The 144,179-nt window shown below is 34.8% G+C and overlaps 5 protein-coding genes and 2 non-coding genes across 17 annotated transcripts; 3 read left to right on the forward strand and 4 right to left on the reverse strand.

The window, feature by feature from the left end:
• Positions 1–25,480: 25,480 nt before the first annotated feature.
• On the reverse strand, positions 25,481–26,442 carry LOC103485537 (uncharacterized). Its single transcript, XM_008443189.3, has one exon. It carries the CDS (start codon positions 26,223–26,225, stop codon positions 25,707–25,709), a length of 519 nt encoding a protein of 172 aa, XP_008441411.1. The 5' UTR covers positions 26,226–26,442; the 3' UTR covers positions 25,481–25,706.
• Positions 26,443–26,545: 103 nt separating this feature from the next.
• On the reverse strand, positions 26,546–26,617 carry TRNAD-GUC (transfer RNA aspartic acid (anticodon GUC)). The gene has a single exon. It is a non-coding gene; the product is annotated as a tRNA-Asp (tRNA).
• A 71-nt stretch (positions 26,618–26,688) lies between these two features.
• Positions 26,689–26,760, reverse strand: TRNAD-GUC (transfer RNA aspartic acid (anticodon GUC)). The gene has a single exon. It is a non-coding gene; the product is annotated as a tRNA-Asp (tRNA).
• A 512-nt stretch (positions 26,761–27,272) lies between these two features.
• LOC103485538 (rop guanine nucleotide exchange factor 5) lies at positions 27,273–30,093 on the reverse strand. The gene is made up of 7 exons (XM_008443190.3): positions 29,578–30,093; positions 29,371–29,487; positions 29,131–29,285; positions 28,974–29,048; positions 28,586–28,876; positions 28,138–28,494; positions 27,273–28,045 (listed from the first exon to the last, which is right to left on the reverse strand). The coding sequence occupies exons 1-7, from the start codon at positions 29,867–29,869 to the stop codon at positions 27,542–27,544; spliced, it is 1,791 nt and encodes a 596-aa protein (XP_008441412.2). The 5' UTR covers positions 29,870–30,093; the 3' UTR covers positions 27,273–27,541.
• Positions 30,094–49,577: 19,484 nt separating this feature from the next.
• On the forward strand, positions 49,578–58,897 carry LOC103485539 (uncharacterized). 5 transcript variants are annotated; one of them, XM_051081928.1, is made up of 4 exons: positions 49,584–49,803; positions 49,889–49,974; positions 51,215–51,432; positions 58,436–58,897. In XM_051081928.1, exon 4 carries the CDS (start codon positions 58,525–58,527, stop codon positions 58,756–58,758), a length of 234 nt encoding a protein of 77 aa, XP_050937885.1. In that variant the 5' UTR covers positions 49,584–49,803; positions 49,889–49,974; positions 51,215–51,432; positions 58,436–58,524; the 3' UTR covers positions 58,759–58,897. The 5 variants fall into 5 exon arrangements, 4 of the variants coding, with proteins under 4 accessions (XP_050937885.1, XP_050937884.1, XP_008441413.1 ...); XM_051081927.1 differs by lacking the exon at positions 51,215–51,432 and adding an exon at positions 57,464–57,810; XR_007819352.1 differs by lacking the exons at positions 51,215–51,432; positions 58,436–58,897 and adding an exon at positions 57,464–57,811 and having other exon boundaries at positions 49,578–49,803.
• A 1,461-nt stretch (positions 58,898–60,358) lies between these two features.
• On the forward strand, positions 60,359–81,369 carry LOC103485540 (guanylyl cyclase 1). Of its 7 annotated transcripts, none has more exons than XM_017043944.2 (11): positions 60,362–60,524; positions 62,963–63,026; positions 63,123–63,413; positions 63,575–63,699; positions 77,346–77,457; positions 77,756–77,830; positions 79,386–79,474; positions 79,648–79,709; positions 79,831–79,903; positions 80,495–80,570; positions 81,061–81,369. In XM_017043944.2, exons 3-11 carry the CDS (start codon positions 63,252–63,254, stop codon positions 81,133–81,135), a joined length of 849 nt encoding a protein of 282 aa, XP_016899433.2. In that variant the 5' UTR covers positions 60,362–60,524; positions 62,963–63,026; positions 63,123–63,251; the 3' UTR covers positions 81,136–81,369. The 7 variants fall into 7 exon arrangements, with proteins under 7 accessions (XP_008441416.2, XP_016899433.2, XP_008441418.2 ...); XM_008443196.2 differs by having other exon boundaries at positions 63,127–63,413; XM_051081929.1 differs by having other exon boundaries at positions 60,364–60,524; positions 62,900–63,026; positions 63,127–63,413.
• A 38,042-nt stretch (positions 81,370–119,411) lies between these two features.
• On the forward strand, positions 119,412–121,648 carry LOC103485542 (uncharacterized). The gene is made up of 5 exons (XM_008443198.3): positions 119,412–119,869; positions 119,967–120,296; positions 120,419–120,761; positions 120,846–120,926; positions 121,018–121,648. The coding sequence occupies exons 1-5, from the start codon at positions 119,657–119,659 to the stop codon at positions 121,128–121,130; spliced, it is 1,080 nt and encodes a 359-aa protein (XP_008441420.2). The 5' UTR covers positions 119,412–119,656; the 3' UTR covers positions 121,131–121,648.
• The last annotated feature ends 22,531 nt before the right edge of the window (positions 121,649–144,179 follow it).

Raw genomic sequence — 144,179 nt, forward strand, 5'->3', positions numbered from 1 at the left:
GGTAAAATTGGTAAAGAAATATACAATGTAATTAAATCCGTAAGAAATGTACCAATTCCGACATATCATCTTTAGTAAGATATATGTAATGTACCATACACAAAATTTAATGTATCTCTTGTTGGTATAATTTAATTAGGGATGTATAAAAATTAGGGAGTGTTTAAATAAATTGATATCCCGACTAACCTTGATTACCCAACCCAGTTAACAAAAATTAGAGTTTGATTGGGTTAAAATTTATGTTGGATCAAGTTATAAAATTGGTCAAGTAGTTTCTTAATAGGACCTTGCCTTGCCTTTTGCTTCCCATGCAAATGGGATTACCTTGTCTCAAAATAATCAAAGTATTTTATGTTGTGACGATTAATTAATAAGAGTAGTATCTATGTTTCTTTTCATTTCTCCATTGACTTCTTTTCATATTCTCTTTTCTCAAGTAGTGCTTGTTGACCAAGTCATTGACGATTGAATTGGTCATTCAATTAAGTGCACCAGCATCTCAAAAATGTTGAACAAAGATTGGGTACATTTAAATCGGTATGAAATTAACCAACTTTTAATATTGAGCTAACCTTTAATGCATATTTAACTAAATTAACTTTATTTAATAGTGCTACTAATGAGTATATGGAAGGAGCATGGAATTTTCTGCAAGAAGTGAAGAAAAGGAAGCCAAATGCCAACAAACTTTTATGTCCATGTAAAGATTGTAGAAACATGGCACATTGTGATTTTCAAATCATATATGAGCACTTGGTCATTAAGGGAATGGACCCTACATATAACTTTTGGTACCATCATGGGGAAGTATGTGAAGGAGATGAAATTGAGAATGAAGTTGATGATAGTTTTATGTGTGAAGCAACAAACTTCTATGAGAGCACATATATGGGAAAAGAGGACATCATTCATAAAATTCTACATCAAGGAAGGAAAACAAATTTTCTCAAAAGGTGGAAGAGGCAAATACGCCATTGTATGGTGGTTGTATGAAGTATACAAAGATGTCAGCAGTTGTAGCATTGTACAAACTGAAAACTTTTAATGGTTGGTCAGATACAAGCTTCACTAGCCTTTTGGGGCTTTTGCATGACATGCTCCCAATGGACAATGTTATTTCAAGATCCATTTATGAAGTTAGAAAATTATTTAAGGAATTTGATTTAGGTTACCAAAAAATTCATGCATGTGTTAAAGATTGTTGCCTATTTAGAAATGAGAATGAAAAGTTAGAAAGTTGTCCTCATTGTGCAAGTTCAAGATGGAAGATTGATGAACGAACAAACCAAATCAAACAAGGTGTGCCCTCCAAGGTATTGAGATACTTTCCTATCATTCCACAACTTAAACGGATGTTTAAAATAAATGAAGTTAGTGAAAGTTTACGTTGGCATTTGAGCCATAAAAGTACTGATGGAAAGATCAGACATCCCGTTGACTCTGTTGCATGGGAAACAATTGATAAAAAATGGCCTGAGTTTTCAATGGATCCACGTAATCTTAGGTTGGGCCTTGCTACAGACGGGTTTAACCCCTTCTCCAATTTAAGTAGTTGATATAGTTGTTGGCCGGTCATGCTTGTTACTTACAATCTTCCTCCCTGGTTATGCATGAAAAAAGAAAACATAATGTTGACACTGTTGATTCCTGGTCCCAGACAACCCGGAAATGATATTGATGTATATCTACAACCCCTTGTGGAAGATTTACAACAACTATGGAAAGGAATACAAGTTTATGATATTGTGGGCAACACACATTTTAATTTGAGATCAATTCTTATGTGGACTATAAATGATTTTCCAGCATATGGAAATCTTGTCGGATGCACTACAAAAGGTAAATATGCATGCCCAACATGTGGAGATAGTACTCGTTCTTATTGGTCGAAACATAGTAAAAAATTTGCATATATGGGTCATAGACGATTCTTGTCAAGGGCTCATCCATATCGAAGAAAAAAAGCATGGTTTGACGGTAGAATAAAAGAAGAGTTACCCCCCCAAAATAGCTACAGGTAGTGCAATTTATGCCCAACTTCAAAATTTTGATAATTGTTGGGGAAAACATGAAAAGAAAAAGAGCAAAAGTCATAAAGATTTGTCAAACCAAAGGTGGAAGAAGCGATCGATATTCTTCGATCTACCATATTGGAAGGTAAACCAACTTGAAGTTTATGATATATCTTATTACATTTCAAATTAGTATGGTTCGAACTATGTCATAAACTATTTGAAACTTTGATTGTCTAGGAATTACCAATACGACACAACTTGGATGTCATGCACGTGGAGAAGAATGTATGTGAGAGTATTATAGGCACATTATTAGATATAAATGGAAAGTCAAAAGATGGGGTTAATGCAAGAAAAGACTTACAACTTTTGAAAATTCATCCTGACTTGTACCCTCAAGACTGTGGAGGAAGAACTTATCTACCTCCGGCTCCACATACATTGTCGAAGTCCGAGAAAAAATTATTTTGTTCAAGGTTGTACAAACTGAAGTTGCCTGACGGATACAGTTCAAACATTTCAAAGTGTGTATCATTAGATGAATGCAAAGTGATGGGGTTGAAGTCTCATGATTATCATGTGTTGATGCAACAACTTTTACCAGTGGTGCTTAGAGGCTTGCTCCCGAAAGGTCCAAGACATGCAATATACAGGCTATGCTCATATTTTAATAGACTTTGCCAACGTATAATTGATAGAGAGGTTATGTTGGATCTTAAAAAAGAAGTGGTGGACATTTTATGTCTTCTTGAAAGGTACTTTCCTCCGTCATTTTTTGACATAATGACACATTTGGTAATTCATTTGGGTCGCAAAGCCTGCATATGTGGACCGGTTCAATTTCGTTGGATGTACCCATTTGAAAGGTGCATGTCTTTGGTCCATTCATAATTATGATTTTTCATGTATTAATAACATTTATTTTAGATACATGAAGGTATTGAAAGGTTATGTACGAAACAAAGCACGACCAGAAGGGTGCATTACAGCATGTTACTTAGCTGATGAATGTGTTGACTTTTCAAACAAGTATTTTAAACAATCAGTTGAGGTAGTGAATAGTCAACAACGTAATGAAGAATACCAAAACGATGTCATCTTAGATGGTCATCATATATCTTCTGGAACTTCAATTGACTATTCGATGATGTACTTGAAAATGCACATCGATATGTCTTATTCAACACATCGGAGGTGGAACCATTTATAGGGTGAGATATGACCCTAAACAATATTATTAATACTGTAATTTGAGTCTATGAATGATAGTTTATTTGGACAGGATGCATATGAATGAACTCATGGTTTTAGACAAGAGACTAGAAAAAGATTCCAATCTACTTTGGAAGATTCATACAGAACAATTTCCATTGTGGTTGAAGTCTAAGGTGATACTAACTAATTTGTAAACATTCTATCAAACACTGCATATATGAAACTGTAAGATACTTTAACTAACAGGTATATATGTTTATTCTTATCAGATTGAATTAGATTCATCCGTTGAAGGTTACTCTGAGTTGTTAAAATGGCTTGCGAATGGACCACTAAAAAATGCAATGTCTTACACTGAATACATCATAAATGGGAAAATTTCACACAAAGAGTGTTGAAAAATCAACTCAGAACAATGGCGTTGCTATAGATGCTCCAACATTATGTAGATCTAGTGCCAAAGATAAATCTCAAGTTATGGATGTAGTTGCTTATTACGGAGTGTTACAAGAAATCATCTTGTTAGACTATTATGTCTACCAGCTTCCAATCTTCAAATGTGATTGGGCAAATGTTCACAATGGAGTAAGAGTTGAGGAAGGATTCACTCTTGTTAACTTACATCAAAGTCAAAGCAAGTTTGTACGAGAGCCTTTCATACTAGCCTCCCAAGCCAAACAAGTGTTTTACGCTAGAGAAAATGACACTTCAAATTGGTATGTCGTATTAAAAGCACCACCGAGAGGGTTTCACGACTTGGAAATGTACGATGAGAATTATGATGATACTTTGGATAGTAATGAAAACATAAGTAATGCAGTTGAAGATGTTGATGAAAGTGACGAGCTTACTTATGCAAGACAAGATTGTGAAGGTCTTTTCATTTCAGAAGTTGTTTGAGAAGTAGTTTGAGAAAAGTTGGTCATCTCTTCTCCTTTGCAAGAAGGAAGATAATAGAAAGGAAGCAGGGTCCAGAAATAGATTTTTGAAGAACCAAAGTGTTATAACTTTTTGGTGTGCCCATCTCAATAGAGATATTGTGAATTAGACTTTTCTCTATATATCCTCTTCTTTTTTCTTCTTTCATTATAGCATTAGACTATTCGTTTTTGTCAAATGTGAATCATCAGTAACAAGTATTATATTTTATGTACTCCCTTTCTGTTTTTCTTTTTATGTATTCTCATCTCACTTAAATGAATGTGCTTAACAATAGCTCTTTGTTCTTTATCTTTCAAGATACCATGTCCCTAAAAGTAAAAGGTAAGAGAAGGTCTACACGAAGGAAGCTTATTGCCGATAGTTTGCTTCTTCCAAATGAGGAAAACATGGAAAGTTCTCCCATTGATGTCCACCCCAATACTTTATCACCCAAGCCTAGTGACAAGATAGTTGAAGGTAATCCTATATTAGACTCACCAGCTACTCGAACAAGATTAGCAATTCGTAGGCAAGCAACAACTTCTAACGTGAATGGATTTGAAGAACCTCCATTAGAAACGACAACTTTGCCTAATGAGAAGGCAGTTGAAGATCATGTTGTTGATGAAGAACCTCCATTTGAAACGATGATTTTGCGAAAAAAAAAACAAGAGGACCTACAAAAATGAAGACAATAGCCGTTGAAAAACAATCAAGAGTGGACATTGTTTTCAAAGAATATAGACAACCCATTGGTAATGAATCGGTAGGATTGTCTTCTTTTCTTGGACCTCTAGTGAGGGAGGTTGTACCAGTGAATCTTGAGAATTGGCTAAAACTACCAACAAGATTGAAAGTAGTGTTATGGAAATCTATCTAGGTATTAAGTTACTTTATTTTTCTCTAATAAGTTCATTATTTTATTAAGTTACATTATTTTTCATTTCTAACTCTTTTATACTTCAGTCAAGGTACAATGTGGAAGATTGGCAAAAAAAGTTTTTCTTCCAAAAGATGGGTAGATTATGGAGGGCTGGAAAATCTCGTTTAGTAAAACAAATTCGAGATCCCCCAACAAAGGATGCAATTTTGAAGCTAATGCCTGATAATTTACAATCTGTAGATGATTGGATGGATTTTGTGAGTGAGAAGACTAGTGCAACCTTCAAGGTACGTAAATCTCTACTTCAAAACATATACACTTACATTTTATTATTATTAATTTGTGTGAAGTTTGAATGTCTTTTATTTGAGTAGTTGAAAAGTGAAAAGTACAAAGCCATGAAAAAAAAACAACTCCCACATACATGTAGTAGAAAAGGGTATGCTCGTTTGGTAGAAGAGATGGTAAAGTTTGTTACTATACTTCAATTTTGCTTTTGTATCGTATATGTGGTTTCATTGTATAAATCTCATTTTGTGGAGAAAAAGTAGTTCGGATCCATCTTCGGTCACAAGGGTTGCATTATGGACTAAAGCACACAAAAGGAAGGATGGACAACCGGTGAATTCACAAGTTGCTGAGACACTTGTATGTCTTTTTTACAATTTGTGTTCGTATTCTTAGACTTGATTATCGTTATTGAATCTTGTGGTATCTTAATTATATATGTTGTTGGGTCTTTCTGTGTGCAGGAATCTTTAGCTTGTCTAATGATTTTTTATATTCAACAAAATATCGTGTTTGCTTACATTTAGCCTTCTTTTTCCTAATCTGATAACTTTGGTTACTTTGATGCAACCAAATATTGTAAGTGTATTAATGATGAAATTGTTGTTTTCCATTTTTAACTGTGTCATTTTTTTGCCTTTTAATGATGTCAACCTTTTAGCTTTTAAGTAGAGGAATGAAAGTACTAGCTAAGTTTAGTTCTTCTAATTTTTTACAGTGATGAAAAAGACCTACAATTTAGTTCTTCTAAAGTTACAAAACACTAGGTAAAAGTTACAAAACAGCAAGCCAAAATACCTACAGTCCACTAATAGTTTGTGTTTTGTATAGTATACTGTTTAGTCTAAATATAAAATTGTAAGCATTACTATAAAGACAAATATAATTGCAGTCTCAAACATTGAATAAACTATAGCTCACTCTACCTATTTGAAGTTTCTTTTATGTTCATAGGTAAACCTTTGATGACACTTTTTTTTAAGTAGCTTTTTGTTGAGATATGATGGGTAATTAGGAGGTGTTTGTCGATAATGAAGTGATTTTGATTTCCATAAACATCATAATTATATTGGAATTAAGTAGTCTTAACCTCAATCATATTGCTCAGAAAACTTTCACTAGTTTGGTACTTGATTCTTTGCCTGAGTTTAGGAATGAAAGTATAAATATGTCTACAAAAATTCCTTTAGAAAAGGGAGAACCATATTCCTTCCTAAACCTTATTTAATTTCATTTTCCAACTCTTCCATCTTCCCACAAAATGACTATAGCATCTGAATAATTGATATGACTAACTTTTGTTATTGAGATATTATTTAATTTGTTATCTTCATGTTAACTAAGTTAGTTAGTTGATAGATTATAAGATAACAATATTTTGTATTTAATTTTGATTTTATATTAATTTGAAATACATTAAACACTATTGGCATAACATACATTTTTAGTGGACTGAGGCTGTTTTAAGCTTGTATTAAAGAATTGTTGAACGTCACTTTGACTAAGCATAATGTTAGATATGTGTTTATATATTGCTAGGAGCGTATATATATTGTTACAAAACAGTAGGTAAAAGTTACAAAACAGCAAGCCAAAATACCTACAGTCCACTAAGAATTATGTTACAGCAGCTTAAATCTTTAATAAAACAGTAGCTTAAAACAGTAGCTTAGATCTTTAATAAAACAGCAGCTTAAAACAGTAGCTAAAAGTTACAGCAGCTTAGATATTTAAGAATTGTTAAGGTCTGTTTGTTTATATATTGCTAGGAGCTTATTGAACAAACTGAGGCTGAGACGACAGTTTCAACAATAAACGTGGTTGATGATGCTTTAAGTAAAGTTCTTGGCTCCGATCGTGGTCATGTAAGAGGATTTGGGTTTGGTGTTACTCGTTCAAAACTATCTCTTTTGTCTCAACAAGACCACAAGTATAAGGTTCTTGAAAAAGAATATTTGAAGGTGAAGGAAGAAATGGTAGAAATGAAAACAATGAAAGATGAAATGATTGAAATGAAAGCACTTATGTTATCTTATTTAAAGAAACAGGTATTTCTTTTTTTCTTTTACCAACTTAGATTCTTTTTTTTCTCGTAGTAGTTAACTATATTTTTGGTTTCATATGTGATTATCATAGACTGAACCAAGTGAGGAACTTTCAAATGCTACTGCAAGTGTGCTTAAGCGACTAAATATTCCTCCAATGCCTTCTCCATCGGTAAATTTATTTGTAATAGGATGAAAATTGTTTATGATGTCATTATCTTCTTATTCTAGTATCTCATATTTGTCTTTTCACAGAGTTTCAATAACAACAGTCAAACTAAGTGCAAGTTATTAGATTGGTATGGCTCGGGAGAGATTGTTGCTGAAGGAAGATGGTCTTCTAATGATCCAACTGCTCTAGTCCATCATGTTCCTATTGGTCCACATGCAATTAGAGTATGGGTTGATGTAGCAAAGAAACCAAACGCATATTTGTGGAGGCCAACATCATAAATGACATGTATTGAAGAAGCTTTGGAAAGTACAGTTGCATGGCCATCTGATAAAGTGATCATTAGTATGTTGTTTAATTCTAATATTTTTTGTCTACATTTGTTAAAGATTTTCTATACTTGTTTAATTAATATATGTTTTATAAATTTATGTAGGTGAATGAAATGGAGTCGTCTTCACCAGAGGACTAAAGATTATACACTTATGACGAACTTTGCTTGTAGACTTATGATGAACTTTATTTGTATTTTAAGGGTTAATTTGTGTGGTTCATACATTATTTACTAATATGTGTATTTTGATTGATAATGTGTATGGTTGGTACATTTAGAATGACTACATTGTTTGGTAATTTTAGTACATTATGAATGGTTTTATAGATTTTTGAGAAAAATGTTACCTATATTTTGATGGAAAACGATTAAATAGCATTATTACTGAAAATTATAGCTATAAATACTATACTGGGCTATTATAGTTGAAAATTATAGTTATAAACAATATACTATAGCATCGAGAAAATGCTATTATAGCTGAAAATTATAGTTATAAATACTATACTATAGCATCGAAAAAAGGCTATTATAGCTGAAAATTATAGTTATAAATACTATACTATAGCGTCAAGAAAGCGCTATTACATCTTAAAGATAGCACATTATTTAAGCTATATAAACTTATTATAGCTCTAACGAAAAACGCTATCAAATATTTTTATAGCAACGTATATAAGCTATATCTTCAAACTCTACGATAGCACTAGTTATAGCTTCGAAAAAACGCTATAAAAAGACCCAGACTTTTAATAACATGGGCTGTCAGGACTCTCGAAAAACGCTATAAAAAGTCTATTATAGCGTTTTTCGTTAGCTATCGTTTATGTTATTTCTTGTAGTGTCTATATCTACCCAACATTCATCGGCATTTTATCTTCCAAACGACGTTCCTCTATTTCCTCTTCCTGTTCAATTGGAGCTTGTAAATCATTTAACATACCAAACATATCATCTTCTTCATTAAATTGCCTACTACTAGTTCCTTCGTCAAAAGGATTATTACTACTAGTTCCTTCCTCAAAGTTTTTTGTTCCTCTAAAGTTTAATGACTCTTCATTATACACCCGTTCTGTGTAGTAGGGGGATATTCCAATAGTCAATAGATGTCGTTCCACACCTCTAATGAGCTCCAATTTAAATTCAAACATCTCTTGCACGGACACCTTAATCGTCCGTAGGCATCAACGTGAAACTTGACAAATTCTAAAAATTGGGTCACTCCTTGTCTATACTCAAGGGAGAACGTATTTCTATTTTTTATCCAACCCTTGTTCATCGTTTAAGTCCCTAAAACATAAATAGGTTTTATTAGAAACATATCTCTTTTCCTCTCTCACATCAATAACTTACTCCCCTGAATTTTCACTATTTTTCAGTAATATACAATATCTTAAAATTTTCACTAAAACTAACTTCAAACTATAGAGGCTACCATAACTGCAGGATAGCCAACCACAACGTAATTATTTATAAAAAAAATATTGTATCTTCACATCCTACCCACCCTTCCAACAACGCTACCTTAACAAGCTATTCTACTACCACCCCTTGAAACCATCCCAAACATAAAAAAATTCAAAACAAAAAAGGCTACCATAACTGCAGGATAGTCATCCCAAATAGAAACAAATTCAAAACAAAAAAGGCTACCACAGTAGGATAGTCATCCCAAATCAACAACAAAGTTATTCAACACAAGGGTACCATAACTGCAAGATAGCCAAAACAAATATTAACACATATTACATTTTCAATTCAAACCCCCCCCCCTCCCTTTCAAATTTCAATTCAAACATAACTCCTTCCCCCTCCCTTTCAAATTTCAATTCAAACATAGCCACCCCCCCCCCCCTCCGACGGCCACCTTCAAATTTCAATTCAAACAAATACCTAATAAACCCTAAAACAAATTTCAATTCAATTCAATTTAAAAAAAAAACCCCTAAAACAAATTTCAATTCAATTCAAATGTCAATTCAACAAATTCAACACACATTCAATACAAAAGTACAACACACATTCAATACAAAAATACAAAAAAACCTAAAACAATTTTTTAAAAAAACCCTAAACCTAAAAATTTTAGATTTTAAACTTACCTTAATACACGGCAGTAGACAGTGGCAAGGACGGACGGTGACGACGGCAACAGCGACAAGGTACATGGTGGTTCGTCTCTTTCTTTCTTCCCTCTTTCATTCTTTTCGGTTATGTGATTCACATAACTAAAATGAATTTATAGGAGATTTCCCGACGTATCACGAAAACGTTGGGAGATCCTATTTATGGCATTGAGAATTAAGAACCTTTCCCGATACACCATTACGATGTCGGGAATGGTCCTTATTCCTGACATCTTCCTTGACGCATAAGGCAAAGCATCGGGGATACATGCCCGCCGTAATTAATTCGCTGTAAATTACCACAAGACTTTTCTGACGCATCGAAATGACGTCAAAAATGGGCCTTATCCATGATGCTTTCCCTGATGCATAGGGCAAAGCGTCGGAGATACATGCCGCCGTAATTAATTCGTTGTAAATTACGACGAGGCTTTCTCGATGCACCATATCCACGTCATGAATGATCCTTTTATCTGACGCCTTTTCTGACGTTTAGAATAGTGCGTCGGGAATGGTTCTTTTGCCCGACACCTTTCTCGATGCCTAGGATAGTGCATCGGGAAAAGCTTTGGTTTTCGAAGTCTAATGCTGGGTGTCGGAAGAGCGAGCTATTTCCGATGATTTTTCTGTCGACGTCTTTCTCTACGTCGGGAAAGCCCCAATTTCTTCTAGTGGAGGTAATAAGAAAAGTGGGTTATTATGAGATTTTACCAAGAGAAAAGCTAAGTATTATGCTAAAAGATTGTTATGTGAGAAGAAGATCATAGGTTGTTAAGTGTTCCGTGAGTGATTTTCAAAATGAATACAGATTTCTAAAGCTTTCCTTTCTAACGGTCATGTTTTCATGTATCATGTGTGTACGTTTATGTTTATCAAAAGCATGATTTATACATAAAGTTTTAATGTTATGTTTCTAAGTTATAATTTTATGTTTTATTGGTTGTATTGTATGTTTTGTTTGAGAGTAAACAGTTAGTCATATTCCTATCAAAGAACTAGTTATTATGTGCACATAAAGGCAATCATGGGGTGAGTGGACCACATAATGTTGATAGACTAACCAATGAAGTTGTGTTAGTGGCTAGAGAAACAAGAAGTGAATCAATGAAATCCCAAGAGATGCTGATGACGATGTGGTCATCACAGTAGTCTATGCGTGTGATGACTCATGTTCATGGTGGAAAGGAATACATGAGACTAATGTGTGTTTATAGTTTATTGAAATGAGACGTTAAGCCTGTGCTTATGAAATGAAAATAATTTATGAATTTTATACCCAAAAGATTTTCAAAATGTCTTACTCACTAATTGATAAACCTATGTCTTAAGTTTTCCCCACTCTAGGTTGAAAGCTAAGCAATCGATTAGGGAGTTAAGTGATCAGGTTAAAAGGTAAGCAATTGAAGCTAGGTGATTGGTCAAGGAGTTAAGCAATTGATCAAGGAGTTAAGCGTTTAGTTAGGAAGCTAAGTGATCAGATTAAAAGGTATGCAATCAAAGCTAAGTGATTACTCAAGGAGCTAAGTGATTAAGTTAAAAGGTAAGCGATCGGAGCTAAGCGATTGGTCAAGGAGATAAGCGATTGGACTGAAGGGCTAAGCAATCATTGAAGGTTGAAGACTGCGAAGGCGTTTAGCATTTCTTTGTTGAGATCTTGTATTAAGAATGTTTGTATTGTTGTGATTGTAGAAGGCACGAGTTTAAGTTAATAAAGGTTAAGTTGTGTTGTGTTGTTTTTTTGCAGTGTTTGGTTGTGTTAATTATTGCTTGGTAGTACTTTAGGACATTAAGCGGAGTTTTCTGGCATTTCACATTAGAGGTGTCGGAATTTCTCAAGTCACATTTCGTTTCGCACTACAAGTTTAAGGAAGCGTGCATGGCGGGGCGTGACATTTTTCCTCTCTCTTTATCAATTAATTGTTTAGGGAAATTTGTAATAAAAAGTAATTAGAAATTCAGATTTGATGTCTTTGTGATACTTGTGAAATAATATATATGCAAATACTTGTGAAACCTAAAAAATAATATATTCAAATTGCTACCGTTGCAATTTCCCTTTATGACGTTTTAAGTAGAGTTTTTTTTTTAGCATGAAATATGATGTGACCTTATGGTTTTCTTTGCGAGGTTATTTAAAATCTCACCTTTTGGTTGATGTGATCATATAATGAATTATGAAAAATAATGAAACAGTCAACAACTGTACCCGAAGATAATCAATGCTCTTAACAATAGTAGGAACAACAACAAACACATGAAGTAGAGACAGTAGAGACACAGAGATTTGTTAACCCAGTTCGATGATATTGCATCTACGTTTGGGGGGTACTTAACCCGAGATGGGAGATCTTATTACTAACAACTTATCATAAATAATCTCTTATGATAATCAGTACATAGTTTATACTGTAATTCTTACTCTATACAATAGTTATATTTGTCAGAGAATACACAGACATATAATGATTAAGTCTATGTTTGATTAAGACTAATCAAAATCTACCCCTTAATCAAAACTTCCTAATTAAGTAATTCAATGATGAAGATCTCCCCCTTGATCAATTTTCTCATCAATCATCCGATTAGGGTTTTGTTTATAGATTGTGTCATACACAATCTTCATACGGATAGTGTGTTGCATATCTTGAATTTATTCACAAAGTCATTTCATATTTAAAAGATTCACCGAAAAAACTTACGGGTAACACACTTCTGTTCTATAGCAAAAATTCTTCACCTATAACATACATCTAACAATATATAACCATTATATAAAAAAATTAATATGGATTTGATTTATTTAACTTTCATTTAAATCATATTTAATTAAATTAAATAAATTACTAATTAATTTTATTAAATCATATTTAATCAAAATTAATTTAATTAATTAAACAATTAATCAATCATTTTAATTAATATCTATTATTAATTAATTAACATGCATACTATACATTATAACCAATAGAACATACTTTCAATGCATGAATATGTTAACCTACGGTGGGATTTTAAATCTATATGGCATAAAATATGCACATACAATATAAGTTATAATTAAAACATACATCACATGCATAATTAATCAAACACTCTAAAATGGATTGGTTTTGGCCCATAAATTAAGTTACAAACTAAATTATTACAATAATAATTTAATGGAGTACATAAACCGCTCCCGAACCACTCGAACCGGCTGGAAATCCTTGAAACAGTACTAAATCAGTCCAAAAACCCATGAATCGGCCCAAAACCTAACAATTAGGCTTGAACCGACCCAAAACTACCAAGCCAGACCATCAAACGGGTGGGATGGGTGCATCGGGTCAACCCCGGTGAGTGCGCGGGTCATCAGGCAAAACAAGACGAGAGGTGATCCAGATGGGCGCGTGGGTTGGGCCAAACGGGCCGCACGCGAGAAAGACTGGACGCTAAAGTGGGCCATGCACAAGAGGGATTAGTGGGAAGGCAGTCGGGTCGCGTGTGGGTCTTCGAGTCGGGTCTGGGCAACCGTTCGAGTCTGAAGCCTCTATTCGGGTCTATCTTAAATAAATCACCAATTTCTTTGAATTTCTCTCTCCCAGTGTAACAATTACCACCTAAAAACAACTCTAATGACTCTTATAGAATTACAGACCCTTTGCAATAATAAAATAAGCCACAAACTGGGCTAAATACAATAATTAATACAATAAGAAAACTTAATTTAGGCCGAAACCACTAATCCATTTTAGTTCATCCACATAAATTATCAAATAAATAAATCACCCACCATATGCAATTGAGTAAAAATAATTATGCTCTGATACCACATGATAGAGATTAAACGAGCAAGGTAGAAGAAAGACCGAAATTCTACCTTAATTGCAATTAATTAACAATAAACCATAATCTGAAATAAGATTAAATATAGGGTTTTTTAAGAAAAACTTACGTTTGAAGCTCTGATTGATGCTTGAACCACTATTAAGGTTGACCTACTATCCTCCGGACTCCAAACCAAGTTGTGGGACCCGTTGGATGAAGAAAATCGGGAGAGAGAAACAAGATAGAATATATATAGAAAAAATTGGGTATTAATTTTTTATTTTAGAAAACCAAATAGACAATATAGCAACCCAATTTTGTTTTAGAAAAATTGTCATGCCTTTCCTTAAGGTCCCAAGAGCCCAATTTGAATTCACATACAAGGTTGTATGTGCATGCAAAGACATGGGCCAACAACAAATAACCCACTAACCATTAGTGGACTTAATGACTTCATAGTTTGCTAACACCTGGCCCACAAGAGTTAGTGGGTTTGTCCAATAAAATGTTGGATTTTTCCACTAACTTTGGTCAAAGGGTAAAGTTGTCATTTGGTCAAAGTTGAACTTTGACTTTTCAAACAAAAATTCAACATTTTAACTTTTTACAATTTTGTCCGTCTTGACTAATTTTGACCTTTCGAGCATGAATCCGCATTTATTTTCTCAAGATTCAAATTACATTTGAATATATTGTCAGTCAAAGTTTGACTTTTCAAAGTCAAAAATCAACATTTTTACTTTTTACAACTTTGACTATTTCCATCTTTTTCGGGCTTCCGAGTAAGAATCCAAATTCATATCTTTAATATTTAAATTTCATTTAAGCATAAAGCTCTATTAGTAATCTAAAAACCAACGACTATATCACATATACTTGGTTTCTCTTTCATCTCCAAAATCGAATAATTTGACTCATTCCATCATACTGTTTTAAGTTTATTCCATATGAGCTAGCAGAGGAACTTAATGGACCTATAGATCATAGACTCCAACGATCTGAGATTAACTGGCTAAACTCTTTTATATCGAGCTAATCGACATTCGTTAACTAACAAGTCGTTCCACTAAAGTCCCGTAGTTGCACTCCCCTCACTATAGATATATTTGTGTCCATTTGATATAACCATGATTAGTAAGTTAATCCTTCACAGGTTGTTCGTAAGCTTGGTTGGGTCGAAAAATATTGTTTTACCCCCAATACTACATCTTTCTCATTAAGTCCCACTGATCCACTATTGAACAATTGGTTTTAAGGTTCAACCTATAAACCAAATCCCTCTCGAGCCAAAGATAGGATGGGCCCCTTTGTTCAAGACTTGGATTCAGTTCTTAAAGGAACAACCTATCTACTAACCCCAAAGCGGGCAGGAGTGAGTTCTGTCTTGCATCCTATGTTCTCAACTATCCAGCCGATCTTACTCTTGAAATGGGAGACTCATTGGACCAACGCTAATGAGTTACCCTCACCTATGCAGATCTAAGGATAATCTCGTGTGAACAGGAGTTCACAGTTAGCTCATGATTAAGGTTAAGTTCCCTAGGTGATCAATAATCGAGATAATCAGTTTTAAACAGTAAACGGGGTTATAACATAAAAGTGACTATTTCATGGTTCTGTCTTATGTAAACCTTCTACATAGGATGCTCATACTTTCATGTCTCTACGTGAATGATTTAGGATTACCTCGTTTGTAATAACCACAAAGCGGACTGCATCCATAGTATATCTAAATAAGGCGCCTAACCTTTATTCATATACTATAGACTATTTGGGTTATTTACTCGAACTTAATCCATGTTTATGTCTCTACATAAAGTTCAAGTTTACTCAAAATAGCCTTGGGATCTTAGTTTATTGGATTTAAGATTATAGTATCCAATCTCTCAATAACGACTTTATTGATTAGAATATGATTACAAACTATGAGTTTTAGGACATAAATTCCAAAAGAACCGAGCCTCGTCGAAGAAGGTAAAAGATAGCAGAAAGATCAAATACATGCAAACCCTGAAATAATTTGTAACTAAAATTGAGCTAAGATTAAATATGCTGGCAAGTGGCTCGACTAGCGGTGCAGGCGCGGCGCGCGTGCGGCTCGACGCGGATGGATGCGGCTCGAGTCATAGAGAGGAGACGCAGGTCGAGTCTACTTCACACGGTATTGAGTCACGGATGTACAAGTCGAGCTTCCGGGTTCGGGCGACAGCGGGACGAAACGCGGCTGCTCGACGATGGTTTGCAGGCTGAGGAGACGCGGGTCCGACAAGAGTTTCGCTTGGGAACAGTCGACAAGGTGGGTTGAGTTTCGATCCACGAAGAATGGTGGCTGGAGAGGCGCAGGTCGACGGGTGCTTCGTTTGAGTCGCGGGCAGCTGTGCGACGGAGACGCGGTGAGTGGCGAACGGAGACACGGCGAGTGGCATCTGCTTGTGAAGGCTCGAATGGGTTACGGTGACCGACAGCGACGGTCAACGGTGGCGGTAGCCTAGGGTTTCAACAAGAAGGGATTTTTTAGGTTTTCTTTGCTTTTTGGGTTTTCTTTGCACGGGTCCCAAAGTTTATTTATACAAAACAAATGTAAACCAATATTATTTCCCCTTTCCTCTTCCTTATTGAAATAAATAAAATAAATAAAAAAATAAAACCAAACCATCTTTCTCCTAACTAATCCCACCAAATCTCCCTTTTAAAATATCAAAACCAACCAATCACAGCAATCCCTTTATCATTTTTCTTTCCAAGAAAAGCATTACCATTATCCTTAACCAATTAATTCAATTTTCTCTCTCCTCAACCCCAATTTTCTTTATCTTCAACAAATATCTTTACTAATTTTATTATCCAAATACAATAATTATATTCCTCAAAACTTAATTAATTACACAACCAAAAAATTTCGTTGATCAAGTTTCCTCAAATACATCCAATTAACACAACTCCCAAGCACCACCACCATTAGGTAATGTCTAGCAAAATCACATAATTACAAATCAAATAATATTAAACATCCAAATTTGGGGCGTTACAATCTTCCCTCCTTTGAAAAACTTTCGTCCTTGAAAGTTCTAATCCTCGAACAGCTCGTGGTACTGGGCTCCCATGTCCTCTTCTCTCTCCCATGTGGTCTCTTCAACTTCATGGTTTCGCCAAAGAACCTTGACCAGTGCAATTCCTCGATTACGGAGCCTCTTGACCTCCCTTGCCAAGATCTCAACAGGTTGCTCCTCGTAGCTCAAGTTCTCATTAATTTGCAATGGTTCGAAGTCAACTACATGCATCGGATCTGCGAGATACTTCTTCAGCATGGAGACATGGTATACATCATGTACTGCAGAAAATGATGGGAGCAACGCCAAACGGTAAGCTACATGACTAATCCACTCCAGTATCTCAAATGGCCCTACAAAACGTGGACTTAGCTTCCCCTTCTTCTCGAACCTCAGAACACCCTTCATCAGTGCTACCTTCAGAAAAACCATGTCCCCCACATCAAACTCGAGATCCTTACGCCGTACATCAGCATAACTCTTATGTCTGCTCTGTGCTGTCAACATACGAGCTCTAATCTTCTGTATGGCTGCATTGGTGGTCTGCACTAACTCAAAGCCTAACAGTCTATGTTCACCTATCTCTCCCAAACAAACAGGAGATCTGCAACATCTACCATATAGGGCTTCAAACGGCGCCATGCCAATGGTGGCCTGATAACTGTTATTATAGGCAACTCCATCAAGTGTAAATGGGAGTCCCAACTCCCTGAAAACTCTAGCACACAAGATCGCAGCATGTCCTCTAAAATCTGGTTCAACCTCTTTGTTTGGCCATAAGTCTAGGATGAAAAGTTGTGCTGAAGTCTAACCTCATGCCCAATGCAAGCTGAAGTCCTTTCCAGAACTTCGATGTGAAACGAGCATCTCTGTCTGGAACGATGAATACAGATACTCCATTCAGTCTCACTATTTCTGTCATATATAACTATCCCCACTTACTGGCAGTGTAAGTGGACTTCCCTGTAATGAAATGGGCTGACTTTGTGAGCCTGTCGACAACAACCCAGATCAATTTATACCCCTTTAAAGTCCTGAGCAGTCCTGTAATAAAGTCCATCGAAACACTCTTCGATTTCCAGCCTGGCACACTCAAGGGTTGCAGCAACCCTGCTGGCCTCTATCTAGGTGCCTTCACCTGCTGGCACACCAAACATCTACTGACGAAGTTTGCCACCTCTCTCTTCATGTTCCTCCACCAATAGACACACCTCAAGTCTTGGTACATCTTCGTACTTCCAAGGTGCATAGTAAATGGAGAATTGTGAGCCTCAGTCAAAAGCTCTGTCTTGACTGCACTGTCTTTCGACACGCACAAACGTCCATCAAACGTAAGGCCATCGTCAGAGGATATGGAGAAATCCTCACCTTGCCCTGTCTCTACCAAATGACGCTTCTCGACCAGATAAGGATCATTTAGCTGAGCAACAATAATCCTCTGTCTCAAGGTCGGCTGCACTGACAACTGAGCCAACTGTAAGGTAACTTCCCCTACTAAGACTGCAATCTCGGCTCTCTAGAAATCTCTGAGTAAGGGAGCTTGCTTGGTGATGAGCGCTGCTGAAAGTGCAACCTTCCTACTCAGCACATCAACTACTACATTTGTCTTACCAGGGTGATTTAGAATCTCGCAGTCATAATCCTTCACCAACTCAAGCCATCTTCTCTGTCTCATGTTCAACTCCTTCTGGGTAAAGAAGTACTTTAGGCTCTTATGGACAGTGAAAATATGTATCTTCTCACCGTACAGGTAATGTCTCCATATCTTCAGTGCAAAAACCACTGCTGCCAACTCTAAGCATGGGTAGGGTAGTTCTGCTCATGACTCTTCAACTGACGGGAGGCATAAGCAAATACCTTACCTTGCTACATCAGAACACAACCCAGTCCTTTCTTTGAGACATCACTGTAGATCACGAAACTTCTAGATCCATCTGGTACTGTCAGGACTGGTGCAGACACAAGCTTCTGCTTAAGTTCCTGGAAGGTACTCTCACAATCTGAGCTCCAAACAAAAGGAGTCCCCTTCCTGGTCAACTGAGTTAAGGGACTGGCTATACGAGAGAAGTCTTCCACGAACCTCCTGTAGTAACCTGCTAAACCCAAAAAACTACAAATCTCGCTAACTGTAGACGGTCGAGGCCAACTGGTAACCGCTTCGATCTTGTTGGATCCACAGAAACTCCCTCACTGGAAACCACGTGGCCGAGAAAAGTTACCTTCTTAAGCCAGAACTCACACTTGGAGAACTTGGCGTACAGCTTATTAACTCAAAGAATCTCCAAAACCTGGTGCAAATGCTCCTCATGCTCAGCCTCAGTCTTGGAGTAAATCAAAATGTCGTCAATGAACACTATGACAAACGTGTCTAAGAAATCCTTAAACACCATGTTCATCAAGTCCATGAATACCGCAGGAGCATTAGTCAAACCAAAAGACATCACAATGAACTCGTAATGTCCATATCTGGAACGGAAAGCGGTCTTAGGAATATCATTATCCCTGATCCTCAATTGGTGGTAGCCTGATCGCAGGTTGATCTTAAAAAAGACGGTGGCTTCTTGCAGCTGATCGAACAAATCATCAATCCTGGACAAGGGATATCGATTCTTAACTGTCACCTTGTTCAGCTCTCTGTAGTCAATGCAAAGGCACATCAACCCATCCTTCTTCTTCACAAACAACATTGGTGCTCCCCAATGTGACACACTAGGTCGAATAAAACCCTTGTCCAGTAACTCATGCAACTGCACCTTCAGCTCCTTTAGCTCAGCTGGAGCCATTTTGTAAGGGGCCCTCGAGATAGGAGCAGTGTCTGGCTCTAACTCGATGGCGAAGTCTATCTCCCTGCGGGTGGAAGTCTTGAAAGCTCGTTGGGAAAAACATCGGGGTACTCCCTTACCACTGGTTCGGAGGATAGGGAAACTTCTGGTTCTCTGGTATCTACTACGCTTGTCAAGATGCTCCAGGTACCCTGGCTGCGTAGTTTACTAGCCTTCATGGCTGAGATGACCTTGGGTATACATACGATTCATGCCCCCTTAAATTTGAAACTAGTCCCAGAGGGAGGGTTAAAAACGACTTCCTTACAGAAACAGTCTATACTTGCATGGTTAGCAGACAACCCATCCATGCCTAGGATTACATCGAAATCCTGCATGTCTAACACTAGTAAGGTCACATCTAACATCTGGTTTGCTATCTCTACCCGACATGCCTTTATCTTTTCTTTAGACAACAGAACCTCCCCAGACGGAGTAGAAACAGACAAAACACCATTTAACGGTTCTACCTCTAAACCAACATGCTGAACGAACACAGAGGATATGAACGAATGGGATGACCCAGAGTCAAACAACACAAAAGCATAGTGTCCCAAGATTAGGAGCGTACCTATCACCACTGTACCAGCTCGCTCGACCTCATGACGGGTAGTGGCAAAAACTCTTCCCTGCTGGGAAGTGGGAGGCTAGTGCGGGGTAGTCTCAATAGGTTTCAGAGAACAAGCGTCAGCGGTATGTCCTGGTTGCCTGCACCTGAAGAAAACTCCACTCCCGGTCAAGCAACGACCTCCATGAACTCTCCCATAGCTAGGACAAACGGGTAGTTCTCTCAAGGTTCTCCTGGCTGCTGCAAGCTCCCAACGATGCCCTGGAAAACACCTCCTAACCTCAGATTTCGCTGCGGTGTTAAGTCAAGCTACAGCTCCACCTTCCTCTTCTGTTCAATGGTCGACCCTCTATCGGCAGCCTTAGACGAATCAGCTCTCTCATGTAGGCTCAAATCTAGTGTCAGGCATAAAGCATCAGCATGAGTGGTTGGTCTGAGGGCTCGAACAATACCCTGGAGGTCTAGTCTGAGACCTCTGACAAACTTCTCTATCCTGACCTCCTCATCCTTCACTACATCAGGGGCAAAACGAGATAGCATGTCAAACTCAGCGTCGTACTGCTCCACAGTCATGTCGCCTTGTTCCAAGTTCAGGAGCTCTTACTGCTTCGCGTACTTTACGTTGGCAAAAAAGAACTTAGCATAGAAGCTCTCCTTGAACTGCTCCCAGGTTATCTTGCTGACATCTCCGCCCAGCATCCTCTCAGCAGTCTCCCACCATGCAGTGCCTCTGTCCTCCAGGAAGAAAATTGCGCACTGAACCTTCTGGTCATTAGGGCATTTTATGTACCTGAAGATCTTCTCTATAAAGGTCAGCCACATCTGGGCCTTGGTGGGCTTGTCCATGGATCTGTCAAACGTTTTAGGATTGTACTTCCTAAAGTCTCTTAGGTGTTTGGCCTCAGCCGATAGTTGAACCGGTGCAGGCTGAGCTCCCACAGGGGCTGGAGAAGGGACGGTCTGGGCCTGAACAGGGGCGGCCTGGGTCTACTCGGCAGCGAGAAAAGGTACTAAAGTAGCCTGTAGCATGTCCTGATATCGCTGCTCCATCGCGGCGAGATCTGTCTGGGTGACAGGTGCGTTAGGGTTGGCTGCTTGCACAGCAAGTTGCTCCTTCGGCTGGGTACGTCCAGCTCCTCTGCCTCCCCTACCACCCCCTCGACGTGTACCTCTACGCGGCGGCATCTTTTCCTGAAGTTTCACCAGAAGAAACTTTTCACAAAACAACCACAACACTTATACTAACTAACTCATTTTATTCAGGCAAGATTGTAACCATAACATTTAGCAAAGTCTTAAAACATACCTGGCAAGTGACGAAGGATCGTATAGCCATAGGGGTAAAATAAAACAAAACGAAACAAAACAAAACAAAGACTTACATCGTAAGTCAGTCTACAAAACCTAAAACATAGGCTCTAATACCAACTGTAACGACCCAACTCCTTATACTAGGTCGAAGTCATTACTAATTTTAAAAGACAAATAAAATTTATAAAGTTTGAATAAAATGAAACAAAACTTCAAAATTTAAAATTATTTAAAAGCCTAATCAAAAGTAATTTACGATATGTATAAAAATAAAATCCTAACTCGGGCCCTATCTAATGTTAAAGAAATAAAATAACAAATAAGGAATAACTAAAATGCAAACATTTAAGGTCTACACTCGGATATAAAACGGAAGCAAGAGATCCCTATGGCTCGCCACGGTCACTTCTGGTCGCTCGCCAGCTTGCCCTTGCCCTTACCTTTACCCCTGCCTGAAAAATAAAATGGAAAGAATGAGTATAAAATACTCAGTAAGGGACCCACTACTAGTCCCGTTAGGTACCTGTTAACTTCCTATTAGAGTCCTGAAAATGGTGTCCAAGAACTGGCACGTTCCTGAACACATGCAACATGTGATCCCGTAGGAACAAAATCTGGTTTTCGATGACCCAAAGGAACACCTAGGACAAACTGGTCTGTAGCGTACCCGGAGGAAACACTAAGACAATCGGGCTGCGAGGATCCCGTCGAATCACTTGAATCATGTCTATATCAATGCCAGATTGGCGGTCCCGTCAGACTACGCAGTCCTAAATAGGTGGTGATCCCGAAGGACACCCATGCAGGTACGACTCTAATAGGATAAGCTAACATGCATCCTAACCATAATATACACGTAACATAGCATCATAACGTCATCATGTCACATCACATCATCATGTCAAATCATATCATCAGGTCAAATCATATCATCATTAATTGTCATGTCGTTATGCAGTCCAGTCATCAATGTGCATAACTAAGAATGTATGCGATCTCTTAATTCTACTCGTAGGGCTAGTAGTAGAATCTCGTACTTGGAGGTTGCTCCGCAAGTTCTAGCAGGAAAAAAAAAAACATGCTCCCCAAGCAGCGAAAGTCCTAAATGGTTAGGAAACCACAAATTAATAATTTTAACCCTCAAAGAATTTAGGTCCAAAAGTCCACTTGAAGTGACTTACCCAAGATCAAGGCCGAACTCGGTTTGGACTTAGTTGGACAAATTTTCAGCTCGGCTCCCAACTACTATAGTCAATTTAATCCAACAGTCAACTTAGTTGGGGTCAAAATAACCTTAGCTGGATAGATTAAAACCAAAATTAAACCTACCGAGACTTACCGAAAAAATATGAGTCAAAATAGGGCTAAAAGGGAGTTTGGCGGCTCAGCTGGCTCGACTGAAGAGGCGAAAATTGACTGGCGGCTCGGCTGGAGATGAAACGGCTGGACTGGAACGCGGCACGGCTTGCGGCAGAGGACGAATGCGGCTCACGCTGGCGTGCGGCGCTAACGGTGCAGGCGCGGCACGCTTGCGGCTCGACGCAGATGGATGCGGCTCGGGTCGCAAAGAGGAGACGCAAGTCGGGTCGACTTCACACGGTATTGGAGTCGCGGACGCACGAGTCGAGCTTCCGGGTTCGGGCAACGATGGGGACGGAACGCGGTCGCTCGACGACGGCTTGCAGGCGGAAGAGACGCGGGTCCGACAAGCGTTTCACTTGGGAATAGTCAGCAGGGTGGGTTGGGTTTCGATCCACGGAGAATGGTGGCTGGAGAGGCGTGGGTCGACGGGCGCTTCGCTCGGGTCGCAGACGGCTGTACGACGGAGACGCGGCGAGTGGCGAAACGGAAACGCAGCGAGTGGCGGCTACTTGTGAAGGCTCGGATGAGTTACGGCGGTCGACGGCGGCGGCAACCTAGGGTTTCAACAAGAAGGAATTTTTTGGGTTTTCTTTGCTTTTTGGGTTTTCTTTGCACGGGTCCCAAAGTTTATTTATACAAAACAAATGTAAACCAATATTATTTCCCCTTTCCTCTTCCTTATTGAAATAAATAAAATAAATAATAATAAAAAAACCCAAATCATCTTTCTCCAAACTAATCCCATCAAATCTCCCTTTTAAAATATCAAAACCAACAAATCACAACAATCCCTTTTATCATTTTTCTTTCCAAGAAAAGCATCACCATTATCCTTAACCAATTAATTCAATTTTCTCTCTCCTCAACCCCAATTTTCTTTTATCTTTAACAAATATCTTTACTAATTTTATTATCCAAATACAATAATTATATTCCTCAAAACTTAATTAATTACACAACCAAAAAATTTCATTAATCAAGTTTCCTCAAATACATCCAATTAACACAACTCCCAAGCACCACCACCATTAGGTAATGTCTAACAAAATCACATAATTACAAATCAAATAATATTAAACATCCAAATTTGGGGCGTTACAAATACAATACCTTTCTCCAAATAATTATATTTCAACAAAATAATTATCTTTTCTTTTCTCATAAGTAAATATATATATTTACACACACATTCATATAGGTATCAAATCTCAAAATTTACTTCCACTCCTTCAATTTAATTAAATAAGTTTCCAAAATTATTTAAATAAACTCCAATCTCTAAGGAGGAACTAATAAATCTTTAAAATAACGCTCACTAAATTAAACTTAATTAAATAAAACTAAGATAATTAACTCCAAAAATTGTCTTAATTTTCAAGACGTTATACATTTCTATTGTTAGGAGAGTTTATATAATATACTTTTCTAAATCCTAAAAAATGTAAATAAAGTAAAGATGACAAGTACAAGTGAAATCTCATACTTAGTTGTTTGAAATATCGAATAACACATTCAAAGTATTAGACATTATTGTTATAACAATATTTTGAAATATTAAATAGTTACAAACAGTACCACTCATCGTGTCGTTTTATTTGTTTCTTTCGTGTTTTTTTTCTAAAGTATTTAGTTAATTAAATCAAGCATAGTTCAGTATTAGAACACTATATTCTCTAAATTCCAGGGTATAATTTCTACTTTACATTTTCAAATTCAAAAAGATTAAATTTGAAAATGGGGATAATTACTTCATGAAATAAAGAATTGGCACAATAATCAAAGTAAATTGAATTCCAAGAGAGAAGAGCATCTGGTCTTGTCAATGGCACTTTATGATTCAAAAATAGGTATTGAAATTGATAGCCCGTTTTGCCTTTGGTCCACAAATTTAAAGCAATCTAAATTCTATATCCAATAACTACATATTTTTCGGAAGTTAAACTATTTTGGTATGATCTAAATCATGAAACACAAAGATAGAATATTGGGAAAAAAAATGACAAATTGCAAAGTCATTCCAAAATTATTGTCACGATTCAACTACAAATAGACTTATACTATTTGTAGAAATTATTGAACCCCAAATAACTAAAAACTTTGACCTTCAAACATATATAATTGTTAAAATTTCTTCAATTATATAAGTGTGATGTCTAATTTTAACATTTCTAACAAAGAAAAGTTAACATTTCTACCAAAAAAAAAGTTTGAACGTATACTTGTAACTATGACTTTTTTTTTGCAATTTGTCAAAGAAAAAAAATGAAAAATTGCAAAAGTCATCCTTAAAATAGAATGTAAAAATTGAATTCACAAACTTATAGAAATCATATCAATTATTTAAGTTTGAGAATTCTAATTTCTCCGACTACAGTAAATTTATACTTAGGCTTCCAATGCTCCCAAATGCTCCCAAATTTAAGTTTGAGAGTGCAATCAGAAGTTCTAATTACCATCACAATTGGGTATTCTTGCAATTTAAAGAAAAAGAAGAAAAGAAAAACCAAATAGATCTTAATTTTGAAAGTAGAAAAGGACTGAAGCAGAAGGCAAAACAATTAGCCATGAGAACAAGAAAGCTCGTAGATAAACAGACGAGTAATAATGTTAAGATCTGGAGCAAATACAATGTAATCGAATACACTTCCCAACAAGAAGGTTGATAACCATTTCTAAATCAGTAAAATCGAAGTTAGATCAGAGTTTATCCGATAATGGTATCCCACAAGCAACGTAAAATGGAAATCTAGAATCGGCATATACTCGTGGAAACACGCAATATCTCTAATTGATAAAAGCGTAAGAAACAAGGCAGATGTAAACCACAAGTGCAATCGGAACCAAAATGACGAGTGGAACCACCGCCGCGAATGTCTGAGAGCTGCCACAGCTCAGAGTACCAAGTTTGATCTGAACAACATTGATAAGCGCCATCATAAGGAATCCACACCCACAAACCGACCCGATTCCCGACACCAACATCCCGATTCGGAGCGCCGTTTTGTTGACACGAATCAAGAACTCAGTAGGGTGATAGAATGGGCTTTTGGAGATCCTAATGGCTTGCTTGAGACCGAGAGCAATTAAGCTGGAGAACAGGAAGGAGCTGAAGGAATAGACATGGAAGGCAACGAGATTCGCGGCAACGGAAGGGCCAGCCAAACAACTAGGGCTTTGGATTAGGTTATTCATTGGATCGTTGGGGTTCCACGCCAGACCTAAGAAGACGGCAAGAGTGAACATGGAATTGACATTCACGATGCCGTCTAGGGCTGATATGTGAATACTGGTGCCGGTCGGCATGTTGAAGACAGCGGAGGAAAAGGGGGGTTCCGGCGGGAGAGAAGTGGAAACGGTGATTGAAGCGCGTACCGGACTGGAGTCAATTGGGAAAGTGGGTGAGGAATTGCAAAAAGTGAGAGACGATAGGGGGAAATTGCGCACTTCTTCTTGTCGGAAGAAAACTTTGGTCTTTGTTGGGAACTTGAAAGGAACGACATGACGTTCTTTAAAGCGGACAAAATTACCAACCTAAACTTCGGGATGATTGGGCTATTTAACGACAAGTCGTATTGAAACCTTGAAAAGCAATTGGAAATTAAAAAGGGAAAAGAAAACAAAATCGCCGTTGCCGGGGATCGAACCCGGGTCACCCGCGTGACAGGCGGGAATACTCACCACTATACTACAACGACTTGATGTTCAGTACAATTATTTTACAAATTTAAGTTTATTAAGACTTTTGAAATTACCAAAAAAACAATTACGCCGTTGCCGGGGATCGAACCCGGGTCACCCGCGTGACAGGCGGGAATACTTACCACTATACTACAACGACCCGATGCTTATTTGATATATTGATTTAATTTTGTTTTATAAATAAAAGTTTATTGATTTAATGAAAATAATCTTTAATAATTTAATCATTTGTTGCTATTGTTATTGAGAAATTAAGTATTTAGTTAAAAGCTTATTTTTAATAAAAAGAAACAGATAATCTTCGTTCTTATTACAATAAATATCGTGAATGTTAGGCTTGGCATTAGCTCTTTGTCTTGTCGGCCACTTCTCTCGCTTTTTGATGCTCGAGAATGAAATCTTCGAAATGGTTAATGATTCTAACTTGACTTGCTGAATTTGATTAGAATCACTTGGAAGAGAGCAATTTAATGGAAATTTTTGCGAGGATAGAGAATGAGAGAATAAGGATGAGGAAAGCCACCTGTATATATATATATCTCGAGGTGGTAGTGCATTACTTTTTGCATATTCAAAAAATGAGTCATGGGAATTTGGGAAGGGATTTTTGTTGAAACCAATAAAAGAAATATAAATTACTCAAGAAAAATATATCACAAACAAGCACTTCTAAACATCCCCATGTTCGATATGCTTTTAGTTACATTAGAACCAAATACATGTATGTGAAGTCAACATGTCAGGTTTTGATATGGGTGGGCTTAAGGTTCTAAGAAAGCAGAACTCAAGCAACATCAAATAAATAAAAATAATAATTTCTTACAGAAAGAGTTTTTCTAACAAATTGATTCTACTCTAAATTCTGTATACCATGTTCTTCCTCTTTTTCCCACCTCAAGGGAAAACACCATATAAGTTGGCTATTTCATCTTCTCAGCAAGCAATTTGCTACAACTTATCACACTTTGATCTGCAGAAGAGCTTTTTCTCTGTTCTGAATTTTCATTCACAATTATGTTCTGAATTGAAGCAGCCCCTTCAATTGAATTTGTGCAAGTTCTTGGTTTTGTTTCGACGCCAAGATAATTCGTCAAGGCTCTTTTCACTCCAAAGCCGCGCCGTGGAGGCTTGCTAGTAATTTTGTTGTTGAGAAATGGCACTCTCTCAGTCTTGGCTGGACTAACCAATGGAGCTGGCGAAAAGCTTGGAGTTGTGGATGTGAGTTTATATGGAGTGCTCGAGAGATGCACTGAGTAAGCAGCCTTCTTGTGACCGACTACATTAACTGTGGCAGCCGATGTCAACCTATTCGAATGTTTAGTTAAGTCGTCGACATAAAGCAAATCGTCGATTCGAGCAATGATGTTATATGCAAGACTCTCTAGAACCCTTGAGTAGCTTTCAAGAATGGACTTCCCAATATCCTGCGAATGTGGATATATATATATATGAGATGAAAACTTGACAATAGGAAATGGATCATAATTGAAAATGTGCAAGAATGAACATTTGTTACCTTGTTGAATTGGATTTTACTGGTGTCTAAAGTAGTTTGTGTTAGACTGGGAAATCGCTGCTTTAAAGAATGCAAGAGGCCCTCAGCTCTTTCTGCTAGAAACTCCCTCTTGTCACCATCAATCATTAGATCCTTCACCATCTCCCAAGATGATCTTGCAGTAGAACGTGTTGGATTGATTTGGGGTTTGGAATGTGCCCGACGTCTCCAAACATAAATTGCAGCCTCGACACGGTTGGCTACGTCAAGGGCAACATGTTCGGAGGATAAGTCAAGGCAGTCAAGCAAGTATTCGGACGAAAAATGCTCCGACGTAATGTACCGGTATATAACATCCCCTAGACAGGCTCTCCCATTCTACAGCATTTAGTGAAAATCAAAAGTTTTAGAATTATTCAATTCTTCAAAGTATGCTGTTTTACACAAATGGAAACAATGGTATCCAAACCTTAGGAAGAGTCTCCAAGTAAGATTCAGGAACCTCCATGTCATTCAAAGCAATGTTGTTTATGGCCATTACAGCTTTCAATATCTGGTTTGTGCAATCTCTAGTATGATGCAATTGCTTTCTTGAATCTTCTGCGAGACCACCTGCGGGGACTCGGGGCACTGGAAGCCACCACTTCTCTTGCTGCCTCTGAACTATTTTCCGAAAAGAAGACGATCCATCACCATCAGATGATACAATGCCTTGATCAACATACCAGAATTCGGTATCGGCAAAACTCTCAAGAATTTCCTATAAACAAGGCCAAAGTCCAAAGATATCCTAAATTCTTTGATCATCAATGCGAATTGAAGCATATAGTGTGCAGCAGATACAAAAACAATCTTACAAGCAGCATATTGTCCAATTTTCTGAGAGCTGGAAGGTTAATGAAGATATCAGATCTAGGCCTGGAAGTCATAACCTATATAATAAACAATGAATATTTGTCACACAAACAGAAACTCGTCATACTAATCGAACTAAATAAGAAGAAGAGAAATTACCTCTAGTTTGCTTCCATCAGGGAATGTTTGGAAAGAAGGGATTAATTCAACTATATGGTCACTCACACAAAGAAGCCACTCCAGTTCTCTTTTCCACATGGATTTTTTCTCCTTTGGCAAAGGTTCAAGTCTCCACAGTTGCCCAAATACGGTGGCTTCAAGTTATACAAAAACAGAATAAATACCAACTTTAACAATAAGAAAAGAAAATTTCATAGATTAAACCAAGAAAAAGCTTACCACAGAGATTGGTAATGGAATTTGAGATGGCCAATGCAGTGGAAACCCCTTTCCCAGAACCTGACATATCTTCTCCAAGCAACAGTTTTGCAAATCTCTCCTTCATAAGTTCCATCTCTGTTAAAAAATTTAAACAAAAAAGCCCCCAAAAATTAAAATGGGTCATCCTAAAAAACACTAAGGGATGATAAATCAAATCAAACTAACCTGAAACTTTGGTGACCGTTTTGCTTGGTTTTGAATCATTAGAACTGGGTTTTTGTTCAACTTCACGAACTCTAGAGTTTGAACTTTTGCAAAGCTGAGCCTTGCGAATCGGCCAGCCGAGTTGAGGCGGTGAAGAACACTCGCCAGCGGAATTGTCGGAGCTCGACCTGCTTGAGCTGCTCTGCCCAGATACTGCACTTGACTCGGTGAACAACTCGGTTCCAGCTCCAATAGAACCGAAAGATGCAGCAATTTTTTGAGCATTGTCGGTCGTCTTGACCGAAGCTTCCATTTTTGAAGAAGAAGGTGTTTTGAAAGTGAAAAGCTAAAGAAAAATGGTGGAGATCAAGAGAAATGGCGAAGTGGGTGTGAGAAAGATTTCATTTTCTTTTTGGTGTAGTTAGTAACACTGTTTATTGCTTCATTTGTATGAGAAAGAAGAGGAGGACAAAGGAATTTAGATTTCAAATTTCTTGCTTTCTCTTTCTCTCACTTTCACCAAAATTTGATTTTAAAGGTAACTGCCAAAGAGGCAAAGGACAAGGCAACGTTTAAAAGAAATAGTATTAAAAAATAAGAATTTTGTAAACTTTGGCTTTGTAATCTAACGGTGATGTCAACTCACGTTTGAGTTTTTTTGAATCCCATTTCACCTGCTCCCTCCCTGAAGGTCTGAACCAAAGTTCAAATTTTATTCTCTTTTTACCATTTCTTATCAATTTCTTTTTTGCCCCTCATTGTAGTTTTACTATTTCTTTGAAAAATAAAATAATTTAGTTCTAATAACAAGTTTAGTCCTAAATTTTCAAATTTAGACATTTACTACTTTTAAAGTATTTAAGTATTCTCTTTGCTTTTCTACTCGAATGTTCAAATATTTTAAGATTTTAAAATTTTTTTGTTACGGATGATTTTAGACTAAATGACATAATTGATTGTATGGAGTTTACAAAATATTTGATAAAAAAAATGACAAAACTCGAGCCAATAAACCACACCATAAGATCCAAGGTCCAAACTAACATGTTTGCTCTCAACCAAGAGTGAAGTCAAGTGTTGGAATGGAGCATAATACAACTTATGTAAGTCCAAGAGAATAATTAGTTTGGGTCAAAATTTCAAGTAAGCTCTCATTCTCGAGCTCACCATAGACGAGGTTGAGGGTGAGCCTCAAAATTTGTGAATAGAGTATAATAAACATATGTCCTAATCCATTATGCTCCAAAATTAACTTAATATGATTCAAAAATTATGACACAATCGTCCTAGATTGTAATTTTATAATAAACAAACCACTAAGACTTCATTAGAAAGTAAGTTCATTCCAATAGTCGAACTCTCTACTCACCGCACATTTACACTTTCCAACTTAAACGATGTAGTCTGTATGGCGTGACAAGCACTACAATAATCTACAAAATTTTTCATCTTGTGGGTCACACTCCTCCCTAAATTATAAATTTTCTGTCATTGTCACGTGAATGTTTGATGTGTTTTCTATATCTAGATTTTAGCATAATTGAAAAGTAATAGCGTACATGAGTTTGTTATATGAATTTGGATAGAATTTTTAGATATTATTTTGATCAAAAAGTGAAAATGAAGTAAAGTCAGCTTTATTTTGAAATGTAACCAAACAACACATGTTACATTTTTGAGACTACAACTTTTTGTTATGCTGAATGAAGTGTATAATTATAAAAGTGAACTTAAAAATTTTCTTTTCCACTTGAAACTTCCCTATCCAATTCCTAACTCCACATTTCCAACATCTATATATAATGAACCAACAATGGAAAGACCAGCATTGTGGCCATAGTGTATAGTCTTCCAACTTGTTATAATGATAGGGCTATATTCTATTATACTCTACGAAACAAAAACTCGACACGTGATAAAGTTTTTCTTTTATTAAGAACAACAATATTGTAAAAGTGAACAAATTATTATATTTTCTTTCTTCTTTTTTTTGGTTTTATTATTAATCTTCATATTTTATGATCTAATTCTCACTGCCCATGGAAAAAAAGTTACAGATTTTTATTTCTTTTTTAAAATTGCATTTGTTTTCTTGTTTCCTCAGGATATCTTTTGAGTGGTTTTCAATTTTTTACCCAAAAAAAAAATTGAGTTCGGGATCAAATTAATTCTAAATGTAAATAAATAGTTTTTATACGTAAAAAAAGAAAAACCTTTTATTTTTTAGTTTTAAAATTGAAATGTTTTGAAGAGCTTGTAGATATGCACTTATATCCTTGTAAATAGGCACCTATACATATACTTAAAATACCAAATACTTGGATTTATGATAAAATATATTGAACTTTTGTTAAAGGATTGAGAAAAAAATATTTTATTGTATAAATATAAACAACACATGTTATTATAACCTAAGCCGCTAAAATAATATATACCATAAACAAAAACTACTATAATTCAACTAGAATAACCTATGACTATAACAAATCACTCTATGCTCAAACGGCCTTAGAAAAGTATTTCATGTTTTTTGACCTTAAAATTGATGAAGGTCAACTTATTTACAAGATTGTTACATTGTTTTAGTTATCTCAATGTTACTAAACATATTTACTTAATTGTGATTAAGTTAATATTTTGTCACATTCAACATTTATTTATATAAATGTATGAGGTGTATGTCAAGTATATCAAATCTATATTAAGTGTATCAGGTGCATTAGGTGGTGTATTATTTGGGTTGGACTTGTCTTTTTTTCTTTTGTCACATATGTAATAATTAGCAAAAAATGTGTGATAGACTTGCAAATCTCTAAATTCAAGTTGCACTCAATACAAATTTCTTCTTTTCAAATATAGTAAAGTGAATTAAAATATTTATAAAATATAGCAAAATTTCAATCAACTAAAAATTTGTAATATTTTCGACAGTTTTTTCATTTACAACAATTTCCCTTTTAATTTATTTTGTTTTTGAACTTTGAAAATGTTCTTAAAGATACATACCAAAGAAAAAAAAATCAAAAAATCAATATATACCTGTAATTTTAAAATTTTAAAAATAACAAATAATTACCAAATGCGAGAACATAAAACCAAGTTGGATAATGATTTTATTTTTATCTTATATTATTGAAATTTATGTCTCCATTATAGTTTTTTTCCTTCTTAAACAACCAATACTCAAACTCCTATTCAAATGTTAAATATGAACCACAAAGTTTTTTAAAAAATTACTATTCTTCTTTTTAATAAAATTTCAAAACTTTAGTTTTTTCAAAACACGAGTATATCTACAAGTAAAATTAAAACAAAAGAATTTATATTAATTGAATTGTATTGTCCATACTTTAATTTTTTAAATTTCTTAAAGAATAAAACTAAAGATTTTAAATCAAATAATTATCAAATCACTCTACAACATTTCAAATATATATATTAATTTGAATCATGGCAACCAAATCATGTAACATCTAACTCAAAACATGAGTAAAGAATAAAAGGATAACAAAAAAAAAACTTACCATAATATTATCTAAAACAATGAAACTAATAAGAATAAAAGAAAAAAAAAAAAAAAACAAACAAACAGTTGGAGAAGACCCATTAATTAGAGTCAAAACAATCTGAAGTAGTATTTATTTAGTTATTAAAGAGAAAGATTTGGAATTGATCTTAAACAAAGAGATTTTATCTTCCCAATGAGAAGGTTTCATCAATTACAACAATCAATTATTGTGGTCAAGATGCTAAACTAGAAGGAAGGGCATCGCAAAAAATGAAAGTTGGTTTCTTTGTAGGACCAAAAAGTACTGTACTTTCCATTTCAAATACCCCTAAAATTTGCCTTTCACCATTCTTACATTTTAATTATGATATTATACATGCCACCAAAAAGTTGTTATTGTGCGACTAAATACATATTTTGAAGTGATTTTAATATTGTATCAAAATCTCTTCCATACATGTTGGGTATACAACCAAAATCTCTCACATTTGTTAGATAATTAAGGAAAGATCGTGGGTGTATAAATAAGGACTATCTTTTAAATGGTGAAATCAAAAGCAAAATGATAAAGGTTTGTCTCCAAAGTGGATAATATATATTATATCAGCGTGAAGATATTTAGAGGGTTGTTGTCACGATATCAAATTAGTCCCCTTAACTTAGCCATGTCTGTAGAGTCCCATGATATTGAACAAAGATGCAGTGGAGCATTGGTTCGATAAAGGAGAAGATCATACCGCTATGGAGATATTTAGAGAGTCGTTCTCACTAAGCACATGTTCAAGTCAACGATGCATGTCCTTAGTTACTTTTCAATTACTTGAAAAAAGAAGGTTAAAAATTGACTTTTGACTCATAAATTTTCATTGAATTAACGATCAATTTCATCCTTAAATTTTGACTCGTAATATTTTAGCCTCGTCAAATTTGTTTTATTTAATAATTTAATCTTATAATCTATAAACCTGGTCAAAAATCTCCACACTTTCACACTTTATAACTAAAAATAAATACACTTTCTATGGTATATTGTGAATGTATGTATGTGTGTATACAAAATGCACTTATGGGTCCTCTATGTTGAATTCTCAATCGCTCAACTTTTAATAAAGTATATAAATATTAATAATAATAATAATAAAAAGGGTAGATTCACACTAACGGCTTGTTTGGATATTGGATATAATAATGATAAAAAGACATATAGAGAGTCACGTTATTGAAGTAGCCGTTTGAGGTAGTGCAACCAAAGGGAAGAGTTGAAATTCTTGACTTTTTGTGGCTAACTAAAACTTGCATGGTGTGTTGTGTGTGGCTGCCGCTGGCTACTTTTCCCCAACCTCATCATCAAATATGCTTCCTTTTCCCTCCATTTACATTTTAACTTTCCTTTATATGTTTACCTTGAACTTTGAGCTTACCCATGCTTTTTCCTAGAATTCCAAAACTCCTCCCAAAAATTCTCTAATGTTATAATGATTTAATTAAAGTAACCCTAATCTATTTGTTTAAGCTTTTGGCAACTTGGGTCCAATATTGGTGTTGAGAGACTTATTATTGATAATGCTATTGTAGGGTTGGTTGGGTGGCTATTGAACTCGACATGAGTAAAGTTTACGATAAAGTTAAGTGGCTCTTTCTTGATGTTAGTTTGATTTTCGATGCTTATCAATGACTAACCTCAACAGTACATGTTTGTACCTCACATGGGGCCTTTTTGTTTCTCATATGCATTAAAAGGTTGTCTGCTCTGTTTAGAAGATAAGAATGTATCTCTCATTCATTGTTTTTTATAAACTATCATTGTTCTACTACCTCTCTCTCTCTCTCTTTTTTTTTTTTTTTTGCTGCTAATGACAATTTAATCTTTTTAATGCATCGATTGGTGAATGCAAGAGGATTCAATATGCTGCTAAAAATTTTCTTTGAGGAGGCATTGAGCTAAAAGATAAACATTGACAAGTCATAATGTATGATCTACAAGAATGTTGGTCCCTTTATGGTGAATGATTTTTGTAAGTCTTAGTCGGGCACCAGAAAGAATGATTCTCCTAGGACTTTATCTCCAGACGTAGGTTACAAATGGAAGAAACAAATCCTTATTATTCAACAGGTTATATGACACGAGTGTCGAAAGTGTTGCAGGGTTGGAAGAAGATTTTATTTACTCTTAGCAGCAAAGATATTCTCACCAAATCATAGTTCATGCTCGTGAAAGATTCTTGGGAATTCAATGTTGATGTGTATTATCAATAAGGAGGACGAAACTGGGATCAGTTGGATCGTCTGTGACTCTACTAGGTCTCTTATTCTTACATATTCGTGAAAGGGTGGTGGCAATGTGAGCTATCAAGAACATGGAGACTTTCCCATTGATTAAAGGTATTTTAAATCTTTTGGTTCGAGTTAATGTTTCTTATTTTCTCCTCTTGATTGTCAGAGTATAATTGTGTTGATCTTGTTTAGTGCTCTTAAAGATGTGGTAGCAATCTTTTAAGTTTAGTAGTTTAGTTAAGAAGATTATTTTCTTATTCAATGCTACCTTAGTCGTGTCGTTCATCAAGTATTTGAGAGTCACGAACGGGGTGATGCACCATCTTGTTCAAGCAATGATGTCTTTCAATAATTTTTGAGCTTGTTTCGTTAATCTATCCTTTTTTTTTCTCTATGAAGATGTGATTGAGGATTCTTTTAGTTTACCTGCATGATTCTCCTTGACCATAGGTGACGAGACTCGTGTATTAGACTTGTCTAGGTCCTTTTACAACAATTTTTTTTTTCTTTTTAAAAAAGCTTTTGACAAGGTATTTAGTATTCAAATTCTTATACTGTCACTATAAAATTTTCAAGTTTAGAAGTATAAAAATTACATGCTTTAATTTGATTAGGGGAATATTATTGTGTTTGCTAAAAATAAAAAAAGAAAAATTAGCAAAAACGAGTTGGTGTCAATTATGTAAGTAACATGTTTGATTTTTTGTTTTTCACGTCTTCAAGTTTTTAAGACATCCCATTTCAATTACATCAACATCTAAAAAAATTGACCAACTATTTGTGTTAATTTTGTAAACAACAATCTTCCTATAATTAACCCAACCCCTTGTTGATGTTTATTAATTTTATTGTAAAACAAATGATGTTGAATCTTATAAATTTTATTATATAGGTGTCTATATTTTTAATAGAATCTAAAACTTTATTATATTTATTTTTTTGTAATTACTTTGATTCAGTTTGCTACATTCTAAAAAGTGGTTTTTAAAAAATAGAACAAAACCAAAAAATATTTACGTCGTATATAACAATTTTGAAAAAGAAAAAAGCCCACAATGTAAAATAACAAAAAAATATCTCGCAACTAATCAGTCACCCACGCACGCGAAAAAGCTTTTAATTTAAACGATTGGATAATATAGTCTAAAAAATCGTTTAGATATTGGTATACGATCATTTAGATCTCGGTAAACGATTGTTTGAATCTATCACTTATCTATCTAGGATAGACAATGATAGTGGTTTATCTTTGTCTAACTAAGATAGAAGACTGATCGTTTAGATATTAGCAAAATATCGCGTATCAATACCAATGTCTAAATGATTTTGTACCAAATATAAATAATCTTGGTAAACAATTTTGTCAAAGATCGTTTTGATATTGGTAAACGATCATTTAAATCTTGGTAAACGATCGCTTAGACCTATCATTTATCTATTTTGGATAGATAGTGGTAGTGATCTCTCTGTCTATCTAAGATAGACGACTGACTTTTAGATTTTGGTACATGATCGTGTAGTGAAAAAAGAATATAAATAGGATGAGAGATGGTGAACAAGGAAGAAATTCTGGAAGAGAAGATGAAGAAATCGCGAATAAAAAAAAGTAATAATATGAAGAAAGAGAAGTAATAATATGAAAAATGAGAAGTAATGATGGAAAGAAGATGCGCAGGAATTCAAGACTGATCTCGAGAAATTCAAAACCAACAAAATAAATCTAGAATTTATGAAAAAACAATGATGACTTCATGAGTTTTTTTTTTTTTTTTTAATTTTATATGGACTGTAAATATTTTCATATTTTGTTCTATACATGTAAATCAACCTTTCGAAAATGCTCAAAAATATTACTATTGTTATTATGTTTTCTTAAATAGTAAAATGCTTCACTTAACCATAATTAACATGAAGATTTTTATACACAACGGGGTAAGTTTAATCAATATTTTTTGCTAGAGAATATCTGTTCACACGAGATATCTGGAGAAATTTGATTTGTGGAGCTGAACTTTTGTTTGTGTTGTATTTATGTTGATTTGATGCGATATAGTTTGATCTCTAGATTTTGATCATTTGATCCTCTAATTCTCTCTGGGTTGGACGCTTACGCTTGATTTGAGCAAGCGAGCGGAGCATGTGATGTTCTTGAAGTTGGAGTCTTGGAAGAAAGGAGCTTCAATCTGTTGGAATTTGTGTTTTAAAACTCGTACTTTGTTATTTGATTTAATAAATTTTATTATTGAATGTTATAATCTTAAAACCAATAAGTTAAGGTCCCGAGGCTATTTTGCTGAGTTTGTCAAATACACTTGAACTTTATGTAGAGACATAAACATGGATTAAGTTCAAGTTAATAGCCCAAATAGTCTATAGTGTATGAATAAGGTTAGGCGCCTTATTCTGGATAAACACTATGGATGCGGCCCGCTCCGTAGTTTGTACAAACGATGTAATCCTGAATCGTTCATGTAGAGACATGGAAGTAGAGGCATCCTATGTAAATGGTTTGCATAAGACTGGAACCATGAAATAGTCACTTTTTGTTATAATACCATAAACTATAAACTGACTATTTCAATTATGATAACCTAGGTAACTTGATCTTAATTCTGAGCTAACTATGGACTTCTGTTCATTCTGTAGTATCCTTAGATCTGCATAGATGAGGGCAGCTCATCATCGCTGGCTCAATAAGCCTCCCATTTCAGGGATGAGACCGAGTGGATAGCTAGGGACATATCGTGAAAGACGGAATTTACTCCTACCCATTTCTGGGATAGTAGATAGGTTGTTCCCTTAAGGACTGAATCCAAGTCTTGAACAAGGGGCCCCACCTTCTCATTGGTCCGAGAAGGATTCAGGTTTATAGGTTAGACTTTAAATCAAATTGTTCAATAGTGGATCAATGGGTCTTAAGGAGCAAGATGTAATCTCGGGGGTAAACGGTATTTTGTCCCAACCAAGATTACAAATAACCTATGAATGATCAACTTACTTATCATGATTATATCAGGTGGACAGAAATATATCTATAGTAAGGGGAGTGTAACTAAGAGTCTTTAGTGGAATGACTCTTTAGTTAACGAATGTTGATTAGGCTTGGTCTAAAAGAGTTTAGTCAGTTAATCTCGAATTGTTAGAGCCCATGATCTATAGGTCCATTAGGTTCCCCTACTAACTCATATGGATTCAACTAAGAACAAATATGTTGAAGTAACTCGAATTGTTCGAACTAAGAAAAGAGAGACAAACCGACAAATATATAAGATATAAGTCGGTAGAAATAAACTTTAAGTTTTGTATTTAAATATGATTTAAATAAATATGAATATGGATTCATATTTAAAAGCTTGGAAAGTTTTGAAATGGCCAAAGTTGTAAAAGTCAACTTGTTGACTTTTAACTTTGAGAAACAAAACTTTGACCGGATTTACATTCAAATATAATTTGAATTTTAGAAGAATGAATGCAGATTCATTCTCGGGAGGTTAGAATTAGTCAAGACGGGAAAAATAGTAAAAAGTCAAAAAGTTCACTTTTGACTATGAAAAGTCAAAGTTTGACTTTGACTTAATTGGTCAAATGACCAAAATGCCCCTTTGACTAATTATTTAATTAATTAAAAGTTAATGGGCAATGTGGCAGCCTATTGTGAAATAGAAGCCACTAATTCCATTAAGAGTTAATGGATTAATTAAGTGTTAATAATATATGAAATAATTTGCATGCAATTTGCATGTAAAATTTCATATATAAACTTCTCATTACAGAATAAGAAAGGATGATGTTTTTTACTGAAAAATCACCTAAACGATACACCTAAACTGAGTCCCACAACTCCGTTCTTGGTCCTGAGATTAGTAGGTCAACTTAGTGGTTGACCTTGCTCGTGATTTTCAGGCAAAGAAGAAGCTTTAGGTCGAAGGAGAAGTTTAGAACTATAAAAGGTAAGTTCATCATTTACCTTTTATGCTCTTCGTTTAGGTCCATCGCATAGCATATGCATGTTGATTTCTAAATCGTTTAGATGCATATAGAGTAAAGCATGACCCTTATTATTCCGCTGCAGCATGTCTCTTGTTGTTTTCCCTTCACAATCTTCGAGGGGAGTCTTCTAACTCTTTGGAAGAATTCTTTCTAGACCTTCTGGAGTCAAAAAATTTCATGCATTTGGATCATATTTAACTTTAGCCAAAATTAAACTTATTTTTTGGCTCAATTGAATGTGACATCATTAGAATTAGTCAATTTGTCTTTAGATTTAATTTAAGACACGTGTCAATTTTTAGTTAATCTCAAATGCAATTATTTTAGTAAATGATGTGACAATTTGTGATTGGTTTCAAAATTTCTTATTCAATAATATCTTCTTTTTTTTCAAGTATATGAAGACATTGAAAATAAATTCAGCTAACTGAAATCAATCAAATTAAGGTTGGTCGGACATAGGCCTTTGTTGGTCAATTGTCATTTTTCCTATAAAAAATATTGGAGAACCCACCAGTCGATATATGCACATTAGTGTTTTTCTTATACAAAATTAGAGTAAAATGCATCTTTAGTTCTTAAATTTTAAAATTGATATCGATTTGATCCATCAAGTTTTAATACATACACTTTGGTTCAGATGAGGTTTGTAATTAAAATGATTCTAAATGATTTTGATTTAACTTTAAACGACTAACTAAATGTTGATCTAACTTTTAAACATTAATGTGCATAGGATGACCGAAGGCTATTTCATTTAACTTTGTGACCAAATCTATTTGATTCACTTGAGAAATAAATTAAAATGTTAATTTTTTAAAATAAAAGCAATAAATGAAAATTAAAATTGTTTAAGGTATATTAATTAAAATGTTGCTTGCCCTAAATTAGAATTTCTCCAACAATTCAATCTACTTTTCTTCTTTGACCTTCTCATGCCCAAGCACCAATGATCGATCTATCATTGATGTTGTTTTCCAATGCTTTTTCCCGCTAACTCCACCCGCTGTCGAGTTACATAAAATTGGTGTTGGAGTGAGCCATCTAGAGTACCATATATTTTTTAAAGTTATTATAAAATTGTAACGACTCAATTTTTTAAATCTAAGTGGAGGTTGTTACTTTAAAATAAGTAACATTTTCATACGTTTAAAACAACGCAAAAATCTACTTGCTTTAATAAAGAAAAGTAAAACAAACATTCTAGAATCAAAAGTTTGGCAAACCAGTACTAAGCAAAATAAACCTAATTCAAGTTCTATCTAATTTTAAAGAAAATATGACGTAAAATGTTTGTCAAATTTCAAGAAAACAATGTACGAAGTTATTATCATAAAATATTATAATTATATTAGGAATTTAATTTATACTATATATGCAAAGTAACATTTAATATAATAATTATAATGGGAAACAAAATGACATACCTTTAAAACCTACTTTTTGTGTGTAAATTTTCAGAGCCCCTACTGATAACGTATTGTAAAATTGAGGAGCGAAAAGGTCATTATGGGTATATATTATGAAAATATAATAATAATAATTAGGAAATTCAAAAATAAAGAAAATGAGAAATCAAATATGGAAATAAAATAAAGGAAGAAATAGAAAATAAGTGGAGAATTATGGATTTTAGACTAATCTTTATTAATTTTTCCTTACCAATTAATTGTATTCTTAAACCCACCAGGTCACTGTTTATAGGCAATTTGGTAAGTAGGAGGCATTGTTTGTACACTAAGGGTGTGTATGGTTACTTGACACATGGATGAATGAGGTGACGTTATTTACACACGCAGGATCCGTTTGGTAATGTTCCTTTTTCCTATTTCTGTTTTCAATTTTTTAAGAAACAAAGATGTTGGGTAATGTTCCTGTTTTTCATTCAAAATAATTAGAAACGTTTTCCATTTTATAAGAAATTAGTGGGAACAACAAAAATGATGGAATACAATATATGTGCAGTGGAATAAAGAACGGAACTTTACCTTAATTGCAACTAACTAATTAGTGATTAACATGCATAAACTTACCCTAATTAAATGAAATTAAATTTATAGAAACATACATTTGTAGCTTCCGAAAATCTCAAAATCTTTTCACGAACTCAAATCAGGATCAGCACTAGAGTTGACCCGCTATTCTTCGGACTTAGAACCGAGTTGTGGGGCCCGATTAGGTGATGGAAAGATGAGAGAGATGGAAATTTGAGGTGTAAAATTAGGGTTGAGAGATTTTTTTAAAAAAATAATTTTGTAAAACAAAATTATTCAAAAAATCGCCAAAGTCTTCACAATATTGAAAAAACACCTATTTATAAACAAATTACATGCAAAAATGTATGTAATTTGTTTTTAAAATCTCAACAACTAATATTCCACTAACATTTAGTGGAACTTAATAGGCTAGGTGTCTACATCTCATCATGTAGCCACTTATCCTACTAAGTGTTAGTGAGATAATCCAACAAAATGTTGAATTTTCTCACTAACTTAGTCTAAGGTCATTTTGGTCATTTGATCATTAATGCCAAAGTCAAAATTTGACTTTTTCAAGTCAAAAATCAAACTTTGATTTTTTGGTTTTTTATTTCTTTTGATTAATTTTGACCTCCCGAGTATGAATCCGCATTCCTTTTTCTGAAATTCAAATCATATTTGAATATAAAGTCGGTCAAAATTTGACTTTTCAAAGTCAAAAGTCAACATTTTGACTTTTTACAACTTTTACCATTTCCATCAATTCCGAGCTTCCAAATATGAATCTATATTTAAATCGTATTTAAACATAATGCTCTTTCTCGAAGCTATAACCGACGACTATATCACATATACTTGTTGGTTTTTCTCTCTTTACGTAATTCGAACAATTCAAATTATTCCAACATGTTGTTCTAAGTTAAATCCGTATGAGGTAGCAGGGGAACCTAATGGACCTATAGATTATGAGCTCAAACAATTCGAGATTAATTGGCTAAATCTTTTTAGACCGAGCTAATCAACATTCGTTAACTAACGTGTCATTTCGCTAAAGTTCCATAGTTGCACTTCCCTCACTATAGATATATTTCTGTCCATTTGATATAACCATGATCAGTAAGTTAATCCTTCACAGGTTGTTCGTAATCTTAGCTGGGTGAAAATACCATTTTATCCCCGAGACTACATCTTTGTTCCTTAAGTCCCACTGATCCACTATTGAACAATTAGTTTAAGGTTCAACCTATAAATCGAATCCCTCTTGGGCCAATGAGAGGGTGGGGCCCCTTGTTCAAGACTTGAATTCAGTCATTCAGAGAACAACCTATCTACTAACCCTAAAGCAGATAAGAGTGAATTCTGTCTTGCACTCTATGTCCCTAGTTATCCACTTGATCTTACTCTTGAAATGGGAGGCTTATTGGACCAACGCCGGTGAGCTGTCCTCATCTATGCAAATATAAGGATAATTTCGTGTGAACCTAGCTCAGGATTAAGATTAAGTTATTTAGGTCATCAATAAAGGAAATAGTCAGTTTTATATAGTCAACAGTGTTATAATTTAAAAGTGATTATTTCATGGTTCCAGTTTTATGTAAACTCCTTACATGGGATGCCCCCACTTCCATGTCTCTACATGAACGATTTAGGATTACATCATTTGTACTAACTACAAAGTGGGTTGCATCCATGGTGTTTCTTGAATAAGGTTGAATAAGGCACCCAACCTTATTCATACACTATAGACCGTTTAGGTTATAAATTCAAACTTGATCCACATTTATGTCTCTACATAAAGTTCAAATATACACTAGATAACCTCGGGACCTTAGTTTATTGGATTCAAGATTATACTATTTTATTTTCACTAATAAGTCCTCAATAACTATTTTATTGAATATAATGTAATTTAACTACAAACTACTAGTTTTATGACATAAATTCCAACAAAAAAATAGTTTCTACCTGTTCTGTTCTCATTTGTTTCTTTGGAAAATTTTAAGAAATAGCATATTTTTGGTTTTATATTTCAAAAGTGTGTAGTTTTAGAAAACTCGCAATTTTGTTTTTCTTGAAGTCAATCTCAACCGAGATCAACTCCAACATTCTTTCCAAATCTAAAAAACTCTTTAAAGAAAATTTCTTGGTATCTCCCGGCTGAGTGCGCCACTGAAAAAGTGTGTTTCTTTTATTAAAAATTTAGAAATAAAGACAAAGAAGCCAAATAACGTAACGAGACTTTGGATATTAGAATAATTTTTTCTTATAAATTTTTGTTCCTTGAGAGCATCAACAATAGCAACCTTAAACAAATGGGGGTTGTTCGATGCTTTACAAGGTTGTTTGATGATGTCATTTTATCTGCTACCGGAGGAAGCCATGAAGGGGAGCTCTTGTTCAAGAAATTCCACAATATTCTTCCTTTTATGACTAAAAATGAAACTTTAAACTTATCTATGCTATATTTGCATTAGCTTTAATGAAATCTTTAAGGTGTGTCTATCAAACAAATCAACCCAACAACCTTTGTGATCCAATAGACCAATGTTTAACACACAAAAAAATCTTTCAAAACAAAGTCTATTATTGTAGGAAGAAGCTATGAGGTTGAACTGAGCTTGATGAAGACAAAGTTCAATAATTTTCTTCTATATTGACTAAGAAATGACTAACCCTAGAAAAGTGATGGAGGAGCTTCCACGTTAGTCATCTTCTTTAATTTATGGCTAAGATATTTGATGTAATAAGAACAAAAGCTGTAATAGGTTAGTTAAGCTGCTGTTAGTTAAGCTATTAAGCTGTAAACAACTGTCCTCAATTAGAGCTATTAAAAATGTAATTAGTTAGACCTCTCAATTGTTTCTAAAACAGTTATTTGTAACTATACTCACAAGGAACCTCAATAAATACCCCCATCTCTCAGCAATTAGGCAAGAGAGAATTCATTTTTTAATATAATTCTACTTGAATTACGTCAAGTGGTATCAGAGCAACCCCGATCCTTGGACGGATGGCTGGTCGAAGAGGAAACAACCCAGCCGCGGGGGATAACTGAGAGCAAGAGGAAATTGCCACCCTCTCTCCAAGGACATCTACGGTATGCTTGTTGGCCGTCGAAGACTCCTTGGGAGATTTGCACGGAAAGGTCGATAGAATGATGGATTTCCTGGACACACTGACTTGAAGGATGGATGAACTACCAGCCCCGCGCGAGGATTGAAGCCTATGCTCAAAAAGATGGAAATAGAGGGGGCCAACGGGCATGAAGGAACTACATAAATTTTCCTAACCAAATAAACAACCAAAGAATGAGACCAATGGATATACCACTGCAATATGCCGACGATAATAGTCAAGAAGAGTACGAACATTGCCAGAACATGCAAGATCATCATGATTCCTCCAGTGGTGACGAATAAGGAAACATTTGGAATGATGATGGAAAATTTCAAATGGCCTAAGGCTATAGAGGACAAGAAGCACAGAGAGAAACTTATCATGATTACAAGATGAAAATCGACCTACCAACTTACAATGGTAAATGCAATATTGAGTCTTTCCTAGATTAGATTAAAAACACCGAAAACTTCTTTAAATATATGGATACTTCAGATAGAAAGAAGGTACACCTGGTGGCTTTAAAGTTAAAAGGAGGAGCTTCAGCATGGTGGGATCAGCTGGAAGTAAATAGACAGAAGAGTGGTAAGCCTTCTATTTGTTCATGGGAAAAAATGAAGACACTACTAAAGGCACGTTTCCTACCCCCGAATTATGAACAGACACTATACAGTCAGTATCAAAACTACCTTCAAGGAAGTCGATTGGTGGCTGAATACATCGAAGAATTCCATAGACTGGGCGCAAGAATCAACCTGAGTGAAAATGAGCAACATCAAATTGCAAGATTCATTGAAGGACTACGATTTGACATTAAGGAAAAGGTGAATTACATTCTTTTCGTGTTTTATCTGAGGTCATCTCCCTTGCAGAAACTGTTGAAGAAACGATGACTGTACGCTTGAAGAACTCCAACAGAAGGGCAGCATGGGAGACGAACCCCTCCAAGAAACAATCTTATGGCAAGAAGACAGATGAACAACCTTCGACATCAGTGGTAGATAAGGGTAAAGCTATTGATATCCAAGAGACAAACAAGAAGAAGGAAAGTGTAGTCAGAGGAAAGACCCAAAACAACTACACACGCCCATCTTTGGGCAAGTGTTTTCGATGTGGAGAGCTCGATCACTTATCCAACAATTGTCCGCAAAGGAAGACCATAGCACTAGCTGAAGATGAAGACACCTACATGAGCGAAACAGATAGAGAAGAAGAAGAAGAAACAGAGCTAATTGAAGCCGATGATGGAGATCGCATCTCCTGTATTGTTCAAAGAATCCTCATTTCCTAAAGAAGAAACGAATCCCTAACGTCACAGCCTATTCAAAACGAGGTGCACTATCAATGGAAAAGTCTGTGATGTTATAATTGACAGTGGGAGTAGTGAGAACTTCGTGGCAAGAAAACTTGTGACTGCTTTGAATCTGAAGACATATCCACACCCTGATCCATATAAAATTGGATTGGTAAAGAAGTGAGGAGAAACCTTAATCAACAAAATCTGCACTATACCACTCTCCATCGGTAACAACTATAAGGATCAGATTATGTGGTAATTGAGATGGATGTGTGTCACTTACTACTAGGCAAACCTTGGCAACATGATACTTGAACCCTACATAGGGGGAGAGAAAATACCTACGAGTTCCAGTGGATGGGAAAGAAAGTTATCTTACTCCCATTTGCAAAGAAAAACACAGAAGGCATAAGGCAAAAGAATAAAAGGCAGCTTTTCATCACAGTAAGTGGAAAAAACCTATTGAAAGAAAATGAGCAAGATCTTTTGGGATTAGTAGTCGCTGACAAATCCCAAGGAGGAAATAGTGAGATTGTTGAACCAAGGCTGAAGGAATTATTTGTAGAATTCCCTCATTTAAAAAAGGAGCCACAAGGACTGCCACCACTTCGTGACATTCAGCATCAAATTGATCTTGTTCCAGGAGCATCACTACCTAATCTATCCCATTACAGAATGAGCCCCGAAGAATACCAAGTCTTACACGATCATATTGAAGACTAACTAAAAAAGGGCCACATCAAGCCAAGCCTAAGTCCATGCGCTGTACCAGCACTACTCACACCAAAAGAAGTTGGAGGATGTGTGTAGATAGCAAAGCTATTAACCGAATTACTATGAAGTATTGGTTTCCTATCCCTCGGATTGGAGATCTTTTAGACCAACTAGGCAAGGCTACGATCTTCTCAAAGATTAATTTAAGGAGCGGCTATCACCAAATACGAATCAGACCAGGAGATGAGTGGAAGATAGCCTTCAAGACAAATGAAGGATTGTTTGAATGGTTGGTAATGCCTTTTGGCTTATCCAATGCGCCAAGCACTTTTATGAGGTTGATGAATCAAGTACTACATCCATTCTTAAACCAGTTTATAGTGGTTTACTTTGATGACATCCTTGTGTATAGCAGCAGTCGTGAAGACCATCTACAACACCTAAGCAAATTGTTTCAAGTTTTGACTGAAACAGAATTATATATAAATCCAAAGAAGTGCACATTTCTCACCAAGGAAATCGTCTTTCTTGGGTTCTTGATCAAAGAAGGAAAGATAGGGATGAAACCTAAGAAAATAGAAGCTTTACAATCTTGGCCAGCACCAACATCCATCAAAGAAGTGCAAGCTTTTCTTGGCTTGGCATCTTTCTACAGAAGATTCATCAGGGATTTTAGCTTAATAATGGCCCCCCTAACCGACTGTTTAAAGAAAGGAAATTTCAAATGGGAACATATGCAGCAACAGAGTTTTGAAGAAATTAAAAGGAGATTAACTTCTAGCCCTATTCTTCAATTGCCAGATTTCGCATCAACATTTTAAGTGGTTGCTGATGCTTGCGGAACTGTAATTGGAGTTGTATTATCCTAACAAAGCCATCCAATTGAGTATTTCAACGAGAAATTGAGTACATCAAGGTAGTCTTGGAGCACATATGAACAAGAGCTTTATGCCCTTGTTCGAGCACTCAAGTAGTGGGAACACTATCTCCTATGTAAGGAATTTGTACTTCTAACAGACCACTTCTCTTTAAAATATCTCCAATCACAAAAGAGCATCAGCCGGATGCACGCTCGATGGATCTCTTTCTTACAGAGATTTGACTTCGTCATAAAACATCAATGTGGTAAAGAGAATAAAGTAGCAGATGCCCTATCCAGAAAAAGCTCCTTACTCACTCTCCTATCCATGGAAATCGAAGCATTCAAACACCTTTCTAGCCTTGAAGAAGATGTTGATTTTTCCAAGACATGGCTTAAATGTAGCAACTTTATCAAAGCTGGAGACTTTCACATAATTGAAGGTTTCTTATTCAAAGGAAATCAGTTGTGTATTCCAAACACATCACTTCAAGAGGCCCTACTGAAAGAAGCCCATTCAGGAAGATTGGCTGGACACTTCGGGCAAGATAAGACCTTTGAAATAATCTCAAAGAGATACTATTGGCCTCAGTTGAGAAGAGACTGCAATAACTTCGTCAAAAGATGCCCTACTTGTCAAAGAGCCAAGGGCACAAGCACAGACGCAGGCCTATACTCACCACTACCTACCCCAACTTCCATTTGGGAAGATTTATCAATTGATTTTGTGCTTGGACTGCCCAAAACTCAAAGACAACATGACTGAGTCATGGTTGTGGTCGACAAATTCAGCAAAATGACACACTTTATACCTTGCAAAAAGACAAATGACGTCATCTACATAGCAAATCTCTTATTTAGAGAAATAGTTCGATTGCATGGAGTACCAAAGACTATTGTCTTTGACCGGGATGTGAAATTTCTAAGCCATTTCTGGAAAACACAATGGAGAAAACTTGATACGACACTTAAATACAGCTTAACAACACATCTCCAAACAGATGGCCAGATAGAAGTGACAAACAGAACCTTAGGCAACTTGATGCGTTGCCTCAGTGGAACAAAACCGAAGCAATGGGACTTAGTTCTTGCTCAGGCAGAATTTGCCTTCGACAATATGAAGAATAGATTGATCAACAAATGTCCATTTGAGGTTGTATATACAAAACAACCAAGGCTAACCTTTGACCTAGTATCACTCCCCACAGCTGTGGACACCAGCTTAGAAGCAAAAAAGATGATATAAATGATCCAAAACTTACATGACGAAGTGCACAAACACCTAAAAGAAACAACTCAATCCTACAAAGAAGCAGCAGACAAAAAGAGAAGACAAGCTACCTTTACTGAAGGAGATTTAGTGATGATTCACCTCAGAAAAAATTGATTCCCAACTGGAACATACAATAAGCTAAAGGATAGACAACTATGGCCATTCCGTATCATAAAGAAAATTGGAGATAACGCCTACAAAATAGTACTACCTCCAGACTTACACATTCATCCTGTTTTTAATGTGGCAGACCTAAAACAGTATTATGCTCCAGATGATTTCAACTTGGCCACCTAAATCACTCGGGACGAGCTCAATGCTAGGGGGGGTGATGATGTAATAAGAACAAAGGCCGTAATAGGTTAGTTAAGCTGTAAACAACTGTAATCAGTTAGAGCTGTTAAAACTGTAATTAAATGTTTCTAAAATAGTTACTTGTAACTACTCACAAGGAACCTCAATAAATACCCTCATCTCTCAGCAATTAGGCAAGAGAGAATTCATTTTTTAATATAATTCTACTTGAATTACGTCAATATTTTCCTAGAAATGACTAAAAAGTATCTACTCCTTAGTTTTTAGTTTCCATTTTAGCCTATTCTTAAACTCAAGGACATCTCGGGCTCATATTACATAATGCTTATGTTCTTTAGTTCGGGGCAACTTTGGCTCGTGATCATTGACATAATTGCTTTTGTTTTTCAGCTCGTTGCATCTTCGGGCTACAATGGCCTAAAAATAGTTAACCCAAATGCTTTTGTTTTCAACTCGAAAACTATCGTGGCAAATTTGACTCGAGAAATGTTTGATAAACTTCAAATTTTTAATAAAAAACGTGGTGACACACTCGACTGCAAGAGAACGAAAAATTTCCTTCAAAGAGCTTTTTAAAATTTGGAAAGAATCTCAAAGTAGATCTTGACCAGATTGACCTTGAAAAAAACAAGATTACGAGTATTTTAAACTTGTGCTACTTTTCAAATATAAAACAAAAAAGGACTGGTTTTCGTCGATTTTACTTCTTCTCCCCTATAATTTGTCCATTTACGATTACCCACGATTTATGTCCTCTCTTGGTCGCCGTCGTCCACCTACACCCATCCAGCCTCTTACTTACTCCCAGTCGCTACCCCCCTTTGGTCGCTGGAGTCGATAGATCGGCTGTCTCTCTCGATCGCTCACCATCTGCCTCTCTGGTCGTCCATCACCGTGCGGCACTCCATCTTTTTCTTGCCGGTAATTTGCCAATCGACTTTTGTTTTTTCATTCTTTTGTTTGATTTCATACTCTAGGAGTTTTTATTATATTTTTAAATATCCAGGAATTTGTGGAGCTAAAAATATCACACTCATTCCTTCTTCGACTGTTTTTTACCATCCTCCCAGCCTAACTGAAAAGTTATTTGAGGTCAGTCCCGTTGATCTAAAGTTTTGGATTGGTTAAAATTTGCAAATAAAATGAATAAATTGATTTAAAAAATTGAAATTATTTATGGATTATGAATCCAATTTGCTAGATTGTTATGAAATTTTAAATTTGGTTAAAGTTTGTAAAACGAAGGGATTGAAGTGATAAGAAAAGTGCAATTTATGTATGGATCACGTACCAAATTGAATAAGTTGTTCTGGATGGCAGTATTAATAAGATGCACTCCTTAAAATTGTACGATGTCTTGAAGATTAGGATTAGATTCTGTGACTATCCATTAAGTTATGATAGGCTTAGCGTTTCATTAATTCAAATGTAGAAAGGTATGAGATGCGATTTACTTGTTTATGTTGGTTTCACCAAATGCTGGTGTGACGAGTTAAATTATTTTTATTTGACTTGTTCTGATAAATTTAGTTGTCGAAGGATATTTCTATAGATTTCCCATTTCTTCTGTTGTGCAGTAGGAAGGTAAGGAAACATATTTATAGGAACATTACTGGTTAGGGGATAGACCTTTCTGCTCCACAGTTCCCCATCTTTGTCATTTCTTTTCCGTTGGGTTTAGTTGCTCTTTGACCAGTAGAGAAGCAACTGTTGTCATTTCTTTGTTGTCGTTTGGGGGAGTTTGACTTTAAGCAGGAGATAGGATTTGCGCGCCAGGAGTCCTGGCAATTTGTAAGGATTCTCATTGAATTCATTTTCTCTTGTCTGTTGGATCCTTCTCGTTCTCCTTCTAGTAAGTCTATTTTTTTCAGCCTTTTGGAGGATCAAGATTTCTTAGAAAGTGAAATTTTTTACTTGGCAAGTTCACATGGACAAAGTGAACACTTTGAATCGGCCCTAAAGGAGGATATCATTGTTAGTGGGCCTTTTTTTTTTAATTTGTTCTTTCAAAGTTTTGGTTTTGTGCTTGCCCTTCAAAGGGACATTAGCGTTCTATTCAGGAAGTTCCTCCATCCACCACTTCTTGAGAAGGGTTGTTTCTTGTGGTTGGGAAGGTTTTGCGCTATTATCTTCTTCTTCTTCTTTTAAATATGAAAGTGTATGCTATCATGTAGAATTGTGTAGGAGAAAGGAACAAAGTGTTTAAAGGGATGGAAAAGGAGCCCAATGATGTTGGGGTTCTTATTAGGTTTCATGTTTCTCTTTCGAATTTGACTTCAAAGAAGTTGTTTTTACTTTTATTTATTTGTTTACTTTTGTAATTACTCTGTAGGCACTATTTTATCTTCTTTGGGAGGGTTCTCTTTTTTGCAGGATTGGTTCATCTTTTTCTTTAATGAAAGTCATTTCTTTTTAAAGAATGTTTTGTTCAAAGTGTCAATAAGTTAGTGGATGGGCCAACTTGCACGTACCTTGACTAATCTCATGGGACAACTCGCCTGACCTACAACATTTAGCTGTCAAGAAAACCCATAGGATATTAGATTCTAGGTAGGTGGCCACCATGGATTGAACCCATGACCTTTTTTTTTATATATATACATATTCTCATTACCACTAGGCCAACCCTTTAAATTTTACAAGTTTACCATTTTTACAATAAGCTTGTTTAGTTCTATTTTTTGTTTATTTTCATGATAAGTTTTTAAATTTGTTTAAGGTTTATTATTATGTTAATGTTTTGATAAGTGTGGCTGTTTGTGTCGATTTGATTTTTTTCTACAATATTTATATTCATGATACTTGGGAGTTTTTGTTGTGTTCATCAGTTTTTATTAATTTAAATTACATTTACAAGTTTTGAAAAGTTAGTTAAATTTAGTAGCTACGCTTAGAACTTTTGATAAGTTAATTTGGATGTTATGCTCATGAGTATTGAAAAGTTAGTAGTTAAATCTAGGAGTTAAGTTTATTAGTTTTAATTGGTTAAGTTTTGATGTTATGCTTACAAGTTTTAATAAGTTTAGTTGTTTGTCTTGATTTAATGAGTTATTTGTCTTTCTTATGATGAGTTAGTTACCATTTGATTTTATGTTTGCCTTGATTTATCGGCAACATCTTTCTTAGTTGAAACCTCTTTCTTTTAGTTGTGGGTTTGGCTTGTATTCTTTCGTTTATTTTCGATGAAAGCAATTGTTTCTATTGAAAGTAAGGCAAAGAGCACACACCGGTTTACGTGGAAACCCGAGAACGTGGAGAAAAACCACGATATTTTGTTTTATTATTTTTTTTGTAATTACAGAGGTACAATTGAGGAACTTAAATATAATACAAAGAATAAAGAAAAAAGGAAAATAAATATTTATGGTAAGTTTTCCATAAATACAAAAATCTAACACTCCCCTTCAAGTTGGGACATAAATATCAATGAGGCCCAACTTGCTAACACAAAAATCAAAGTTTGGTCTGAGAAGCCCCTTGGTGAGAATATCAGCAACCTGTTGGCTAGAAGGAATGTACGGAATGCATATGCTCCAATTGTCAAGTCTTTCTTTGATGAAATGCCGACCAATCTTAACATGTTTAGTTCTATCATGTTGAACTAGGTTGTTAGCAATACTAATAGCGGCTTTATTATCACAAAAGAGCTTTAATGGAGTCTCACATTCCTGATGAAGATCATACAAGACTTTTTGGAGCCAAATTTCCTTACAAATTCCCAAACTCACTGCTCCTGGCCACAACACTTTGCTTCTTACTCCTCCAAGTTACAAGATTGCCCTAAACAAAGGTACAATAACCAGAGGTAGACTTTCTGTCAACAACAGTTCCCGCCTAATCTAAGTCAGTATATGCCTCAATGGTCTTTCTGTTTATTTTTTTAAACATCAGCCCTTTACTAGGTGTTGTTTTCAAGTATCTCAGAACTCTGTTGATAGCTTCCATGTGTTTCTCATAAGGAGCCCGCATAAACTGGCTGACAACACTCACAGCAAAGGAAATATCAGGATGAATATGGGATAGGTAAATCAATTTACCTACAAATCGCTGGTATTGTTCTTTATCAATTGGAACTTGATCATCAGAGTTTCCTAGTTTACAGTTGAATTCAATAGGAGTGTTAGCAGGAAGACATCTCAACATACCTGTCTCGGTTAGCAAATCAAAAGTGTATTTTCTCTGAGACATGAAGATGCCTTCTTTAGATCTGGCCACCTCCATTCCAAGGAAATATTTCAAATTTCCCAAATCCTTGATTTCAAATTCATTACCCATTCTCTGTTTAAGTTGACTGATTTTTGTCTGATCATCTCTAGACAAAACAATGTCATCCATATAAACTATCAAAACTGCAATCTTCCCTGTCTTGGAAACCTTTGTAAATAAAGTATGTTCCAAGTGTCCTTGACTGTACTCTTGGGACTTAACAAAGGTAGTGAATCTGTCAAACTAAGCTTTGGGAGACTATTTCAGACCATACAAGGATTTGTGGAGTTTACACATATGCTGACTAAGCTGGGCTTTAAATCCAAGCGGGAGGTTCATGTAGACTTCCTCCACAAGGTCTCCATTCAGAAAGACATTCTTAACATCCAGCTGGTATAGAGACCAGTTTTTGTTCACCGCATCAGATAGCAGGACTCTAACAGTATTCAACTTAGCAACTGGAGAAAAAGTTTCTGAATAATCAATACCATAGGTTTGAGTAAATCCTTTTGCAACTAACCTTGCCTTGTGTCTGTCAAGAGTACCGTCTGTTTTGTATTTGAGAGAGAACACCCATTTGCATCCCACAGTTTTGTGTCCCTTAGGTAGAGCACTAATCTTCCAAGTTCTATTTTTTTCAAGAGCTTTCATCTCTTCCATGACAACATTCTTCCATTCAGAACACTCTAAAGCAGTGTAGATATTTTTCATTATTATGGTAGAGTTAAGACTTCCTGTAAAAGCTTTGAACTGTGGAGAGAAATTATCATAGGAAACATAGTTGAAAATGGGATGTTTAGTACAAGACCCGGTACCTTTTCTTAGAGCAATGGGAATGTCAAGAGAGGGATCATACTCATTAAGTTTCCATGTATGACCTTGTTCAGCTTCATTGTTACTGGTTTCTGTTCCGACCTCAATCTCATTACCACTATTCTTTTCTTTCACATTTTCAAGAACAACAACATTAGACCTGTCATTCTCACTCATCGTATTATTAGTACAAGATTCAGTAAGGTTTTCCATACCTTGATCTCGAGGAGGTTCGAAGTCTTGGACTAGAGCTGATTGCTCAACAAGAGACTCAACTTCCTTTCTAAGATTCCTCTTATCCTAAGTTTTTCAAGGAACTTGATTCGTAGGTAGGACTATGTAATGAGGATCTGGGCTTGGTATGGTAACAAGAGTAGGACTGGTAGACTCTAAGGATATCACCCAGTTAGAGTTAGACTCTTCACTCTCATTCTCCCCTTAAAGATGGCTAACGGTAAAGAAAGGACAATCTTCGAGAAAGGTAACATCTATGGAGACAAAGTATTTACGGGAAGACGGGTAACCAACAAAAACACATGTCTGAGTCCGAGGAGTAAACTTAGATGGGTTAGTGCTTGTAATTGCCACTAGTAGAGGACCTTGCACTAAAAGCAGCTGAGTTAATAGAAGGAGTTGTAGAAATATTCATATCACTTGTGCGATCTTTCTCGAGGCTGATTTCAGAACAAACTTCCATTAGGGAGGGAATCGGTCTCTGGCCTAGTATACGCCCTCGAACTACATCAAACTTAGGATTAAGACCAGCAAGAAAGTCATAAATCCTGTTAACCTCTTCAATTCTAGAATACTGTAAACCATCAGTGAGATCTCTCCATACTAGTTCTTTGCATAGGTCCATCTCCTGCCAGATAAGAGAAAGCTTATCAAAAAAGGATGTGGCATCCATGACTCCTTGCTTGAATTCATGAATTTGCTTCCTCAGCGTGTATAGGCAAGAGGCATTCTGACGTTTGGAGTAAAGTGTCCGGACCATGTCTCAAATATCTTTGGCGGTTGCAGCAAACAATAATGGCTTGCCAATCTGGGGTTCCATAATGTTGATCAATATGGATCGAAGAATAGAGTCCTCTGCCTTCCAGTATCGTTCTTGTGGGTCACTTGGTGGAGGACGAGGTATTTCTCCTATCATAAAGCCAAATTTATGTCGTCCTTCAAGGACCATCTTCACTGACTGAGACCATGAAAAATAGTTATTGTCATTCAACTTGTCCCCTGAAAAATGATATGCGGTAGACTGAGCCATTGTATTAGTCACATAAGGAGAGGATAAAGTAGGGAACGAGGTTATCGGATTCTCAGAATACCAGTACAGAAGTATTGGATGTCATCCCTAAGGTAGCCTCAAGTGTTGCAATATGTAGTCGAAGCCCTTCCAGTTGCTACTGAGATATTCCCGATGAAACTTGCACGTTAGGGTTGGAATGTGCCAAAGATTCACCAACCTCAAATATTGAGTGAATTTTAGTATTCTTAATATCGGGATGATGACTTAGGTTAGTGCGTGGTAGGGCATACAAATTTGACGGCAGAAGTGGTGGTTGTCAGCCGGAATTAGGTGGCAGTACACAAATTGGTGAGTGGGAGCAATATAGACCGTGGATGAAGAAAGGGTTGTATGGATGGGTTGGTTGATGCCATCTGTGGAGGAAGGGCCGACGCGTGTATCTCCGGTGGCGTCGCGTGGTGGCGCGTGAGGGGTTATCGGCGGTTCGGATGACTGCGGATTTGACAGGAATGAATTTTTCGATGTTTTTTGAAGGCAGCGGAACCATTCATCCATGGTAGTGCTTATTCGAGCATCGACGGAGGCGGCAACGACGACACTAAAACTGTCGACTGTCTCCTCTGTTTGATTTCCATCATTGGTTGTGTTTTCTTGGGTTTCTAGGGTATATTCAATGTCCCGCTCTGATACCATATTGAAAGTAAGACAAAGAGCACACACCGGTTTACATGGAAACCTGAGAACCGGGAGAAAAATCACGATGTTTTGTTTTATTATTTTCTTGTAATTACAGAGGTACAATTTAGGAACTTAAATAGAATACAAAGGGCTAAGAAAAAAGGAAAAGAAATATTTACGGTAAGTTTTCCATAAATACAAAAATCTAACAGTTTCTATATTAAAAAAAAAAACCAAAACGTTATTTATGTTCTTTCTTAGCTTTTAGGTGTGTAAATTACATTGGCAGGGACTGTAGAACGTATGCTCTGGTTTCTACTTGCTGCTGCAGCTGCATTCACATTTGTTAGCGGTTGTAGTCTAATTTGTTTTGCCTTCTGCCTCTGCCTTGTTTGTTCTGGTTTTTGCTATTTGTTTATCTCTCTAGCATTCTACATACTCCTATTTTGAGCTAATTTTCTGAAGTTTCAAGAAATATGTAGCTGTAGTACTCATGGAATATTGAGAGAGCTTTTTGCATTTGAAAGTTCCAAAACTGGTCCCGTGGAAAATGCAAATGAAAGTTCGCTCTAAAAGTGATATTTTAAATTTGTAATCTAATTTTACAGTCGATCTATGAGCTTAGTTTGCATTCAGTCAAAGTCTGTGTCTGGATTCTGGTAGGTAACTTGGTGAACCAAAAACTGTAGTTGCTTCTTAAGATTACTTGTACCAACATCTCCAAACCGTTGAAAGGGGATGAGAATAAGCTTGCTTAATCTTTGCCTAATGGTACCACCGAGATCGTGTCATTTGTGGAGAAAGAAGAAGATTACAACATCATTCAGAACTCATAGAAAACCATGTAAAATTATAATGAGCAGAAAGAAATTGAACTACTGGAAATTTTTGGCATGGGGATGCCAAAACCTCTTAGGGGATGTTTGAAGCTCTGAGTGGGTCATTGTAGTCTATTGGTTAAAATAATTAATTTGTAGACTAATAGTCTATGTTTAGGATGCAGTATGTGAAGCATACTAGTATGAGTGATTTGGACTAGTAATACTATATTAATCTTAGACTATAATAGTTGAAAACACGAACTATTATAATTGAAGCCCCTGATAGCTCACTCCACTCTCTCGAAGTTGGGAGCTTAAACACCTTAATTACAATGTCACTTATGGAGCGTTTGGGGCAATGAGTTGGTTATTGTAAACCTAGGTTTTGTAGTTGGGTTATAAAAGTTTGTGTTTGGGGTATAGATTATTTTAGTTTGAGTTATATTAGTATATTTTTTAGGTGCATTTGTTGTATCTTTATTTCAAAACAGTAATTCTCGAGAAAAGAATTGAGAAATCTTTATTAAAGTCAAGAACAATTACAATATAGGATTGAAATCGAATTGTAAAATACAATTTGATAGAATTTCTCCCTCTACCGTAACCCTATATCTCAAGAGTATACAGTGAAGACTTCAACAGAATTTCTAACTAACTCACTTTTCTCTCTCCTCCTATTTATAATACCCAACAATGGTCCCCCACTGGTCTCCCACTTCTAACCGATTTACTCCTAAGACAGCTCATCAATTCTGTACATTCTTTTCTTTATTCTTCTTTTTCCTACTATACTGATGTACAATCGGAGGTCTTACAGCATTGTGTGGATTGGATGACTCTTTGCTAACTTGGAGATTGATGCATTAAACATCATCTTGAAGAGTTCCGTGAAAAACATTATAACTACCTAAGTGAAAAAGGCTTCTGCACCTTGCAATGAGAATCAATCCGATTCTAAATTGTTTAATCGAAGAACTGAAGGCTTCTTTTGGCATCAAATTGTTAGTGGTCTAATCACAGAACTGGAGGCTTCTTCGTGCCTCAATGTGAATTAAACAAATTGCAAGTGATCTAATCTTAGAGCTGGAGGCATCTTCCATCGGTTATCCATAACATTAGAGGAGAGCCATGAGGGGAAGGGGAACGTTCATTGTCTACAGCCGGGTAAGTATAGTAGCAACATTGGCATAAAGTAGTTTCATAGTAGATTAATATGGGAGAAAGAACATTAAGCAAACTGTTTCAGCTGGATATGACATGGGGATGGGTAATTAGAAGAGTAGTTGGTGCCTGGTTGTTCAGCCATGAGCTTATTTATTCCAACTCGAGAGAAGATATGAGAATTTTCATTGATGAGCTAAAAGATTAGAAGTGATACTAAACATGCGTCGCCCAAATAATCAGATCTGTCCGTAAGTTTACAATGTGCTTATAACAGGTTTGATGACCAATAAAATGAAAGGCTGAGGATTGGGTATAACATACTTATGTACATACGTACATGTATAGTATATACACGCACACACTATCTGATATATTGTCAGATTTTGTAATTGAAAGATTCTGATCTTTTGTTTTTTATTCTTCTTTTTCGCTGTGATCATTGGTAAATTAGATGTTTATGTTAATTACAGTAGTATTTGCGTTATAATAAAATTTTTTTCTTCTGACCTTCTTGCCCTGTATGAAGTTTATTTCATTTGAGCTCATAGGCAAGTTTGTCTCATGCTAGAATTTCATCCTCTTAACCCTTTTTTCCAACATTCTTAACACAATCCTTATCTTGTAGGACCAAAAAACAGCAAAGAGCACACAAGAACGTGTTCTGTACAAAGTAGTCTCTAGAGTTCCTGTTTCGTATCCAAGCAGCTGAGGTAAATGGGTCTGTGGACACTACTAGAGGGTTGTCTGCTTCTTGCTAATGCACTGGCAATTCTTAATGAAGATCGCTTTCTCGCTCCGCGAGGATTGAACTTCTCTGAATTCTCAGGAGGCAGAACAAAGTCATTCAAAGGGCAGCTTATTGGCCTTATCTACGCCACACAATATTTAAGAGTTCCTCTCATAATGCTAAATGCAATCTGTATCTTTGTAAAGTTAATATCTGGATGATGAGCCCCAACCGATATGAGATGTCAACTTCAACTCTGGAAAGATATGACTATCTACCATATTATTATGTTCTCTGTTGTAATGTAACAATGGACTGCTTTTAACTTCTGGATTTGTGGGAACACGCATATTGCACCAAGAGCCAAATTCTTTTCGGGACATGTCAAGGTAGAACAGAGTGGAATTTTGCTATTTTTTTTTTCCTTTTAGAAACGAGATATCGTTAACTTGGTTTCGTATTGGTCTTGCATCAAGATTACGCCATTTCTTTTTCATGGAAACTTTTATGGCAATAGGTATTTTTGGTGGTTTCTTATCTCTTCATATTTTTTGTTCTTATAACTATAATGTTAAAAGAGAACTACTTGTTCTTTCTGTAAGGTAAAATTTTAAAAGAAATGTAGTCCATCTACGTTTATTAATTTCGTTCGATCATTACAATCTTATTTTTCATTGTATGTAATCGTTATGTGATTAGTAACTGTTATATGCTAAAATTCAGTACTTTTTTTAGCACAGCTAAGTTGGTTAAGATATATATTTTGGACCAAATTATAGATGTTCAAATTTTTATTAATAAAAAAAATGGAAAAACTTTTTAAGTTGGAGAAGTGATTATAAGCTTAAATTTTGAAACTAAAACAAATCAAAATGAAAAAAACAAATCAACCTATTTTTAACTAAACTAATACAAGTTATACACCTAAATACCTACTTTTTCTTTTTAAAATAAGAATTAGGTAAGGATCAAACCGATCAACTAGTCTTCCAAGAAAATACTAGAACTCGTGATTTAACCAAAAGCAGTAAACATGAAACAATATATGTTTATATATTTATATAAAATATTTGTTGGAAGAGTGTATAAAAAATCTTGAAAAAAAATCATTTTGATTGGAGTAAGACAAATGTAAACGATCGTGCAAAAAAGTAAACAATTTGTGTAGTACAAAAGAATTAAAAAAAATTGTGTACCAAATTTTAAAAAAAAAGGAATTAAAAAAATCGTGTATCAAATTTTAAAAAAAATCATTTAGGATCCCCAAATCTAAATGATCGTGTACAAAATTAAATGATAGAATTGAAAATAGCCATATCTAAACGATCGCATATATATTGATGACGTATTTTTGATATTTTACACAGTGCACCTCTAGACTTTTTTCATTTTTGGAATTGTTCTATATAATGTAAATATTTTGTCGTTTTTTTATATTTTTGAAAAGAATTCATTTAATAAAGTATTTTGTTATATTTTATAAATAATTTGATTAGTCTGATATATTTGATAGTGAATAAAAAGGAGGCCTATGTAAACCAACCAATAGCCAACCAATTGTCAATTAGTCAAATATGATTATATATTTACATTTTCTGCGAATACATAAAACAATTTCTAGAAGAAAAGGCACAATAATTAAAAATTAACACGTGTTGAAATCTGAAAATCCTAAAATTTCCATAAGATAAGAGCATGAAATAGAAAAGTAAGAAGATTTCGAGACAGAAATTACGAAAATATTGGGCAATATCCCACCATTTTTGGATGCTTCTTCAAAACGACAAATCATATATTTAATAATGGGCTGGGCAGTAGGCAGAGCCATATCCCTGGTACGACATGTCGTCCAGAATAACTCATACAATGATTGGAACAATTTTCCACAACAGTTGAAATACAAAGCCAACAATAGCGTATCCCCTCTTCAACCATCTTCTGCCAATTCAATCGGCGGCTTTCTTCTTAGCTTCAGCCGAAAAATTCGGTAATTATAGCTCGATTTCTGATAATCATTTTATGTTTCTGAACCGAAGTTTGTCAAGTTGATTGGATTTTGATTTGCACTAGTTTATCTTTGATTTATTGTTTCTTCTCCGTTTAGTACTTGTTTTCTTTAACCAATTTGTTTCTTTGTTTGATTGTGCTTCAATATTTTACTTTTGAACCATTGCTTCAATCCTCTTGTTTACTTGACTTTTTATGTTCATTCTAATTTTCGCTGCCAACGGTCGAACCGAATTCATCTGAGGTTTACTTTCCTATTTTCAGCTTCGTCTTAACAACTGTTCGGCTTAATTTTCTAAGAATTAGTGTTTTTCAAGGATTGTAAACGATGGGTTGCTTGTAATTCTTGCTTTGGGATCTAAAATCTTGCACCTGCTCGTTCTTGTTTCGTTTTTATTATTTAGTTTGTCCTGACTTGGAGGACCGTAGAATAGTGGTGTTAGTAGATTGGAAGGTTGAAAAACGTACACATATGGTCTATAATCTATGATTTTTTTGTTTGTAATAATTCATTGTAATTGTTGAGAAATAATGAGCTCTCTTACTGAAGCTTATAGTTTATACCCTTTGTTGGAACTCTGCAATTGTAATACCTACTTTACATTTGAGAATAATAGGCATAATGATGGTTTTGATTTTGAAAATTTTGGTGAAAGAGAAGCTTGAAATAACTGAAACTTAAGGAAATTGAAAATTCAGATCTAAGAAGCACCTTTTTGAATGAACAGAGCTTACATACATTTATTTGTAGAAGAATACGAATAAAAAAAAAAAACAAAAGAAAAGAAAAGAAAGGAAAGAAAGAAAGAAAGAAAGAAAGAAAGAAAGAAAAGTATAAAGAAATGTGTAGCTTCCTCGTACATGATTGAAGCCACTCTGTTTTGTACACCAATAACTCCAAACCACGTTACCCATAGCTTGTAGCAAATCTGTGGATACATACTTGTTTGAACACAACTTAACAAAGGCCTACATCTTTTGGTAAGTTTTATTGGGCAACGACTCACTTTAAACTCCCTTTTAATTGGATAAAGTGTACCATTTTAGCTTTAGCTCTGAAAACCCTATGAGTATAGTTTTGGAAACACATTTTAAAATGCGTTGGGCATTGGAAAAGTTCTAAATAATGCTATAAGTAGTTCGATTAGACTTTTATCCAAGGATTCAACTTGGTAAACTATCTTGTGAGTAATTGTTTGGAAGAATGGAAATTAGATGATATAGTTACATGAGTTTTCCTACTTTTGTATGGAGCTCAAGAAAATGTATGGGTGTTTAAGTGTTTTGGAGTTAGCTCAAGTGAAATAAAAAAGAAAGAAAAGAGAAAAGTTTCAAATTGTTAGCATGGAAGGAGCAAAGAAGGAAGTTGGACTTTGGAGTAAAAAAAAGAAAATAGTTTTTGGAGGAAAAGGGAAAAAAGTATTGAAAACTTTTCTTAGAAACAAGGACCTTGATCAATAGCAAAGGGCATAAGGGTCTTTAGATAAGAAGTTGGCCAGGATATTTGGGTTAGAAGTAGGAGTAGTAGGTGTGGAAAAAAGGAGGCAATTATCCAACGAGCCTACTTGAGTTGATTCTTGCCACCAATCTCCACAGAATGCATACCATTTTGTATTTTTGTTAAGATTCTAAACTTGAAACTCAAAAAAATCTCAACAAGGGCCAAAATAGAGACAGTACTTTGCAACAATATATTGATGTCAAAATAAAATATTCAACACCCAACCGTAACACAAATACAAGAAATAAAAGCAATAGGAGTTCAATAAAGACAATGCAGCTCCTTCGAGAAGTCTGGAAACTTCTCTCGAAGCCAACAACAGCTCTTAACCAAAATCAATACCTAAAAATATTCCCAATCCTAAAAAACATTCCCTATTTATACTCCATTCACCGTGACCCTCCTATTCTCTCCTTGGTACTGTGCATTCCCCTTTTTACCACTTCTTCTATATATGTGCGGAATCGGGGGTCTAACATATTCAAATCAATTTAGATGCATCTTTCATATGATATGATATAATTTTAAATTTTTTAACGACTTGAAATTGGGACATATATGTTTTTTTTGGCCAAAATGAACTTAAGCTCAATGTTAATTTCTCCCTAAAGGCTAGAGGTTCAATCCCCCAACCCTACAATTTTTGTAATAAAAAAAGCATATATGCTTTTTCATTAGTAGTTTTTGTGTATGTTGTGATTGTTGAATTTCTTATAGTGATTATTGATTAGTATGTTGGAAGACAAACTTGGTAGCAGAGTTGGAGTTTGAACATATGATGGTAGTGTCTATCTTCTTTTCAAGTTTGTTTTACCCGATTTATAAAGTTCTTGTTAGTGACTTGTTTTCCATAGTGTATTTATGGTAATAGATTATGTAGTTTCATTGGGATCTGTTGTTGGCATGCCATGCCCTAGGTTTGCTAGGGTAACCTGAGGCAAGGGGTGACAAGATGAAGCATCTCCTCAAGTGTTGATGAACGCGAGATATCACATTGCATGAGTTCATAACTTATGTCATTCGATGATATTCCTCATTTTATTCTGACTCGGGATCTTAATTTCTCTTTGTTTGAAGGTAGTAGAAATAGGGCTCCTGGAATTAGGTTCAGGTTGAATAGCAAATAAAATCTGTAGACCTTATTCAAAGTGAATAAAGGAGCACTTTTCGTTATATGGTGACTACTTGCAGCTGGATTGGTCTCTCATGTGGCCATTTTATCTTCTCTTCAACAAGATTCTCAAGCATGAGGAACCAAGAGAATTGGGTGGAGATGATTTGAGTTTTGTAGAAGTGTACCCATTTGAGAGTTTTCTAAATAAAATAAGATGTGATGCTTCAGTTCTGCCCCGCTCCCAGTTGATTGAAGTAAGCTTGTTTGATTTTTGTTTCTTGTATTCTAATATTTTAATTTTCACTGGCCCATTAGTCAATGTGATGATTCTTTCATAGACTAAAATGTCAAACTGTCACTGTGTGGCAGTATTTTTTTTCTACCAAATTTATATTGAGTTTTTTCCCCTTGCCAGGTACCACACATAAACCAGCTACAACAATGGGATTGTGGACTTGCTTGTGTTTTGATGGTTTTGAACCTTCTTGGGATTAATGATTGCGATATTCAATCCCTGGCAGATCTATGCGGTACAAGAAGGTGTTTTTTTTAATATGATGCTCTTTTTCATCACGAATATTTAGCATTCTTTACGGAGCTATTCTTACTTTCCAATATATATATATATATATATATACAACTTTCAAAATGAATTCACTCAAAATAAACAAAAGAGTAAGAATAGATATTGTGTACTTTCATGATGCCTCATTTATTTTCAAAGCCCTTTCACATGATGAATATGTCGAACAGAACAGTGCTTTCAGAAAAGGAAAAAATAAAAACGAAGCTTGTATCCACCACATTATTAGGAGGTTCAGCCACATCACGCTCATGTGAGAATTCAATATTAATTTATTAACGATCAAGTTTGCATGAGGCAATCGAGAAAATAGATGAATAATGTCGCAGATTATCTCTTATAGGATCAAAATCTGAATTGAGAAAGCCAATGAAAGTCGTCAATTTACTTGGGATTCTCATCAAGTTAGTATTTTGTAAATTCTAGCATTGAGAAATTCTTTAACATTAAAAGTTTCTAGTGGGATTCCTTAGGGGTTGTTTTAGACGCGGAGTTGGTTACTAGTTATAGTTAGTGGCTATTATAGTCTATTGGTTATAGTAGTATGTGTTTGAGGTGCTAGCTATTTTAGTATGAGCATTAAGCTATCACCATAACAAAGAGGGGGAGAGAAGATTGTAAGACCTCCTATTATTAATGTGTATAAGAGGAGGGGTAAGAAAGGAAAGTTACATGACAGCAAGGAGGAAAGAGAGAATGGAAATGAAATAGTGGATTAGTGGAGCAGCAAGTGGGCCCTACAGGATCATGTTGTTTGTCTTATTCGGCCAAATGTCTTATAAATAGCAAGGGGAGGGTAGCATTCTAGGTATGAGAGATTTATAAAGAATGTTTTGAGAAAGAATAGAGATTGGCGGCTGGGGAACCCTACCTTAGCCTAGGAGAATAGGTTGGTTGGTTCTTTACTGTTTTCCTTGTTTTATTTCCTAGTTATTTCTATCATATATCTTGTATCTACTGTTTTTTTGGCAATATAAATATATAAACACAGAGTGCTGCCTCTGTTTTTGCCCTTGAGTTAGTAAGAGAATATAAGAAAGAAGTGAGAATCCTCACAATTGGTATCAGAGCCTTGTCAAACTGGGAGTGATTACAAGACTGATGGCACAACGACAAATGGAAGAAAGGCTGGAGGGAACGGAAAAAGAGGTGTTGAGCCTCAAGGAAATGATGCTAGAGATGAAGAAGAGTATGGACCGATTGGCCGATGAGTTGAGGGACCAGTCTTATAAGAAAAAAGAAGAATCTGGTACATCCGACGGGTCCATTATGAAAATGAAAGGAAAAATGGAAGAGACAGATGTAACTGGAGAAATACATACCCACCAGATCGATCGAAGCAAATATAAGAAGCTGGAAATGCCCATGTTTCTGGGAGAAAATCCAGAATCCTGGGTTTACCGGGCAGAGCATTTTTTTGAGATCAACAACTTACCAGAAGCAGAAAAGGTCAAGGTGGCAGTGGTGAGCTTTGGACAAGATGAAGTGGACTGGTACAGGTGGAGCCACAATAGGAGAAAGGTGGAATCGTGGGAAGATCTGAAGACCAGAATGTTCGAATTCTTCAGGGATACTGGACAGAAAAGCTTGGGGGCTAGGCTAATACGCATTCAACAAGAAGGCTCCTACAGTGATTATGTTAAGAAGTTCGTAAACTACTCGGCACCTCTCCCACATATGGCTGAAAGCGTGCTCCGTGATGCCTTCTTAACTGGCTTAGAACCTGCGCTTCAAGCTGAAGTGATGAGTCGACACCCTCAAACACTAGAAGATTGTATGATGGCAGCCCAGTTGGTGAATGACCGTAACTTAGCACTCAAGTTGGCTCAAGCAGAGATGGGTATTATCGAGCCAAAAAGAAGCGAATCAGTTGGTAATAAGGTGCAATGGAACAACGAAAAAGGGATGTTGAGGAAAAATGAGTTCCAAATGAAGCAAATAACTATACCCCTCAAGGGAAGTTATCAAAAAGGAGAGCCCCCCGTTAAAAGACTGTCTGATGCCGAATTTAGAGCACGTTTAGACAAGGGTCTCTGTTTTAGGTGTAATGAGAAATATTCTCATGGACATCGATGCAAAATCAAAGAAAAAAGGGAGCTCATGCTTTTTATCTTGAATGAAGAAGAAAGCACCGAGGAAGGGGAAGGTTCAGAGGCACCAAACACAGAACCAGCAGAGATCAATCAGTTGGGAGAACCAGAAGAAACTATGATCGAATACCGGGCCATCACCAGTTTGACAACTAAAGGAACTATGAAGCTGAGAGGAATAGTCAAAGGAAAAGAGGTTATTGTATTGATTGATAGTGGGGCAACCCACAACTTCATTCATCATGAGCTGGTCAAGGAAAGGAAAATCCCCATCAATAGAAACACTCAGTTTGGGATTACTATTGGCGATGGCACAAGTTGTAAAGGAGAGGGCATTTGTAGCAAAGTAGAAATCCAGCTTGAAGGGCTAAGAGTAGTAACTGATCTGTTGGTTGTGGGATTGGGGACAATAGACGTGGTGCTGGGAATGCAATGGTTGGATACAACAGGCACCATGAAGATTCATTGGCCATCGTTGACAATGGTCTTTTGGAAGGAAGGGAATAAGGTGGTTTTAAAAGGAGACCCGACTTTGATAAGGGCAGAATGTTCACTCAAGACCTTAGAGAAAACATGGGAAGCGGAAGATCAAGGTTTTTTGCTTGATTGGCAAAGATATGAGATCGAAAATGAGGATGCTGATAGCAAAAACACGAGCCATACAGGAGATGAAGAGGGATTACCAATGATCCAGTTCTTACTCCATCAATACTCTGATGTGTTTAAAAGTCCGACCACTCTACCACCCAAGAGAAGCATTGATCACCGCATACTCACTCTACCGGGGCAGAAGCCAATCAATGTCCGACCTTATAAGTACGGCCATCAACAGAAAGAAGAGATAGAAAAGCTAGTCATTGAAATGCTGCAGACCGGAATCATTAGACCAAGTCACAGCCCTTTCTCAAGTCCAGTGCTGTTAGTCAAGAAAAAAGATGGGGGCTGGAGGTTTTGTGTCGATTACAGGAAGCTAAATAAGATTACAATAGCTGATAAGTTTCCCATTCCGGTTATTGAAGAACTCTTGGATGAGTTACATGGGGCCACGGTGTTTTCCAAATTAGATTTAAAGTCAGGTTACCATCAAATACGAATGAGAGAAGAAGATATCGAGAAGACTGCGTTTAGGACGCATGAATGCCATTACGAATTCGTGGTAATGCCATTTGGTTTAACCAACGCTCCTGCCACTTTTCAATCCTTAATGAATCAGGTATTTAAGCCTTTTCTCCGACGTTGTGTTTTGGTTTTCTTTGATGATATACTAGTCTATAGTTCGGACATAACAGAACACGAGCAACACTTGGGAATGGTGTTTGCAACACTAAGAGACAACCAGTTGTATGCTAATCGCAAGAAATGCGTTTTTGCTCACTCACAAATACATTACTTAGGCCATGTTATCTCCAAACATGGAGTGGAGGCAGATCAGGATAAAGTTAAAAGTATGCTACAGTGGCCGAAACCCAAAGATGTGACAGGTTTAAGGGGTTTTTTGGGGCTGACGGGCTACTATAGGCGTTTTGTCAAAGGTTATGGTGAGATTGCAGCACCACTGACTAAACTACTGCAGAAGAACGCTTTCAAATGGGATGAGAATGCCACCCTTGCATTTGAAAGTCTGAAATCTGCAATGTCTACCATACCAGTACTGGCTTTACCCGATTGGTCTCTACCCTTTATGATAGAAACTGATGCCTCAGGTAGTGGATTGGGAGCAGTATTATCCCAGAACAGCCATCCCATAGCATTCTTCAGTCAGAAATTGTCTACAAGGGCTCAAGCCAAGTCCATATACGAGAGAGAATTGATGGCTGTAGTATTATCCGTGCAAAAGTGGCGGCACTATCTTTTAGGAAGGAGATTCACCATTATGTCAGACCAAAAAGCTCTAAAGTTTTTATTGGAGCAGAGAGAGGTACAACCACAATTCCAAAAGTGGTTAACCAAGTTATTGGGATATGACTTTGAAATTTTGTACCAACCGGGACTTCAAAATAAGGCAGCAGATGCACTTTCAAGGATGGATCATTCAATAGAATTGAAGGCGTTGTCAACAACAGGGATTGTAGACATGGAAGTAGTTACAAAGGAAGTCGAGAAAGATGAAGAACTTCAACTCCTAATCCAACAGTTACAGAATAACCCAGCATTGGAGGGCAAATACTCTTTAACAAATGGCACGCTAATGTATAAAGGAAGGGTGGTGCTGTCCAAATCATCGTCAATTATACCCAGCCTTTTACACACCTTCCATGATTCGATTTTGGGGGGCCATTCAGGATTTTTGAGGACTTACAAGCGAATGAGTGGTGAGCTGTTTTGGAAAGGTATGAAAGAAGACATCAAGAAGTATGTGGAACAGTGTGAAATCTGCCAAAGAAATAAGAGTGAAGCAACCAAACCGGCAGGGGTTCTACAACCATTACCCATACCCGACCGCATATTGGAAGATTGGACTATGGACTTCATCGAAGGATTGCCTAAAGCAGGAGGTATGAACGTGATTATGGTGGTTGTCGACCGGCTGAGTAAATATGCTTACTTTGTCACCATGAAGCATCCGTTTTCAGCAAAGCAAGTTGCCATGGAATTCATTGATAAGATAATTCGAAGACACGGCATCCCTAAGTCAATTATATCAGATAGGGACAAAATATTTGTAAGCAACTTTTGGAAAGAACTATTTTATGCCATGAATACCATCCTTAAACGAAGCACTGCCTTTCATCCTCAAACGGATGGCCAAACAGAACGAGTCAATCAGTGTTTAGAAACCTACTTACGGTGCTTTTGTAATGAGCAACCAAACAAATGGCATCAGTTCATTCCATGGGCAGAGTTATGGTACAACACCACATTCCATTCGTCAACACGCACAACTCCTTTTCAGACTGTGTATGGTAGACCCCCACCACCCCTGATATCCTATGGAGATAAGAAGACACCTAATGATGAAGTTGAAGCATTGCTGAAGGAAAGAGATTTGGCTATTAGTGCGCTCAAGGAGAACCTCACGATCGCTCAAAACAGAATGAAGAAATTTGCGGACTCAAAGAGGAGAGAACTTAAGTTTAAAGTAGGAGATGAAGTCTATCTAAAGTTAAGACCCTACCGGCAGCGCTCCTTAGCAAGAAAAAGGGCAGAAAAGCTAGCTCCTAAATATTATGGCCCATATCGCATCACTGAAACCATAGGAGAAGTGGCATACCGACTTGATCTACCACCCGAAGCATCAATTCATAATGTTTTCCACATATCACAGCTCAAACTGAAACTAGGCAACCAACACAACGTCCAAATCCAACAACCACAGCTCACAGCAGAGTTCGAATTACAACTTTGGCCGGAGACAGTCTTAGGCATACGTTGGAGTCCTGAATTGGGAGCCAATGAATGGCTGGTGAAATGGAAAGGACTGCCAGACAGTGAAGCCACCTGGGAATCAGTTTACTCAATGAATCAACAGTTTCCTTCATTCCACCTTGAGGACAAGGTGATTTTGGAACCCCGGGGTATTGTAAGACCTCCTATTATTAATGTGTATAAGAGGAGGGGTAAGAAAGGAAAGTTACATGACAGCAAGGAGGAAAGAGAGAATGGAAATGAAATAGTGGATTAGTGGAGCAGCAAGTGGGCCCTACAGGATCATGTTGTTTGTCTTATTCGGCCAAATGTCTTATAAATAGCAAGGGGAGGATAGCATTCTAGGTATGAGAGATTTATAAAGAATGTTTTGAGAAAGAATAGAGATTGGCGGCTGGGGAACCCTACCTTAGCCTAGGAGAATAGGTTGGTTGGTTCTTTACTGTTTTCCTTGTTTTATTTCCTAGTTATTTCTATCATATATCTTGTATCTACTGTTTTTTTGGCAATATAAATATATAAACACAGAGTGCTGCCTCTGTTTTTGCCCTTGAGTTAGTAAGAGAATATAAGAAAGAAGTGAGAATCCTCACAAAGATATAGTAGAAAATAATAAAGACAGTAACAAAGAGGGATTTGAAATAGTATTACAGTAATTAATTGTAGGTTATAAATAGTTATAAACATCATCATTATATTTGAAGTCTCAAACAAAAAGGGGACTTTAATAGCTCAGCCCACCAACTTCAAGTTGGGGGCTCAAACGGCCCTTAGAGATGCGTTAAACATTTTTAAATTTTTTAGTTTTTATTAAGTCGTTGAGCTTGAATGTTTTGTTGTAATAGACCCTGGGAAAGATACCGAGTAGATGTAGCTTAGACTGTGGGGTTTCACTAAAGATAGGTAAATAATGAAGATACACGTTGAGGATAGAAATGTTTATTTCGTTCACAAAATTTTTACATGTTAGCATATTATGTTTATATTTGTTTTTTTTTTTAAGGATTTTAGTAGCATCAACGAGTGGAAAACCAGAAATGAAAATGTGTTGAAAGTTCTTTTTTTCTCCTTCAAATGCAAGTTTTAAATGGATTCTCCTTAATGGTCATGTTACTTGCCATTCCTCTCCTCGCGGGCCATAGTTGATATTTCAGCATACAACCCATAAACTAACTAACTGCTTTTCTCTCGAAATTCAGTTATCATAACGGTAGAACCACTAACTCAACCTCCTTGAGCTCTAGGTCTTCTCTTTCTCATATACATAAAGCAAACTGTGGCCTTTATCATGTCCGTACCCTATGTCCAAACCTTGTCTTCAAGGTGAAAAGTTGGGTGCTGACTGCAAATACCTCAAAAGGTTCTCATGAAGCATTATGCAGAGACTGATGATCCTTGAGGGTTGAAACAATTAAAATTAAGAATTGAAAAAAGAAAAAAAACTAACAGGGAAAGGTGAACTCCCCAAAATGTAAAAATCTTTGTGAAAAATTAAGTTCTTATGAGCATTAAGGGGGGCATGGAGTAAGTGCCAGTGTCAACTGAGTTCCAAGGTCAATTGTGATCGACACGAGTTGAAGACTTCTATGTGTGCATTTATTGTAAAGTTCAAGCCAGACAGTGTGGTGAATCAGCATACATGCTCATAAGAAAGAAGCTAACTTCTTATAGTACAAGCACCTTTATCTTCATGTTGTAATTTGGATCTGTTGATGGCCCTTCCCATGAATTTATGACTTTCTCTCATATGTTCACTTGATTATATTAATTCTTCAATCCATACGGGCTTCCCGCTGCCCTTGTGAAGTACGAGATTTTTGTCTTCTACTCACTAAGCCGGCCACCTCCATTTTTTGTAAGCAAGCCCATCAATGTACCTACTTGATTAACAAATCGTGACGATGGTAAGGGTTTTGTTTTTTAATCTTGCAGAACTTCCTATCAATCACCTTCCAGCCATTCCTTTTGAAATAAGAGATTTTGGTCTTCCATGCACTAAGCCAGCTATCTCCCTTTTAAACAATTCTGCCAGTGTACCGTCTTGGTGACCCAAATCTTAATACTGCAAGGGTTTGAAACTTGCTCAATTAAAACCTCACCAACGCTTCTCCTTCCAAATTATTTCTCTCCTTCTTGTTCGGCCAATCAATAAACTACTTGCATCTGTTTTAGTTAACTGTCTTTTTCACTTCAGATACCCTTCCACCTCCTTAACTATTCCTCAGTATAGGAAACGGAGAGCTTTATGGGGTTTTGCAGTATAAGTCAATGAGATTGCTAGTTGAAGGGTCTCTGGACTTTTATATTTCAGTTATTTTTTATTTTCCTTTCGATAATAAAAAGGGCACCTTTTCGGTATATAAAAGCGGAAGCTAATTGTTAGAAATAGTGGGCTTAGGCCTTGATGAAAGGCCATAGGTAGTTAAGATTTACTTTACCCAAATTTTTTTATTTTTTTAATTAGGCTCGTTTTGCCTATAAATATTCCCCCCTTTTGCACCTTTATCATTACAGAAAATAATAAGAAGAAAAATATTGTGGTTTTTCTCTCGATACTTGGGTTTCCACGTAAATTTGTGTGTTCTTTGTCTCTACTTTCAATATGATATCAGAGTAGGACATTGAACAAACCTTAGACAACACAACTAGCGATGGAAATCAAACAGAGAAGACAACTGCCGGTTTTAGCCCATCCTGTTCAGAAGCTGCTGACCGACCTGACTGTGCCACCCTTGTCTTCATCCGTGGCCTGTAGTGTCCCCAACGTGCCAATTCATGTGCTGCCACCTAATTCCGGCCGACCACCACTACTTCTGCAGTCAAATCTGTATGCCCTGCCACCCATTGACCTTAGTTATCATCCCGATGTTAGGAACCCTCAAATTCACTCAATATTTGAGGTTGGTGAATCTTTGACACATTTCAACCCTAATATGCAAGCTTCCTCTTTTTCTTCTGGAATATCCCAACAACAACTGAAAGGGCTTTGACAACAGATTGCAGCAATTGAGTCTACCCTAGGGACGACATCTGACACTCCTGTATCGATGTATTCCCAGAATCCGATAACCTCATTCCCTACTTTATCCTCTTCCTATGTGAGTGAGAATGCTAGTCCAACCACACTTAGAGCTATTGTTCAGTCAGGTATACCTCAGTCCTTTAGTCTCATTAATATTGATGGTAAGAATCTGGGACTCTGGTAACACAGATCATTTAATCAGTTCCTCTAAACACTTTGTGTCCTGCATTTCGTGTGCTGAGAATGAGAAGATAAGAATTGCTAATGGCTCCCATTGCCGAGAAATGGTAGATTTCTATTTTTTACGGGTTCACATTACACAATGTGTTGCATGTGCCACAAATTTGATATAATCTTCTGTCAATTAGCAAGAATACTTGTGAATTAAACTGAAAAGCAACATTCTTACATGATTATGTTTCTGCTAGGCCCCCTATCTTATTTACGTATAATAGGAGGAATAAAAAGAAACATGAAACCAATGAGGGGGAAACAGGTGGCAGGGAAGGTCGTGGCCATAAAACCAATACCGAGGAGACACGTGGGGGATGGGAAGAAAGCAAGGAGGATGGGGACCAGGAAGGGGGACCCACAGTTAGTTAGTAGTGGGTAATAAAAAGGGGACAGCAGGCACAGGGAAGGGCAGAAAAATGTTTTAGAGGAAAAGGGGGCAGTGGTAGCCATCTCCTGAGAGGGGAGGGTGCAGAACCAGGTTTTATCATTCCGTTTATGTCTATATAGTCTGCTGGTCGATGTGAATGTTATTTTAGAGAGTCTGAGTATTATTCTGTTTTGTGTTTTGTTATTCATCTTTGTTGCTCGTTAAGTTTTCCTTGTGATAGTCCCATATTGTGGGATTAAGTTTGTTCATTGTGTTTGTTGGGCTGTAATCAGTTTTTGAAAGGAAATATATCAATCGAAAGTTGAAGAGTCTTAACAGTTTCTTTTTAAGACCATAGCTTGGAGAGGATGATTGACACTATCCGGCACAATAAGGGTCTTTACTTGCTTGATGATGATGCCTCCTCTAGTACTATTTCTAGGACGAGTCTTTTATCTTCCTACTTTACTACTTTTGAAAAGGATCTTATATTGTGGCATTTCCATTTAGGCCATCCCAACTTTAAATATATGAAATACCTATTTCCTCATCTCTTTTTCAAAGTTGATGTTTCTTCCTTATCTTGTGATGTGTGCATACAAGCTAAATATCACCAAGTCTCGTTTCCCTCACAACCTTGTAAGCCAACAAGATCTTTTACTCTTGTCCATAGTGATGTTTGGAGACCATCGAAGGACACTACCTCCTCTGGGAAACGATGGTTTGTGACCTTTACTGATGACCATACTCGTCTTACTTGGGTTTTCCTGATCTCCGAAAAATTCAAAGTTACCTCCATATTTTGGGACTTCCATCACACCATAGAAACGCAATTCGATTCAAAGATTGCAATCCTGCAGAGTGATAATGGTCGCGAGTTTCAAAATCACTCTCTTAACGAATTCTTATCCTCCAAAGACATTGTCTACCAAAGTTCTTGTGCCTGCGCCCCCAACAAAATGGGGTAGCCGAGCGCAAAAACTATCACCTTTTGGAAGTCGCTCGTTCTCTTATGTTGTGTACTTCCCTTCCTTCCTATCTTTGGGGCAATGCTGTTCTAACTGCAACTTATCTTATCAACCGAATGTCTTCTCGTGTCCTATATCTCCAGACCTCTTTAGAGTGTCTTAAAGAGTCATATCCTTCTACCCGTCTCATTTTTTATGTTCCTCTTCAGGTATTCGGGTGCACCACCTATTTTCATAACCATGGGCCTAACCCATCTAAGTTTACCCCTTAGGCTTAGGCATGTGTTTTTGTTGGTTACCATATGCATCAACAAGGCTATAAATGCTTTCATCCATCTTCTCTCAAGTAATTTGTTTCAATGGATGTTACCTTTCTTCAGAATCATCCTTTCTTTCCCGTTAGCCTTCTTCAGGGGGAGAGTGAGAGTGAAGAGTCTAATTCTAACTGGGTGATATCCTTAGCGTCTACTTGTCTTACTCTCGTTACCATACCTAGCCCAGATCCTCACTACACAGTCCTCACTATACAGTCCTACCTACGAACCAAGTTCTTTGGAAAACCTACTATAGGAGGAATCTTAGAAAGTAAGTTGGGTCACTTGCTAATCAGTTGGCTCTGGTACAAGATTTTGAACCTTTGCGAGATCAAGGTATGACTAATTCTATTGACTCACATATTGACAGTAAAATGAGTGAAAGTGACAGGTCCGAAATAGCTATTCCTGAAAATATAGGTGAATAGGGTAGTGTTGATACTAATGTCATCTTAGATGGAAAGGGCAGTAATGTTGAAAATAAGGGCAGTGCAAGAGTTACTAAAAGTAAAATTAGAGAGGATTGTTCAGAAAATATCAATAAGTATGATCCGTCTCTTGATCTGCTTATTGCAGTAAGGGTACCAGGTATTGCACTATGCACTCTCTTGCTAACTATGTTTCTTATGAAAACCTATCTCCTTAGTTCAGAGCCTTTACAACAAGTCTTAACTCTACCGTGATACCAAAAAATATCCACATTGCGTAAAATGTTCTGAGTGGAAAAATGTTGTCATGGAAGAGACAAGGGTCCTTGAGAAGAACAAGACTTGGGAGATCTACACGATACCTAAGGGACATAAAACTTTAGGATGCAAATGGGTGTTCACTCTCAAATACAAGGCAGATGGAACCCTTGATAGACACAAGGCGAGGTTAGTTGCAAAAGAGTTTACTCAAACCTATGGTGTTGATTATTCAGAAACTTTTTCCTCAGTTGCCAAACTAAATACTATTAGAGTCCTGCTATCTGTTGCTGTGAACATAGATTGGTCTCTTTATTAGCTGGATGTTAAGAATGCATTCCTAAATAGGGACCTAGAGGAGGAAGTCTACATGAGCCCTCCCCCAAGGTTTGAAACTTAGTTCGGTCATCTAGAGTGTAATCTTCAAAAATCTTTATATGGTCTGAAACAATCGTCTAGAGTAGGGGTGTAATCAGGTTGGGTTGGGAGACATTCTCAACCCAACCCATATTTTCGGGTTGGTTGGGTTGGCAACCCAAATAACCCGAATTTAGTTTTCAACCCAACCCAACCCATAAAATATGGGTTGGGTTGGGTTGGGTTGTCGGGTTGTTTTTTTTTTTTTTTTCATTTCTAATTTTACTTTTTGTAAGGTTTTAATATTGTTTTTTTTTAAAAAAATTCAAAATCATTATACATTCAAATATCAAACATACATAAATTCAAAGTTTCAAGAGTTAAAACATACATAAATTCAAAATTCTTAAACATACATAAATCTAAACATTTGTTCTAAATTCAAAGTTCTTAAACATACATAAATCCAAACATACCCATAAATGTTCATGAAATACAACTTTAATAATAATCAGAAAGTTCTTAAACATTAGTTGAGAAGCTAAATATAAATTTCTAAAGATCCAATAAGCATCCCAAGCATTTAAATTTGTAGGGTGAGAGACGAACAAAGAGGCCGAGAGACGAGGAAGAGAGGTGCATCGCGTGTTTTCTTTTTTAGTCTAGGGTTTCTAACTTTCTTTTAACTTTATATTTTATTAAAAAAATATAATATTAATATATACATATACATATATATATATTAATTCGGGTTGGGTTGGGTTGAACCGAATTTTCAATCCTCCAACCCGAGACCCGACCCAACCCAACCTGAAAAATTTAAAATTTTCAACCCAACCCAACTCACATAATATGGGTTGGGTAGTCCGGGTTATTCGGGTTGTCGGGTTAATCTTACACCCCTAGTCTAGAGCATGGTTAGGTAGATTTACTACCTTTGTCAAGTCCCTAGGGTACAGCCAGAGGCACTCTAACCATACTTTGTTTACAAAGGTCTCCAAGGCTAAGAAGGTTGCAGTATTGATTGTTTATGTTGATGACATCATTCTATCTGGAGACGACTACACTGAAATCATCCAATTGAAAAAGAGGATGGGTGATGAGTTTAAAATCAAAGAGTTGGGGAAATTTGAAATATTTCCTTGGAATGGAGGTAGCCAGATCTCAGAGGAAGTATACCCTTGATTTGTTGAATGAGACAAGTATGTTGGGGTGTCGTCCTACTGATACTCCCATTGAACTCAATTGTAAATTGGGAAATTTAGAGGATAAAGTTCCAGTTGATAAAGAACAATATCAGTGCCTTGTGGGTAAGTTGGTTTACTTGTCCCATACTCGACTAGATATTTTCTTTGCTGCGAGTGCTGTGAGCCAGTTCATGCAAGCTCCCTATAAGGAACACATAGGAGTTGTAAACAAAATACTGAGATACTTAAAAATGACTCATGATAAAAGGATTGATGTTCGAAAAGACTGACATGACAACTATTGAGGCTTATATTGATTTAAACTGGGTAGGGACTACTGTTGACAAGAAATCTATTTTCGGTTATTGTACCTTTGTACGAGTAAGAAAGGGATTGTGGCCAGAAGCAGTACTGAGACTGAGTATAGAGCTATAAGTTTGGGAATATGTGAGGAAAATTGGCTCCAGAAAGTTTTGTCTGGTCTTCATCAGAATTGTGAGATACCAATGAAGTTATTTTGTGATAACAAGGCATCCATTAGCATCACTAACAATCCAATTCAACATGATAGAACTAAACATGTTGACATTGATCGACACTTCATCAAAGAAAGGATGGACATTGTTAACATATGCATTCCGTACATTCCTCAAGCCAATAGGTTGCTGACGTCGTCACTAAGGAACTTCTCAGACAGAACTTTGACTTTTGTGTTAGCAAGTTGAGTCTCATTGATATCTACGTCCCAACTCGAGGGGGAGTGTTAGAAATAGTGGGCTTGGGCCTTGATGAAAGCTCATGGGTAGATTTACTTTACCCTATTTTTTTATTCTTTTAATTAGGCTCGTTTTGCCTACAAATATTCCCCCCATACCTTTACCATTATCAGAAAATAATAAGAAGAAAAATATTATGGTTTTTCTCCTGGTACTCGGGTTTCCACGTAAATTTGTGTATTCTTTGTCTCTACTTTCAATACTGATAATTGCTGGTTGTAACTTTTTCTGGGCAGCATATGGACTGTTGATCTGGCATATTTGTTGCAGAGATTTTCAGTTAGTTTCTCCTACTTCACAGTGACCTTTGGTGCGGACCCTAATTATTCAGTTGAATCATTTTACAAGGTGATTTTATTTAGTTTATTTTTATTTTTCTTTTCTCTGTTGGTTTCGAGCACAAATTATTTGACTGGCTGTTCCATTTACCCCTGTTCCTGTCCATAAGATTGTTGCTTGGTCATTTATGTAAAAGGCTATGGAAGTCGCACAAGGTTTCAATTAAAAGGCATTTCTTATGAACAAGCCTCATATTTTAATTGGGTGAATGTTAAAAAATTTTAAATTACATTTTGTTAGGCAACCATGTTTTGGCACAGCCGTCTCTCTTTCCTGCTGCAGTGCTTCTAAACACAGTTTTCTGCAGGATGAACTAGCAAATGATCTTGTTCGAGTTGATAGGCTATTTCAAAAGGCACTGGAAGCTGGAATAAAAATTGAGGTATAGTCAATGACCACATATAAGTATTTCTTGCTGGAAGATTAATACGTATCTATGTCATTTTTATATTGTTGTGAAAATATGTGTTTATTTGTTGTATGCTGTATTCATTTCATGTTAATTCAATATTATTATACATTTTTGGGTCTAGAGATTTGAAATTAATTTCTCTTTGGTCCTTGGGGTTTCAAATGTGGCATGTTTAGTTTGGTATAGTCTGAATTGATTTTTGGTTGGGCCTTGGTTTCTCATTTGAGAAAGATATGGATTGTCACTTAGGAATGTGTTATGGTGCCTTTCAAAGCTCCAGCAGAGGGAAATAAATAATCTATTTATTTCTAAGAATTGCTCATTCTTTTTCTAGTTGACTTGTCGCTGCTCATTTGAAGAATAAGACATGGATTATTTACTGTGGCGTTAGTTGTGTTCAAAATTTATGGTTGAGAAGGTGATTGAATCTTTGGTTATTTTTCTGTGTTACTCTCCAAGCAGATGTCTACAATGTTAGACTGTCATTTACCAAACTACAATATTTTTTTCCATATTTTTGTCCTTAGCATTTGTACATAATTTCTCTTTGATCCTTGAATTTTCAAAATGAACGTTTTTTGTTCTTGAAATTTGACTTTAATTTCTATTGTGTCCTTGAGGCTTCAAAATTGACACATTTGGTTCTTGATATTTTTATTTGATTTCTAACTGGTCCCCTATTACAATTGGTTTAGTTTTTAATTGTCCTGAGTGGATTTGACTATTGTTTATCCAACTCAATTAGAAGTACACATCGGCATTCAGCAAACTGGCTGTCTTGTCAGCATATATTGATTGTCATATCATCCTTTGTTTTAGGTTAATTAACAATCAACTCAACTCAATGACTAATTCGTCACCAATGTTAAAGTTTAGGACCAATTAAAGCTTATGGAACCAATTCAGTCTCCCTTTTTTATGGATGGCTTCTTTGTTGGAAAATAACTTCTCTTGCCTAAAAAAATCTTAAGGGGCAAGTTAGATTTTAAACTCAAACATCAAGACCCATTTGTGTCATTTCTTAAACCTTTAAGGAATAGATAGAAGCTAAATTCAAATCTCAAGGCCAAAATGGTTAGTGTTGAATACTTAGGGAAAAAGAAGAAACAAGTTAAAATCGAATAATGTAGTTTACTTATAAATCTAACAGAAGCTTATAAGTTAGAGAAAAATAAATTATAGAACAAAATGGAAGATTTTCGTTGAAGTTCTTGACCACAAGAAAGATGCAAAAGAAATCCCACATCACAAGGGAAAATAGGGAAAATGGCGAATGATACTTTTAAAGAGATGGTTATCTCTGATTCTCGGTCATTTGGTATCTCTACTTTATAAATCAAAATTGTGAACATAGCATATATGCATGTTTTTATTCTCTTAAATTTTAGTAGAAAAATTTGGGACACTAATTCGAGGAATACTTTCAAAATTCTAATACACAATGTACATTTTTGTCATTTTATCTAATCTCAAATAGGAAGCTAATGGTCTTTTGATATTAAGTTAATGATCCTTGAATATACAGTGCAGATCTCTCAGCAAAGAAGATATTTCTCTCTTAATGTTATCTGGGATATATGTTGCTATTGTGTTAGTTGATCAACATAGATTGAGGTATAGTGCATTTATAATGTTCAAAATTCCCCACTGTTTTTTCGTGATGTAACTACTTATAATTCAAATACGATCCTCACCTTTCACCACCGATTGCCTCTTCTTAGTTTTAGTTCTAAAATTCAGTTGCCACAATTTTCATATAACTAGTTCCTTTCGGATATGTGTCACAGTGGGTCTTGGCTGGAGGACATACTCGTGTCAGGTATCTGTGATAGCGACTCCAGCTATACTGGTTAGTAAGGCCACATTCTCACTTGATCAACTGCTTACGAATGCTTGTGATGTATTACTCTCTCTGGACCTGATATATTAGTTCGAATTATTTAGTCATTGCCAATGAACGTGTTCTTCAGGTCACTATATTGTGGTTTGTGGCTATGATGCTGTTGCGGATGAATTTGAAATCAGAGATCCTGCAAGCACTAGGTTCTATCATTCGCTTAGTTTATAATAAATCTCTTCATTTTATTAAAGTAATCTCTGGCATTTTTTATTCTAAAGTTAAATAAGATGAGTAGTTACATCTCTGGTACATTACCAGTACCGTCAATATGTTTTAATTATCTAAAATCTTAATAATTGAATAATACATAGGTTGGTCCACGGCAATCATGCAAGGAAATTTTACCGATGTTAGCTAACCTCAATGCTTCCTAGATATGTGCTCTTTATATTAACTGAGGTTATCGTCAAGATGAGAATTGCGTATTGATAGCAATAAAGTTCTCAATAATTTATAGCCTGCCTATCATAATTAAAACTACTATCTTTGACAAGATATTGTGTTTTTAAGACAACTCATATAGATTTCTTTTGTATTGGCAGTCTGTTCATGATTATTACGATTGTTTATTTAATAGCATGATTATTACGAATTAGGCTGCCCTCTTTAGTGGTTTCAATATGTCCCTAAAAAGGAGATTGTATTCTTAAGACTTCAATCTGATTTATGGGTATTGATAATTGACTTTAGATAGTTATAAAAAGTTAAGACACTAATACAACAAAGTTTTGCAGAAAGCACGTGAGGATCTCTTCAAAATGTCTAGATGATGCACGCAGATGCTTCGGTACTGATGAGGATATCTTATTGGTACTTTTTTAACCAACTTCATCTTGTTATCTGTTCTCTGGCAATTTGAAAATCGAAAATAACAGACTCAGTTCTATCTTTTGTCTAGTCTATTTTGTCTTGACTTTGACATTTTTGGGACGATGCTCAACTCATTGTGATTTCTCTTTCATATCATCAATGGTGTAAACGTGACCAGATAAATTGACTGAACTTTGAAAATGAAATTTGAAGAACCTGTTCACAAAGGAGTAGGGCGACCCAAAACAACTATATTTTATAATACCAGTTTGATAACTTAGTGAACCCCAATTTAAACTGAAAAAAAACATAGTTTTTAAAAACTTATTTTGGTTTTTTTAATTTTGATTGTGAATTAATATGAAAACCATTATAAAGAAATTGTAAGAAAACAAATGCAATTTTTGAAAGTCAAAAGTAGTTATCAGAAAAGAGTCTAAAGCTGTTCATGAACTATTATATTTTCTTTTGGATTTGATTGTGTGTATAGGTATCTTTGGAGAAGAGCGGAAAGCAAATGACAGAATCACCTCATCTTTCTCCGAACGTCAACATCAACTGCTGAGTATACATATATATACTATATACGTTTGATTAAAATGTGATTAATACCTAGGAGAGTATTGAAAATCTGTATTATGTTCTTCACTGTATAGTTCATTGATTTCTTTTCTTCCATTTTATTTATAGTGAATATATATCCATATTTGTATCAACATCAACTGCTGGGTGTATTGATTGTAAAAATGGCATCATATTTTTACTCATAATCTAATCGTCTTCAGGGTGTGTTTGACAACATGCTGCTATTCACTTCATGTTATAAGGTATAAGTTATGTCCCTCGATTCTCATTCTTTTTGCAGTCCCACATAAATCTCCTCCTTTAGACAGCCCCCATCCCATTCTTTCTCCATCATTCCATGTCCAATTTATACAAATCTAAACAATAATAAATCCCTTGAAGCTATAATGTGTAATTAGATAGAAATGCAGAAAGATGAGAGAAAAGTATATATGAAAAGATTGAACCAAGATAACAGTAATATTACATATAAATCAATGATACAATGTTAATAATTATGTTCCTAGATATAGTGTGATTACTATTATAGAAGTGATTCTTTAATTGAAGCTTATGTAAAATTAGAAATTGAGCCTAACTTAAGTATGGTACCACCCGTCATGAAGATGATTTTTAATAAGAAAATATGGCCATAAAGTCAAGTTTTACGATTTGATTGAAACATAATGGAAAGGTAACACTTAATTTTCCATAAAACTGATAAACAAATCACGTTCATTTATAGAGACAGAAAAACTTTGCTTTCCTCTTTAGGATAATATTTCTTTAGTTAAAGATTATTGGTTCAGCTTGTAAGGAAATAGAGCTTGAAACAAAAATTGATTGTTATCGAAAACATTTAGGGCATTTTTGTTTTATATTTTAGAATCAATGTAGCTCGAACTTTATGTTCTGTAATTGCTTGTGCTAAAAATTATAGACCCTTGTTGTCGTTAAATAATAATGTTTATCTTTTAAAAAAAAATTGGAAGAATTCAAGAAGATCTAGATATTCATGTTTGTTTTGCATATTTATGAATGAGTATGCTTATTCCAACTAAAAAATTTATATATTTAATTTGATATAATTAAAGGTTGTTTAAATTGACTTTGAGAAAAGAATATTCTCGAAAATACTCATTTTTGTTTAATTCTTTTAATGAAAATCATTTAAAATGTGGTTGAAACATTTTAATCCTTTTCAGAACGGTTTATTTTCTAGTTTTACTGTAAAAGAATAATAATCTCCAAATTTTGGATCAAACTATTGTTTTCAAGAAGCGATTGAGTTAATAATTATTGTAATTTCTGATAATTTATTAGAATCACCTCTCATTTTCAATAACTCCCTTATTACCAAAATGGAAAACTTAAAATAGAAAAAGTGGGGAAGTAATCTTTTTGTGGAATATATGAACAATAATAATATTGCTTTTAAAAAGGTAAAGCAACACAAAAATTAAAAAAGAGAAATAAAAAATAGAAATAGATACAGTTGGGAATTGGTGGGATTGATGATTCATGAGATGTGGGGAATGGATGGATGGAGGTTGAGTTTTATATATTTGGACTATGATGAAATATCCATGTGACACGTGGACCCATCTAAATATTTGAACATGTTATGATCATCTTCTTTAGGAAAAAATAGATTAAATCATAACACTAACACCTTATGTTTTTGTTAATGTAAAATGGGCCCAAAACTTAATAATGTACAACACTCACTCACTCCACACCCACTCTCTATCACACACTTCTTTTTCTCATTTTGGTGGTACATTTTGAATTTTTCAACCACTTTTCTTTTCTTCTCTATGTTACTATTTTAATATTTTACATTATTAATTGATTTACCACTTCTTTGCATTGGTTTCGAAATGGTCTTTCTCAACTGTACAACCCTGAGACCAACCATTGAACGCATATATTTTAAATATTATGGTTTTAGGTTTGTCATCTCAGGGAAAGACTTCTTTTTCTCTATGCTCAAATCATTTTAGTTATAAGTTTCGTTTTTCTCCATTTTTACATTAAACATATCTTAACTGGGTACATTTTGAATAAGAGAAACAAAAACCAATTTATATCGTACCTCGGCTTAAAATACCAAACTATACTTTTCTAAGTAAATCAAATTAAATTCTTACTTTTCTTTAACCGTACTTTTTGGAAAAATCATTTTTGAAAGAAAAATATTTCACATGACAATGTATTATTGGACAGTCGTCCGAACTACACAAGATAGTTACAGCTTTCTTCTTTTATTATTTCGATAATGAAAATATTTCTTTTTTTCTTTTATAAAACCTTCAATTAGTGAATATGAACTTCAAATTTTGAATCGGGACTCTCTGCCCTTCCCTCTCTTGGATAAATAATGAGTGAGAGCAAGACTCTTTTTTGGACTTCATGTTGTCAAACAACTGGACAATATTTCAAGAATAAATTAAAAGAACAATAATTATGTGTTTGATATAGTGGAAACCAAAATTAGAACTTTACAATACCAAAAAAGGAAAAAGGGTTTGAAGGTAATATGGGTGTGGACAAGAGGAAACATTAATATCTAACCACTAGTGCTTTACACAAGTGATTGGTTGATGTAAACAAACCTAGAGATAATATTAGAACATCATGTAGCTGGGTTTCCATATATGTAATTAAAATAACTTTTAACTTTTTTCTTTTTTTTTTCTTTCAAGTGAAATGATATTTCAATAAGTGTATTTAAAAGTGTTAGAATTAATGGACTTACCTATTGGAAGATTTGATATAAATATTCTTTCAATATTTATCTCTTTGTATTTTTCTATTTATTTTCCTTTTGTACCTACTGTATTATTATTAAAAAATAATAACAACAAAATAATCGTGGTTTTTCTTTCGATACTCGGGTTTCTACGTAAATTGGTGTGTGCTTTTTGTCTCTACTTTTAGTATGGTATTAGAGAGCAACATTGAACACACTCTAGAAACCCTAGAAAACACAACCAATGATGGACATCAAATAGAGGAGACAACCAACAGTTTTAGTGCCACCTTCGATGCTTGAATGAGTGCTGCCATGAATGAATGGTTCCGCCTCCTTCAGAAAATGTTGAAAAATGCATTCCCATCAAATCTCCAGCCATATGCACCACCGAAAACCCCTCACGGTCCTTTACGCACCGCCGACGGAGCTGCACGCGTCGCTCCTTCCTCCTCATATGGCATCGACCATCCCATTTGTGCAACTTTTTTCTTCATCTACGGCCTATAGTGCTCCCCACGCCCCGATTTGTGTACTGCCACCTAATTTCGGCCGACAACCACCGCTTCTGCCACCAAATCTGCATGCCCTACCACCAACTAACCTAAGTCATCATCCCGATGTTAAGAAACCTCAAACTCACGCAACATTTGTGATTGGTGGATCTTCGACACATTCCAACCCTAACGTTCAAGCTTCCTTGGGAATAGCTCAACAGCAACTGGAAGGGCTTCAACAACAGATTGCAACAATTAAGGCTACCTTAGGGACAACATCCAATACTTCTATACCGATGTATCCTGAGAATTCGGTAACCTCATTTCCTACTTTATCCTCTCCTTATGTGACTAATGTAGTGGCTTAGTCTACCGTGTATCATCTTTAAGGGGACAAGTTGAATGACAATAATCATTTCTCATTATCTCAGCCTCATATGGTCCTTGAAGGACGACATAAATTTGGCTTTTCTCACACAGAAAATACCTTGCCCTTCACCGGATAACCCACAAGAACGATACTAGAAGGCAGAGGACTCTATTCTTCGATCCATATTGATCAACAGTATGGAATGCCAGATTGGCAAGTTGTTACTATTTGCTGCAATAACCAAAGATATTTGGGACACAACCCAAACATTTTACTCCAAACATCAGAATGCCTCTCACCTATACATGTTGAGGAAGCAGGTATATGATGCAAGCGAGGAGCCATGAATGCCACATCCTTTTTTAACAAGTTTTCTCTTATTTGGTAACCTATGTAGAGAACTAGACTGGAGAGATCACAGTAATAGTTTCTAGTACTCTAGACTTGAAGAGATTGACAGGATTTATGACTTTCTTGCTGGTCTTAATCCTAAGTTTGATATCGTTTGAAGGTGTATACTAGGCCAGAGATCGATTCCCTCCCTTATGGAAGTCTATTCTGAAATCCACCTCGAGGAAGATCACAGAAGTGCTATGAATATTTCTACGACTCCTATTATTGACTCCGCTACTTTTAGTGTGAGGTTCTCTACCAATGACAGTGACAAGCACAATGGAAAATCAATTCCTATCTGTAAGCATTGTAAAAAAACAATGGCATGCCAAAGGATAGTGTTGGAAGTCACATGGTTGTCCCTCATGAGATAAGAAACACCCTCCCAATGACAAACAGAACACAGGGCGGGCGTATGTGAGCGAGTCTGCTGGATCTTTTCAACCACCTGGTTCATACGGAAACTAGATCGATCACAGTCACGGTACTCTAGGTGTCATTGTACAATCAGGTATACCTCAGTTCTTTGGTCTTGTTAGTGTTGATGGAAAGAACCTCTCGATTCTGAATTCTGGCGCCACAAATCATTTAACTGTGTCCCCTGAACATTTTGTGTCTTATATTTCTTGTGCTGGCAACGAAACAATTAGACTTGCAGATGGCTCCTTAGCCTCCATTGTCTTATATTCCTCATGATGGCTCCTTGTCCAATCAAGTATACCTCAGTTCTTCAATCTTGTTAGTGTTGATGGAAAGAACCCCTCAATTCTAGATTCTAGCACCACAAATCATTTGACTATGTACTCTGAATATTTTGTGCCTTATATTCCTTGTGCTGGCAGCGAAACAACTAGACTTGCAGATGGCTCCTTGTCCCCCATTGCTGGAAAGGGAAAGATTTCTCCATATGCCTAGTTGTCCTTAAATAATGTTTTGCATGTGCCCAGACTGTCTTATAATTTGCTTCTATAAGCAAGATTACTCATGATTAAATTGCAAAACAATATTCTAACTTAATTCTTTCTCTTTTCAGGACTTGAGCTTGGGGAAGATGATTGACATTGCCCGACATAGTAATGGACATTGCGCAACATAATAGGGGACTTTGCCTCCTTGATGATGATACTTCTTCTAGTAGCATTTCTAGGACTAGTCTTTTATCTTCTTATTTTACTACTTCTGAGCAAAATTGTACGTTATGGCATTTTTGTTTAGGCCACCCTAATTTTCAATATATGGAACGTTTATTTTCTCATCTCTTCTCTAAAATTGATGTGTCTACCTTATCTCGTGATGTATGAATTCGAGCCAAACAACATCGAGTTTCTTTTACATCACAACCATACAAATCAATCCACTTTTTCACTATTGTTCATAGTGATTTCTGAGACCATCCAAGATAACAACCTCATCTAAAAAAAGGTGGTTCGTAACCTTTATTGATGACCATACCCATCTTACCTGGATCTTTCTTGTCTTCGACAAATCTAAGGTCACTTCTATCTTCTAGGACTTCTATAACACCGTAGAGACAAAGTTCAATACAAAGATTCTTATTTTACAGAGTGACAATGGTCGAGAGTTCCAAAACCACACCCTTAATGAATTTTTGTCTTCCAAAAGCATTGTCCACCAAAGTTCTTGCACCTATACCTCCCAACAAAATAGAGTAGCGAATGCAAAAACCGTCACCTTTTGGAATTTGCTCGTTCTCTTATGTTGTCTACTTCCCTTCCTTCCTATCTCTAGGACGATATTGTTCTAATTGCAACTCATCTTATGAACCGAATATCTTTTCATGTCCTACATCTCCAGACGCCCTTATATTGTCTTAAAGAGTCATGTTTCTCTACTCGCCTTATCTCTGATGTTCCTCTTCGGGTTTTCGAGTGCACAACCTATGTTCATAACCATGACCCTAACCCATCTAAGTTTACTCCTCGGGCTCAGGCATGTGTTTTTGTTGGTTACCCTCTACATCAACGAGGCTATAAATGCTTTTGACCGTCTTCCCGTAAATACTTTGTCTCTATGGATGTTACCTTTCTCGAAGATTGTCCTTTCTTTCCTGTTAGCCATCTTTAGAGGGAGAGCGAGAGGGAAGAGTCTAACTCTAACTAGGTGATATCCTTAGAGTCTACCACTCCTACCACTCATATATAATATAAGCAACGGTTTAAATATTTCATATAATATATAGTGCTAATATAAATCAAATCCATATTAATTTAACCTATAGTTTATTTATGAATTTTATTCATATTATTATTATTATTATTTTAATCATATTCAAATATTAACTTCTCTCATAAAAATTTTATATTATAATGTATCAAATAAATTATATTAATTGTATCATATACAATTTATTCCCTTTAATCGATTGAATAATTTAAATTAAACCAAAATAAATTTGATTCTCATTTATCCTTATTGAGCTAACAAGGGGACCTTATGGACCTACAGATTGAAGCTCCAATGAAATGGGATTAATTAATAAAACTCTTTAATTAAATTAATCTCTATTCATTGATTATTAGTCATTCCACTAAAGACTAATAGTTGCATTCTTCTTACTGTAGATATATTTTTGTGTCCATTAGATATAACCAATCAATAATGCAATGACCCTTCACAAATTGCTCGTAAGTACAGCTAGGTCAAAAATTACCGTTTTTTCCCTGTAATTACATCTAACTCCATAAGTACCACTCATTCCTCTAATGAATAATAATTATAGTCCTACTATAACTAAACTCCTCTCAGGCCCAGAGAGAGTGTGGCGCCACATTGTTCAAGCCCTGGAATCAGCCCTTAAGAGAACAATTTCTCTACTTTCTCTATCTATAGAGAATGAGTGAATTCCTTCTTGTGAAACAGTGTTTCCAGCTCTTCAATGAGATGAATCCCTAAAATGGTAGGCATATTGAGTCAGCGACATAGGCCACTCTCACCCATAAAAATCAAAGGACCACCTTCATAAGCAAGAGTTCACAACTCATCAGGATTCAGGTCAAGTCATCTATGGTCATCTTGGTGAAATGTAGTCTCAACTAGTAACGGTGTTAATAAGAGAGACTATTCATTTCATGGTCCGGTCTTATACAAACTCTTTGTATATAATACCTCTACTCTAATGTCTCGACATGAATGATTATGATCAAATCATTTGTAGCACTTTAGAACAATTGTAACAACTACAAAGCAGATCGTATTCGTAGTGTCACCAGAATAAGGTATCCAGCCTTATCCGTGTACTACAAACCATTTAGGTCATCAGTTAAACATGATCTACTTGTATGTCTCCACATACATGTTTAGGTTACAGAAGATAACCTTGGATGTTAGTTTATTGGTTTTGTGGGCTAATGCAACTAAATGTTAAAAAAAATAAAACACTTTATTTTATTAGATAAATAAAATATTTGTATAATATATACAATTACAAACTACAAGACTATGAGATTTAGGGCATCAACCCCAACACTAAACATGTTGAGATTGATCTGCATTTCATCAAAGAAAGACTTGACAGTAGGAGTATATGCATTCCGTACATCCCTTCGAGCCAACAGACTGCTGATATCCTTACCAAGTGGCTTCTCAGACCAAACTTCTGCTTTTGTGTTAGCAATTTGGGCCTCATTGATATTTACGTCCCAACTTGAGTGGGAGTGTTAGAATTAGTGGGCTTAACCCATTGAGAGATTTGCTTTAAATATTTTTTTCCTTTTTTATCTCCTTGTATTTTTCTATACATTCCCCTATTGTACCTACTTTATTATTATTAGAAAATAATAGCAACAAAATATCTTGGTTTTCCTCTCGATACTCGAGTTTCCACGTAAATCGATGTGTGCTCTTTGTTTCAACTCTCAATAAAAGTTTAGAAAGCTTTCATATTTATTGACATAATGAGAGAGGAGTGGGTTGAAATAATTGAGAAAATAGCAAAACGCATGATTTTATTAGACGATAATAACAACAGACGACTATCCTATCGTAAAAAGAAAGAATACAATTAAGAAGGATATCTTTCTAAAGCCAAGTGCAACTTTCAAATGCTCGTAAAGCTGCAATGACATGAGCACTTTTGTTCTTCTCTTTAGAGATATGAAAAAAATAAGAGATATGAACAAAGCTTGCAACAAAAATAATATCCTTAACAGGGACCCAGGTCTCAGCGAGAGAACTTCTTTTTTTTTTCTTTCAAAAGGATGATCACCTCCAATGCGTAATTAGAATCTACCTCCAAAGATAGATTTGATTCGGAACACACATACTTCATCATGAAAAGACCCTCTAAACAGCTTAAGCCTCCAACATACTACTTCAACCATTACAAATACTCTAAACACAGCCTACAATTAAAGAAAAGAAATATGGAAAAAGGGTGGTTTCATGAACAAGTAGATATAGACAGTGAGGATTGTTTTTTTGAAATAGCAAAGATTTTGGTATCATCTTATAATTCTTACAAAAAATAAAAAATGTGTCACTAGTCTTCATGATAAAATGTGTCATTGGTCTTCATGATATTTTCAATTTTTGTATTATTAAGATATCATTATATCTTGAAATAGTGTTAATTGTAGCTAATTGATGAGTATAAAATAGTATTGACTGAAAATATTTGAGAAATAACACATTTTTTATTGTATATTTCAAAAGTAGCACAATTTTAGAAAACTCGTAAGTTTATTTTTCTCGGTCAATCTCGTCAAGATTGACCCCAAGTTTCTTCCCAAATTTTAAAGAACTCCTTAAGTGAAATTTTCCAGTCCCTCTTGGTGGGATGCATCACCGAGATAGTGTGTTTATTATTAAAAAATTGAAAATAAAGGGATATAGCAAATGACCGAAGCACCCTTGGAATACCAACTTTGATATTCTCATAAAACCCTTAACCCTAAGCACGTTTATCATTTCGCCCTAGAACTAAGCGAGAACTCCCAAAGATTTTCGAATTTTTCTGATTCTTGCATCCTCAAATTTGAAGAAGTCATCCTCAAACTGAAATTAGTCAAGGAGAATTACTAACGATTTTATAGTTTAGGTCCTAGTTTTTAGTTTACGTTTTTAGGTTTTTAGTTTGAAATTAGAGGCAAATGGAAAACTCTGTAGTTTTGGTACTCTTATTTAGTTATTGTTGAGAATTTGGACTGATTTTAGTGTTTTTTATGAATTCCTTCGATGAATCTCGAGTTTTTCATGAGTCTTGGTCCATGTAGATGATGAATTCCGATCAAGATTTATGAGTTTCTCGAGATTCGTTGAAGAAGTCCTAAGATCAGATATATGCAAAACCCTAACCCTATGGCATCCCAGTACAATGTTGCTCAAGTTCTATTGCTTATTCATGTAATCTCAGTCGAGAATGCCTTGAGATTTTCCTAAGATTCATCACAAAATACTGATTTATATGTGTTTTCTTATTTTTGCAGATGCCTCTTATCACGAAGATCAATTTTAAGGACTTTTTCTTGACTAACCTCACATGTTGTTAGCACTTAGTAAAGACAATGTCGAACATAAAAAATAAGCTTACACCTAAGCAACTACACATGTTCAAGAAAAAAAATTTTGATCATTTCCTGGACGTGAAGTTGGTTTTCAATGGACCGCTCTACCACTACATCCTATTAAGAGAGGTTGAAGAGGAACGGGTACCGGTGGATTTATGTAGGGGCCAACGGTGGCACGTGTCCCCCTCACATTATCGGTTTTTGTATTTTAATATTAATTTTGAAGTGTCAGATTACAATATATATATATTAAATAATGTTTTGTATCGTGCCGTCGAGTTAGTTGATAATAAATAATTGTTTAAAATAAAGCATTTGAGCCCTCGACAATATATATATTACAATATTGAAGTGTCCTTTGTGAACATTGTTCTTGCATATTTAGGTTTAGTCGTACTAGATAGTTTCGTCCTTAAGTGAAGAAGTATCGACTAGGGCTTCGCATGATGCGTATCGCTTGGGTTTAAGGTGAATGAGTCCCAAGTTTTCGAGTTCCAATTGGTAAGTCATTTTTTATTTTATTAATCCATCTCACATTAAGGGTATAGGGTTTATGATTTAATAACTAATAGTTGTTGTTTGATGTTCAAAATGTAGGCCTGTATGTAACCAATTGAGCCCACGGATGAGGAGCTTGCCTACCTTGATTGGGTTCTTGAGATCCCTTCAATGGAAGGTTTTGAGGATATCCTTAACACTCTTCTTAGAGAAGACGATGCTCCTCCTTTACATTCACATGGCCAGCATGCACTTCAACTTTCGGCACGCCCATCGTTAACCTTCACCACCTTTCCATCCTCGTGAGCTTGAGGATAATCCTGGCAGCCCTACTTCGGATATTGTGGTCTTTCTTAGACATGTCTAGAGCCAATTGAGGCGAAAGCGAGTGCGGGCCACTTTAACTCCAGGCTTGACAATGTGGAGTTAAAGTTGGACCGAATGTACTCCATATTGGATCACATGAAGTCCTCTTTAATATTTTTCTTATATTTTAATTTAATCGATTAATTAATGTTTATCATAATTTTCTATTTCTTTCAGAGTGTGTCTCATAATTCTTCAGACACCAAGACCGACAAAGACCACGATAAAAGAGGTGGTGAGGATAGGGGTACAACTGAGGACCCCAACATTCACATTGCTTATCCCATTATGGTCCTAGACGTTGATATCTAACAAAAATAAGAAGAAGATTCAGCGAGCGTGATGAAAGACCCATCGAAGGTCCACATTGAAGATGTCCGAGCTCCTCATTATGTCCTTGGGTTGTAGCAACGTTGAAAATGGAATGCCACCTCTTCCAATCCTTCCAGCTAACGAGCTACAATTCGAGAAGTTGCTTTTCAACATATAAAGCCTCACCTTCTCTACCACGATTGAACCATCTGAAGAGATAGATAAGAACAAGGTATTTAAAATTATTTTAGGGTTACCTAGTAGGGTTTAGGGTTTAGTTATTGAATTAAATTTTGATAATTGTAGGTCAAGGAAACACCTCCCCTCTTGACATCGTCCAATCCATGTGCTACCTCCTTTTCTGACCAATCATCACAAGCTCAATGAAGTAGAATATCAAAATCTTCCCTGCATCCTCATTGTTTTCAAATCGAAGGGTTGGGTAATCATTCTCGAATGCAAAATCGTTCATGCTTGTCCTATCCTCCAAATATAGCATTCTTGATGGAAAGGCCTTGTCTTGTTCAAACTACACCTCACGTGTGGACCTATACCTCAACCCTGTTATTATGTCAAAGTCCTCTTGCTCAAAGGAGACCTTCTCTCCCAACAACTTAAAAGTAATTGTGTTCTAGACATCTCTCATCCCTCCTCGACATCTCTCAATAAAATGTAATGGTAAAGAGGTCTATTGAACACCAAATTCAAGTCCAAGAAGTGCCCAAAGATAGTTTTCCTAAACATGTGAAGTTGCTTGGGTGTTAACTTATTTTTTATACTTGACATGGTCTTCAATAGATATGAACAACAAGTCAAGTTTGCAAGGAAGATCTTCTTTGAATCTGCAAAATACAAAAATTTGAACAAAATAAGTATTATGTGGGTTAATCTTGAAGCATGCTCGACTGAGATTACATGAATAAGCAGTAGAACTCGAGCAACATTGCATCAAGATACCACGAGATTGGGGTTTTGCATGCATTTTGTGTGGTAATCTCTGTCCCAATCTCTCACAAAATTGGCCTCGAGAGTATCCTACAAAATGCATGTAAAACTCATCTGATCTCGGGACTTCTTCAATGAATCTCAGAAAAAGTTCATGAATCTCGGTTGAAATTCATCATCTACACTTACCAAGATTCATAAAAAATCGAGATTCTTCGAAGGAGTTCACGATAAACGATAACATAAACCCAGATTAACTCAACATCTCAATAATAACTACATCAGATTTCCCATTCGCCTCAGGTTTCAAACTAAAAAACTAAAAACATGATCTAAACAACTACGAACATAAACTAAATATCTAAGAACATAAAATAAAAAACTAAAAACAAAGTTACACACTTTGACTGATTTGATTACAAGGATGGCTTCTTCAAATATGGGGAAGCAGGAACCAAGGAAGTTCGAAAGATTTTAGAAATGTGACGAAATGAGAAAAGTTTTTAGGGATTAGCGCATTTTGTGAGAATATCAAATAATTGGTATCTAGGGGTATTTCGGTCATTTGCTATATCACTGTATTTTCAATTTTTTAATAAAAACACAGTATCTCGGTGACGCACTCAATCAAAAGAGACCGATAAATTTCATTGAAAGAGTTTTTAAAAATTTGGGAAAAATCTCGAGGTCGATCTCGATCGGAATTGACCAAGAAAAATAAAATTACGAGTTTTCCAAAATCGTGCTAGTTTTGTAATATAAAACCAAAATGGTGCTAGTTTTGTCAATTTCCTAAAGGTCTCTTCTGTAAATGAGGCTTTTCCAAGTGTGTGAAGGATTCCTTCCCAAATTTGCAACAAAATAGTCCTCCTTAGGAAAATAATGATGCTTGAGAAATGTAACAAGGAGGCTTTTAGAATTCCTTGGAAGGCGCCAACTGTAATTTGCTAGCATAACCTGATTAAACACCATTAAATCTCAAAAGCCCAACCCCCTTGCTTCTTTCCTAGGGCAAAGTCTCTTCCAACTCCTCCAATGAATTTTTCTTTTTTGGTCAGAAGAGTCCCACCAAAATCTTGCGCACATAGATTCTAACTCTTTGCATAGATTTTTTCGCAGCTTAAAACAACTCACAGTATAAATTGTGGTAAAATAAGGAAAGCATCAACAACAGTAGTTTGAGAAGACCCCTTAGTTAATCAACAGTAGGTACAACAAACGATGCAATAAGTAAAGATAGTAGGAACACAAGACATTGTTAACCCAGTTCGATGACACTACATCTATGTTTGGGGGGTCCTTGACCTGAGATCAGAGATTTTATTACTTTGATATATAAATCATAATTACAACCTTATGATCTTAAGTACAGAGATTAAAAAATCTATCTTCACTCTGTACTTTAAGTGATATAACTTTACTGCAAGTGAATATATCACTACTATAATTCAAAGATAACTTAGATAAAAATCTCCCCCTTAATCATTTTTATCATCAATCAGCAGATTAAGAAATTGTTGACGAATATCTACCCTTTAATCAGCAGATTAAGATTCAATGTTCCTTCATCATAAAGAATCTTTTGATCTTCTTACTGAAGTCAAGTTGGTCCTACTTCACAAAACTGAAAAGGATAATTCCAAGCAATCTAATTTACTTATTTGATGATTGTTGATTTATTGCTTCACATATTTTTCAAGTTGTAAACTCCACTTACTCGTATGCCAAAATGCCAATCTTTCTTTAAAAATTATATAAGAACCTAAGATACTGCCATATTTCACGAAAGAAGGGAAGATAAGATCTTGATTCACCAAATCTTTCTTTAAAAATAATATCTTCAGATAAACCATTTAGTCAAAAGAATATTTTTTTATATTAAATATATTTTGTTAATAAAATATTGGCTTCAAACAGCGAAGACTTGTTGAAGAAAAACTTCGAACAAATATTTTATAGATTTCTGAAGATGGACCCACAGATATTTTAAGAAATTGATATGGCTTAAATATGTCTTGATGCGTACTTTTTTACCCTACCTGAGAAGAACGTCTCTTTCCAATTTTGCAACACCTTCCACACTCTCGATTTAACATCTTAAAGACTTGATTCTTGTCTCGATGGTTATTTGTAGGAAGACCGAGGTGCATGCCAAAGGACTTGACGTGGTTCACCCCAAGCCAATGTTCAATTACCTTCAATTTCTTATGGTCAATATTTGTATTGGCAATGAACATCAATTTTCCTTTGCTAATTGCCTCAAAAGCCTTTTCGTACTCAACAAGGATTTTCTTAATAGATTGACAATCATTCTAAGAATCCTTGAAGAATAAGACGTAACCATCTCAAGAAAAAGATGAGTTAAAATATGAAATAACCGACTTAATTTAGTACAAGCAAAATTAGAAAGATTTTTCTCTAACGAAACGAGCTGAGAGGCCTTCTATACATAGGAGGACCAAATAAGAGAAGAGATTGGATCCCCTTGGTGCAATGCAAGGTCTATCCACTTTAGAGCAAAGACCATTTTTTCCATCACACAACACAAATAAATCCATTCAACCTGATCATATGTCTTGCTAATATTAACTTTTGGTATAACAAAATGAAAGCATTTAAAGGTAACACTTAAATTTCCATAAAATTGCTAAACAACATGAAGCCTTCTAATTCTGAACTCAAATATAGATTTCAATTGAGCTAAATTATTGTTGGTCATTATGAATCAAATTGAGGATTAAAACGGGGTATATTACATATTTTGCCTAGAGTCAGTAGAAGGCAACAAAAAAAAAAAAAAAGAGGAGTTTACAAAAGTAGCAAAAATTTGATGCAGAACAAATATTTTTAATAAATATGTTTGTAAGTTTAAAAAAACTATTAATGTTTTAATTTTTTTTTTCTTTTCAACTTTATGCGGAACAAATCCTAATTCATATACATCTTTTTAATAAATATGTTTGTAAGTTTTAAAAAATTAAATAAATCAAGTATTTATTAAACAAAAAATTAAAATTCTACAAATATATTAAAACAACAAAAATCAATAACTCATTAGACACATTCATGCCAACTTCAAAAGGCTATATTAGCAATAAAAAAATCACATAATACATTTTTCTAAATTTTAATATTCATGTCTATTTGGTTTTGGAGATTTTAAAATAGCCAACTCAATGTAGGACTGAACATGATAGATCAAAAAATCGAGTTGGCTAATCGAACTGAAGTCAGTCGAAAAAGGAGAGGGCTAGTTAGTGTCGATTTGGAAAAAAATTCCAAATCAACGAAATCTATACGAAAAAAAAAAAACTGGACCAAACCGACTGACTTTTACTCCTTGACACATTGGAGGTTGATTTTTAAACTAACCATATAGTCGACTCAATGATGGTTTGGTTGAAAAATTGACTTCGACATAATGATGTTCACCTTGTACTAGAAAAAAGCTCTCGCTTCTATTGTAGAAAATAAGCAGAAAATAATAGAGAAATTAAGAGAAAACACTAAAAACTGGAAACACATAAATTTACGTGAAAAACTCCTAAGTTGGAAAAAAACCAAGAACAAGAAAAACAATTCTATTGTGTGAAAAATTGTTACAATCACAAAGAATAATTTTCTCTCTTTGGACCCCAATTACAAAAACACTCTCTCAAAGCTTTTGGTCATTCACACATTTTTTCTACTCTTCAACTAGATAATATAAAAGGAGTTTAATTAGAGTGAGAACACTAAAACTTACCTTAGAGTGTTTCTAACTAACACAAAGAAGAAATTAAAAGCATAGGCTCCTTTTATAGTCCATAACTTTTCCAAACATCTTTCAATATAAGACAAACTCATGACTTTTCTAAACTTTTTCAATGTCAGACAAGTTCATGACTTTACTAAACATTTTCAATGTTGGGCAACTGCACTTTTAATATTTTGCTAAAAAAATTCCCACAATTTTCACCTTGGCAAGATATTTGAAGAACCTACACACTACAACAAGTTGGGGATCTCTCAACGTCGTCATGCGTCGGTGAAGATTGGAAATGACATCAGGGAAGGCTACTCAGATATGCAACTGACGTTGGAAAGAATTTAAGGGGACCTATTCCCAACATGCAACCAGCATGACATCAAGAAAACATTTCTCTCAACTTCGTTATGGTCAACGATGACAAAACGTCAAAACAACCTAACCCTTAACGTGACATCTGTATGTCGGCAATAAGGCACCACCAACGTCCCCTTTAGGCATCGAAAAAAGGTTTTTCTCGACGCTATGTTGGAAAAATTTCCACGACACGCTATCGATCAAGCGTCCGGGGAAGGGCATTAGTTCCAACGCTTTATGTGTGTCGGGAGATAATTTAAATATATATTTATTGAATTTTTCTTTATTCAACCGTACAATATTCTTTTTGTTTCGAATTTGATATAAATTGAATCAAATTGTACAAAATAAGCAAAAAATTAGTAAATACTTATATAAAATACCAAATCTAAAATAAATATATTATAATTAAATGTTACATTGTCTAAGAATGTTTCAAAGAAATTACATAGAAAAGAAAAAAATACATTTGTCTCCTAATGGCTACGCACGCCACATTACAACAAGTCCACACCTACAATGACACAAAAGTAAACTTAGATATCAATATCACTCAATAATAAAAAATAAAAAACTTAATGATTGAAAAACATGCACTGCAAGGGCTCGTGGTCCCTTCTGTATCCGACTCATTTCTTCTATCATCTTCTTCATTTTTTCCATTTGTTGTGTGTGCAGCTCCAATGTCCTTCTTTGTTCTTCAATCATGCATTTAGCTTCTTCGAACTCGACTCTTTGTTACTTAATCCAGACTTTAGCTTCTTCGACCTTCCTAGCTTGCGAATATGAGGTCGAAGAACTGCTAGCACAACTCTTGCGAGACTTGGGCTTGGGTCCCTCTAGGATGGGGTGGGTTGGAGTTCTAATATTTGATTCTGCAAAAAATTTTGTAATAAAGTTATGAAGACATAAATAAAAGTATAAAATAAGACAAAAGTACCACTTGAACTTACATGTGCATCCTCAACAACCTGCGAAATGAATTTGCTTGCCACTCCGAGCGTGTGTTTCTTTGAATAACTCCACATGGTCGACTAGTTGACCTCGTTTCTCTCAGTGAGCTTGTGTTGTCATTGTAGAAATGACTTGGACCCGCTACTATGATTGTAAGGTTGCTTTTGTCTAGCAACCTTGTTCATCCGTGATTGCTCCTGCTTGGAAACAATTGTCAAATTCATACATACAAAAAAGTTAAATGAAATAATGTACCATTACAATATATAAATCTCACCTGAAATACACAGCTCATATAGTGATAGGATAAGAAGTGTCAATCTTATAGACGTCCAACCAATTTGTGTGATGGGTAGGCACACGACTGTTTAGGATTGCTGTACTTTTTGAAATGTCTATGACAGTCGCCCCTAAACTCCTTGAAAGAATGGAGCATTTGATGCTCAACAAATCTATTCAGTGCTTGATCATTAAAATCAAGCACGAAAAACAGCTACACATTACAGAACACCACACATTAGCTTGGTTTATACTTTTGTATGTTTAAAATGAAAACGAATTGTTTACTGCATGTACCTGTAGAGCGCTCTTGACAATCTCAATATATTCTCGTCCAACATCAGTCCATCTAAGGCAGCAGACTGAAAATGTATCTATCACACATACACCAATGGTCTGGCTTAACCGAACAACATGTAAAGATATTGATTTCTCCTCTCCTAAGGCTATGGTAATCAAAATCTTACCATTTTTATCAATGTACCACTCTAATTCCAAGAGTCGAGACTATTGACGTCTCTTAAGAGTCGAGACTGTTGACGTCTCTTGAGAGTCGAAAAGGGTTAAGTCTCATCTGCTTAAGAAAACAAAATACTATAAGAAACAAGTTAAAACTAATCCATGTGATTGCAATTATCGTCAAAGTCCTAAGACTCACCCGAATTTTCTCCCACTGAGGACGACCCTCCACGTTGTTGAACTCATCGTCAAACTCGAGAATTAGTGCATATATCTCCTCGTAACCGCTATGACATATTACCTATGGACATAAAAACAAACATTAATTAAATAAATACGAGTACCTAATCAGATTCAATATATAAAATATTAAAATATGTGGATATATAATTTATCATTATCATTTGTCGTTGCTTGATCCACACAACCAGTCTTTCAATCACTATAGGATTAACGTCAGGCTTGCACAAAGTGTCATCCTTAATGTGTTCATCCACACGATGTCCGACAACGATTTCCAATACATTTAGTTGCTCATTCTCAACATCTTCCACTTCATGCACATTCCATATACGCTTATTCTAGACCATTTGAATAACTTTCCAATTGGTATCATTTTGGGTCCTCTAGGTAAAATACTTGATGTGTCTACATCGCAAGAATGACCAGTTCCTTGATGAACCAAAAACAGGACGTGTTGATTGATTTGTACCATAATTCCATATGTGTCCTTTGACTTTTGTTGATGTTGGTGTCAAACCATCTACACTTAAATTGCCAAACACGTAGTCCCTTCAGATACTAAACGTCCAACACTTCATCTAGAACACCGTAGAAATTGTTGTCGCCACTTCCACTACCACTGCTTTCACAGTTTACTATGACTCCACTATTTTGTATAGTGCGTTGGAAATCACGTTCTACCGTATGAAATCTCACCCCACCAATAATGCATCCATTGTAACACTGAATATCAAGTGAAGGTCTCATCGCAAGTGAGAAGAAATCATGAGATCGATTTTCTCTCTCACTTATTTCTATAATCTGAAATCCACGTGGCAATGATTACATACACAACTCTCAAATAAGTTAGTGCATAGACCATTATCAAATTCGTGTACGCTATATATCTGATTTTTGAACCATTCAGAAAACGCTAACGTATCAACCTCGTTGATGTCTTTTGTACAATTTAGAAACGCTTTGAACTTGCTGACGTATCTACCTCAAATGTTTCCGGACGGCGATGATTATGAGTTTGTGTAACAACAATGTATAATAAATATTTAACAACTACTTAACAAATACTTAAACAATCAAAGATTAGAAATGCTTAATTGCAATACTCTAATATTTTGTCTACATTGTTGAGGATGTACCAATGAAAGAGAACTAATGAAAGAGGTGTTTCTCTTCCTATAATAGAGTTTGGACACTTGACGCCTCTAATGGTTGTACTTTCTGAATGAAAATTTCGAACTCACCAATCACCTCGTTATCTGGAATGTTATCGCCATTTCATTCATCTCTAGTGAATCGAATCTCGATCCCACTTAGGTACCTCAAACAAAAAGTTTCTGATTCATTCATCATATATGATTCTGCAATAGTCCCCTTGGGACGTGCTTTGTTTCAGTCCAACTGTTTCAAAGTGTGTATACTTCTTTCGATGGGATACATCCAACTGTAAGAAACCGGACCAGTATCCTTTGTTTCATATGGTAAGTGAACGGCAAGTTGTGCCATTACATTGAAGAAGGCATGTTAAAATATTCTTTCCAACTTTCAAAGTATGATAATGATATATGCTTGCAATCTGTCTAAATCACTTACTCTTATCGTTCTTGTATACAAGTCACGGAAAAAAAACTACATAATTCAGTAACAGCGGTGTATACATTTTTTGGTAAGTAAGCTTGAACACCAATAGGTAGAAGTCGATGTAGCAAAACATAACAGTCGTGCATTTTGAGACCTGGTATTTTCTCATCTTTTTTATTCATAAATCGTGAAATATTAGAAAAGAATTTATCGGGAAACTTAATTGATTTGAGGAACTTGCAAAACTCAACTCACTCGTTGCGCTACTAATCAATGTGTAACTGGCATATGACTTCATCAATCTATTACCGGCTTCTATTAGGTGTAAATCATTTGTTATTTTCAAATCTTATAGGTCTTACTGAGCATTCATGGTACCCTTGGTTTTTTCTTCGATATTCAATAACATACCGACCTAGTTGTCATAAACATCCTTCTCAATATGCATTACATGAAGTTTGTAACATAACAGTAGTCTCGACTAATAAGGAAGTTCGAAAAAAATACTTCTCTTCATCCAATTAAGAGCTTTCTTTCTTTTCTTATCTTTCAATGAAAGATATTTACTCACAACTGGAAATTCCAACTGATCTAGTTGTTCCAATATTTCATACCTATTCATTACCACTGGAGGATCCCTATGCTCTACCTTTCCATAGTGTAGCATACTTCTATGCTAAATGTAATCCTAGAAGATAGCACCAATGTCCCATGAAAGATATTTTTTCTTGTATCCCGAATGACGATCTATCTCCCATGCATATGGGACATGCCTAATACCCCTTCATACTTCACTTGAATAAGCCACCATATGACGTGAAGTCATTAATTGTCCACAACATGGTTGCATACAATTAAAAAACTGACTGTTAAGAGATTCATACGTACGCACACCAAAGTTCCATAATTCTTTTAGTACCTCAAGCAATTGTTGGAGGTAAACATCAATTTCCCTACCAAGAGATCTAGGACCAGGTATGAGCAATGACATGAAGAAGTTAAACTCTTTCATGCATTTTCAAGGTGGCAAATTGTAAGGAACTAACACTACACGCCACATATTGTACGAGGTACTCAAATGACCAAACAGATTAAACTCTGAAGTGAAATTAGAAAATTCATGATCAAAATGCTTCCATCCCTCCGCATCAGTTGGATGTCTCAACACATCCTATATTTCAACACGTTTATCTTTATGTTATCTCATGTCAATGGATCCTTCTTGCGATACAAACAAGCGTTGTAATCTTGATACCAAAGAAAAGTGGTACAATACCTTATGCGGAATTTTTTTCCCTCTGTTAGGACTAACCTTGTACCAAGACTTACCACAAGTAGAACAATGTTACAAATCGTCAAATTCCTTCCAGTACAACACACAGTCGTACTTACACACATGAATAGTCTCGTATCCTAAGTCCAAGTTATACAGTTTTTGTTTGTCTTCGTAAAATGAACTAGGGAAAGTAGTACTACACATTGAAAACGTTGTTCTTAACAGTTCTAATAACATGTCGAAGGACTTGTTACTCAAACTGTTGAGAACCTTGACATCCATCGACTTAACCAAAAACTTCAAGGAGGAAAATTCTAAACAATCAGGATACAGCGCAGTACGTGTTTCATTCAATAAGTCCTGAAATATGTTTTTTGTCTCTTGTTCTATATCTACCCCAATATTAAATGGCATCTCATTCTTTAAACCTTCCTCTATTTCCTCTTTATGTTCAACCAGAGTTTGTAAATCATTTTGCATACTAAATATTTCACCTTCTTCATGAAAATGGTTACTACTAGTTCCTTCAACAAAGCTTTCTATACCACTATGCAAGTTAACTAGCTATCCATGATATACTTATTCTGTGTAGGAGGTGGATATTCCAATTGTTAATAAATGTGGCTCCACACTCTCTAATGAGTCCCAATTTGTGTTCATACATCTCTTGCATAGACACCTTATTCGTCTGTAATCATCGACTTGAAACTTGGCAACCTCTAAAAATTAGGTTACTCCCTCTCTATACTCAACCGAGAACTTATTCCTAAGTTTCATCCAACCCTTGCCTATCGTTAAATACCTAAAACATAAATAGGTTTGATTAGTCGTATATTCCTCTTCTCAAACCCTAAACTTACTCTCCTAAATAAGTTATCTCCAATCTCCCAAACTTTTCACTAATGCTAAGTTTAAACTATAGAGGTTACCACAACTAAAGGATAGCCACAACAAATTAACAACAAATAAGTTCAATCTTTACAACCTACCTACTCCTTTCAACATATTGTACAAGCTACTTAACACAGCTTCAAACCCTCAAAAATACTAACAAATTCAAAACTAAGCTTGCACTGATTAGGCTACCATAACTGCAACATAGTCATAGTAAATCATAACAAATTACTTCAATCTTTACAAGCTACTTAAGAGTTACAACAAACAAAACTACTAAGAAATAAAAAATAACTAAGTTTGAACTAAAAGCTACCATAACTACAGGATAGCTAAAACAAATCTCAACCACAAATTACATAATTATAAAACAATAACAGCCCTCACAAAGACAAATATTGAAATTGTTACACCCTCTTCCTCAAATTCAATACTACCCCCTTTAATTTTTAAATCAAACTCGCCACTCGCCCCTCCTCAAGTTTTCAATATAAACCCTCCCCCCTTCCCCCCATCCTAAAAAGTAAACAACCCCTTCAAATTTTCAATACATAACACCCTCCCCACCCCCACCCAATCCTAAATTCAAATTTTCTATACACATCTCCCCCTCAAAATTTCAATTCTCAAATCCATAAAACACGTAAAATTCAAATTCAATTCTAAAATTTATTCCAAAACTAAATCTTAAAACTAATTCAAACCCTAAATCATCAAACTAATTTGAAACAAAACATAAACCTAAATTAAACTAATCCTAAAACCTAAACTAAACCAAAACAAAAACCTACTTACCGGAGTTAGGAGCAGCGGCGGCAACCGAGGACGAGCACACTAGTACAAATTTGGGTTTTAACAACACTAGTAATCAAAATATTGTGTCGTTAAAAATAAAAAAAAAATGTAGGGTGGAAGTAAAATGTGTTGTTAAAAATAACAAATGCGAAATTTTTAATGATACAGTTTTTGCGTTGTTATTTAACTTTTCTTGACATAAATTTTGCTCGTAAGAATAAACTCCAGCAATTGTTTTTGATCCAATGGAAGGTAATCTTCTAAGAGGTAAGAGGACAATGGATATTCAATTTGTTTGAGAGTTTTATCCCTTTATTTCTACTTTTTGTTTGTGAATTAAATTTGCATCTAAAAAACAACTTGTTTTGATTCGTGTTACAAATGATCTTAATATTTCCTACATATTCTTTTATGTTTTATTTTTTTACTAACCATTTCCCTTTCAAAATTCATCAATCAAACTCCAATTTTTACTAAAATTCTCTCTAAATTTCATTTTGGCAAAATTCTTCTCTCTCTATTTTGTCATTTCTCTTCTAAAAAACTCTAGCAATCTTCTTTCCTCTTTCCTATCCATTCTGTCATTTTTTCTTCCAAAAACTACATAAATCTTTTTTGATCCAATTGAGAGGCAATAGATATAACATTTTGTCCTTTATTTATTATTTTTTTATTTTATTTATCTACTTTATTTTATTTTATTTTTATTTTAGTTTGAAATTTGAATGTGAATTTGAGTCTAACCATTTGTTTTTTTTAAAAAAAAAAAATGAATATCACATCTCCTTCCTACTTATTTTCCCTCAACTCACCTAATTTTCTCTCCTAAGATTTTTTCCCTCTCCCTCTTCTGACTCTTCCACCTTCCCCACTCTCAAGACACGATCATGCCCTCTCTGTTATATAAAAACATATAAAAACAAAGGAAAATTTGTTTTTGAGAGGGTATGTTAGATTAAGATCAATTGGAAGGGTTGAAAAAAAGCTAAGCAAACTATTATGTCAAATTGGTCCTCAAATGTATTTTTTTTCCATCTCTTTCCTTTCCTTTCCTTTTTGTGACGTGATCAATTATAACGGTGTATTTTTTTCAAATTTACTTTTGTTGGAATTTCGTTAATTGATTTTAGGGTGACTTCAATTTTGTTAGGGTTAGGTATGTTAGGGTTAGGTCAATTGAGTTTAATGTGCTTTTATTGTTGCTTCAAATTTAGCACCAATTGATTTCAATGTATTTCAAATTTGTTAGATTTAGGTCATTGAAATAAATTTGTTATATTTAGGTCATTTGAGTTTACTGTCTCTACTTTAATTTTGTTAGGTTTAGGCCAATTAAATTTCAATGAATTTGTTATATTTAGGTCATTTGAGTTTACTATATTAGAAAATTTAGGCCAATTGATTTCAATGTGCTTCAAATTTGTTAGATTTAGGTCATTTGAGTTTATTATGCTATTTTTTTAATTTTTTTAAGCCAATTGATTTAAATTGGTTAGATTTAGGGTTTAATTTGATTGTTATTATTTTTTGTTGTTTATTGTTTATTAAATATGTTGTATGTTTGAAATTAATTGATTAGAGTTGTGGAAGACAGGTTTGCTAGTTCTGATATTTATTTCACAACCTGCATATTACACTTTGTATTTATTTCCCAAACCTATATTATTTCTCAATCGATATATTATTTTATATTGTTTTCAATATATTTATTCTCAACCTATATATTATTTCCAATATATTATTTCTCAACCCATATATTATTTCCAATATATTATTTCCCAATCTCTACATTATTTCCAACATGTATTATTTGTCAAATGTATTATTTGCTGTATTATTTGTCAAATCATTTGCCAACTGTTTTATATGTCAACTTGTATTATTTTCCAACTTGCATATTTCATATTTCACATTGTTTTGCAAATATTATTATTATTATTTATTTTTCAATTTTTATAATTGTAAAGTGAAAAATTCATTTGTTTTTTTTTTGTCATGTGGATATAAAAATTTGACGCGGAAAAGAAATAATGTTCATTTATGGATTTTATGATTTAAATTTCATAAATACATGAAATTCTCATTTTGAAAAATTAATTAATAAATTATTTATAAACAAAATATATCAACAATTTTATATTTTAAAATGAGACTAAATAGTGTTTTCTTTGAATTTATTAATTCTTTAGATACATGAAATATCTCACTAAACGTCTATGATGGAGATCAAAATATCAAAATTTGATATTTTAGTATTCTTGAGGTGAATAAAAAAAAATCATCTTTTGAAACAAAAAAATAAATTCCATTTTTCTAATGGATCTCATGCCACCCACTAACTATCAATTGATGTTCATCTTTTTTCTTAGATGTGAATTGATAACCATGAGACATTTAAAAAAAATCAAAGAAAAAACTTTGTTTTGTGAACCTCTGTAATTTAGGTTAAAAAATAAATTTTGGTAACCATTTTTAAGGGTGTGGTAGGGTGCTAACACCTTCTTTACACATAACTGACTTTCGAACCGTAAATCTGAATTTACGTAAACTAATAATTTTTTTTGTGACCAATCACACCTTAATATGGTTGATGGTGACTCAAAATCTAATATTTATTAAGATTAAATACTCGAGGATGTTGGCCACTCCACGTCGCGACAGAGGTAAAAGGGCAATGGGTATTCAATTTGTTTGAGAGTTTCTTTCATTTATTTATACTTTTTGTTTGAAACTAAATTTGCATATAAAAATAGGTTGTTTTGATTCTTGTTACAAATTCTCTTGATATTTCCTACTTAATATTTTATGTTTTCCTTTTTCTACTAACCACTTTCCTTTCAAAATTCATCAATCCAACTCCAATTTTCACCAAAATTCTCTCTAAATTTCATTTTACCAGAACTCTTCCCTCTCCATTTTGCTATTTTTCTCCCAAAAACTCTAGCAATCTTCTTTACTCTTCTCTCTCCATTCTACCATTTTTCTCCCAAAAAGTCCAGCAATATTTTTTTATCAAATGGAAAGGTAATCTTCTAAGAGGTAAAAGGGCAAGGAGTATTCAATTTGTTTGAGAGTTTCTTCCCTTTTTTTCTATTTTTTGTTTGTGAATTAAATTTTCATCTAAAAAACAACTTGTTTTAATTCTTGTTACAAATTCTCTTGATATTCCCTACATATTCTTTTATGTTTTCCTTTTTCTACTAACCACTTTCCTTTCAAGCTTTGGTTTCAAGAATTTTTATTAGCAATCATTCCCTTGGGTCCGACATCCTAACTTGCCACCAAGCTACGGTAAAAAGTAAGAGTAAATCCTCATGGTAAGAAAGTTTTGAAACTTACTTATTTTGCAACTGCATTTTATATATTATTTGGATTTTTGGAGTCACCTTCTTATGTAAATTTTTAGAGTGTTTGTTATTTATTACATTGTTTGTTATTTTCTCATAACATTGATTGCAACTTTTGTTCTTGGAATAACTTTGATAATGATGTTAACTTAATTTATCATGAACTCCATTAGGGATAAAATAATGAGTTAATATGTTGCATATGAAACAATAATTGTATAACTTACGTAGTTTGCTATTCATTATTAGGACTTCTGAACTTGCAAAAATATAGAAGCCTCTGTAGAGGGTAATCAAGATATGGGGGTGGGGATTTAGTAAAAGAAAGAGGAAGCGTGCTTTATGTTTTGTAATTACTGCAACTTAACTATTTTGTTTTTCCTTTTTTTCTGATGGATAATGTATGAAGCAAGGCGATAATGTGGGCAAAACATATGAGGGGTGGGGATTTAGTAGAAGAAAAAGGTAAGCGTGCTTTATGTTTTGCAACCGTAACTTAACTATCTTGTTTTAGGAATCATGTTAACATGTACTTAAGAATGCTGCTTTGATTATCCTACAGTGGTAGCCATTGAAAAGCTATTTTGTGCAATCTGCTTAGACATATGTTTTAGGAATCGTGTTGACGTGTACTTAGGAACTTGATACTTTGTTGCGTTAACTATCCTTCAATTATGATAGTCATTGAAAAGCTATTTTGTTTGATCCGCTTAGACATATGTTATAGGAATCATATTGTTTTGTAATGGCTTTGGAGGAGAGGGGCCTAAGGGTAAATTTATGCTAAGTTTCAACTTAATGCAAACTAGAACATTGCTTGAAATCTAAATATTGAATGGAAACTTGCATTTGCAACATTTATATACTATGCTTATGCTTATGCTTATGTAGTCGGTGTTTTTTTTATCTTTTGGGTTCCTTATGGATCTTTTATTAAAAACCTTAGTTGTATGAACTTTGAGCGCTTATTTTGAAAAGTTTATTAGTCTGCTTATTAAGAAGGTGATTTCTGTTTGGCATGTACTTAATGTTTATGTTTATGCTTATGCATTTTAATGAATGTTGGCTAAGGTTTATTTTCTTTAAATTTGCAGGTAGTTAAAGAATCCATGGACTATGGTATCAATCAAGTTCATTTATACGTCAATTTGATTAGATTAGGTCACACATACATATAACATTACAGTTAATTTATCTTTTAGATTATTATAAAACCTTTACCGACAATGTAATTTGTAATTTTTATTATCAATATAAATATCTTTCTAAACATATGTGGGTAATGTTGAAATTTAGTATTTTTTTTTAAAAGAAGAAATATATGACAGAAATATATGTGTTGCAAAAATGAAGAATAACGACACCAAACATATGTCGACATATAAGCCTTTATTAAATAGAAACAGTGTCGTCAAAGCACATTTCTTGACAATAATTGTGTACCGAAACATTTACAATGACAATATATTAGTGTCGAGTTATATTGAAAGGTGACACACTTAAAGCGTCGTTATAAGAGTATTAATGACAATATATTTATGTCGAGTTATAGATAACGGTGACACATTTAAATTGTCAATGTAATAGTATTAATGATAATATATTCGTGTCGAGTGATAGATTACGGTGACAAATTTAAAGTGTCAATGTAAGGGTATCAATGACAATATATTCGTGTCAAGGTATAGATAACGATGATACATTTAAAGCGTTAATATAAGGTTATTAACGACAATAAATTTGTGTCAAGTAATAGATAACGGTGGCATATTTAAAACGTCGATCTAAGAGTATTAATAACAATATATGAGTGTCAAGGTATAGATAACGATGACACATGATTTGCATCAAGGTAAAGGTATTAATGACACAATTTTAGTGTCATCTAAGCATATTTAATGACATATTTACCAAAGTATCGTTAAATAGCCTTTCTTGACAGTGGCTTCAATGAGACGAAAATTGTGTCGTTGAAAGTCTTTATGATGCAAAACTTGCGTCGTTAAAATCCAAATTTGTAGTAGTGGAGGCGAGCAAGCGAATGATGACGGCTGCGAAAAACATTGGTGGCAAAGGATAGCGGACGGGCAACTCTAACTCTCTTGTTCTCCTTTCTTCCTCTTTCAATTCTTGTGATGTACAAAACTTAAAGAGTTCTATTTATAAGCGTAGTCCCAATGCACAATGAAAACGTCAGGAGAAGACGTCCAATTCTGAAGTCAATGCATCGGTATTATGGAACATTAATCCTGATGCATTACTAATGGCATTGGGAGTTATTAGCCCTTCTCCCGACATTCTGCAACGCGAGTCAAAGGAAAGGAAACATATTATTTAATTGTTTCCTTTTCCTAACGCGGTTGCTAAATACGTCGAAAATTGAAGCCATAGTCCCGACGTTTTTTGCATGGCGTCGAGGAATGTTTGATAATTAAATAATATATTTCAATTTTCCCAACACCTTTTTAATATATGTCAAAAATGTGGAAGCCTCTCTCGACGTGTCTCCATAATGCATCAGAGAAAATGAAATATATATTTAATTGCCAACGTTCCCCGAAGTTCATGTTATTTGCATTGGTAGAGGTCTACCTTAGCCCGACGTAGTAAGCACAACATTGGGATATATAAATTTCACCAACGTAGAGAATACTACATCAGGAGAACACCTATCTTCCGACGTTCTTTTCTCCAACGTCTGAATTCTTGTAGTGACACCTTGAACATTCATTATTTTCACAGACAATCATAATTTCCATCTCATAGAATTATAACCTTTTGGCCTTACAAGTAGACCACATGAAATTCCACCTCATAAGATTTTCTTTTTTCGTCACGCGTCGACAAACTTTGCTGATATTTATGGTGCAACTTCCAATTACTTGGCTCATGTAGAAGTCCAACAATTGACATAACTTCCACCGCACACCTTGCATAGTCGCCCAGTCAATGTCGTGTGCAAACTTTTGGAACTGCTAACATCAAATCTTTAATTGTGGCAAAATGATCATGCCACGAGGATGAATTTTGCCTTCTTCAAAGGAAGTAATTGTTTTCCTTAACGATAAAGACACCATCAGCATTTAATCTAGAGTTCTTTGACAAGCATGCATTGTTTTTCATATACTCAAATTGTTTGCATTTCCAGCAACCTATCTTATGCTCAGAGACTTTCTTCTTTGAAAATTTGCTAGAATCACTCTTGGACTGCACTAGAACATTATCATCAGATAACTTGCAGTCACATAACCTAGCTTTTATTAACACATCCTTGACTTGCTCTTGCCTCAAGTCAAAGTTGATCCTTTCATCAAATTTTTTCACATCAAACTTTACTATAATCATAAAGTTTGACACACATTTGCTTCACTTCTAGCAAATGAACAAATAGTAAACAACTCACACTATTCACAAATATCGAAGCCTATTTAGAGAATTCTTTTATGATATGTAAGGTCAGACGATACTGAAACCATAAAGCATACTTAGAAGTTCAAAAAACTACAAACCTAAAGCTGTGAGAAAAACCTCTTGCTAGGAAAACCTCCAACTTCTACCACACGAAATTTGCCAAACCAATAATAGAGCAATAAAGAAAAATCAATACAAACTAGAAACACATGAAATTACGTGGAAAACTCTCGACTTGGAGAAAAAGCATAAACAAGAAAGAAATCCATTATATGAAAACTTGCTAAAATCACCAAGAACAAATTTTCTCTCCCCCATAATTACAAAAACACTATCTTAAAGTTTGGGTCACTAGCACCTTTTTTTCACTCTCCAACTATAATATACAAAAGGAATTTAATTAGAATTAACACACTAAAACATTAACTTAAAATGTTTTAACTAAGACAATTAAGAAGTCCAAGGCATAGACTCCTTTTATAACCCATGACTTTCCTAAAACCTTTTCAATATAGGACAAGACCATGACTTTCCTAAACATTTTTAATGTAAGACAAGTTTATGACTTTTCTTAACACTTTTTAATGTTGGACAACTCTACTTTTAATATTTTGTAAAAAAAAATCCAACACCCATTTACAATTGTTTTGCAAATGCAATAGACTATATTTTTTTGTTTTGAAATCTCGAGAAAAACATTTCTCTATAAAAGAATAACACAAAATTAAATAGAAAATGATAAAACTAAGAAAAGCAAGAATTCATGCATAAAATCCTAAAATGGAAGAAAAATCATAATTCACATAAAAGAAATTCACTATGTGAAAATTTGTTATAATTGAATAAAATAATGCTCTCCATAATTTCCAATTACTAAAACACTCTCTCAAGCCTTGTATAGTACTCACTCTTTTAAATCTCACTCTTAAACGAGATAATATAAAAAAGAATTTAAATTAAAGTATTTTTAACTTGATTGATTAGAAACAAATATATACAAGCCTCTTTACCTTACCATGTTTGAATCTCATGATTTTTCAAAACTTTTGCAACTTTGAGACTATTATACTTAAAATATTTTGTCAAAAAAAAAAAGTGATGATAGGTTAGGTTAGGTAACTTAGGTTAGATGGATAGTGTAGGTTAGACCGTTGTGATGTTTGAAATTCAGATAAGAAAAATAAAAGGTGGGAAAATTTTAGATTCGGTGGGTGGGCTCACTATTGGAATAAAACCCACTCTTTTATTTTATTTCTTTATTTCTTTATTTCTCTAGTGAAACAATTTCTCGAAATTATAAATTAATAATGTTTTTCTTTTTTTCTCTTAAATACAAAAAAAAAAAAACTAAAATTTTGTAAAATATTAGATTTTCAAACTTATAATATTTATAGAAATTGGTTCTCTTGGATGATAAAATTTTAAGCTTACAAATTATATAATTATTTAAGATTCCAATTTTAACGATAATTTTAAGGGTTGAGTTTTACTGTAGAAAGTTTAGTAAATGTATAATAAAGTCAGGGTTTTTAAAAAATATAACAAACCAACAAAATATTTACATTGTATAAAACAATTTCAAAAAAAAAAGTCTATAGGCTCATAATGAAAAATACAAAAAATACTCAAGTCAACACGCTATTATCGGCTACATTAATACGTATAATTCTTCTTCTAAAAGATCATGTGATACGTGATTGTGTAGGAAATGACACATGATGATACACAATTGTATAATAGTATCAACACATGCCACCTGAACGTGTATAATTTTTCTTCTAAACACTCGTGAACCAAGATCGTTTAGATATTGGTACATGAATGCATATCAAGAGCTAAACGGTCGTGTATAAAATCTAAACGATCTTTGTTCAACAATCATAACAAGATCTAAACGATTTTTGTTCAATATTGTGTACCAAGATCTTTTAGTTTTTTACACGATCACTTAGACGTAGAAGAGGTAATATATGAGAGATGACGAAGATCGTTAACCAAGTATGAATTTGAAAAAGTGAAAAAAAATCGAAGAATAAAGAAATTCTAAAAGAGAAAATGAAAAAATCCTACAAGAACACGTGCAAAATGAGGAAGAGGTAAGTAATTATATAAAAATAATAATAATATAAAGAGGAGGTGAATAAAAAAAAGAAGTGAAAAGTTGTCCGCAAATGTCCGTCATATTTAAAAACATACTTGAAATTTATGAAAATATTATAATTTTTTTATTTTGTTACAAGAAACCGTAAATATCGTTGTTTTTTAGTTATATTTATAAAAATTAACGATTAAAAAGGTGACAAACGAAACAAAAAAAAACATATTACATATATATTTCGGTAGAGAGCGACGGCTGCATTCGATTTTTGTGTTCTATGTTTGTTTTTGTTGGCCGCATTTTTCCTTTTCCTTTTTTTATTTTTATTTTTTATTTAGATTTAAAATGACATTGTGCACGCAACGCTAGCCGACCAGTCATGGGCCCACCACCACCATACAAGCTAATTCTACATCTCACTCGCCATCTCCTTTCTTTGTTTAACACCCTCCAATCACCCCCAGACAGACGCTTATCATACAAAAACAAAGAGGAGGCAGTCTAGTCTAATCTAGTACCGCGCGTTTGTCATACACCATTTAACGTGCATGTGGGCGTTAGGTTGAATAAAATGCATGATTTTGACCGGTCTTTTGTATCCTTTTTTTACAAATCTCTGTTGTAGCCACACCCATTCACACCTGTTCCCTGCTTCCCCATTTACTTCTTTTTTTGCTATTTAATTTTACATTTAAATACTACTTTTCGCTATTATAAAACAAATTAATATTAATTTTTTTAAAAAATATATTATATTATATTAACTTGCACGTAAAAACATTTTTAATCACCTATTCTTATTTCATATTGAGTACCGAATGATTCAGAAGCTTAAGTTTATAAATTAAGGTAAATTTAATTATACGTCATCTAAAATGTTCATTTCGATCTCCATATTTTTTTTTAAATACTAATCATTTTTGTTCCTCTACTCTGAAGATGTTTGTTTTGGTATTTGTACTCTCAAGTTTGATTCATTTAGGTATTTGAATTTTCAAGACGTGACCATTTTGATTTCTAAATATGAAATGAAAATGAAAATGAATTATTAAAATGATCATTTTTTTCAAAAGTATAAAGATCAAAATAAATACTTTGAAAATATAGGAACCAAAATAAAATAATAATAGAATCACGATCTCCAAATAATTGGTAAACTTTAATTTTAATAGTAATTAAAAAACCGTAAGACTTAGTTAATCATAATTTTTCAAAATTAATCAATGTTACATAATGAAGTTGAATATTTAGTAAAAGAAATTTGCGAATAGATTGAAACATAGAATGAAAAAAAAGAGGTTTTTTTTTTCAAATCTTTAAATAATTTGTTGGATTTAATACTATTTATATGTTTGTTTCTCATGATTTTTGACATCATTTTTAGATGGATTCAATTGTACACCTCTTCCAATTTATTGTCCATTTAAATTTCAATTAATTCTGACCCAAAAATTACTCAAAATTGACAGATAAATAAATACGATGGTACAAACGTTTTTTTTTTCCTTTTCTTTTTTAGTTACATTATTTAATTTTGGAACTTCATTTTTAATTTTTTTTAATTGATAAGTTATATGACTTTTGAATTTGTACTTTTTCCTTTTATTTATTTACTTCTTCTTTTTTTTTTTTTTTCGGTGGGTGTGTATTTTAAAATAGGATAGATGATAATAAACAAATTAGTAATGGTAAGATTTAGATTGGATTTTTTCTATTGTTTGTCAACTTCCTAATCAATTTTGAAAATAAAATTTATGTTATCTTTTTTGTTTGCATTTTTTTTCTTTTTTTGAAGAAGCTACTAAAGAATTCATTAAATTGTTTAATATTATTGTGAACTTTATAGGGATGTGTGTGGTTCTGTCTAAGTTATTTTTTATTTTCTAAAAAAAGTACAACAAATTTCAAATTTGGAAAAGGTCAATATAGCCTTCCAATCAAGTCAAATCAAATCATTCTTTCTTTTTTATTTCCCCATTTTTCCTTTATTTTTTTGATTAATAATTACAAGGTTAAGTTACACTAGTTTGTAAAAAATCCATGTGTCTAATTTATTTAAGATGGTTTTGGTAAAGAATTTGAAAAGAAAAAAGGATTAAATAGAAAACAAATTTGACTCTTAGGAAATTTTATTTAAATACATCAAATCTCTTGTATGATACTTTGAATAATCATGTCAATAGAAATCTCGTGTACGATACTTTGAATAATCAAGTATGCCAATAGGAGAAGTATGTTACATAAATAATCTAAACTCTAGAAACACTTTCAATGTATAATTTTAATTATTTACTCTAATATTAAACTCCTTTAATTCTCTTTACCATGGACATATGTAATAAATTATTAGTGAAAATCGATTTTGATCGACCGACTCATCAATGGCCCATCCTTATTGGAAAGTAATGTTAATGTAACCATAATTAAAATAAATATGATAAGAAAAAAAAAGAAGAAGATAAAATAGATGAAAAATAATAGTGACATAGTTATTTGATTAATATTAATGTTAATTATAGTTAAGTGAGTTAGGGTTGCTGTGGATGTCCTACTTGAGTCAGTGTCCTTTTGGGCAGGTAAACCTGTGTGTCACCTCCACACTTCCCTCTATTTCTTTTCAAACTTGTTTTTTTTTTTTTTCCAAGTTAAATTTTGGCGGGAAATTTATCAAATCCATCGAATAGTCGTTTTGGGGTCCGCTACTTTATCCATTACCCCAAAAGCAACGGTGTAAAGGAAAAGATGTCACAATCCGTTAAAAGAGACGGCGAGAATTGGATTGGGAGTTTGAGAGTTGAGAGCGCTGAATGTGCATTGGTGCCACGTCATAGATTCAGATTCTAACAAATAGGGAAAGGGATTAAAGAGGTGAGGAGTGGAGGGATTGTTTGTGGTTAACCCTAGAGGTACCCAATTTGTGTGCCTCTTCTCGTCTCTTTTGTCACACCCACACATTTCTTTTCTTTTATAGGTTTCCAACTCATTCTCTGCTGCCCTGCCCCCACCTCTTTCAAAATCTTTTCTTTTTTCCACCTAATATATTAGTTTTTAAATTATGAATCTTAAACACAAGGGAGGAGGAGGAGGAAGCAGATGTTTAGGTTTTAATTTTTGTTTCAGCTCTCCATTACATAGTTTCCTTCAACATTTTAACGCCATAATATAGTGGCATTCTCACCTCGCCACTCTGAGTTGTCAATCCTAAAAGAGATGTACAATTAAGAAATCTTGACGATGATTCATATATGAGATCAACCTTAGGTTAGTGTTCTGTATGTTCTTTTAATCAAAGAAAATGATTCGTTTGTTTTTTTACAATTTTATTATAAATGACAATTATTTTTAGTATTTAGTATTTAGATTCAAGGTTTTTATCATATACCATCTTCAATATTTTTTAAATTTTTTGGTTACTTATTCAATTAAAGTCTTTTTCTACCTCTAAATTTTCAATTTTGAAAAAGACAATGGAAAGAAAATAGGACATAATATTTTTTATTAATTTTAATTTTACTAAATTCTGAATTCTCAAAAAAAAAAAAAAGCAAAAACCTTTCAAATTGTTCAAAAAAAAAAAAAAAAAGTAAAATCGCTGTTGATCACAATAATAAATTTGATTTGATAAACCTTTTTTTAGTTTCAAATTTTGTATTCAATTTGAGGAGGTAGGAAATTTTCAATTATATCTAAAGTCATTATAAATATTTGTTGTAAAATTATTTTTGGTTAGTTGGACGGCGACTCAATAAATGGAAAAACACAACGTATTTGCATAAATAATTTCAAGAGTGCCCACAAATATATATACACACACACACATATATATATATATATATTCATATGCTATAAGCCTATAATTGAGGCCTTATTTTGAATAGTGATTGATGAGAAAATTGGAAGAAATCATAAGGAGTAAAAGGTAATTGGAAGGACAATTAAGATAATGATAATGACTATGTTAAGGGTTTTGATTATGACTAGTGAGTGATATTAAATTTGGATGATTAAAGTCCAAACCCAAGAAAGAAATTGATAACACAAAAGACACTACTTTGTCCCCCTAAATCTCTTGACCCAACCAATATGTTTTATTAATTTTACGCTTCAAATCAAATTTTTTTCTTCTTCTGGCATTCAAGTTTTGTTACAAAAATCAATCAAATCATCTTATTTGTTGGATCGACATGCATCAAACATGATTTGATGTTTAAAGTTTGATAAGATATTAAAATTAGCAATTGTTATTATTATTATTTTTTTAATATAGCGATGATTATTTGATCGATAGAGAGGCATTTAGTAATTTCTTTTGTTATGACGATATCAATTAAAGACTACTAGAGAGATAAAATACTTTGTGTTGAATTGTACCTCGTTTATAAGTGAACATGTGTGAGATTCATTAAATGCACATAAATGGTAAGAGAAAGTTATGTTGGGAATTATGATGAACTAATCGATTGATAAATTTTGTTGAGCCTCACAATCTTTCCCAAGTCATAGGTTATACCGATTTTGTATTTTTTTTATTTAACGAGTCATCATTTGGTAAGAGATTTTTCAGTTGATAGTCATTTTCTATACTCACATCCAAATATTTTTTTTGTTCATCGATGACATGTTCTCTAGAATATATATAGTTCTTTGATTGTGCTTCCTTGATATGAGAACACGCTTTTTGAGTTTAAATTAAATTTGTTAGCAATTTTGTTTAACACAAACGAATACATGATCTACACTCATTATGAAGTTGTTAAACTTATACAAACTTGTTTGATAACTATTTATTGTTTCTCGTTTTTTATATTTGACTCTCCTTCTAATGTTTGAATATAAGATAAGTTATGTAATACATAAATATCTATATATAAAACACAAGTAAAAGTTAACATGATCTAATCCAAGTCATGGTGTAAAATGAACAACAATACAATTAATTCTATCATTTCAACATTTTTCATATTTGATCTACGATATTCTTTTCATTTGATTATATTCATTTTTATCTTAAACAATGATTACTTAGATTGTACTCAATTATATTATTCTTTAAATAGTGTGGTTGTATAAAAATATAAAATATAATAGAATTCAAATCTAGATTTCAAGAAGACTAAATAAATTTTCATCATTTCCACCAACCGAGCAAAGACTCAACTCATTGAAGTAACGTTATTGTTTAAAAAGCAAAAACGAAACTTAAGAAATGAGAAACAACAAATGAAAAATGTTTATCATTCAACATATCATATAGACAATAAACATAAAAAACTTAGCCAAGGGATTAAGGTGGATATCACTTTTAGAGAGTTTCATTTTTCATAGAGAAATAACAACCACCTTAATTGTTCTAAAGACAATGTGACGATGAGTGACAAATTGATGCATAATTCCCAATCACAACTTGTATCAATGCAAGATTTAAATTCAAACAAGGTTTTGCATTTTTAAAAAAATCCAACAAAGATTTATTATTATGGTACGATCCAAAGAGACTAGAAGGAAAGGAACATACTATCCATGCATTCCTCAACTCCAAATCTACAATGCACTGACTAAAAAAGTAATCCTTATTTGATGAGATATAGTTGGATAAGGAAAATGACATATTAAGCAACATAAATGCTTGGGAAATGGAAAATCTTTTTAAACAACTACTGAAATCTATAGACGAACTAGAGACAACTTGACAAACTAAAACATCTCAATAGCTAAAAAAAAAGAATACAAATTAAAGTGATTCTTGTAATGTAGTAGTAACGACTGAAATATGGAAGTGAGTTGAAAAATAAAGTTGTGGGATATGAATACAAGCTTCATGTTGCTAAGTAAAGCAATAGAGTGTTGCATTCTAGTTGGCAAAAGCTAGTAGTTGAAAGGATCACTACCTTAAGTTTTGACCAAAGTAGCATGTGGTACATGGAATCTCATGTGAATCAACAAGGACCACCTTGCAAAACTAAATATTTTAGGGGATCGATAATGAAGTGATAAATGGGGGAATGGTAAAAAGAACTCCAATTGGAGAATGAAAAAACATGAATAATATTAAGAAATCAACACATATAAAAAGAAAACGTAAAGTAACAGAGAACACATACATAAGATTTTTATGATTTACCAACAGTGTGTTAGGTATGTCGAGAAAAATATCAAATGACACATTAGGGTCTTATGGAGTTGAAGAATATATATAGTGCAATGTTCTAAATTTTAAGTCGAAATAGTAAATAAAGTAAATATGACAAATACAAATACAATTTATAATTTGTCGTTTGGAACATTAGATAGCAAATTCAAAGGGTTGTTAACATAACTTTTGGTTTTCACGCAATGGGAAGAGACTATGACACTGACAATGTGCCTATTGAAACCAGTTGTAGACTCATAGGAAGCGTGGCTTAGTTAAAGGGACCCATTGGAGTCATAGTGAAAGCTAGTCTTCATGGGATAGTTGTCACCACTTATGAACATGAATCTGAGTGCTCTATCCATGACCAAGATGAAGCTTGGATGATGCTAAGGGAAGTTTCAAACTCATTATTGATGTTAGTTAGTAAATGGGCTAAATGCCGCTCCAAACCATATATGATTGCAATAAGAAAAGAAAGAAAAAAAAGGAGTTTTGCAAGAATTTCAAAATGGTTTATTCTAGGAAATCTAGTGTTCTTGTGGATGAATATAGTCAATTTGATTTTTGTGGTTGGATTTTATCATGAACTTCTACCACGTTCTTCGTATGATTATCTTATCGCTTCATTCTCTAAATTCAAGTTATGAAAGAAGAAATCATGAGAAAAGTATCAAGAACAACAACTTGTCTTATGGGACAATCGATAGTGTTCACATCGATCTTTTATCACCTGTATATCGAATATATGAGAGATAAAATTATATATAATTAACATACTGTTAGAGCGATAATGAAAGAGGATCGATCAATTTTAGAGATGATGAAAATGAAATGGTAAATTTGAAAAGGGAGACACCAAAATGGAAAAAAAGAAAAGCATAGAGATGTTTTGGTGCATAAAAGTAAGTATAAGCACACAGTAAAAGAAAAAAAGGTCGGGTTGTTTGTTTAGGTTGATGACATATGGCATTAGGGTTACACAGAAGGACAAATGTGTCCAACTACTGTCCCCCTCCCCCCTCTTCCTTTCCAGTTGTCTTCACTTTCTTATTAAAAACCCTTTCTCTCTCAAATCCTAAATAATCAAACCTTAATAAACCCACACATACACACACACATTCTTCCTTCTTACCATTCCCCTACACCCCTTCCTTCACTGTCCCTCCTTTTATCCCTTCATTTGTAGGGTCCCTTCTCCCACTACTCACCCTTTACCTTCATTATTAAATCCTCCTCTCTCCCCCTCTTCATTTCCCCAACTTCTTCTCTTTTCCCCCCTTTTCTCCTCTCCCATGGCTGCTCCCTCTTTGACCTTCCCTACTGAGTTTCCTTATGATTTTGACTCCTTTCTCTCCAACTCCGACCTCAACTCGCCTGTTGAATCGGTTGGCAGCTCTACTACGGATTCCACTGATAGCTGCGGTAGCGATGATGATGAGTTCTTTGTTGGGTTGGCTCAGCAACTTGCATGGACCTCCCTTTGTGAAGCTGAAAACACATTTGAGGTACCCTTTTGATGTAATCTTTCAATTCTTGGTACTTGCTGTCTTTTAGCTGTTTGGATTGGTTTGTTTCTGATTTTGGTTTTTTTGGTTTCCTTAGAAGAAGTATGTTAAAGCTGGCTCTCCTCAGTCGACTTTGAGTGGAATAGATACCTGGTTTCGTCCTGAAAGTCCTTCCTCCCAGTTGAAATCGCCTCCCATGGCGGTTTTTGGGGCTGAGAATGATGCTAGAGCGATTCTACATGCAGCTGCTAGAGAAGCTGCGAGGTTGAAGATGAGTGGTGAAACAACCCCATTTCAGAATATTGACCCTTTTATGAGAGGATTTGTAGGTGCTCGATCTTCTATTCCAGTTAAATCTACTAATAATGTGGATTATGGTGTTTTCTCGAATCAGAACTCTGCTCGGAATCTTGCATTTGCCGCGCAGGTTAAATACTTTCGAATGTTCAAACCCTTTCATCTGCTGAGTCTCTTAGAACAGAGTATTTTATTGGGTCCCTGTTTTGAGTTATGGGTTGTCTTACATTTCTGAGATTTTTTGTTCTATAGGTGCAGCAAGTGAAACAAGATCTTGTACTACAGGCTCTCCGTGCCTCTTCTTTGGGAGGAAGACAAGCCAAAGTCAGCTGGTCGGCTCAGCCACACTGGAAGCAGGAGATTCAAAACAGAGAGAGAAATGTTGTTAATGCGAGTGGCCGGTGCGGTGTAGGCGCCGGCGGTTTGTACCATTCCCCATGGCTTCCGCCGCTGCAAAATCAACAACCAACGCCTAACACCACCGTCGTGCGTTGCATTCATCCCGTCAGATCTGGCGTGAAAAGAGCTTCCTCCGGCACTGGCGTTTTCTTGCCTCGTAGATACATCAACCCTACCGATTGCCGCCAGAAACAAGGTATTTCACAACCTACATTCATCTGAAAAATCACATGGGTTTCTTTAATTGAACTCCATAATCATCATTTTCCTTCTTAATTAGGAAACCCATCCGTTCGATTTGCAGAGGAAATGAAGAGCCCCATTCAAGCTCCATTAAACGGTTGCCTTTCCCCTGGCTTCGGTAAGGAAGAAATTCCCTTGTTTTTTTCACCACATACCCAAAGTTTATGATTGTTGTAATGGGTTTCTTTAATGAACTATACAAATTACAGATCCCATTTTATCAAGAAGAAACAATCCCCTTCTGCCATTGCCAAGGAGTTTCCGAACAGAGGGAGGCATGAATCAAGAACATCATCATCTACCTCAGGAATGGACATATTGATGTTGGAAAAACAGAGAAAAACTAGTGATGGAAATTGTTTTGTAGGATTTGGATAAAGAAGCCATTAAAGTAGGCAATTAGTAGCATTAATTTATGAAAGAAGAAGAAAATGAAGAAGTGGGGAGATTCAAAAGGAAGTTTTTTCTTTTTAGATTTAGAAAAGCAATAAGTAACCAGGAAGTTATTTATTGAATGATGATGATGATGATGATGATGATGAAGAAGAAGAAGCAGTTGTAGGCAGCTTTTATAATAAAAGAAAACAGTGAAAGTAAAGTAGTATTAGTATTGAGAAGAAAGGTGATGAAGGATGAAGGTTGAAAAAAAAAAATTAAAGGACAGGGATGGTGTTGTGTCCTTGTAATAATTCTGTATTTTTGTGTTATAGTGATTTTAGAAATGGTTTTTTGGGAGTGGGGAAAATATATAAAAAAAAATCCCTCTCTGGCTTGTAATTTTGTTGATGGATTTAAGGATATGCTTTTAATAAATAATAAGTTATATGTTGGATTTTGTTACATATTGTTGTATGTGCACTATATTCAATTTTCTTAGCATCAATGAAATTTAACTTCAAATGTGTAGATTTGATTTTTAGCTTCTCATGGAAGCAATTATAAATAAAGGAGAAAATTGTAGAACATTTCAAGAAATTAGCACCAAAGCTCTATGGTAAAACAAATAAGAAGATTATCAATGGATTTAGGGATTTTATTAGGATTATTGGAAATAAATCAGCAACTGAACATGTATTATGAAGTTACATTACAAAGCATTAATTTTGTAAGTCCTAACATGGTAACTTCACACCTCCATTTAATTTAGTGCTCCAAACAACAATATAGAATTTTTTTTTTTTTTTTTTTTTTAAAAGAAAACCAATAGCATTGGGAAGGTGGTGGTTTATTTAAATTTCAAAAATTTAAAATTTAAAATTTAAAATAGAAAGAATATTTTACGAGAGATTTGAGTGTGACATTAGTGTTGTGTTGAAGTGATGTGTGTTTGAGGTGTATAGGGCGGGAATTGGGGGATACCATATAATAAGGACACAAATTCAAAATGAAATAAGATAATAAGACAACCACACCACAAATTTCTCAATTTAATATAAATAATCTACCAAAAGTCTCCTCCTCCTCCTCCTCTACTATCACTATGACTTCCAATTTTCACCCATTTATTCAAAACCATTTTTGGATATTTTCTGTCACCCATAACTTTTTCCCAAACTGCTTTCATTATTATTCTATTCTTTTTACCTTCATTTTTAAGTTTTTCTTTTCTTTAACTGATCTGTTTTTATTTTATTATCTGTTTTCATCTACGTCACTTAGTTGTTTTTGGTTTTTGGTTTTCAAAAATATGAAAACCTTTTTTTTTTTTTTTTTTTTTTTTTTTGTGATAAATGGTATCTTAGATATAAGGGTTTATTTCTTAGTCATTTTTTTTTTAAAATTAAAATTATATATATTTTTAATTTTCAAAATTTAAAAATATCGATAAAAAAAAATGTAAAAGTTAACTGACACTTTAAAATATTAATGTTGTGTTTAAGTTTAAAAGTAGAAAAATTAAAAAAATCAAGTCTATCATTTAATAACAATTTTAATAATTTTCTTCCTTCTAAGTTGAAGGTTTATGTTTATTTCCACTCCAACTTTTTAGCTGTAACTTTTATATCTGTTAAAAAAAATTGAATTAATAAAAAGTTATATTGAACAAGTTAGATGTAAATTATAAGTGATTAAATTGAAACCGTAAGATGCAAATTAATAGAAAGTTTGATTGAACAACTTAGGAGGAGCCCATAAATGATTGGAAAAAATAGAAAAGCAAAGTGGAAATGCAATCAATTCATGGGGTTCAAGCTTAAGTGTAAAGCTATCCATTGAAGAAGTCCTACAACGAAACTTTATATTATAAGTTCTTTAAATTATTTTCTTTTTTAATTGTTTTTAGTATTACATTTTAAAATATTATAGGTTTTATTAAAAGAAAAGAAAAGAAGAAGAAGAAGAAGAAGAAAAGGAAAGGAGTGGAATTTGATTTAAGCTTAAATATTTGTTTAGAAAGGTGGGACCCGAGGCAATGTGGTAGATTTTTCTTTTAATTTTCCCGCTCGGTTGTGTTTGTTAGCATTGGAAGGGCAAATTTGGGAACATCCTCGTTCCTCGTGATGTTTGTTTCCTTTTTGTTTTTAGTCTTTCAATGCTTCTATTGACTTTGGTCAAACTCCTTTCTCTTTTTCTTCTATACTTTCTTTTCTTATTACATCTACACTTCCTTTTTTTTTTTTTATTATATACATCGATTTTTAGAAAATAGAACAAAATTATCAAATATTTACAAGTATAGTATAATTTAAAAAATGATAAAACTAACATATCCGTAATGAAAAATACTAAAAGGACTTGTAATTAATTAGATGCGTAATATATTTGATAAAAAATCATATAGATTTGGTTATTCTTTGTTAAGCAACCAATAGAAAGATAGTTGAAAGGAAAAGAAAAATTATTGAAAAAGGAAAATGGAAAAAAATGGCGAATCTAGAATATTAAAAAGAATAGTCAGCTTCATAAACTTTTTTGTTTTTGTTACATATGCCATAAATATTTCTTTGTTATTTTTATTGTATTTATGAAATTTTTTTGATATATATTATAATTTATATGTTATGTCTTCCGACATTTTAAAATTTGAATGTTTATGTTTGGTTGGGCCACACCATGGAGACTCCTCCTACTACCACATTTTCATCTTAATTGTTTTCAATTTTGATCAAATAATTTCTACTTTGAATAGGTGTCGATGCAGTCATTTATATTCAAAATAATTACAATACAAATTTATTAGCTTCTACATTAATTACATTTTTTTTTATATTGTAAACTAGTAATGAAACTATTTTGGTTTGTGTACCATCTCGGGTCTAATAATTAAATGATTTATGGAGTTTTTTTTGGTTCAAATGAAAAGAAAAAAAAAAATCTAACATTTTTCTTTTAAAAAATAAAATGATTAGAATTGGTACTACAAACAATATGTTAGAATAGAAGTCAAGTGTCTGAATTTGGGTGCCTAGAATAGAATGTTAAGAAGTTGAATGCTTGGATAGAACTCTTAGAATTTTGGTCGCCTTGTGGAAATTTTATGCTGTGTACTTCAACGCCTAGAATGAGAATGAATTTTGGTGAATGTTTGGTGACGAAATGCTTAAATCTCGTCGCTTGAGTTTAGATACTTAAGATATGTGGCCAAAAACTGTAAAACAAAAACTTGTTAAGAATAAGACGGAGTCGTGGATCATGTTCTTTTTAAAACGTTTTGCGACTCTACTTGGAGTGCAAACAATTTTGATAAGCCGTATCGCCTCAAGATAAAACAACAAAAAACTCAACCGAAGCTGCACCAATCGATCGAAAGACCAAACACTTTTTTGATTTAGGTCGAGAAAAAAGTAGACAGAAAAAATGATCGAGAGAACTTTGTGAGATGTGTTTTTCGATATGTCAAAATGATTAGTGTTAACACTGTTATATAGAGGTTGAGAATTGTAACGCCTCAGCGGTCAGCTTGTCAGAACGGTTAGTTCAACAATTTTCGTAACGCTTCAATGATCACATTAACACGTTAACTCATTAACATATAGGATATTAATCGTTAACCATATGTGAAAATAAAATCGTTAACCGTTTGATATTTAAGGAAAAAAATAAATGTTGAATAAGAAATATATTCCTATTCCTCACTTCACCATAGTGTTCAAGGGACAGGACGAATGAGATGCCAACAAATCTACCATTGTTTATCTTTTCATCCCTCTGAACACATGGAAACCCTGTTAAAAAGTTTGGTCACCCCCATAATTTGTTTGATTATTGGAAAACAATTTGTGACAATTCATTGACATGCATTTGTTTTACATGCAAATACACTGATTTTTTTCTTTTTGGTGAACGGTATTATTTTCATTTAAGAATGAAAAATTAGACTGAGAACCGTAAAAATGTGTTCGCAAAAATTGATTTTACATACACAAAAAATCATTGTTGTATTTGTGTAAAATGTAAAGAATCAAATAATGTTTGCCTAGAAAAGGACAAAAAATCATTACTTATTGAAAATGAAAGTCATATTTACCAAATAGACACAAAGGAAGCGACATATGAATTGGTTTTTCTATTTAATGTTTATGTCTTTGGAGATGGAAAACTAGAGTGTTATTCAATTGAGTGTTAAAATTGTATAGTAAAAGTATGTTATATTGGTTGGGAATATGTTTGAAGTTTAAAAATGGGGAAAAAAGAAAAAGGTAATGCAATGGAGTGCTAAAAAGTTAAATTCAGAATTTGTGTGAAAAAACAAAGACACACATTTCCTTTACATTTCTTTCAAACCCCTTTCTCTATTTTATTTTATTTTTATTTAAACAGTTAAATCAAGAAACCCTTGAAAGATATTTTCAGATTGGGCCGCTTTTGGGCCTTAGTCATAAGGCTTTTTGGATACTTTGTATCAACATATTGGGTGGGCTCTCAACAAAGTCTGTTGGGGATAGGAAATGGTAATATAAGAATGGAAATTAGAAAAATAGCAAACTGTTTTTTTTTTTTATTTATTTATGGCAAAACTAACTGTCTCAAATAGTTTCTCACTTTTTTGGTCCGAAATTATCCCTTAATGGATGAGAACTGTTCAGATTCAAATACAGTATATTTAAGAAGATCAGAAAATCAAATAAAATATCACATATCCGATTACAGTGAACACACCCACTTATGATAATTATTAACTAAATAAAAAATTAATATATTCTTTCAAAGATCCTTAAACATATTCAATTGGTTTCAATATCCCCTAATTATTCCGATTTTTATCTTCAATAATAATATATTCAAACTTTAGCTATTAATGCAATGAATACGTCCTAAAATTTTAATACAATAAATACTTTCTAAAATAATGATAAAGATGATTAATTAATAATTAATAAAAACATTAAAAAAGTAACAGAAAATCATTTAAAAGATTCAAATTTCAAATCTCAAGTAAAATTCTAACTCTAATCATTTCCTAAAATTATGGCAAATATAATGGAAATACTTAAGTTTAGAATCAAATCCCAACATTCCCTAAAACCATGCCAAATAAAAAGTGATCTATCTTTAATTTTGCCAACCAACCGAAATTAAGGGAAACAAAAATAGAAGATTCACTGGAAGACAATCAATCAAAATTAAGGGAAACGAAAATTTGTACTAAAAGAAGAAGGTGGAAAGCGACGGTGCGGGTGGAAAACAAATACGGGTGGAAAGCCATTTGAAAATTTGAAGAATGTTAGAATCGGAGAAAATTTGAAGAAAATTTTGAGAACTCGGTATTTTTTACCGACATGCCAAATAAAATAGAGGAAAAATCCAAAGGTTGAAGAAGGAACATAAGTGTGAAACGAAACAACTCCGATACTTTGGGTGGTGCAAACCGATTAAAGAAGGAAGGACGTGCAAACGGAGGAAAAGCAATGGAAGAGAAACTGATGGTGGAAAAGCGACGGAAGAGAAAGCGACGGTGGAAAAACGAAAGAGAAAGCTATGGTGGAAAAGCGACGGTGGAAATGAGCTGGAAAGCCTTTAAAAAACGAAAGAACAAATACGCCGGAAAGCCTTTACAAAAGATGGTTTATTTTTTTGGGAGGAAAAATTAGAAAATTGAAGAGAGTGCATAGTATGTATTAATTACATGGTATTTGTGGTTTTTCTTACTATTGTATTTAGGAGTCTATATTGTAAAGTAGGTAGGGGCATTTAAGGCATAGTTATCCCATTTATTATGTGGAAATTATCTGTTTTGCTATTTTGACAATTTAAAAATAAATTTGCCATTTATCCAAAGTAAACATTAGATTTTGCTATTCTTCTTCTTGTCGCCCCAAGCCTTTTCCTCTTTGGCCTTTTCTTTCTTTTCTTTCTTTTTTAATTTTTTGTTTGGATACTTATAAAATATAATTGTATATTCAAAATAACGAAGAATATAACAATATTTTAAAAAAATTACAAATATAACAAATTCTGTCAAAGTCTATTAATAATAAAAATCTATCATTGATAGACCATAAGAGTCTACTAATAAAAGTCAATAGATTTTGCATATTTACAATTTTTTAAAGTTGCTATATACTTAATTATTATTTTTTAAATTGACACCAATTATAATTTTCCTTCTCTTTTTTATACTGAATCATTTCTTGGGGTAATTTTAGAAATATAGTAATTTTTAAAATTATTGACAAAAATAGAGTATGTTGAGAAGAAATGACAAAAATAGTGTAGTTAGGTAAACTATTGTAAAAAATAGGGTGACTTTTGAATTTTGGAAGGAAGTCGTGTACCGGTTACACGATTTTCTAAAAAGTCGTGTACCCGATACACGACTTCCACATTACTACTTGGACCATTTGATACACGACTTCTTTCCCAATTTTAAAATTATTCGATTCATTTTTATTACTATAATAATAATAATAATAATAATAATAATAATAATAATAATAATAATAATAATAATAATAATAATAATAATAATAATAATAATAATAATAATAATAATAATAATAATAATAATAATAATAATAATAATAATAATAATAATAATAATAATAATAATAATAATAATAATAATAATAATAATAATAATAATAATAATAATAATAATAATAATAATAATAATAATAATAATAATAATAATAATAATAATAATAATAATAATAATAATAATAATAATAATAATAATAATAATAATAATAATAATAATAATAATAATAATAATAATAATAATAATAATAATAATAATAATAATAATAATAATAATAATAATAATAATAATAATAATAATAATAATAATAATAATAATAATAATAATAATAATAATAATAATAATAATAATAATAATAATAATAATAATAATAATAATAATAATAATAATAATAATAATAATAATAATAATAATAATAATAATAATAATAATAATAATAATAATAATAATAATAATAATAATAATAATAATAATAATAATAATAATAATAATAATAATAATAATAATAATAATAATAATAATAATAATAATAATAATAATAATAATAATAATAATAATAATAATAATAATAATAATAATAATAATAATAATAATAATAATAATAATAATAATAATAATAATAATAATAATAATAATAATAATAATAATAATAATAATAATAATAATAATAATAATAATAATAATAATAATAATAATAATAATAATAATAATAATAATAATAATAATAATAATAATAATAATAATAATAATAATAATAATAATAATAATAATAATAATAATAATAATAATAATAATAATAATAATAATAATAATAATAATAATAATAATAATAATAATAATAATAATAATAATAATAATAATAATAATAATAATAATAATAATAATAATAATAATAATAATAATAATAATAATAATAATAATAATAATAATAATAATAATAATAATAATAATAATAATAATAATAATAATAATAATAATAATAATAATAATAATAATAATAATAATAATAATAATAATAATAATAATAATAATAATAATAATAATAATAATAATAATAATAATAATAATAATAATAATAATAATAATAATAATAATAATAATAATAATAATAATAATAATAATAATAATAATAATAATAATAATAATAATAATAATAATAATAATAATAATAATAATAATAATAATAATAATAATAATAATAATAATAATAATAATAATAATAATAATAATAATAATAATAATAATAATAATAATAATAATAATAATAATAATAATAATAATAATAATAATAATAATAATAATAATAATAATAATAATAATAATAATAATAATAATAATAATAATAATAATAATAATAATAATAATAATAATAATAATAACAACAACAATAATAATAATAATAATAATATAACAAATTCCGTCAAAGTCTTTTATTAATAAAACTCTATCATTGATATACCATAAGAGTCTACTTATAAAAAGGTCGACGATCGAACTACTCAAAATCTCTTGGTTGGGACCCCAAGCCAAAGTCTCGACACGCGCTGTTGGCAGTTCTTCATCTACATATGTCGAGTGAGAGTTGGCCCACGTTAGGAGGTTAATGAGCAGCTAAAAATTCGTCTTTAGGTAGTAGAATAAGAGAGTAACATGAAGCACAAAGAAAATATTCGCTTGATAGAAGCACAAGCTCAACAGATGGAAGAAATGAGAAAAATGATTGAAGACCTCTCTCGGACTTCGAGAGAACCTTGATTTCATTGAGGTACATAATTTTCAACTTTTACGTTCTTTAATTTCATATTATTGGTGATATATATTTAAACTTAATTTCGTGTATTGTACGTTTGAAGGCATGAGGAACTTTCATGGGACATCGACGAAGATTATGTGTTTAATTTTTTGTTTTTAGTTTAAGTTTTTCGTTTTTATTATGTGCGTAATTTCTGAACTACAAACGTGTATTTTTGAATTATTTTTAGTATAAATTTCATTTGGTATTTCATTATATTTACGTTTATTGTTTTTAGTATTTGAATAAATTTAAATCGAATTCGATTTCAATTAAAAAAAAAGAAAATTAAAATTAAATAAAAGAAATTTTTTTAAAAATATATTATAATAAGAATTTCACAACGTACATTATGCATCACAATTGGTCGTTCTGACGACGCGGTGTCATCAGAATGTCTGCCAACGTCGCGTCGGTGGTTCAGGTACGTCGACGTACTTGATGATGTTGGCAGTAACCTATTTGTGACGTCGCTACTAGACGTTGACAGTTCCCTAATGCCGACGTGTTGACCATTTCGGGGAACACTACGTTGACAATAACTCCTTATCGATGTCGACCTGTTAGCGCGTCGAGAGAGCCTCTCACGACGTTCTTGTTGACGTTCGTTTCAGTGTTGGTGTAGCCACTTCCGACACATTCTTAGCTTTTGTCGACACATCTCCGAATCAACATACCCCCTTCTTCTTGTAGTGAAGAGGGTTATCTGTGAACATGCAAGGATCTTCTTATCGCTCTGACTTTTTCCTTCCTGCTTGGATTTGTACCCTGATACAACTGCGAACTTTTGCTACTTCTTTGTAGGATCTAGAGAATGGTAGGGGTGTTGGCGGTATCAGCAATGATAGGGGTGTTGACGGTTCTTCTCGGTTTGTATCGTAAACCTTATAGCTAATGATGAGTTCTAATTTTGAAATTTCACTACTCTTTATCATATTTGTGTGTTAATTTTTCATGTAGAACGTTTATAATTTTCTTGTGTGATATGTTCTTGGAAGATATGAATTTTTCTGATATGTGTTGTTCTGATTATTTTTCTGATCTAGAAAGACATGATCTGTGATAATTTTTTTTCCTTTGCTCATATTTTTATTTTCCTCTGCTCATAATGGAGTCAATGCTCATATCAGAATTATGTGTTCATTTTTTTCCTTTGCTCATAATCCTTTACATAGTTCTATGCTTCAATATTTTGATTGGTGTTAGACAAATTGCTTCATCTTTAGGTTTAACTTTGATTTTGTATATGCTGAATTCTATCTTTCAATTATGTCATTGTGATTTGGGATTCAAAAAGATTTTCAACTTGTTTGACCCATTCATGTATATTATGATTTTAGGTTTGTACATTATGTATTAGGTTTGATGTACTCCTTTGATTGTCATATCTATTTTTGCTTATGAGTTTTGGGTTCTCTACTGTGTATGTCATATCCTTTCTTTCTTGGGATTTTTTGGTTGTCTACCCTGCATACTCTTTAGGTTACCATGCATCATAAATTACTTTTATCCTTCTATTATAAATGTGATATCCCATTTTTTATTAAACTTCATCCTCATTCTTATCTGAACATACATCTTTCCTTCCTTCCTTCTTTTGTATCTTTGGTATTTGAACATACATTTTTCTGTTTTTCATTCACATGTCTAATTCATTTGAAATTCATATTTTGAAAACCTTTCTGTCTGTCCATGTATATTTCTTCTTGCATTTTGAGTTCATGTCTTGGAAAAGGTTTGTTGTTGTCCATGTTTGTTTGTTAATGATTTTCATTGCATTGCATCTTAATATTTTTTTTTTGTTGTTGTCCATTGTTTGTTTGCTACTGATTTTCATTACATTGCATCTTTAAAAAAAATTGTTATTCTCCATGTTTGTTTGTCATTGATTTTCATTGCATTGCATCTTTAATTTTCCTTTTGTTATTGTCCATGTTTTTTTTGTTACTGATTTTCATCGCATTGCATCTTTAAAAAAAAATTCTCCTACACCCTGGAACAAATGAAATTCAAGTTTCAATTATTGAACGAATTTCAGTCCTTTGAGGATCCCATTTCTCCCTAATTTCTTTACTTTCTATCTCTTATATTGGCTCTGTACTGTTTCATTCTATTGTGTGAGTCCAGTTTTGGTTATAGAATTGGTATGCTATTTCAAATTTTCTGTTTTTTTTTTCTCTCACTTGGATTCACCTAAATACTTTTCTCTTGGACTTTTTCAAGATCCTCCTTTTACTAATTATTTTTTGTGAGGTAATATGGTTGCAATGTATTCATTATTTCCTACATTTCGATGCATATATTTTTACTATATTATTTTATACTCCTATTAAAAAAAGACTATAATTAAAAAAGCATTAAAAAAATAAAGATGAAAAAACATAAGTAGAAAAGTATAAGGAAATTGACAGAAAATAAACAAGAGAAAGTTAGGAGTGATGTTGTGGAAAATTTTAAATATACACTAAACTTAGAAATATTGCGGTTGTCATGTTCTAAGTCCACACCTTCCCTAAGCTTAAAACTAAATACATTGCAGTGAAAAGGTTGGATAACCTTACTGTTTTGATTGCTCTTGATCTGCTAAACCTACTCAAAATTTTGTAGTGATATTTTAGAGACCTCATAGATAGGAGAAACATATAAGATTCGACATCTTTGAATTGATGTCATGGTACTCGATGATACATCTTATCTTAACGGATAAGTATTTAGGTGGTTTTAAGATACAAAGTGAATAACTTAATATCCACATTATCTTGTGAATTTGAAAAACTTGGCCCTACTTCACAATGGTTTGAGACTTGAGAGGAACCACTGTGAACGATTAAACATATAAAAATTTGAAAAATTGGATTTGAAATTGAAGATTTGATATTTGGTAAAAAAATTACATTAGATTTTTTTCTTAAAAAAAAAAACCTCAAGACGTGTAGGAGATAATTTGGGAGAAAATCAAGATTTAGGCTAAAAGATATGAACAGGACAAAATTAGTAATAATTTAATTGAAAACAATATTTTAGTGTTTTAAAAAATAAGATTAAAGTGATATCATTTGTATTTTTTATACAAAAATAACCCCGCCTATTTTTATTCGTCCAAATAATGCTTTAATTAAGGAGTCTTTTTAATAATATAACAAAGCGACGAGTTATTTACAGAACAATTTCAGAAACGAAAAAAACTCATAAGCCCAAAATGCGAAATACCAAAAATACCCCAAGAAATGCGCGATTAATCGTCTGCGCACGCGACTAATGTTAATAAACGATTACTAGATGGCATCGTGTAAAATAATATACAATTGATATACAATCTCATAAATTACCAAATACATTAACGATCAATAATAAATGCTAAACGATAACAATATACTTTAACGATTGTACATTTGATCACGTTTGTAAATATAAACGATAAGCATAAACGATTCTATACATTGTATAAATGATAATCATATATATAAACGATAAGGTAATAAACAGTAAAAGATGACGAAAAAGTTTAAGCATACACGATCGTGTAGAGAAATTTCAACGATCGTTTATAAACGAAAATTTACAGAAACTCCAATAAATCGTAATTACAAAAATGCCATCCAAATAAAGGGGCTATAAAAAGGTGAAGGAACTTGCTTAGACTTTTTCTTTCATCGTCTTCGTCGTCAATCGTTTACATCTTGATAACTCTTCAACAAAACTGTCTTAATCGACGATCTGACTTCCATACAAAAATGTTGGAATCTATATTCATTTCAATCTATCTCCATCATCCACATATATCTAGCACCATCTATATCGCATACAAAAAGGTCTTAATCTATATTCATTTGGATCAATCTATATCTATCGCGATCTATCACTCATACAAACATGTCTGTTTGTATATTGATTGTATATATTTCATTTAGTATAATTTATACTAGTCTTTTTTTTACAAATAGATGGAGAGCAAGAATAAAAATGGTCTGAGTCTATATTCATTTCGATCTATCTCCACCATCCACATATATGTACCACAATTTATATCGCATATAAATAGGCTTTACTCTATATTTATTTCGTTCAATCTATATCTATCGTGATATATGCCACATACAAACATGTTTGTTTCTATACTGTTTGTATAATTTATATTACTCTTCTTTTTTACAAATAGATGGTGAGCAATAATCAAAAAACATCGTGTAGCAAATCAATAAGGTGTAAAGCAAAGACAGAAGAAAGAAAAATAAAGAAAGAAAAAGGAAAGAAGGTAACAAACTAGAATGTGAATATCTGTATGTATAGCGTTGTATACTTCTGTATCTTTTTCTTTATAGTGCTCTGCATTTGTAAATTTATTTAAACTTGCCCTTGTTTGAAACATATTATTTATTATGTCATTCAACAGGTGAAACACTATCCAAATGACATTATTATGGAAGATGAACAAAAAAACCTCAGATTACTGTATACTACAACTTAGAAACATTGAATCAGATCAAATAAAAAATAAACAAGAGGATTCTCTCTCGAGTTTTGACAAACAGACCTTTTAGCAAGTTTCTTAACATTAAAATGGCCAAAATACCAACACAATTCTTGAATTTTCTATTAAGAAAATAATGCCATACAAAAAAACTAATGTCTTTGCTTTCAACTTCAATGAACATATAGTAGAATTTGGACTGAAAGACTTTTGTTTTGTGACTGGACTAAAAGGTCACAAATTCACTTAGTTAAATCTAGGAGAAAGAAAAGAAAATGGTCTGAAAAATGTGCTTTTCAGTCATGATGAATTTATTACAAGAAGAGATATAGAAAGAACTTTCAAAGCGTTGTGCAATGAAGAAGACTCATTGAAAGAAAAACTAATTAACCTCTATATCTTAGAAGCATTTTTAATTCCCAAACAGCAACACAACCACATAAATCTCCTACATTTAGACATATTGGATAATGAAGAAATCTTCAAAGGCTATCAATGGGGGAGGTTGTAACGCCCCAATCTTTCGAGGTAAAAATTTTTCGTCTTATATATAATTTTTTTCGAGAAATGTTAAATTTTGGATTGATCTCTGAAAATTCTAACTTAATACTTGTAAATCTATGTAATAATAATATGATAGTAAATATATTATTATTATTATTGTTAATTATTATTATCTTTATATAAAATTTAATATTAATATTCCTTTTATTATTATTATTATTAGTATTATTATTATTAATTAATTTTTAAAGTTAATACATATATATATGTGTATAATAAAATTTTATATATTAGTATTATTAATTATAATTGTTAAAGATTAATATATATATATAATAATATTTTATTTATTATTATTATTATTTATATTTTTATATATATATTATTATTTAAATTAAATTATTAATTTTATATATTAATTAAGATTTATATATATATATATATATAATAAAATTCTTTTAAAAAAAAAACCCTAAAAACGCGCCGCGCAGCCCCCCCCGTTTTTCTTTCTTTTCTCCTTCTTCCTCCTCGCGCGCGCAGCCTCCTCCATCTCCATTTTCTCTCCCGACGCCGCCACCCGAGCCATCCATTTCCTCATCTTCCTCCATCCATCGCCCGACCACCGCCGCCGTTCGCGCAGCCCATCTCTCCTTCTCTTCTCCTTCATCTTCCTTACAGCCCCCACCGACGGCAGCAGACGTCCGTCCGCCGCGGCCCATCCGTTTTCGCTTCGCCCCCAACCGCCGGCAGCAAATAACCCTCTCTCTCTTCGTTTCTATCACGGCCGGCTTACTCTCCGTCATCAGCTCGTGTCTCCAACGCCGACAGAGCACGGAGGAAGCGCCGTCGTTCGCCGGAAAGAAAAGAAGCCGCGGAATCGTGCTGCCCGTTTCGCCGACCCGAACCCGTTCCCTGTCCGAGCCACACAGATCCGGGCGAGCCGAGTTGATCAAGCCGAGCCGCGAGCCGTACCCGAGCCGCCATCCTTGTCCGAGCCGAGCCCTAAGCCGAGCGAGCCGCGAGCCGAGCTGCGAGCCGAGCCGCGAGCCGAGTGAGCCGAGCCGCGAGCCGAGTGAGCCGAGCCGCGAGCCGAGTTGAGCCACAAGCCGAGCCGAGCCGAGACCAAGCCGAGCCGAGCCGCGAGCCGAGCCGAGCCACAAGCCGAGCCGAGCCGAGACCAAGCCGAGCCGAGCCGAGGTAGAGCCGAGCCGAGCCGAGCCGAGCGCCTTCCAGCCGAGCCGAGCTCCTTGTTTCACCAAGCCACCTAAGCCTTCCTTCCTCCGCTCCGGGTCACGGTGAGTCTTCGGTAAGGATTGTTTTCGATGAATTCTCTAATGTTGCTACATCCGATTAGAATTTGAATATTGGAATAAGATATGGCCCTACTTTTCTCCCCTGAAGGTAGTACAGAGTTGACGCTTAAGTTCTCGGGTTCCGCGGCAGGCCTGGTTGGAGATAGTTTCCTTTCCTTGGGTAAGTCAACGGACATCGCTTCTGACCTTTTAAAGCAACTGCTACTGAATTCATCAACTAAAACTTTCGTGTTTCGTTAGGTAGATCTGTCGAGCGTGGTTTTCGATCGAGGGGCATAACCGAGTTTCAGGTAAGGGTTTTCCTACTACTGGACCCCGAGTCCAGGTTAAAACCGTAGTAATCCACAGGGGATTACACGTTAGTGACTGTACTGAATATCTGTATGCGTGTTGACTGTTAAGTACTGAAATTATATTTTTGTCTGATGAAAATATACTGTGACTGCTGTTTGTGGATTGAAATTATATGTTAATGGACCTTAAAGTTACGGTTTAGTATGTATTAAACACTGGTCTGGATGTGGTTCATGGAGTTTGGACGGGGAAGGACAGTGAGTCCGGTTTTGGTTGGTTAGTCGATTGGACCTAGGGTTTCCCTATTGGTGTACGATTCGGTAATGCATAAAGCAACTGAGGGTGTAGATGTTTAAACCTATACTATCTGACTGATAAAGCCTATGGTGGGACTGTGATATGAATGCCGTTGAGATGTGACTGATGTAGACAGTTTGGTAAGGGCTGAGGGGTAACGGTTAGCTTCATCTATGGGGTAGTGTACCTTACGGATACGTGCATCCTTCGGGAGCACTAGACTGATACGTGCATCCTTCGGGAGCACTAGACTGATACGTGCATCCTTCGGGAGCACTAGACTGATACGTGCATCCTTCGGGAGCACTAGACTGATACGTGCATCCCTCGGGAGCACTAGACTGATATGTGCATCCTTCGGGAGCACTAGACTGATATGTGCATCCTTTGGGAGCACTAGACTGATATGTGCATCCTTCGGGAGCACTAGACTGATATGTGCGTTCTACGGAACCACTAGACTGTTATGTAGGGTACCCCGAATAGGAAGTTAACTGTTGTTCCCTAACGGGCCCAGTAGTGGGTCCCTTACTGGGTATGTTTATACTCACCCTTTCTCTTCTTTAACTTTTCAGGTAGGGGTACAGCGAGGGGCAGACCGACGAGAGGCAGGAAGGGTGCGTGAAGGCCATATGGACGCGTCTGATTTTCTTTCGCTTCCGCTATGTATTTTGTCAGAATATTTTGATTGTGATTTTTGGACTGGTGACTTGACATATTATTTTGTGACTTTTTGAATTATTTAAAATAGGGCCCGAAAACTGTCTTTTGTAAGGTTTATACTGTTTTAATGAATCGTATCTGGTCCGTTTTAAATTTTATGTTGAATGGTCGAGTTTTGGTATTTGGTAGTGACCTCAGCTTAGTCCGGAAAAGTTGGGTCGTTACAGTTGGTATGAGAGCCTAAGTTTTAGGTTCTGTAGACTGACTTATAATGTGAGTCTGTGTTTTGTGTCCTTATGGCTGAAACGATCCTTGCCGCTCGTCAGGTACGCTCTCATGAAAGTATATGTATAACTCTACATGCATTACCTTACCTAAGTTAAACTGCAAATTCAATTACCAATTTATGACTAAAGGAATCGTTGGTGGTTGTTAGGGAAATGCCACCAAGGAGAGGTGCACGTAGGGGTGGTCGAGGAGGCCGTGGAAGGGGAGCAGGACGCGTTCAGCCTGAGGTGCAGCCTGTAGCCCAAGCCCCTGACCCGGCTGCGCCAGTTACTCATGCGGACCTAGCCGCCATGGAGCAGAGGTTTAGAGATATGATTATGCAGATGCGGGAGCAGCAGAAGCCTGCCTCGCCAACTCCGGCGCCAGCTCCAGCGCCAGCTCCAGTACCAGTTCCTGCTCCAGCTCCGGCTCCGGTACCAGTTGCACCCCAGTTTGTGCCGGATCAGTTGTCGGCAGAGGCTAAACACCTGAGGGATTTCAGGAAGTATAATCCCACGACGTTTGATGGGTCTTTGGAGGACCCCACCAGAGCTCAGATGTGGCTATCGTCCTTGGAGACCATATTCCGTTACATGAAATGCCCTGAGGATCAGAAAGTTCAGTGTGCTGTTTTTATGTTGACTGACAGAGGTACTGCCTGGTGGGAGACTACAGAGAGGATGCTAGGTGGTGATGTGAGTCAGATCACGTGGCAGCAGTTCAAGGAGAGTTTCTACGCGAAATTCTTCTCTGCCAGTTTGAGAGATGCCAAGCGGCAGGAGTTTCTGAACTTAGAGCAGGGTGACATGACAGTGGAGCAGTATGATGCGGAGTTTGACATGTTATCCCGCTTCGCTCCCGAGATGATAGCGACCGAGGCAGCCAGAGCTGACAAGTTTGTTAGAGGCCTCAGACTGGACATTCAGGGTTTGGTCCGAGCTTTCAGACCCGCTACTCATGCCGATGCACTGCGCCTGGCAGTGGATCTCAGTTTACAGGAGAGGGCCAACTCGTCTAAGACCGCTGGTAGAGGTTCGACGTCGGGACAAAAGAGGAAGGCTGAGCAGCAGCCTGTTCCAGTGCCACAGCGGAATTTCAGACCAGGTGGTGAGTTTCGCAGCTTCCAGCAGAAACCTTTTGAGGCAGGGGAGGCTGCCAGAGGAAAGCCGTTGTGTACCACTTGTGGGAAGCACCATTTGGGCCGATGCTTATTCGGGACCAGGACCTGCTTTAAGTGCAGGCAAGAGGGTCATACAGCTGATAGATGCCCGTTGAGACTCACGGGGATCGCGCAGAATCAGGGAGCAGGTGCTCCACATCAGGGTAGAGTCTTTGCTACCAACAGGACTGAGGCAGAGAAGGCGGGCACAGTAGTGACAGGTACGCTCCCAGTGTTGGGGCATTACGCCTTAGTTTTGTTTGATTCGGGTTCGTCACATTCTTTTATCTCTTCCGCATTTGTGTCGCATGCCCGTTTAGAGGTAGAGCCTTTACCCCATGTTCTGTCAGTATCTACTCTTTCCGGGGAATGTATGTTGTCGAAGGAAAAGGTGAAGGCATGTCAGATTGAGATAGCAGGCCATGTGATTGAGGTAACGCTGATAGTTCTGGATATGCTGGACTTTGATGTAATCCTGGGTATGGATTGGTTGGCCGCTAACCACGCCAGCATAGATTGTTCACGTAAGGAGGTAACGTTTAACCCTCCCTCGTTGGCCAGTTTTAAATTTAAGGGAGGAGGGTCAAAGTCGTTGCCTCAGGTAATCTCAGCCATCAGGGCCAGTAAACTGCTCAGTCAGGGTACTTGGGGTATCTTAGCGAGTGTGGTGGATACTAGAGAGGCGGATGTATCCCTGTCATCAGAACCAGTAGTGAGGGACTATCCGGACGTTTTTCCTGAGGAACTACCAGGGTTACCTCCGCACAGGGAGGTTGAGTTTGCCATAGAATTGGAGCCGGGTACGGTTCCTATATCCAGAGCCCCTTACAGAATGGCCCCCGCAGAACTGAAAGAACTGAAGGTACAGTTACAGGAATTGCTCGATAAGGGATTCATTCGACCGAGCGTGTCACCTTGGGGTGCGCCAGTTTTATTTGTTAAGAAGAAGGATGGATCGATGCGTCTATGCATTGACTATAGGGAGTTGAATAAGGTAACCGTAAAGAACAGATATCCCTTGCCCAGGATTGACGATCTATTTGACCAGTTACAGGGAGCCACAGTGTTCTCTAAGATTGATCTTCGGTCGGGATACCATCAGCTGAGGATTAAGGATGAGGATATACCGAAGACAGCATTTCGATCCAGATATGGACACTACGAGTTTATTGTGATGTCTTTTGGTTTGACGAATGCTCCGGCAGTGTTTATGGACTTGATGAACAGAGTGTTTAGGGAGTTCCTAGATACTTTTGTGATCGTGTTTATCGACGATATCTTGATATACTCCAAGACGGAGGCCGAACACGAGGAGCATTTACGTATGGTTTTGCAAACACTTCGGGATAATAAATTATACGCAAAGTTCTCGAAGTGCGAGTTTTGGCTGAAGCAGGTGTCCTTTCTGGGCCACGTGGTTTCTAAGGCTGGAGTCTCTGTAGATCCAGCTAAGATAGAGGCAGTCACCGGTTGGACCCGACCTTCCACAGTCAGTGAGGTTCGCAGTTTTCTGGGTTTAGCGGGCTATTATCGACGGTTTGTGGAGAACTTTTCTCGTATAGCTACTCCTCTTACTCAGTTGACCCGAAAGGGAGCTCCTTTTGTTTGGAGCAAGGCATGTGAGGACAGTTTTCAGACCCTTAAACAGAAGCTAGTTACCGCGCCGGTTCTTACTGTACCTGATGGTTCTGGCAGTTTCGTGATTTATAGTGATGCTTCCAAGAAGGGTCTGGGTTGTGTTTTGATGCAGCAGGGTAAGGTGGTCGCTTATGCGTCTCGTCAGTTGAAGAGTCATGAGCAGAACTACCCTACACATGATCTAGAGTTGGCAGCAGTGGTTTTTGCTTTGAAGATATGGAGGCATTATTTATATGGTGAAAAGATACAGATATTCACAGATCATAAGAGCTTGAAATACTTCTTTACTCAGAAAGAATTGAATATGAGACAGCGAAGGTGGCTTGAGTTAGTGAAGGATTACGATTGTGAGATACTGTATCATCCAGGCAAGGCAAATGTGGTAGCTGATGCTCTTAGTAGGAAGGTATCACATTCAGCAGCACTCATTACCCGGCAGGCCCCATTGCATCGGGATCTCGAGCGGGCTGAGATTGCAGTGTCAGTGGGGGCAGTTACTACGCAGTTAGCCCAGTTGACGGTACAGCCGACTTTGAGGCAGAGGATCATTGATGCTCAGAGTAACGATCCTTATCTGGTTGAGAAACGTGGCCTAGCAGAGGCAGGGCAAACGGCTGAGTTCTCGTTATCCTCCGATGGTGGACTGTTGTTTGAGGGACGCCTCTGTGTTCCGTCAGATGGTGTGATTAAGACAGAATTATTATCTGAGGCGCACAGTTCCCCATTTTCCATGCACCCAGGTAGTACGAAGATGTATCAGGACCTAAAGCGGGTTTATTGGTGGCGTAACATGAAGAGAGAAGTAGCAGAATTTGTTAGTAGATGCTTGGTGTGTCAGCAGGTTAAGGCACCAAGGCAGAAACCAGCGGGTTTATTACAACCTTTGAGCATACCGGAATGGAAGTGGGAGAACGTGTCCATGGATTTCATTACAGGGCTACCGAGAACTCTGAGGGGTTTTACAGTGATTTGGGTTGTGGTGGACAGACTTACTAAATCAGCGCACTTCGTTCCGGGTAAATCCACCTATACTGCTAGTAAGTGGGCACAGTTGTACATGTCTGAGATAGTGAGATTACATGGAGTGCCAGTGTCGATTGTTTCTGATAGAGATGCCCGTTTCACTTCCAAATTTTGGAAGGGTTTGCAGACTGCTATGGGCACGAGGTTGGACTTTAGTACGGCTTTCCATCCACAGACTGACGGTCAGACTGAGCGTCTGAACCAGGTTTTAGAGGATATGTTACGGGCGTGTGCATTGGAATTTCCAGGTAGCTGGGACTCCCACTTGCATTTGATGGAATTTGCTTATAATAACAGTTATCAGGCTACTATTGGCATGGCACCGTTTGAGGCCCTGTACGGCAGATGTTGTAGATCCCCGGTTTGCTGGGGTGAGGTGGGTGAGCAGAGATTGATGGGTCCTGAGTTAGTCCAGTCTACTAACGAAGCAATTCAGAAGATTAGATCACGCATGCATACCGCTCAGAGTAGGCAGAAGAGTTATGCAGATGTGAGGCGGAAGGACCTTGAGTTTGAGATAGGGGATAAGGTGTTCTTAAAGGTAGCACCTATGAAAGGTGTCTTGCGTTTTGAAAGGAGAGGAAAGTTGAGTCCCCGTTTTGTTGGGCCATTTGAGATTCTGGAGCGGATTGGCCCTGTAGCTTACCGCTTGGCGTTGCCTCCATCACTCTCGACAGTCCATGACGTGTTTCACGTTTCTATGTTGAGGAAGTACGTGCCAGATCCATCCCATGTAGTGGATTACGAGCCACTAGAGATTGATGAAAACTTGAGTTATGTTGAACAACCTGTTGAGGTGCTTGCTAGAGAGGTGAAGACGTTGAGAAATAAACAAATTCCCCTAGTTAAAGTCTTATGGCGGAATCACCGGGTAGAAGAGGCTACATGGGAGCGTGAAGATGACATGAGGTCCCGTTATCCCGATCTGTTCGAGGAGTGAAACTTTCGAGGACGAAAGTTCCCTAAGGAGGGAAGAATGTAACGCCCCAATCTTTCGAGGTAAAAATTTTTCGTCTTATATATAATTTTTTTCGAGAAATGTTAAATTTTGGATTGATCTCTGAAAATTCTAACTTAATACTTGTAAATCTATGTAATAATAATATGATAGTAAATATATTATTATTATTATTGTTAATTATTATTATCTTTATATAAAATTTAATATTAATATTCCTTTTATTATTATTATTATTAGTATTATTATTATTAATTAATTTTTAAAGTTAATACATATATATATGTGTATAATAAAATTTTATATATTAGTATTATTAATTATAATTGTTAAAGATTAATATATATATATATAATAATATTTTATTTATTATTATTATTATTTATATTTTTATATATATATTATTATTTAAATTAAATTATTAATTTTATATATTAATTAAGATTTATATATATATATATATATAAAATAAAATTCTTTTAAAAAAAAAACCCTAAAAACGCGCCGCGCAGCCCCCCCGTTTTTCTTTCTTTTCTCCTTCTTCCTCCTCGCGCGCGCAGCCTCCTCCATCTCCATTTTCTCTCCCGACGCCGCCACCCGAGCCATCCATTTCCTCATCTTCCTCCATCCTTCGCCCGACCACCGCCGCCGTTCGCGCAGCCCATCTCTCCTTCTCTTCTCCTTCATCTTCCTTACAGCCCCCACCGACGGCAGCAGACGTCCGTCCGCCGCGGCCCATCCGTTTTCACTTCGCCCCCAACCGCCGGCAGCAAATAACCCTCTCTCTCTTCGTTTCTATCACGGCCGGCTTACTCTCCGTCATCAGCTCGTGTCTCCAACGCCGACAGAGCACGGAGGAAGCGCCGTCGTTCGCCGGAAAGAAGAGAAGCCGCGGAATCGTGCTGCCCGTTTCGCCGACCCGAACCCGTTCCCTATCCGAGCCACACAGATCCGGGCGAGCCGAGTTGATCAAGCCGAGCCGCGAGCCGTACCCGAGCCGCCATCCTTGTCCGAGCCGAGCCCTAAGCCGAGCGAGCCGCGAGCCGAGCCGCGAGCCGAGCCGCGAGCCGAGCCGCGAGCCGAGTGAGCCGAGCCGCGAGCCGAGTGAGCCGAGCCGCGAGCCGAGTTGAGCCGAGCCGAGGCCAAGCCGAGCCGAGCCACAAGCCGAGCCGAGCCGAGACCAAGCCGAGCCGAGCCGAGGTAGAGCCGAGCCGAGCCGAGCCGAGCGCCTTCCAGCCGAGCCGAGCTCCTTGTTTCACCAAGCCACCTAAGCCTTCCTTCCTCCGCTCCGGGTCACGGTGAGTCTTCGGTAAGGATTGTTTTCGATGAATTCTCTAATGTTGCTACATCCGATTAGAATTTGAATATTGGAATAAGATATGGCCCTACTTTTCTCCCCTGAAGGTAGTACAGAGTTGACGCTTAAGTTCTCGGGTTCCGCGGCAGGCCTGGTTGGAGATAGTTTCCTTTCCTTGGGTAAGTCAACGGACATCGCTTCTGACCTTTTAAAGCAACTGCTACTGAATTCATCAACTAAAACTTTCGTGTTTCGTTAGGTAGATCTGTCGAGCGTGGTTTTCGATCGAGGGGCATAACCGAGTTTCAGGTAAGGGTTTTCCTACTACTGGACCCCGAGTCCAGGTTAAAACCGTAGTAATCCACAGGGGATTACACGTTAGTGACTGTACTGAATATCTGTATGCGTGTTGACTGTTAAGTACTGAAATTATATTTTTGTCTGATGAAAATATACTGTGACTGCTGTTTGTGGATTGAAATTATATGTTAATGGACCTTAAAGTTACGGTTTAGTATGTATTAAACACTGGTCTGGATGTGGTTCATGGAGTTTGGACGGGGAAGGACAGTGAGTCCGGTTTTGGTTGGTTAGTCGATTGGACCTAGGGTTTCCCTATTGGTGTACGATTCGGTAATGCATAAAGCAACTGAGGGTGTAGATGTTTAAACCTATACTATCTGACTGATAAAGCCTATGGTGGGACTGTGATATGAATGCCGTTGAGATGTGACTGATGTAGACAGTTTGGTAAGGGCTGAGGGGTAACGGTTAGC

This window comes from Cucumis melo, chromosome 3, assembly GCF_025177605.1.
Source record: "Cucumis melo cultivar AY chromosome 3, USDA_Cmelo_AY_1.0, whole genome shotgun sequence".
Lineage (NCBI taxonomy): Eukaryota > Viridiplantae > Streptophyta > Magnoliopsida > Cucurbitales > Cucurbitaceae > Cucumis > Cucumis melo.

Coding starts and splice junctions, on each gene's coding strand:
- LOC103485537 (XM_008443189.3), bottom strand. CDS start 26,225: ATGCCGACCGGCACCAGTATTCACATATCAGCCCTAGACGGCATCGTG.
- LOC103485538 (XM_008443190.3), bottom strand. CDS start 29,869: ATGGAAGCTTCGGTCAAGACGACCGACAATGCTCAAAAAATTGCTGCA. Junction 29,286..29,370: donor TTCCATTACCAATCTCTGTG/GTAAGCTTTTTC, acceptor TATAACTTGAAG/CCACCGTATTTGGGCAACTG. Junction 28,495..28,585: donor ACTTGGAGACTCTTCCTAAG/GTTTGGATACCA, acceptor TAAATGCTGTAG/AATGGGAGAGCCTGTCTAGG.
- LOC103485540 (XM_008443194.2), top strand. CDS start 63,252: ATGTGGCCATTTTATCTTCTCTTCAACAAGATTCTCAAGCATGAGGAA. Junction 77,831..79,385: donor AAGCTGGAATAAAAATTGAG/GTATAGTCAATG, acceptor TTGAATATACAG/TGCAGATCTCTCAGCAAAGA. Junction 79,904..80,494: donor AGAGATCCTGCAAGCACTAG/GTTCTATCATTC, acceptor AAAGTTTTGCAG/AAAGCACGTGAGGATCTCTT.
- LOC103485542 (XM_008443198.3), top strand. CDS start 119,657: ATGGCTGCTCCCTCTTTGACCTTCCCTACTGAGTTTCCTTATGATTTT. Junction 120,297..120,418: donor ATCTTGCATTTGCCGCGCAG/GTTAAATACTTT, acceptor TTTGTTCTATAG/GTGCAGCAAGTGAAACAAGA. Junction 120,927..121,017: donor TTGCCTTTCCCCTGGCTTCG/GTAAGGAAGAAA, acceptor TACAAATTACAG/ATCCCATTTTATCAAGAAGA.
- LOC103485539 (XM_051081928.1), top strand. CDS start 58,525: ATGGGTCTGTGGACACTACTAGAGGGTTGTCTGCTTCTTGCTAATGCA.